The sequence below is a fragment of the Lepidochelys kempii genome, chromosome 2 (assembly GCF_965140285.1).
Source record: "Lepidochelys kempii isolate rLepKem1 chromosome 2, rLepKem1.hap1, whole genome shotgun sequence".
Classification (NCBI taxonomy): Eukaryota; Metazoa; Chordata; order Testudines; family Cheloniidae; genus Lepidochelys; species Lepidochelys kempii.
The window spans coordinates 76,301,545-76,432,516 of record NC_136381.1 but is presented as its reverse complement, the minus strand read 5'-3'; the positions used below and the strand labels follow the sequence as shown (position 1 = coordinate 76,432,516).

The 130,972-nt window shown below is 42.3% G+C and overlaps 1 protein-coding gene across 5 annotated transcripts; it reads right to left on the bottom strand.

The window, feature by feature from the left end:
- Positions 1 to 41,178: 41,178 nt before the first annotated feature.
- KLHL14 (kelch like family member 14) lies at positions 41,179 to 118,518 on the bottom strand. 5 transcript variants are annotated; one of them, XM_073331290.2, is made up of 9 exons: positions 118,303 to 118,518; positions 115,812 to 116,783; positions 100,497 to 100,618; positions 64,598 to 64,687; positions 60,343 to 60,421; positions 52,449 to 52,639; positions 52,180 to 52,338; positions 45,435 to 45,592; positions 41,179 to 43,649 (listed from the first exon to the last, which is right to left on the bottom strand). In XM_073331290.2, the coding sequence occupies exons 2-9, from the start codon at positions 116,738 to 116,740 to the stop codon at positions 43,509 to 43,511; spliced, it is 1,869 nt and encodes a 622-aa protein (XP_073187391.1). In that variant the 5' UTR covers positions 116,741 to 116,783; positions 118,303 to 118,518; the 3' UTR covers positions 41,179 to 43,508. The 5 variants fall into 5 exon arrangements, 3 of the variants coding, with proteins under 3 accessions (XP_073187391.1, XP_073187390.1, XP_073187392.1); XM_073331289.2 differs by lacking the exon at positions 118,303 to 118,518 and adding an exon at positions 117,700 to 117,932; XR_012157229.2 differs by lacking the exons at positions 41,179 to 43,649; positions 118,303 to 118,518 and adding exons at positions 51,377 to 51,447; positions 117,700 to 117,903 and having other exon boundaries at positions 45,516 to 45,592.
- Between the last annotated feature and the right edge of the window lie 12,454 nt (positions 118,519 to 130,972).

Here is a 130,972-nt window from a genome sequence, read left to right as displayed (position 1 = left end):
CCTCTTTGGCTGTCCCTAATGTTCAGAAAATGTCCCCACTTACATCTCCCACTCATCATCTAGGCTTTCTCCCTTGCTCGCACAGATGTTCTGCAAATACAGCAAGCACATGAGGCATATAATGGTGATAAACATCTGGTCTTGTTGTGAGTTCTGTCACCTTCCTTCCAGTTTTCCAAATACACACTCCTCGGTCATTCTGCAAATACTCAGGGTATAGTTAAATCCCTCCTTTCTTTTGTCTAAATAGCCAATGAAAGGTTTCATAAGCTAGGGAATGAGTGGGTAAGCTGAGTTTCCCAGAGTGACTTCCAGAAGGAGGAAGCATAATTTCATTACTGTCCATAGTAGTCTGGGAAGCAAAAACTCCCTTGCTCATTCCAGCAAACATCCCTTTGTTTCTAGCCATCATGTAATCATAGAACAATCGGGTTAGAAGGGAATGGAAGTGTCATCTAATCTAACTCCCTGCCAAGATACAAGATTTGTTGTATCTGAATCCTGGCATCATGAATCTTTCCAAAACACCCTAAATTAATGTTGGTAAAACCTTCCAAGTTGACCAACCAGGCCTGCAGAAATATCTCTTTCTCTTGATAAAGTGTTTCTTCTGATATATAGATAAAGAATAGGCATGTGCATCCCATCAGTACCCCCAGTGCAGTTCAGGAACCCCATCTATGCAAAGTCATCAATAACCTTTTGTGCATTGACAAGCTTTATGACCCAGCACAGCAGAGCCCTCCTAATAGCATTCATGACAACAGTTGATCTACCAACACCAAACTGGTTGTAGTAGGAAGAGAGCCTGAGACATAAGCTCTTGCATCAGAGGCCTGGTATGAAGCCTGAGGCCTGGGCTAAAGTAGTGGTCAAAGCTTTGCTAATATAAAGCAAAGTCAGGCAAACATCTAACTATACTGGTCAGCTACTGACCTGTAGCGATTGAGGGTGATGAGCTTCCAGATGGTGTTGGCAACATATTTCTCCATGCTGAGGAGAGCCGTGTAGCCTGTTGCTGAAGCCTCGGGGTGAGCACACAGATCTCAAGGAAAGTAGCTGAAGTTCTGCCACCATTTCTGGTCCTGTCAATTCTGCATCACTATCCTCTCCCACCAGTCCGTGCTAGCTGACTGATATCAGAAGCAGCATTTCACCAAGTGAAACTGCTCCAGATAAATATCCTGCAGGAGTAAACTGCTCATTTTCATCCTTTGGGACTGTAAAGAACGTAACATTGAATTTTGTATGACAAACTCAGGCACTTAAAAGCAACAAAGTTTACACTAAAAAGACTTGTTTCAGAGTGGTAGCTGTGTTAGTCTGTATCAGCAAAAAGAACGAAGAGTACTTGTGGCACCTTAGAAACTAACAAATTTATTTGGGCATAAGCTTTCGTGGGCTAAAACCCACTTCATCAGATGCATGCAGTGGAAAATACAGTAGGAAGATATATATACACAGAGAACATGAAAAAATGGATATTGCCATACCAACTCTAATGAGACTAATCAATTAAGGTGGGCTATTATCAGCAGGAGAAAAAAAACTTTTGTAGTGATAATCAGGATGGCCCATTTCAAACAGTTGACAAGAAGGCGTGAATAACAGTAGGGGAAAAATAAGCATGGGGAAATAGTTTTTACTTTAGTACTTATAGTTAGTACTTTAGTAAAAAGTTCCCCAGGTTCCCCTGCCAGCCACTGATATAGTGGTATAGAGCCCTACGCGGTGACTGAACACCATCTGGAGAAGGCATTTGGATAGTTGTCCTGTTGGATTTTGTAATCTCAGAAGGAGTGGGTTAAATGGTGACCTGGCAGGAGGGCCAATTTACAAAAAGAACGATTACTGCAGAGTGAACAACAAACAGCAATGGGACACCTGATGCAGCAGAAACTACATTCTTGGACCTAAACACAAGGAGGCATGCTAGCAGTGAGTGGCAACCACATTACAACATTCCACAATGCACTGTGAGAAAAATCACAGAGCTGAGCTGCAGAACATTACACCATGGGTATCTGCCCAGAATGCTGCAAGGTTGGTTCCAACAATCACAGAGCTGTGTGGATGCAGTGATTAACAAGGGAAGTGCTATAACAAAGCAACATAGACTTCTATTGATATAGTTAAAAATCACTGCACTTAGAGTGAACAAATGAATCTGATGTAATGTCCCTGTATAGGCAAGCTCTCAGGCACTTCTTTCAGGACCACTGTATTGCCAAGTCTTTCACATGAGGGTCAAATTACAAAGCTATGGATCCCTTAATTGTGGAAACTATGAAGAAATTCAATGAGGGGCTTCAATGCACAAAAGCCTGGAACCCCAGGACACATACAAGGGAGATTGACTGAGTAACTGAATTGGAACTCATGATACCAAGAGCATAACACTGAACTGTACTGCCTTTCGTCAGGATGTATGGAATAGGGTCAGCACATGGAAGGTGGATTTTCCCCCCGCCCAACTCAACCAATAGCTAGCATAATTTTTAAGATATTAGCTGAACTCAGAGACTTTGGCCAATGATGTGTTTAAGAGGTCAGAGAGGTACCAAGTATTCCCACTCTACATATGAGAGCTATAACAGTTGCTCAGGTGAGGTGACAATGGGACACAGTAACATTGGGGACACCAGCACAGTCAGTGCAAACAGTATCAGACTCATCCAGAAGACTATCACTCAGTCTATCTGGTGAGCATTCCTTTTGTTCAGTAGCAGGTAAAATGTCAGCCTCTCCCAGGCTTTCTAAATGGGACTGCTAACCTCAAAAGAGATTCTTGGGCCACAGGGACAGAGAAAATCCTGGACTGCTTAGTGCAGGGGTTGGCAAACTTTTTGGCCCGAGGGCCACATCTGGGTGGGGAACTTGTATGCAGGGCCATGAATGTAGGGCTGGGGGTTAGGGCACGGGAGGGAGTGCGAGGTGTGGGACAGGGTGCAGTGTGCAGGAAGGGGCTCAGGGGAAGGGGTTGGGGTGCAGGGTGCAGGAGGGGACTCAGGGCAGAGGGTGCAGGATGCAGGAGGGATGCAGCAGGGGGCTTAGGGCAGGGGGTGTGGAGTGTAGGAGGGGGCTCAGGGCAGGTGGTTGGGGTGCAGGAGGGGTGCAATAGGGGACTCAAGGCAGGGGATTGGGGTGTGGGGTGCAGCAGCACGCAGCAGGGCTAAGGCAGGCTCCCTGCCTGCCCTGGCCCTGTGCTGCTCCTGGAAGTGGCCAACATGTCCAGCAGTGGCTCCTGGGGGTAGGATGGGGCAGGCGGCTCTGCTGCGCACTGCCCTTGCTTATGGGTAGCACTCCTGAAGCTCCCATTGGCCGCAGTTCCCCATCCCCAGCCAATGGGAGCTGCGGGGGGCGGTGCCTGCAGGCGAGGGCAGCACACGGAGACCTCTGTCTCCCCCACGGGCCGCAGGGACATGGTGCTGGCCCCTTCCGGGAGCAGCACAGGGCCAGGGCAGGCAGGGAGCCTGCCTTAGCCCCCACTGCACCACAAGGCTGGCAATCCTGTGGGCTGGATTGAAAGCCCTGATGGGCCGGATCCGGATCCTCCCCAGACTTAGTGGTACCAAACCCTTCAAAGAGATCTGGATTTTGTTTATGTAGATGCACATGTAGTGACTTAATTTTTGCTCTTCCGCTACTAAGCAGCTAAACAATATAAATCTTTTCCGTACTTAGATCCATGATATTAGTGAGTCATATCACAATAGCTGTTAAGTAAATAGGGTGACCAAAACAGAAGTGTCAATAATCAAGGTAAATGACCAAAATTACTTACACTGTGGTAATCTTCATTACAGAATTAATCTGATTTATGTATGTACTTATAGGCATTTCTATGATGCTCAGCATCAGAGGCTTGGGAACTGGCTGCTAGAGACCACCTCTATTTCCGTACCATGCTACCTCATTAGTAATCAGTGATGCTGGCAGGGAGCTGACCGTGAGGGGCCACCAATTTTGGGAGCTACCCCTCCCTGCTCCAGTCCGAAATAGACTGAATTTACAAAATCCCTCCCTTATCCCAGGCTATTTGGGAGGGAGGGAGAGGATGAGGGCTGGGATTTGTGGGTGTGCTCTGGTGCTCCAGGCTTCCATGCATTGAAGGGCTCTTGAGGAGTTTTTGTTAAGTACTATAAATTATTGTCGGGGGTAGAGCCAGTTTTTGTTTTATTTTTGGCTCTTTCTGGTTTTAGGGAGGTCAGTGACTTCACATTTGTTTGCACCAGTCTGGCTGCATTTTTCCTGTATGTCATGGGTACCTAGCGCCCCAGATAGACCTATTTATGTATCATATAAATCTAAATAAGTGAATTAATATATCAATACAATGGGGCAAGACTGAATGTTGGGTTTGGTGCTATTAGGGATTAAACTGTTTGGAAAGTGCCATTAACAAACTATGAGTAAAATTAAAAAATCCACCAACATTTGTTTTTCTTTAACTAACTGCTGAAAATGCAGACACCCATTTTGATTCAACTATCTGACTTTACCCCTGATATCTTTAATGTGATTATCAGTCACAAAATGATATTTTATTTATCATTAAGAGATTTTACAGGCAATTTCCCTTTTTAACATCCTGAAAGCACAAAAGAAAACAATAAAGGAATATGCACTACTTAAATCTAATAAGCCTCTTCCTAGAAAAAATTGCCACAGAAATCAGTAGTAGATACATCTGTTGTATATAAATTAAATTATACAGAGCTGTAGCATGCTAATGACTCTAAAACAATATGTACATGAAATTCTTTCCCTTTGCAATTCAGGACTCTCAGAATAAGAGACTCAGAGACAAGGATAACACATGTTCTCCATAACATTAAAGCTTTGAAACTGAAAAATAAGGTCTTTTAATAGTTCATGATAACTGTTTTTCTTGGCTTAAGCGTAGGTTTTAAAAAATGGTACTCATTGTTTTGATTGTAGTTCTTTCATGCATGGACAATCATGCTGATGACGCATTCACTTTGAGTGAACTTTCCAATTGAAAAAGTGCTCTTGAGTGGCTGAAGTACTATGAATCACCAAAACCTAATCTAAGCCCCATAAAAATAAAAGCTGCGAAAAGCAGCCACAGCAAGAAGATGTATTGGAGTTGTGCTGCATGATTCAGCTAAAACAGAAAAATATTTTGTTAAGACAGGAGAATTTCAGGAATCTGACAGTTTTGTTAAGATGAATATCACATTATGCCAGAAAAACAGAATTAACTCTTCTGCTGGATCACCCAGTTAGACCTCCCAGCCATTCTTCCTGCAATGTGGGACATAGATTCCTAAAACACAGGACACCAATCCTTGAGATGTAAGCCATAACGTGGGACAAATTTTATGTTCCTATTGCCACTCCCCTCTTTTTTCCCTTTGCTGTTCTCTCTCTCCCTCCCTTACTCCCTGTCCTTGGAATCTCCTATCCATTCCTGACATGCCTTCTCCCCTTCTGCCTGGCCTGACACGTGGAAACACTACCCTTGCTGTTTTCCATACCACTAGGCCCACTTCTGATAACTGTTACTACTGTCTATACCAGTTGGGTGAACAAAATTTCTGTGATCCTATCTTGCTAGTTTTCAGAGTAGCAGCCGTGTTAGTCTGTATTCGAAAAAAGAAAAAGGAGTACTTGTGGCACCTTAGAGACTAACAAATTTATTTGAGCATAAGCTTTCGTGAGCTACAGCTCACTTGATGCTGTAGCTCACAAAAGCTTATGCTCAAATAAATTTGTTAGTCTCTAAGGTGCCACAAGTACTCCTTTTCTATTTTGTTAGTATGGACATGTAAGATCTATTCATATGGTATGTGATAATGTTTCCAAATGAGCAGCTTTGTGTTACATATGTTTGGCAGGAAGGCATCTGTGGTATCATTCTTGTAGCATTCTTACTTATGCATACATCACAAATAAGTTTGAAAACAATTCCTCTGCAAGAAATATATTAAACTATTAATTTTTTGGAATTGTAAATTTTAAAAGGTTAATTGTTATTAATCTTTGTCAAGTTTTTGTATATTTTAATACAGCAGGGTTTCTCAAACTTCATTCACCATGACCCCCTTCTGACAACAAAAATTACTACACAACCCCAGGAAGGGGGAACCAAAGCCTGAGCCCCACCATCCAGGCTGGGGGACCAAAGCCCAAGCCCTGCCATCCTGGGGGGCAGTGAAGCTTGAGGGCTTCAGCCCCGGGTGGTGGGACCCAGATTTTGGCTTCAGCCCTGAGCCCCAGCAAGTCTAACACCAGCCCTGGTGACCCCATTAAAACAGGGTTGCGACCCACTCTGTGGTCTCGAATCACAGTTTGAGAACCACTGTAAGATAGGTATGTGTAATGGGGTGTGTGCCCCACACTGGTCCATTAGGGGTTAATAGAGCCCTAGGGAGGCTGCTCAGGAGGCAGCCAATTAGAGAGGTGCTGCAAGGAGCAGCCAATCAAGGCTGGTCTTGCCCATATAAGAAGGGCTGCAGAGTACAGCAACTTCAGTTGCTCCCTGTAGCTCAAGGAGGGAGACCTAGCTGCCTTGCAGGAGGAAGAAAGTTAGCACCTGGGACATAGCAGTGCTGGGCAGGGTCAGGGGATTGAGAACAAGGTCCCAGATGACTGCTGGTATGCTGAGGCAGAGAAGGTGCTGTGGCTGCGGGGAAGTGGCCCAGGGAAGTACACTGAGGGGTTGGAGGGGACACAGCATGTGGCTGCCATCTACAGGGTCCCTGGGCTGGAACCCAGTAGTGGGTGGGCCTGGGTCCCCTCTTGCTCCCACTCGCCACTGAGGAAGTGGTGGACAGAAGACTGCTGTTCCCCCGGCATGGGGGAAGCACCCAGTATGGCACAGCCGGAGGGCTATGTCATGAAGAGGATGCCATGGTCCTGAGAGTGACCTGGGTCCAGGAGCAGAAGAAGTGACAGCGGCAAGACATCACCAGAAGAGGGCACACTGGTGAACAGAGCTAATCCCCAGGACAGCCAGCAGGAGGCGCCACAGTAATTAGTCGCACCCCATCACAGTATGTAAGTTTATTTATTCCAAAAATTACTTACATCTGCCAAGTGCTTGAAAATTTTTAATGTAGACTGGGGTCTCAAACTCAGTTTACCTTAGGGCCAGTGCCAGTCCTCAAATCCTCCCAGCAGGCCAATAATGTCACTGAAGATGCTGGTCAGAAAAGTAAACGTTTATATTGTATTTTTTTATTTCTAATTTCTTAGAGATAATAAAACTGTCATACAACTTTATACAATTCTGTGCCTGCCAGAGAGTTTTAGTGTTTGCCAGACACCTGGCAACGCTTCAGTTCTGTCAGTTTGTTGATGTTTGGCCTCAGTGACTGAGCAGTTGAAATCTTCAGGATTGCAGCAAGGTGCGGCTCAGATACTTGTGTTCAGTATTTTGACTTGTTTATATTCATTGTGGGGAAAACAGTGATGCTGCCTCCATGGCTGACTCTGCCTGGCAACTAGTCATGCTACTCCATGGCTGACTGTGCCCGGCGACTAGTGATGGTATCTCTGTCCCTCTCCCCCAGCCAATGGGAGCTGCGGAGGGTGGCGCCGGCAGCCGACATTGCAGGCAGTGTGTCTACCTGCATCTCTCCTCTGCAGGCTGCAGTGGGGAGGTTCTCGGGCTGCAGATGGCCTATGGGCTGGGACTTTGAGACCCCTGATGTAGACTTTCAGCATGGAGGCTTACAGCAATAATGTGCCCAACCCATCACAGCAGGTGTGGCTACAGACTGTTATCGTAATCATGTATGATTAATCTGTGTTTGGAATCTCAACCATGATTAAAAGCTTTAGGTTCTGATCCTGTTGTTGATGTACCTGGGTAAAATGCAGCCCCTCTTGGAGCGCCAGTGAAGATGTCAGTTGGGTTCCATGCAATTGGAATAGCAGCATGGAAGCTGTAGGGTGGTAAGTGTCTAAATGGGGGAGACACTACGCACAATTCTGGCTTGTGTAGAAGGTAGAAAGGAACTCAGTGCGCGCACAAGTACACCAACAACTTTTCATTTGGGCCAGAGTTCAGCTGCCAACACTTCCTTTGATACAGCTAAAAGCTTTTAGATATAGACTAGGGAAACAATTTACATATTGTAGTACACCAGCTACCTATTAGTCAGAGAAAATGGAGGGAGAAACTGGGTCCACTTGGAATAAGAGAAAAAGCCCTAATAAGTGTGGAATAATGGATTAATGGTAAAAGAGTCCCTTGGTGCAGACACTGCATAGGACAGTCATATAGTGCTCTATATAGGGCCTCATCACAATCTGTGGAATAGTGGGCATGCTAGGGGGCAGGGCCAGGAGGGGGAACATCAGGCACAGGAAGGGAATCTCTGTATCATATGCAGTTATAAGGCTTTTCAGCTATTGTGTGCTGCAGAGCAACCCATAGAAAGCCCAGGAGAGTGGCTGGGTGGGCATTGTCAGAGTAAGGCAAAGCAGTCAGAGTGCATAGTTGATTCTGGTCTTTTGGGACTCTTTGCGGAACAAGGTTATTATTTAGCATATGCGTGGCAGAATCTGCTCCCTTGGGAGCTCAGCACAGAGCTGTTCCTCAGAGGCTATTTCTAGCAGAGAGTTTGTCACAGAGGCTGAAGCAAGAGGGTTTTTTTCCTTTGAATTGGCTAGAAGAGACTGGGGTCTCTGAGCTGGGTGATGTGGGAATTCAGTTGACTGTTGAATTTTTAAATTTTGCCTTTATTCCAAGAATCTGGATTAATAGTGTCTGAATGATGGAACTTACTGATGGTGGAACATTTCAGAATTTTTAAAGGTTTATCCTGTTATTTGTGACATTTTTATATGAATACAATACTGCTATACAGAATAGTCTTGGTTTTGGGATTAGCTATTGTGTTTTCATTCCACACATCTCAAAATAATGTTAGTTTCTGAAGGCAAGAAGTGATTAAAAAGCCCATACTCTTCATCTAAAATCTTCATCTTTGTGAACAAGGGATGTTTAGTACCATTTTAACAGAGGAGTAACAGGGGAATGCATTTGTTGCAGTTCCTTCATGCTTCTGTTGCAGTTCCTTTTAGACTATCATAGTCTGTTTTGTTTTGTTTTTTGCCAGAAGAGTGGAGTAGCTGTTCACTGACTGAACCTAGTCTAGGACTAGCAGGGAAACAAAGGAAAAGGTTCACAAACCCTTGAAGCATGGGCGTCTTCAAGCATGGAGGCCAATTTGTCTCCCAAATGTAAAGGAAAAAGAGAAAAAAAAGCACCAAACTCTTCAGTTAGTTCAGCCAGGCCCAGAGGGAGACAGCTTTATGGGAGGGGATGCGAAGATCTTTGCCCTCAAAGCTGATGCCCACAGGCCTGTTTTTACTAATTGCAGGAAGAAGGGAACCATAAGGAGAAAGATACAAGCCTATTCAAAGACCTGGACATTTGCTGTTTGTTCAGTCCAGGATGGTGTGGTGACATTAATGTCAAATCGGCAGTGCATGTTTTAAATCCATAGGAGCTGTGGCCTTTGATATGAAGAAATCTGTATGTTTGGGTTTTTTTTGTTTGCACAGTATTTGCTGTATTGATGTAATGATAAGATTGACTTATGAGGAGACTTAGGTAACCCTCAAATTGTTCTTATAAACCTTTTTTTAGTTTGAGTAGCTTTACTAAAGTGTGGTGTCTGTATTCCGAATCAGAGCAACTTAGCCCTGGTCTACACTAGGACTTTAGGTCGAATTTAGCAGCATTAAATCGATGTAAACCTGCACCCGTCCACACAATGAAGCCCTTTATTTCGACTTAAAGGGCTCTTAAAATCGATTTCCTTACTCCACTCCTGACAAGTGGATTAGCGCTTAAATCGGCCTTGCCGGCTTGAATTTGGGGTACTGTGGACACAATTCGATGGTATTGGCCTCCGGGAGCTATCCCAGAGTGCTCCTTTGTGACCGCTCTGGACAGCGGTCTCAACTCAGATGCACTGGCCAGGTAGACAGGAAAAGAACTGCGAACTTTTGAATCTCATTTCCTGTTTGGCCAGCGTGGCAAGCTGCAGGTGACCATGCAGAGCTCATCAGCACAGGTGACCATGATGGAGTCCCAGAATCGCAAAAGAGCTCCAGCATGGACCGAACGGGAGGTACGGGATCTGATCGCTGTTTGGGGAGAGGAATCCGTGCTATCAGAACTCCGTTCCAGTTTTCGAAATGCCAAAACCTTTGTCAAAATCTCCCAGGGCATGAAGGACAGAGGCCATAACAGGGACCCGAAGCAGTGCCGCGTGAAACTGAAGGAGCTGAGGCAAGCCTACCAGAAAACCAGAGAGGCGAACGGCCGCTCCGGGTCAGAGCCCCAAACATGCCGCTTCTATGATGAGCTGCATGCCATTTTAGGGGGTTCAGCCACCACTACCCCAGCCATGTTGTTTGACTCCTTCAATGGAGATGGAGGCAATACAGAAGCAGGTTTTGGGGACGAAGAAGATAGCTCACAGCAAGCAAGCGGAGAAACCGGTTTTCCCGACAGCCAGGAACTGTTTCTCACCCTGGACCTGGAGCCAGTACCCCCCGAACCCACCCAAGGCTGCCTCCTGGACCCAGCAGGCGGAGAAGGGACCTCTGGTGAGTGTACCTTTTAAAATACTATACATGGTTTAAAAGCAAGCATGTGAAAGGATTACTTTGCCCTGGCATTCACAGTTCTCCTAGATGTACTCCTAAAGCCTTTGCAAAACGTTTCTGGGGAGGGCAGCCTTATTGCGTCCTTCATGGTAGGACACTTTACTACTACAGGCCAGTAACACATACTCGGGAATCATTGTAGAACAAAGCATTGCAGTGTATGTTTGCTGGCATTCAAACAACATCCGTTCTTTATCTCTCTGTTATCCTCAGGAGAGTGAGATATAATTCATGGTCACCTGGTTGAAATAGAGTGCTTTTCTTCAGGGGATACTCAGAGGAGCCCATTCCTGCTGGGCTGTTTGCCTGTGGCTAAACAGAAATGTTCCCCGCTGTTAGCCACAGGGAGGGGGGAAGGTTGAGGGGATAGCCACATGGTGGGGGGAGGCAAAATGCGACCTTGTAATGAAAGCACATGTGCTATGTATGTAATGTTAACAGCAAGGTTTACCCTGAAAGAGTGTAGCCACTGTTTTATAAAATGTGTCTTTTTAAATACCGCTGTCCCTTTTTTTTTTTCTCCACCAGCCGCATGTGTTTCAATGATCACAGGATCTTCTCCTTCCCAGAAGCTAGTGAAGCTTAGAAAGAAAAAAAAAATGCACTTGCGATGAAATGTTCTCCGAGCTCATGCTGTCCTCTCGCACAGACGAATGCGTGGAGGCAAATAATGTCAGAGTGCAGAAAAGCACAAAATGACCGGGAGGAGAGGTGGCGGGCTGAAGAGAGGGCTGAAGCTCAAATGTGGCGGCAGCATGATGAGAGGAGGCAGGATTCAATGCTGAGGCTGCTGGAGGACCAAACCAGTATGCTCCAGTGCATGGTTGAGCTGCAGCAAAGGCAGCTGGAGCACAGACTGCCACTACAGCCCCTGTGTAACCAACTGCCCTCCTCCCCAAGTTCCATAGCCTCCACACCCAGACGCCCAAGAACGCGGTGGGGGGGCCTCCGGCCAACCAGCCACTCCACCACAGAGGATTGCCCAAAAAAAAGAAGGCTGTCATTCAATAAATTTTAAAGTTGTAAACTTTTAAAGTGCTGTGTGGCATTTTCCTTCCCTCCTCCACCACCCCTCCTGGGCTACCTTGGTAGTCATCCCCCTATTTGTGTGATGAATGAATAAAGAATGCATGAATGTGAAGCAACAATGACTTTATTGCCTCTGCAAGCGGTGATTGAAGGGAGGATGGGCGGGTGGTTAGCTTACAGGGAAGTAGAGTGAACCAAGGGGCGGGGGGTTTCATCAAGGAGAAACAAACAGAACTTTCACACCATAGCCTGGCCAGTCATGAAACTGGTTTTCAAAGCTTCTCTGATGCGTACCGTGCCCTCCTGTGCTCTTCTGCACGTAACCAGCAGCCAGGCGATTCACCTCAACCTCCCACCCCGCCATAAACATCTCCCCCTTACTCTCACAGATATTGTGGAGCACACAGCAAGCAGTAATAACAGTGGGAATATTGGTTTCGCTGAGGTCTAAGCGAGTCAGTAAACTGCGCCAGCGCGCCTTTAAACGTCCAAATGCACATTCTACCACCATTCTGCACTTGCTCAGCCTGTAGTTGAACAGCTCCTGACTACTGTCCAGGCTGCCTGTGTACGGCTTCATGAGCATGGCATTAAGGATACATATAGGCATTTCAACATCCCCAACAGTTATTTTCTGGTCTGGGAATAAAGTCCCTTCCTGCAGCTTTTGAAACAGACCAGAGTTCCTGAAGATGCGAGCGTCATGTACCTTTCCCGGCAATCTCACGTTGATGTTGGTGAAACGTCCCTTGTGATCCACCAGAGCTTGCAGCACTATCAAAAAGTACCCCTTGCGGTTTATGTACTCGGCGGCTTGGTGCTCCGGTGCCAAGATAGGGATATGGGTTCCGTCTATGGCCCCACCACAGTTAGGGAATCCCATTGCAGCAAAGCCATCCAGTATGACCTGCACATTTCCCAGGGTCACTACCCTTGATATCAGCAGATCTTTGATTGCATGGGCTACTTGCATCACAGCAGCCCCCACAGTAGATTTGCCCACTCCAAATTGATTCTCGACTGACTGGTAGCTGTCTGGGGTTGCAAGCTTCCACAGGGCTATTGCCACTCACTTCTCAAGTGTGAAGGCTGCTCTCATCTTGGTATTCATGCGCCTCAGGGCAGGGGAAAGCAAGTCACAAAGTTCCATGAAAGTGCCCTTACGCATGCGAAAGTTTCGCAGCCACTGGGAATTGTCCCAGACCCGCAACACTATGCGGTCCCACCAGTCTGTGCTTGTTTCCTGAGCCCAGAATCGGCGTTCCACAGCATGAACCTGCCCTATTAGCACCATGATGCATGCATTGGCAGGGCCCATGCTTTCAGAGAAATCTGTGTCCATGTCCTGATCACTCACGTGACCGCGCTGACGTCGCCTCCTCGCCCGGTATCGCTTTGCCAGGTTCTGGTGCTGCACATACTGCTGGATAATGCATGTGGTGTTTAATGTGCTCCTAATTGCCAAAGTGAGCTGAGCGGCCTCCATGCTTGCCTTGGTATGGCGTCTGCACAGAAAAAAGGCGCGGAACTATTGTCTGCCGTTGCTCTGATGGAGGGAGGGGCGACTGACGACAGGCTTACAGGGTTGGCTTCAGGGAGCTAAAATCAACAAAGGGGGCGTCTTTACATCAAGGAGTATTTCAGGCAGGACTTCACGGAGGGTTCCAATAAGAAATGGTGCACCTAAGTTATCATTCTTATTGGAACAAAAAGGTTAGCCTGGCCTCTGATTGATACATGGCTAGATTTACCTCACTGCACCTTCTCTGTGAGTGACTGCAGTGTGACCTAGAGGACTGAGTCCCCTAGACAGGGGAGGAGGCAAATGAGTACAAAACAAATCTGGTCTATTTCTTGTTTTGATCCACTCCATCTATCTTTTACATCTTTGGCTGGCAGCAGACGGTGCAGAAGAACTGCATGCCATCCACATCTCATGGCTGCTCGGCAGAAGATGGTACAGTACGACTGCTAGCCATCCTCATCTCATGGCTGCTCGGCAGAAGATGGTACAGTACGACTGCTAGCCATCCTCATCTCTTGCCTGCCCGGCAGAAGATGGTACAGTACGACTGCTAGCCATCCTCATCTCTTGCCTGCCCGGCAGAAGATGGTACAGTACGACTGCTAGCAATCCGTATCGCCTGCCTGCTCACCATAAGACGGTTCAATAGGACTGACTGCAGGACTAAAGAGAATGACCTGGTCAAGTCACTCCAAATTTAGTCCCTGCGCCCATGTCTGCCCAGGGGCTCCCAGCCGACGTGGCCAGGAGCACCTCGGACACGACGAGGACGACTACCAGTCGTACTGCACCGTCTGCTGCCAGAAGGCAAGGGGTTGCTGCTACTGTGTAGCAAAGCCATACTGCGTCTGCCAGCACCCAGGAGACATAGGGTGACGGTTACCTGAGCGGGCTCCATGCTTGCCGTGGTATGGCGTCTGCACAGGTAACTCAGGAAAAAAGGCGCGAAACAATTGTCTGCCCTTGCTTTCACGGAGGGAGGGAATGGGGGCCTGACGATATGTACCCAGAACCACCCGCGACAATGTTTTAGCCCCATCAGGCATTGGGATCTCAACCCAGAATTCCAATGGGCAGCGGAGACTGCGGGAACTGTGGGATAGCTATCCACAGTGCAAAGCTCCGGAAGTCGACTCTAGCCTCGGTACTGTGGAAGCACTCCGCCGAGTTAATGCACTTAGAGCATTTTCTGTGGGGACACACACACTTGAATATATAAAACCGATTTCTAAAAAACCGACTTCTATAAATTTGACCTTATTCCGTAGTGTAGACATACCCTTAGAGAATGGGCAACCATGACTGTCCAAATTTGCATATTTATCTTGTGTTATCCAGAAGTGGGAGTTCCGCTGTCAAAACAAACTAAACCCACATTCCTGCAGTAAAATGGAATTATAGGGGGTACTTGTGTAATCAAAGTTTAGATGAATGCCACTAATGAAGGCAAGAAGTGATCAATGTTCTGTTCTAACTGGATTTAATTATCTTGATGACCTGTCTTCCCCAAGTCAAAGCTTGGTTTTAAATCAAGAACGTTTTTTTGAATTACAGTTAAGAACAAATCAAAATTTCATCCAGAGCCACAACAAAAAATGGTGGAAAAGATTGATTCCTAGATCAATATTTGCACAAATATATTTTTGGAATGAAGTTCAAAAGGCCTATTTGGGGACAAGCATGCATGCAAGAATCTGCAAGACTCGTTCGTTGCCTCTCTCTCTCACACCTACACACACCCTATAATTCCACAACAGAACTTTCACTTCTAACACTAAACCTCTACAAATGTTCAAATCCAAATAATCAGGATCTCCCTCTCTGAATCCTCAACACAGCCCCACTCCCTTCCTCCCCACGGCACAGCTCTGTTCCAACAATATGCGCAGCACACAGCTAATCAGTCAGGTGGTATCAGAAAATGGAAGCAGCCTGTGAAACTCAGTTCTGTCACTTACTCTTGGCATACTAGAATAATTTATGCCAAATGAAGGAAATTTGAGAAATGGCCTACTTGTGAGATATTATCAGACTGTGAAGTCGAGTTCAGTTATTTAGCTAAAAAGGAAAAAAGAAAGTGAGATTCGCCAAACCAAACTTTTAAAAGGGAGCATTTTAGATGTTTTGTCAGCCAAAGTTAATCAGTTACTGGAAAAAGAGAGAATTTACTTGTCCTAGGAAGACCTAATCTGTAAAACTAAATTCAATCATTAAAATGTGAAAAGCAGGGATTTTAGTCCTGCTTCAAGTGTAAATTTCAAACTTAACTATGGAGTTACTACTGCCACCTCCATAACACTCCTCTAAATTATAGAACCTCAGGGGACTCAACTGTTAATCTTTTGTCCTGTGGAGTATTAGCCACAGGAGAATTATTCCTGTTTCTTCTGTCTTTTAGCCATTGCCTAACCCAGAACAGAATTTTCTTTTACTTCATGACCACTTAATTGTGTAATCTGTGTCTGTTTCAATTTGAAACACTCTTTACAGTATATATGTCAGAATCCTCTGTTTCATTTTTTGCCTTCCCTAATTTTGGGAAAATAAAATAATTTCATAGTTTCTGGGTGGAGGGGACGTTATATCTGTTAACCAAATGACAGTTCGCAAAGCTGTATTTTCAGATGGGCTCCTGCTAAAATAAGCAGATTAATGGAATCTGAAGAGTCACAAAACTGAAACACAACCAAATGCATTTTGGGGGCTTGATTTTTGCCATCCAGTATGTCATGCATCATTACATATTTTGGAAAGTCTATGTTGCAGAGACTGACATACTGTGTGCCCCCAAGTTGTGCTCTCCGCAAGCCAGATTGGACTGGGATTCATCCTTTACCATACGTGATAATGTTGAATAAGGTATTTCATTCAAGTAACCTGCGGTAGCCATTGTTCAGTGTTATAATTAGTGCTATCCATGGTTTTATAGGGTGATATTTAGTAACATTATACACTTAAGTCAAGATTCAGCAAAGCACTGAAGTATATGCTTTAGTGCTTTGCTGAATAGGGATGGGTTTATTCAGGCACTTAAAATTAAGCACATGCTTAAATGATTTGCTGATTTGGGGTCCTCACTGCAATCAAAATTCCTATATTCCCATCCTTGCTGTGCAGCAGAGGGAACAAAATTTCCTGTCTTCCACACAGTCAATTTACTGTCCTCCAGAATATATCAGCATGGCACATTAGCTGTTGAGAAAATATTCACGTATCAAGGATTGAGGAGCGGAGCCTGAATCAGCAGCATGCTCCATCCAGAACTGTGGAAAATCTGCTGTAAACTCAGATTTGCTGCTCTGCAGTTTCCCTCCAGAGGGGTCACAGAGCACAGGCATACCAATGGCAAGGTCAAGTGTTGAGGTTAAGCAAAAGGAGGCCTTCTGTAGCTGGCTCCCTCCACATCTCTGCCAGCATTTAGGCTCTATCTATTGTAGGAAACTGAACAAATATTGACAATGTTTGTCAGCAAAGGGTTGCCTCCATCTGGTATTGAAAATCATTTATCTAATAGTGTATATGGGATGTTAACACCATTATAAACTTGATGGAAGCAACTCTCATTAACACTTTATGTAGGTTCCCCCTCCCCATCTACATTAGAGGTTAACAATTTTCAGTATCAGTTGCTGAAGAAACCATTCTGAATCTCATTATCAGCAGTAGCACAATTTCATAGTGTAAACACGATATGAACAGTATTCCACAGGATTTCACTGGCCACTGGAGTCTTAGAGGTTTAGTTCCATCAGTCCAAATAAAATGTTTTCCCTGATTTCTAAGAACAAAACACAAAGATTGTGATTATCTAAATAATCAATGCTTTTCTATATCATGTCTAATGATCTGTATTCAGATTTTGAAGATTTATTGCTACGGAGTGCCCATGTGAATGTGTGACACCAGAGTGTTTCACTTACATACAGGTGACACTGAAGAAGCACATTAGATGGGTGTTTCTGGTACAGTGGTCAGCAGTGAAATGAGTAAGTATGTTGGCATTTAAGTGGCATAATTAGGCTTCAATATGTATCTCAAAGTGTTGCTAGCTGTGAAAAGTCACACTTATCTTGCTCCTATTGTTTTTTAGCCTACCTGGGGTATAAGGTCAACAAGACAACATAGGTCACAATATGGCTTTGAATGTGGATTGTCTAGAGATTTGTTCTGATTGGCGGTTTGGATATCTCTGGTGAGGTCTTGTACATTTATTGAATTCAGTTTATAAAATATATGTATCCCCAAATTATAAGCATATATTCCCAGATTAAAAAAAAATACATAAATGTGGAGGTACTGTTGAGTACATATCAATAATTTAAGGGTAAAAATACAGGGAAGTTGTAATTATCCCACAAATAAGCATTATAAACCCAGAAAATTCAGCGTTTAAGGTTAAATTTAAAATAAATCCAAACAAGTTAAGATATGGAAATACCCAGTGAGGGCACCCAAACAACCTTAACTCTGCCTGGTATCGATGCTATGAAATAACTGTGTACAATTATGATTAGCACATAATGCAGAATCTAGTTCCAAATTAACTTAAACTTATCTTTAAAGACACATTAGATCTTTTTTTATTTGCTCATTTTCATTTTTCCTGAACAGGGGCTAATTAATATTCTTCAGAGATTTCCATGAAGAACTGCCCTCTTTCAAAATGGCTGCCATCGCCTATTGTTCTCAGTGGAAAGGAGGCTACATGCTGTCTTAACAAAGTGCTATTTTTCAACATGACCACAGTTTCCTCCTGTTCCCAGTGGTGGTAGTTTGAACATTAGACACCTTTTTAAAAGGTGTCAAAATATAGATTTAAGTACCTAATTTTAAGCACCTAAATTTGAACACGTAAAGCCTCACCCCTCTCCACAATTATTCCAAATAGCTCTGAAAGGCACTAGCTTGGCCCTTCTATTCTAATCTTTTATGCACCTGTGGTTCCCAGAATCCCCTCCATGAATAAGAATATTCCTAGTTTGCAATTCATGCCTACATGATAGAGTTATACTTCCAAGAACCCACAAATCTTAAATTAATTCTAGAATGTATGTCTCTGTGAATAGCAATATGCACAAAAAATATTCATGGGCAATAGGGTCAAGTTATGAATGTTAATTCAACTCCTAAAGATACTCATATTGATTACCTCTTATGAATTGGCATATATAGACAGAACTCTTCTGTAATTCCACACACTCAGTGCCTTTCAACAGAATTTGAAGACAGGCTTGAGAGCTGCTTGGATTCCAGGGAGGTTTCTTGCAGACTTAAGGACTTAGTTTTAAAATAATTTCTAATAAGTCACTAGAAGAGATTATGGGCTAAGGGTTTTTGCAGGATATTGAGAATTATACCATTTGTTCCACCGCTATCTGCGAATCCTGCTGATGTGATAAATATCTTTAGAGTTAACAAAAGATAGGGTGCAACACATGTCCTTGCAAATCAGAAGAGGTCTGTTTTCAAAACCGTGAGGTAGTGAGAGCTACAGTTGTTATAATGCTGTTAATGGGCAACAGTATGCTAATTAGTCAGATTAACTAAGCGGGTGAGTCATGCAGTAACTCTTCTTGAAAGAAAGTGCCCATTTTGAGATGCTAAATGAGAACATAAATGCAGTCAGGCATAGAATTCTTGAAAGATAAAAGGAGTGCAGACCTGCTTGTTAATGTAGCCAGCAAAATTAAATTTTTCTTTTTGGGAGAAGGGTGCATTTTTTCATATCCAGGGATCATTTTAATGGAGAAGGGTTCAAAACCTTCCAAGATAGACAATGTTTCATTCAAGTCTAAGCAGTTTTAGTGATTTAATCTTGAAGATATTTTTCTGGTACTCTTTGCTATGTTTGTACCTTAGGAAAGACTTTTTTAAATTAGAGGCATTCAAATATTTCAAAGGAAGATCAAGCTATAATATACTGAAAATTATGGAGCATCTCATCTATATTTTGTGTAAAAAGATTACAAATGTTTACTGCAAATTCTGAAGTTGTCCTATTCAAATATTAGTCTCATATTTATAGAATGAGACTAAGTTTTTAATAGGACAAGGATCACATCAGAAGGGCTCTCATTGGCACAGCACAGAGTAAGGAGAAGAGCTGAGATGGCACACGCCAGGTGGGACAGTGGGAGCTGTTTTGGGGAGCAAAGCTCTGCAATTTTTTTCAGTTCATTGATGGCTGCCTTCTTCGTACATTTTAATCTATTTTAAAGCTCTTTCCCCTCAGGAGTTAGGTGATATTGTATATTAGACAATATCCTTTATTAGTGAGGACTCTTATTTGTTCTATGCACTCTCCCAAATTTATACAGTAGAAACCATTCTTAGGTCAAGGTAAAAAAAGAAAGCAATGAAAATAAATCCCAAGCCGTGCAGTGGTTCCTTTGCACCACCAGAGTAGTGCAAAGGAGTCCTACAGGCTGCCGAACTGAGCAAGTGAGGATTCCCCTGGTGCTGAGGAATTCCCGAATGGTGTGGCTGGTTCTGCACAACCCTGGTGTAGGAAGCATGTTGGGGAAGTGTCTGGGAGAGGGGTTGTGGTTGGAGCACTGACATTCTTGCCACTCCTGGCTGGCCTAACAAGCCCAAAGGCTTCTCAAACTTTCACTGGGAACTGAATTGGTCCCTTGCAGTCCAAGGACCAGGGAAGTGCAAATGTGGTGGTATCACCCTTTCCACATCCTTCCCTCCAATTAGGGTCCTGTGCCAAATACAGCTTAGACAGGCTGCACAATCAGAGCCACAGTATGAAATATATAGCATAGGGGCCAGCTCTCCAAGAACCCAAAGCTGATTTGCACCTGCAAAACATGCAGATGCACAAATACTTCTGTTAATACACATTAAGTAGAGAGACAATATATTTTATTGAACAAAAGATATTATCTCACCTGCCGTGTGTGTGTGTGTTCTCTTTTGGGACCAATGTGGCCACAAACACTACCATCCAGTAGTCACACACATAAATAATTGGCCTATGTCAGTACCTATGTGTACCTGTGCTTACATAGCCTTGTGCACGCAGGGGCTTTTGCAGATCAGGGGAGCTGGAACAATTTGTACAGTGGGGGTGCTGAGAGCCATTGACCCAAACTGTAAACCCTGTATATGATGGAAACCAGTTCAAGCCAGGGGGTGTGGCAGCACCCCTAGCACCCTGAGTTCCAGCCCCTTTCGTGATTAAAAATATGCCTGTGTATCCAGACAGTTAGACAATGACTCAAATGTTAGAGAATGCTATACAAATATGCAGAGATCTTGATAAGAGTGAAGCTTAAGAGGTTTACATCAGGATGCTGAGAAGAGGAATTTAGCCTTACTCACAGCTTTCATGTATATTGAATTCACAAAATATTCTTTTACATGCTTATATTTGGTTACATTCAATTTAGTCAACATTTGTACTAAACAGTCATTTTAAAAAACATGTTAATATACTTCCAGCTGATTCCAAGGCAGTTATGGAACAGCTCCTAGGTAGCAGGATTCTTAAAAGACAATGGATACAATATTCTTCATCACTTTCCGACCCTAAAGAGTTTTCAGTGGCATTTTATGGCTACCATGTCCAACCCAGAAGTGACTGCTTGTAGGCAGTGGGTGATGTGAACTGTATACATATATATAATTCATAATTCCGTAAAGTGCTTTGAAGCTTGCAAAAGGCACTCTATAAATCAAACAACAACAACAACAGAGGTCATTCAGCCAATCAGAATACAATTTAGTTTAATGAGAGATAAATAAAAGACAGAGAGAGCTATACACAGAGCCAGACTGTGAATGATATTTCTCAGGCTCATCAAAAGAATTTTCATAAACATAGAAAATAGTCGTGTCACTGCCATTTCTCAGGCCAGTGTAATATCTATTACTGGTTTTGATGTCTTACTTAGCTTTGTACCAGTATGATTTTAGGAAGAGTGTACCTTATTTTCATGAAAACAAATATGAGCATGAGGAAGCATTTTCCCCTTGCGTGCAATTCCTACTAAAGAATTTACATTCTTCTAATTTACTGGTTTACTGCACCACTTAGTACACTCCGAAGATGTGCAGAATGTCCTCGCAGTTAAGAATGTGAAGAAGAAATTTACCCTTTTTGAACTGAATCACTCACTTTCCCTGAAGTCACCATGTTCTTTCTTCCCTCGAATTCTCCATTAGCCATTCCCATAAAATAGTTTTCTGAACACTTACAGAATGGATCAAGAACTGCTAGTTAAAAATTTGTTTTGAATGTACAACAGTTGTATATTTTAAATTAATTTGGTTAAAGTCTTGTACATTGTACTCAACCTCTTTCCCTTCACACCGATTTATACAGATAGGTAATGTCAAAATAGACTCGGGGGCTCAGAAACACAAACTGTGTGGCATCCTGCCTATGAAAAGTCACACTTCATAAGTTGTCAGAGGGAGAAGCAGGCATGGCCAAAAGACCCACTAATCCAAGGGCCAGCTGTGCAGAGTGTTATCTATGATAATATGCATCAGGGTGGAGAGAGGAGGGTTTGTGTTCATCTACTACATGCACTCAAATTGCCAAGCCTACTGCTGTCCTAGATTAGCTGGTCACAGAGATGGCGGAAGAGCGTGGTATGTATGTATCCAGAACAAAAGATTCTGGAATTGATCTTACCTGTAGGATTCCACATAAGCAGGCTGATCAGTGCTAGGGAATGTTGACTTGGTCACCATTAACTTGCACTCAAAGTCTAGCCTCAACTTATGCATCTTTCCATGAGGAACATGTCCCATACGGGGTTATTTTACCCTGTCCAAGCCCTCAGGGCAGCACTAGATGTGATATCTTCCTACATCTTGTGCTGCTGCCCTTTCATTTCATATTTAGCAACAGAAGTATGCCACTCGGGGGTTTCTGAGCCATGCCCTTAGAGGGATTGTGGTAACGGTCTATAGTAAATTTCTTCCTGCCATGGCAGGTAATAGAGGGAAGCAACTAGCCCTAAATATTTTGCTGGAATATTGAATAGTATGTGATTATTTGCAAACTACATTTGTTTTTATTCTTGTAAATGAAATACTACCTAACTGGCCCAGGGGTGAAAGTAAGTCAGGACACTTACTGGTACAGGGCTGGGGCAGGACCTCAGGCAGAAGGGGCAGGGCTGTGGGTCAGCATCCCCCAGCCAGCCCTTCCACGCTGCCTAGCCTGTGCCGCCCGGGGCTCCTGTGTTGATTTAAAGGACGCAGGGCTCCGGGCGCCGCTGCTCCCTTTGCACCTCCTGGCCCATCAGCAGCTGGAGCGGGAGGCAAAAGGGGCAGGGACATTAAAGCGCTGCTGGGTCCTTTAACATTGCTGTGCCCCCCGCCCCCGCGCTTTAATGTTCCTGCCCCTTTTGCCTCCCCCGTCAGCAGCCCTGCCAGAACGGACCCTACCAGCAGGGGCGCCGACAGGGGAGGCAAAAGGCGCAGGGACATTAAAGTGCTGCTGTACATGGGCCATGCTATACAGCAGCAAGAAAAACACAAATGAAGAAACCATAACCATCCGGTCACAGCTCACCCATCAGCTGTACTTCCCTCAGGTGCTATGTTGAACTGGAGAATCTCCTCCATGTTTGGGCCTTCACCAGCTCCTCCCAGGCCAATGTGTCTGTGCTTCAGCCAAGCGGACTCTGGTTTCTGGGATCCTATGAGAGGGGCTGTCAACGCCAGGGGTGGCTCTAGTAATTTTGCCGCCCCAAGCAGCTGCCACCGAATTGCCACCGCGCCAAGAGCAGCAGAGCTGCTGCCCAAAAGCCACCGCGGCGGGAAAAGCGGCAGAGCTGCCGCCGAGGGACACGGGCGGCTGCCCCATTCTAATTGCCGCCCCAAGCACCTGCTTGGAAAGGTGGTACCTGGAGCCGGCCCTGCTCAATGCTTTCACCTGGCCTCAGGCCCCTTGAAAGTACACGGGCCTTTTAAGAGCTTGTTCTTTTAGCCTTTCCTTCAGCTCCTGCTGATCTCAAAACCTTATGTCAGACTCCTCACAGGCTTGGTAGAAGGATCCTAGGGAGTCCAGTCTTGCTCTACTCATGGAGAGTAGAAGGGAAACCTGTTTAGGATTTCCCCCCACAGCAATCTCACCTCACTCCTCAGGGAATTTTCGGTCCTGCTTCTTGAGCAGTTTGCTGCTGACACAGGGTATTCCTGCGCCTCTCTCTGCAGCGTCCCCTTCTCTCCTGGGCTACAGCTTCTCTTCTCAGCTCTTGCTGGTCAACCAATTAGCTGCAGCTGGGGAGGCAGCTACTCTGTCCCACAATCCCTTACTGGCTATTTATACACCCCATCACACATGCCTTTGGCCAGGTGGAGTTGACATCACTCCTCCCCCCAAATTCATAGGATAAAATAAGGGCTACAATATATGACTCTATATTTTCTGAAGGACTACAGCCTAGCCTTCCTTTTCATGTGCAGTGTGACTCCCTTACAATTACATCTGTAATTAATTTGGCCAGGTGTATTTCTACCCTCTGTTATAGCTCTCACTGCAAATGAAATTAAGTATCATGTTGACCGCTCTCATGACAGAGATTGCGGGCTACCCCGAATTGTACATAATCAGTGTTTGTCGTCTTTTTTCAAAATGACAGTTGCAATACTGATCACTATGGTAATCTCCAATCACCTGATAAATCAATTAGAAATTAATCTTATCTGGGAAAAGCAGAGGACAGTTCATTCTCTAATTAGACCCACACAAGTAAGGTGACCAAATTAGGATTCTTTTTCAGTATGAGTTCCAGATATCAATCTGAAATTCTTCAGCCCTCTGCCCAGTAGAAAACGATGGAACTGTCACAGGTGAAATCTGAAACCTAGGCTCTGAAATGCAAGGTGCAGTTCAGGAATGAACTGACAACATAAACTGATCATAAGTAAAATTCTGGAAAGGTATGAGAGAAAACACTTGTGAATTCCCTCAGCCTCAATAGATTAGCTGAACTATCAGTTTTGTTGATGAGAACCTATGTTAGTTTGAGACTTCATTCTTCACCATTTTGGGGCTAGAATGTGTTTATGTGACATATGACTTATTTTTGCCTGGCCCCCTTTCAGGCCTTGAACCTTAGGACCATATTAACCTTTCACTTCTGCAGGCCTGGGCCATAATCTTTTGGGTTGCAAGAGAAAAGGAGCTCATAGGTTCACCTTAGCACCACTTCCAAATGCCCAGCCAACATATCAGGCACTCTTTGCTCAAGAGAGGCTAAAGGCTGCAATAACAGAGTTTTGCAATTGAACTCTGGACTGCAGGGCCACTGATGTGTAGGAAGCTTGCACAGCCGCTAGCTTCATTAAACCTGTAGTAATTAATCCATGGCACTTGTCCTTCCCTTTCCTGGGCATGAAGCTCACCCCCAACAGTTTTTGCAAAGGAAGAGAAAACACAAACAAAGGTATTCCTCACGTGATGAGAACGCAACGTAGAAAATGGAAAAAACTGATACAACATTATGATTGAGAGATAGGAAATTCAGTTTTAATTCCCCCAGAAACTGTAACACAACAGTGTGGGCCCGATCCAGCTCCCATTGAAGTCAATGGGCAAACTCCCTCTGACTGCAATGGTGCAGAATCATGCTTTATATTAACATAACAGGTCAGATTTACCCCCTGAACCAGAGACCCACTGTACCCTGAGGGACTCCACTGTTCCTGTCACTGCTCTCACTAAGGGACGGGAGGTCAGTGTAAGGTTTTGCTGGGGGCTGCATAGGAGGTCTGCCAGGGAAGGCTACAGAATCAGCACATCTCCTGGCTACACATCCTTCCTAACTAACATTTCCCACTTGGTAGGGAGTGTGCTGGTCCCTGGTTGGCTGGTCCCAATGTAGAAGGAAGGTTGTGGATGCCTTGCGCCATTACAATCTCCTCCACTCTAATGTAAACCAAGGCTGAACTAAGCACAGCCCCTTAATCTATATGTGTGGAATATGGTTTATAGCCGGACATCCACATTTTGGTCTATTGTTAAAAGCAAGAGGGCACATGATTTTCAAATACATATTATTATTTCCCAGACAATTTTTTGATACCTTAAAAAAACATGAATTCCTCACTGAGAGCTGAGCTGCTCGCATGCCAAGTCCAGAACCTTTAAAATGAAACATTTCAGTGTTGTTGGAATACAAACATTTTTGAAAACTTTGAATTTATTTATTTATTTATTTTACATTTGGCTACTTCACAAACTGCAAGACAGACTTCTTCAGACTTTTCTAAAAATGTTTTCCATTGGTGGAGAATCAACATGTGACCTAGCAGAGCCCTCCTTCAATATTTATTTTGGAATGTTGCAAGCTCTTGATAATACATAGGGCCCTAGCCTGCAAACCTTTACTACTAGGGATAGTTGTATTAGATTCAAGAGAAGATACTGGATAGCGCCAATGCCTGAAATTAAAAGACAAAAATCATAACATTTATTTGTCTTTTCATTTCAGGGTATTGGGGCAATCCAGCAGCTCTTGAAATCGCTGGAATATGTGATGGCAAAGCAAAAGCGAATGCACAGAGCACATTTTAGTGACAGACATAACTATTCACAAATGTGCTTCATCTTACTCTAGTAAGAGAAGCAAAAGAGCTTAAATGCCCATGCACTGAAAAAACTGTCACTTTCTGACAACAGATCAGATCCGTATTCATTTGTGTGAATAAACACTATTGACATAAGTAAAGTTTGTGGGTCTGAGAATACTGGATATGTGGATTTCAGCTTTATTCCTCACCTTTGATGGGAAACCTGACATGCCTATTAAGAAGTGAATATATCACTTATTGAAAAATGCTGAAATATCTGTCCCAATCAGCTGTAGACTGGGCAAGTTATATGAAGACCTAAATAGGATGGAAATAAAGAACTTTAAATCTGAGTCTGAGGATTTAGTTCTTCCCTGAAGCTAATCATTCTATCATGATTTCAACCTACAGTGTAATGTGGTCTCCTACTAAGGTTATATACAGCCTCCTTGTGGTTATGCTGGCAGCTGTGACTAATAGGAACTTCAGAAACTAGAGTGTGATTTCTCAGAAAGAGTTTCAAAGAACTTCACTATTACCCATAAGTTTACAGTATTGAAAAAAAATGGGTACAGTGGCCCTACAAACCTTATATATACAAAATAAAGCTCTATGCATCTTTGTTTGGTTATTCATACACCAATAGACAGTATTTGCGATGTATGTAACCATAGTAGGATAGCACAAATACGCATGGACACACACACAAAATTTGGATACCCGTAATTACATCACAAGCAAAAAGAAAATTTGTTCCTTGAGCCAAGTGATACAGCTCAGCAGTCTAAGGAGTCAATGTTCACAATCCAAACAAGTTTGGTATGTATTTATTCAGTAAACGTGAAGTGTCCTTAATTGGCCAAAGGTTTTTTTGAAAAAGAGTTCTATGGAATTACTTTGCACAAATGTAAACGAAAACTGAAGCAAATGGCAAACCACTAGAAACTGCACAAAACACACACAAATGAGATGCAAAGCAAGAGAGCCATGAGTGCAATTCTTCCAGTGTGTTTATTCTAGATTATATTTGTTTTTATTTTTTGCTGTGAATTTAGTGCTAATGAAATGGACTGAATGAAGGAGAAGTTGTGTTGTCCACTGAATATGCAAACATGGGCAGCTGGAGCTGCCCTATGCTGCATCATCAGTGTTACTCAGCACTTTTTAGAGGAAGTCACTTCTAGAGGAGAAGGGAGTGTTCCATCTCTATGTCCATTCAAACCTTGGCTGTGATGGTTGATTTATTAGTACTAGCAATGACGGTGGTTTCTGTGAGGTGGCTACCTCTCCTCTGGAAACTGAATGGAAAACACCAAACTCAATGCACATTGTGCACCGAACAGCTACCAGATAAGAACGTTGTTATTGCCAATCTGTTTGGGGACGGGGTGTTGGAACAATTTATACAGTGGGGGTGCCATTGAACAAAACTGCAAACCCTGTATAATATGGAAACCACTTAAAGCTGGGGGTGCTGTTGCAGCCTCCAGCATCCCTAGTTCCAGCACCTATGTTTGGGGACCTAAGATGCTACTGCAGTAATAACCACCAGTGTCCAAGAAGCAAAAGGCTCCACAGTCCATTACCAATCCGATGTAGACTGTCCTATGTAAATTGTAATGATATGCATTACATGGGTAATTTCTTGGTGAAAGTAGCTCTGGATTTGCACAATCCTGAGTACACTGACAGTGCTTAACAACAATAACTATCCCTTGAAGCAAGGAGTTTCTGGTTTTCCAGGTTTTTGCTTTACTTATGACAGACTGCAGATAATTACTGCTGTCATTGCCTTAAGAAATATCAACATGTATTTCCTTTGAATTCTTGCATTTTTAAAGCCACAGTTATTGTGAACTCCTCAAACAGGTAAAAATAACTTTGGAATTGCCCCATATTAGGTTTGTGGGATTCTGACACATTTATAATAGCATGGGAAAGAAAATAAGGCAATTCAAAATTGAAGGAGTTAGAGAGAAATTTGCAAGATTCTTGTAGCTAATTCACCTCAGCCATTAATAAACATTTCTTCTGTTACCATTGTGATGATTAATTGCAGTTTTCTGAACCGAAGAACAAAATCCCAAGTCTGATGATGCTACTTTCCATAAATCCAACTGATTGCTCTTTCAATGTTGATGGAGAACAATAATTTGAAAGAGAGAAAGCAAAATTTGTTAAAAAACAACTAAGTAGTTTCCCCTGTATCTGTTCATATCCATTTGGTTTTATTTCTAAGGCCATTCAAATACAAGATCAATGAATCCTAAGTGAATGGTGCTAGTAGAACAAGAATTCTAATATGGGTCCAAGCACAGCGAGGTAGAATATACTAACAACAAAGAAATCTGGGTTAGCTAAGGGTTAGGCTCCTGCATTCATTGCCAGTGATCCCATAGAGGTGATGAGTGGAGTCACTGTTGGAAGCATGCTAGTGACTCTGTACTTAGTCACCATATTGGCTGGTAAGATGGTGACTTTCTTTGTTCTTCAAAGAAGCAGTAAAGTGATACAATAATAGATTGCAGTTGAAGGGGAAAACAGAACAATTAGGAAATCAGTATTTGTATTCAGTCCCTTACAATTAAAATAACACATTGGTTGACCACATCTCTTCTAAGTGTACACACTTGCCTTTAGCGTCAGTAAGGGATACAAATATAACAGCCCCACAAGTCTCCTCTAGTTTTATTTTGTAATTCATTGATGCTTTATTAATCAACATAAGATGCATTCATTGAACTGGATTAATCCTGCATAAGTAATTTTGAAATTTCCTGCTGAAGTTATTTTTCATTTCTGTGAACAAATCATTTATTTGGATTTTCATATATCAGGATCACAGAGATTTGCCACAGTCAGATTTTAATTTTAGCTACATCTGAGCTGGCTTATATATTAGGGCACATAGTTTTGCATGAGAGCATCTTCTAAAATCTGTAATTGGTGTGGAACGCTGACATGCACAGAATACATCTGACAAGGTCCAGGGAGTTAGGTTCAGTTCCACTGATCAACATCTATGCTGCAGATTAACTGATTCTTTTATGGCATTACAAGCCCTCTAGAATTCATTATTGTAGTTTCCCTTACCACTAATCACTCTGACCTCCAGCTACTTCTTTGGTCCGACTGTTAAATGCTTAAACACACCAGAGGGCAAACCATCTCTTCTTCTATTGCTGGTATATATTAGAAAACAGGATCTGTATCTTCAATTGTACAGCAGAATATATTTTGATAATTTAAGGCGAGTGCTCTTTTATTGCCACTTGTTTGCAGTTTCTGTCTCCACTCACATACACCCAGCATGCTCAGTTTAAGGAGGGTCTGTAAAATGAGCTGACCCTTTCAACAAAGAGAACTACAGTACTAACATTGGTGAGTCAGTCAGATTCAATCCTTTGTGAGGTAGAGCATGAATTTTCCTCATAGGTTGGCCCTGAGAGCCAGGTAGACCATTCAGGCCTGCATTTTAATAGCAGGAATATACAAAATAAATAAATGCTAATAATAGCCTTACATTTGGCTTCCTACACAAAACTTCAGGGTTTCATTTTTCAGTGGAAGTTGTGGGTGCTTAGCACCTTTCAGGATGCCAATTAGCTGGTGGAAGACATGTCCCCGAAAGAGCAGATCACGTCCCCTTTCAGGATATGTGTGTGGGCTGACAGGTTAGCAAGCCTCTCCTCTTGTGCTTCCTGAGCACCATGGAAAGATACTACCCTGCTTGCACACAGAGGGGAAAAACTCTCAACTTCCCTTCTCTGCCCCCCCCCCACTATGATACCAGCAGACAGGATTTTGTCCTTTTTGTGACTCATAGCTATAGCTTTTTAAATGAATTGGCTTTGGAAAGCAGAACGGCAGCTGTCACAATCTGCTCAGATTACTTCATTTCTCTCCTTTTCTGGTATTTCCCTTTGCTTCTCCTCCACTCTGTTCTTCATTCCTCGTATCCTCCAGTTTGTAACTTGGAACCCCAATCCTCTTCCTTTCTTGTCATCCCATCTCATCAGTTTCTCCTCTGACCCTGATCCAGGAGACCCTGTCCCCTTCTAAACCTCCCATCTTACTTTTCCTCTGACTAGTGTCTTTCTCCTCTCTCAGGACTTCCTATTTTTTCCTTTCATTCCTATGTGCTCCTCCTAGCCCGTTCCTTCTTTTCTGTGTCTGTCCCATCTCTCCTCTTTGTTTCCAGTTTCTCTTATGTTTTGCTTTTTCTCCCACATAAAATATAAGAATAAAATCACCTCCTCACTCTCCTTTTTCTTCCCTTCTCCTTTGTCACATCCTCTACTCAACATATACACTTAAAAAAAATCCTCCCCATTGTGTCTTTCAGTCCATTTTCTTGGCTGCCACCTCTCTTCCCTTCTGTGCTGAAGATTTTTACAGGCTTCCACCTCCTCTTTAGAATAGGGATTTAAAAATCTCACTGTGCCCCTCAGCCCTCTAACAACACCACGATTGCTGCTGATTCGATAGTACCACGCACGGCAAGATCCATCCCTTAACCTCTCACCTTCATTAGTGCTTCTAGGCTAATGACTGAAATACACATAATCAGAAGTCTGTTGGCACCTTAAAGACTAACAGATTTATTTGGGCATAAGCTTTCGTGGGTAAAAAATATGTCAGTGTCATCTGTTAGTATAATAATGCCAGCATCTGTAATTTTCACTCCATGCATCTGAACAAGTGGGCTTTTTACCCATGAAAGCTTATGCCCAAATAAATCTGTTAGTCTTTAAGTCTTGTTGTTGTTTTTGTGGATACAGACTAACACAGCTACCCCATGGTACTTGATAATCAAAAGTATTAATCACAGTTTTAGGGAAATTTTGAAGAGGGACAAAAAAATCCCCATGAGTACAAATGAGAGTTTGAATTTAATTTAATGAGGCTCATAGAATCATAGAATATCAGGGTTGGAAGGAACCTCAGGAGGTCATCTAGTCCAACCCCCTGCTCAAAGCAGGACCAATCCCCGACTAAATCATCCTAGCCAGGGCTTTGTCAAGATTCCACCACCTCCCTAGGTAACCCATTCCAGTGCTTCACCACCCTCCTAGTGAAATAGTGTTTCCTAATATCCAACCTAACCCTCCCCCACTGCAACTTGAGACCATTACTCCTTATTCTGTCATCTGGTACCACTGAGAACAGTCTGGATCCATCCTCTTTGGAACCCCCTTTCAGGTAGTTGAAAGCAGCTATCAAATCCCCTCTCATTCTTCTCTTCTGCAGATTAAACAATCCCAGTTCCCTCAGCCTCTCCTCATAAATCATGTGCTCCAGCCCCCTAATTATTTTTGTTGCCCTCCGCTGGACTCTTTCCAATTTTTTCACATCCTTCTTGTAGTGTGGGGCCCAAAACTGGACACAGTACTCCAGATGAGGCCTCACCAATGCAGAATAGAGGGGAATGATCACGTCCCTCGATCTGCTAGCAGTGCTCTTACTTATACAGCCCAAAATGTCATTAGCCTTTTTGGCAACAAGGGCACACTGACTCATATCCAGCTTCTGGTCCACTGTAACCTCTACGCCCTCTTCTGCTAGAACTGCTGCCTAGTCACTTGGTCCCTATTCTGTAGCGGTGCATGGGATTCTTCCGTCCTAAGTGCAGGACTCTGCACTTGTCCTTGTTGAACCTCATCAGATTTCTTTTGGCCCAATCCTCTAATTTGTCTTGGTCCCTCTGTATCCTATCCCTATCCCTACCCTCCAGTGTATCTACCACTCCTCCCAGTTTAGTATCATCTGCAAACTTGCTAAGGGTGCAGTCCACGGCATCCTCCAGATCATTAATGAAGATATTGAACAAAACTGGACCCAGGACCGACCCTCGGGGCACTCCGCTTGATACTGGCTTGCCAACTAGACATCGAGCCACTGATCACTACCTGTTGAGCCCGATGATCTAGCCAGCTTTCTATCCACCTTATAGTCCATTCATCCAGCCCATACTTCTTTAACTTGCTGGCAAGAATACTGTGGGAGACCATACCAAAAGCTTTGCTAAAGTCAAGGAATAACATGTCCACTGCTTTCCCCTCATCCACAGAGCCAGTTGTCTCATCATAGAAGGCAATTAGGTTAGTCAGGCATGACTTGCCCTTGGTGAATCCATACTGTCTGTTCCTGATCACTTTCCTCAGGGCTTCAGAATTGATTCCTTGAGGACCTGCTCCATGATTTTTCCAGGGACTGAGGTGAGGCTGACTGGCCTGTAGTTCCCCGGATCCTCCTTCTTCCCTTTTTTGAAGATGGGCACTACATTAACCTTTTTCCAGTCATCCGGGACCTCCCCCGATCGCCATGAGTTTTCAGAGATAATGGCCAATGGCTCTGCAATCACATACGCCAACTCCTTTAGCGCCCTTGGATGCGGCGTATCCGGCCCCATGGCTTTGTGCTCGTCCAGCTTTTCTAAATAGTCCCGAACCACTTCTTTCTCAGCAGAGGGCTGGTCACCTCCTCCCCATGCTGTGCTGTCCAGTGCAGTAGTCTGGGAGCTGACCTTGTTCGTGAAGACAGAGGCAAAAAACAGCATTGAGTACATTAGCTTTTTCCACATCCTCTGACACTAGGTTGCCTCCCTCATTCAGTAAGGGGCCCCCACTTTCTGTGACCTTCTTGTTGCTAACGTACCTGAAGAAACCCTTCTTGTTACTCTTAACATCTCTTGCTAGCTGCAACTCCAAGTGTGATTTGGCCTTCCTGATTCCACTCCTGCACGCCTGAGTAATATTTTTATGCTCCTCCCTGGTCATTTGTCCAATCTTCCACTTCTTGTAAGCTTCTTTTTTGTGTTTAAGATCAGCGAGGATTTCACTGTTAAGCCAAGGTGGTCGCCTGCCATATTTACCATTCTTTCTACACATCGGGATGGTTTGTTCCTGCAACCTCAATAAGGATTCTTTAAAATACAGCCAACTCTCCTGGACTCCTTTCCCCTTCATGTTTTTCTCCCAGGGGATCCTGCCCATCGGTTCCCTGAGGGAGTCAAAGTCTGCTTTTCTGAAGTCCAGGGTCCGTATTCTGCTGCTCTCCTTTCTTCCTTGTGTCAGGATCCTAAATTCAATTATCTCATGGTCACTGCCTCCCACTACCTCCTTTTCATTTAATTTATTATGAAATGGATGATAGTTAATTTTTCCTTTCCCAATGGGCAGAGTAAGTGACTCTCAAAGACCTGAAGAAGTGTATTTCAGAAATGTGCAATAGAATTTGTATTTTCCTGGGGTCAAATTCTGCCCTCAGACATGAATGTGGGGCTTTCACTGAATTAAACATAGGCCAAGCATGTGCATTCAAGGGAAGAATTTGATTAATTACATTTACAGCATAGAGTATATTGCTTTTGGAGAACAGTGAAACAGTTATGCATATCTGCAAAATAAAAATGTTTACGCATCTACGTGATAAAAAACTTCCAAAGAATTTAATGTAGATATTATTTATACATATACTTTATAAGTAGGAATATGGCAGACAGCTGAATTAGTACATAAAGTTTTATTTAAAGTTTTCGCCCTACAAGCAAGCTTCATTTACACATTCTAATATTGTACAAAATTTACATTCTTTTTGACTTATTCAGTTAGCACTTTCCTTGGTCATGCCTTTCTGAAACGTAAAGATTTACATACAAGCCTCATAAATCTTTAAATTATCTTGGTAAAAAAAGAACCATTTAAAAGGACAACAAATACCCTTTTAAAATGGTACATTTTAGTAGAGACAGGTAACAGTCAGTGGTTTATGGCAGACCTTATCCTGATCTTAAATGTCATTCTAGGTTTCCTCGTTTAATATTGTAACATGTTTCCTTTTCATATATATTTATATACTTTAAACAGAAAAGAAAAAAGTCATGATTGCACCAAATATATTTTACAAGGGATCCCTTGGATATGAACAATACAAATAAATACAAAACCAACTAAAATTGCACTATACAGTAGAAATGGTTTGAGATTTCAGGGTATACACTCTACCTTTATGAGTTCCTTAATGATGCTATCTGTGGCTTTCGAAAATAATTTGTTTAAACAACTTTTTCTGCATGGGCAGCTGCCTCACCAATTCCTTTACTGCATTTGTACAGCCTCAGTCTCTACTGAATTACTCCAGTTTTACTTCAGTGTAATTCTGTTACATGCAAGAGAGTTACACTGTCATAAAACTGGAGTGATGCCATGGAAAAACAGTCCCACGGTATTTATTCTCCATTGTTTATATCACTCTCTTGGAAGCCTGAATGTATAGTTTAATTTCCAACCAAATTCGTTCTTTTTCTATTTCTATATCTGTAAAAAACACAATGATTTCCCCCCTCTGTCTATTCCTACTGCAGCAGAAGCTAACATACAGTGGCTGTTTGCTTCTTGTTTATGTATCATCATCATCAATTTATATCAACAGAAATATGCACAGCTTTGGAAATACTCAGCCCGATCCCTACTACCTTTCACAGTGTAAACATTTACAACTTTACAAATGAAGGGTCAGATCTTCAGCTGGTGTAAACTGGAGTGCCTTAACTGATTTTCATGGAACAAAGCCAATTTACATCGGCCGAGGAGCTGGCCTGAGTGCAAAGTGGACGTAAAACACCAGTGATCCAGACTGGAAAAAAGATTACTAACTTCCCATAACTGTTGTTCTTTGAGATGTGTTGCTCATGTCCATTCCATTGCAGGTGTGTGTGCTCACCACATGCACTGGTGCTGGAAGTATTTTTCCCTCACTGGTATCTGTAGGGGACTGGCTCTGGTGCCCTCTGGAGTGGCGTGCCAGGATAAGGGATACCGCCGGTTCCTCCCCGCCTCAGTTCCTTCTTGCTGGAACTCCAACAGAGGGGAAGGAGGGCGGGTCATGGAATAGACATGAGAAACGCATCTCGAAGAACAACTGTTACGGAAGGTTAGTAACCATTTTAAATTCTTCTTCAAGTGCTTGCTCATGTCCATTCCATGTTAGGTGACTCCCAAGCAGTATCTCCGGAGGCAGGTAGGAGTTCATGGATGTGTTAATTGCAACACAGTTCTGCCAAAGCCAGCATCATCTCTGGCCTGCTGGGTAATGGCGTAGTGGGTTGTGAAGGTGTGTACCGATGACCATGTTGCAGCCCTGCAGATATCCTGTATAGGGACTTGTGCCAGGAAGGCTGCTGAGATGCCTGAGCTCTAGTTGAATGGACCGTCACTATCGGTGGAGGTACAACCTGCGCCAGCTCATAGCAAGTATGGATGCAGGTAGTAATCCAAGATGAAAGCCTCTGAGAAGACACTGGGAAACCTTTCATCCTATCAGCTACTGCGACAAAGAGTTGAGTCGATCTGCGAAAGGGCTTGGTATGCTCTAAGTAGAACACCAGAGCCCGTCTGATATCCAGGGTGTGCAAATGCTTCTCCTCATTGGATGCGTGAGACTTCAGGCAGAACACTGGGAGGAAAATGTCCTGGTTAACGTGGAAAGGCAACACCACCTTTGGCAGGAAGGCAGGGTGGGGACGCAACTGAACCTTGTCCTTGTAGAACATTGTACATGGGAGCTCTGACATAAGGGCTTTAATCTTGGAGACTTGCCTCACTGAAGTGATATCCACAAGGAACACAACCTTCCATGACAGATGCAAAAGAGAACAGGAGGCCAGAGGTTCAAAGGGAGGGCCAGTGAGCCTAGAGAGGACTAGATTAAGGTCCCAGAGGGGCACCAGGCCCCAGACTGGCGGAAAAAGCCTTTCAAGGTTCTTAAGAAACCTGATAGTCATTTCATGCACGAATACTGATCTGTCCTGGACGTGGGGATGGAAGGCTGAGATGGCTGCCAGGTGCACCTTGATTGAGGAGAAAGCTAGGCCCTGATGTTTCAAGTGAAGCAGGTAGTCCATAATGGACTGCAGAGAATACTGAGTAGGGGTGATCCCCTGCTCCAACACCCAGCAGGAGAAGCGCTTCCACTTTGCCATGTAAGTCGCTCTAGTGGAGGGTTTTCTACTCTCCAACAGAATACGCTGGACTTGACTGGAGCAGGCCTGGTCCTCTGGGTTCAGACGTGCAGCGTCCATGCTGTGAGGTGGAGAGAGGTGAGGTTTGGGTGCAGCAACCTCCCGTGATTCTGAGAGAGTAGATCTGAGTGGTTGGGAAGTGTCCATGGGGGTGATGTTGCCAAGTCCAGGAGCATGCTGAACAAATGCCGGTGTGGCCATGCTGGGGTGATCATGATGACCTTGGCTTTGTCCCTTTTGATTTTTAGGAGGGTTCTGCTGATAAGTGGGATCGGAAGGAAGGGTACATCATGTCACGTGTCCAAGAAATGAGAAAAGTGTCGGAGAGTGATCTGCTGTTGAGCCCTTGGAGGGAGCAGAACCAATGGCACTTCCTGTTTCATCTGGTGGCAAACAGGTCCACTTGGGGAGTTCCCCATGTGAGCAGAGTCAGGATGAGCTCTACCCTGACATCTGGTGATGAGTTGTGGAAAAGAACTTCAGGGGCTGATCTCATTTGCATAGGCACACCTACCCCGCCTAGATGGTCACTTTGGCTGCTGTGGGATCCCCAGTTTCTCTGTTACTGGGGCAGGAAGAATAAAGTGTTATTATCCTGATTATGTGAATCAAGGACAGTGGAACTGTACTTGGCTTTTTGTTATGATGGAGGGACTTGCCATCAACTAAGTACCACTTGCTAGGCAAGGGATATGGGTTCCAGTGAAAGGAGAGAGATTGGGCATAGGCATTTGTACCTTGCGGTATTGGGCCCCTTCTGAGGGTCCTAAATGCCAACTGCACCTCCTTCTCTCCTCACTGTGTAATAGCAGAGCTAATTTTGATTCCATTAGGAGTCTGGTTACAGATTGCAGAATTGACTTCACTTTAGGCTAATGGTGCACCAGCACTGGGGCTCCCCTACTATGAGCTGAAATCACTAAAGAGCTGAAATCACTGAGTACTGTGTTAGGTATCAGGGAACCTGAAGATATATTGGTGAACGGCTTGCAGGATGGCTACCGGAGACGAGCAGCTGGTGGAGCAGGCTCACAGGCTGGCTATCAGGGAGGAGCAGCTGGCGGAGTGGCTTGCAGGACGTCTACTGGAGAGGAGCGGCTGGCGGTGAAGGCTACAGCAGAAACCCACGGAGAGGAGGGGCAGTCGGAGCACATAAGGTGCCCCTTTACTCTTCCCCCCCCATTTCCACACAGGCTGGGCGGGGTTAAAACTCTGCAGATGAACTTTTGAACTCTGGACTCACCAAGGACAGAGACAGAGACTTTTGGGTTGCTGGACTTTGGGGTTGTTGGACTTTTGGGGTTTTGGGTGACTTTTGGGTTGCTGGACTCAAGAACCAAAGGGAAAGGACAGGCCCAATTTGCTTGGGGTGAGTTTTTGCTCATGGGTTGTGTTATGAATCCTGTTGGTGGTGTTTCCCCAACATAATGCCACATTGTTTCTCTCTGTTATTAAAAGGCTTTTCCTACACTCAGATTCTGTGCTTGTGAGAGGGGAAGTATTGCCTTTTAGAGGCGCCTGGGGGAGTGTGGTATATATTTGTCCCAGGTCACTGGGTGTGGGCTCGAGCCAGTTTTGCATTGTGTTATTGGAACGGAACCCCTAGATACTGAACCCAGCCCTTGTTGCTGCCCACTCTGATGGGCAGAAGGGTTACATTTTCCTCTGGAAGATCATTCTGGCAATCTCCAAGTGGAGGCACCACTCATGGTGAGAACAGAACGACCTGCTGAGGTGGTCTGCCAGCGTGTATCGGATGCTGGGAAGATGTAGAGCCTCGATGTGTATGACATGCTGGATATAGAATTCCCACAGTTGGAGGGCTTCTTGACAGAGAACTGAGGACCGTGCGCCTCCTTCCCTGTTGACATAGAACATGGAGGCTGTATTGTCCATCAACACCTGAACTGCCTGATGGGATAGTTGCAGGAGGAACACTTCACAAGCCGAACAGATGGCCCTGAGCTCCCTGACATTAATGTGCAGTGACAACTCTTCCTGGGACAACTCCTGGGTCCTTAGCAATCCGAGGTAGGCTCCCCAGCCAGTTTGACACTGGCACCAGTGTGGTTTTCAGGGTTGCAAAGGGTATTCCTTCAGACATGTTTACTGGGTTGGACCACCATTCCAGAGCAGTAAGTACTCACGGCAGAATCGTAAGGATTCTGTCCAGGTGGTGCCTCGGAGGGGTGTAGACTGACGCCAGCCACATCTGGAGGGGTCTGAGCCTCAATTGCGTGTCTCAAACTACATAAGGGCACGCTGCCATGTGCCCTAGCAGTCTGAGGCATACCCTGGCTGTGGTGATAGGATGGCTCGTGAGTTGAGCGATGAGACCAGACATTGTCTTGAATCTGGGTTCCGAGAGAGAGGCCTTGATTCGGATAGTGTCCAGAACTGCCCCAATGAACTCTATTCTTTGCACTGGGACCAATGCGTATTTTTGTTCGTTTATCAAGGCACCCAGTGCTTGGCACGTGGCTTGCACCACCTGAACGCTGCGATGGACTCGTACCCGTGAACAACCCTTGATGAGCCAATTGTTGAGGTGTGGGTAGATTTGAATGCCCTGGCACCTGAGGTAGGCTGCAACCATTACCATGCATTTTGTGAACACTCATGAGGCTTTCGCCAGGCTGAATGGAAGCACCATGAACTGGTAGTGGGATTGCCCCACACAAACTGCAGGAACCTTCTGTGCCCTTGGAAAACGGCAATACGCGTCCTTCAAGTCGAGGGCGGTGTACCAGTCTCCAGGATCCAGGGAGGGGATAATGGAGGCCGGGGGACCATGCAGAACTTCAACTTCTTGAGATACTTGGGGAGGCCTTGCAGGTCCAATATGGGGCACAGATGTCCCTTGGCCTTTGGAATGAGAAAATACCAAAAGTAAAACACTTTCCTTCTTAGGTGTAAGGGGTCTTCTACGGCCCCAACTCGCAGGAGGGCTTGCACCTCTTGGGCAAGAAGTTGCTCGTGAGAAGGGTCCCTGAAGAGGGACAGGGAAGAGGGATGGTAGTGGGGGGTAGAAATAAATTGTAGGGTATACCCCCCTGCCACAGTGTTGAGGACCCACCGGTCCAATATTATAGCAGCCCAAATGGAGAGGAAAGGAAAAAGGCGGTTTGAAAACAAGAAGGGTGCAGGATCCTGGCTGCAGACTGGGAGATCGCCCTTGGGCATACCCTCAAAATGCCTGCTTGTTATCAGGCGGGTAGTGGGAGAAGCCCGAGTGGGAAGAAGCGGCTGGTTGTTGGCCTTGACTGCACTTATAGCCCTTGCCCTTCCTATGGTAGGGCTCCGGTCAGGCCCGACCGCTTGGTCTTTGAGGTTGCAGTTGTCTGAACTTCTTTCTAGCGGGGGTCGGTGTTTAGAGACCCAGGGAATGTAGAGTAGCCCTAGAGTCCATGTAATCTCGTGTCTCTTTGTTCTGCAAACAGGGCTAGGCCATCAAAGGGGAAGTTGTGGATTGATTGCTGAGCCTCTGTCGATAGCCCGGAAGACATCAACCACGATGCTCGTCTCATTGACATGGCCATTGTGATGGACCTGGCAGCTGAGTCCACCGCATCGGAGGCAGCCCGAAGGGAGGCCTTTGCCACATTTCTCCCTTCATCCAAAATGGCCAGGAACTCTTGACTGGTGTCTTCCGGCAACGAGTCTGCAAACTTGGCCACAGACTGCCACACATTGAAATCATACCTCCCGAGTAAGGCCTGGTGGTTTGCCATCATAATTGGAGGTTGGCAGATGAATAATTTTTTCTGCCAATTAAGTCCAGCCTCTTGCCATCCTTGTTTTTGGGAATTGGGCTGGGTTTCCCCTGCCTGTTCCTCTTCGTTGGCTGCAGAGACCACTAAAGAGTTTGGGCCTGGGTGGGAATACAGGTATTCAAACCCTTTAGCAGGGACACAATACTTTCTCTCTGCCTGCTTGGAAATGGGCAGGAGAGAAGACTGGGTCTGCCGTAAGGCTTTTACCAGCCTTACTACCCCTTCATGTACCGGGAGCGCCACTCTAGATGGGGCTACTGCAGCCAGAATGTTGAATAAAGTGTCAGAGCATTCTGCCAACTCCTCTGCTTCCAATCCCAAGTTTGCCGCCACCCTCTTCAGCAGCTCCTGGTGTGCCTTGGCATCATCCTGTGGCACTGTCTTGGACAGTCCTGCCACTGCCTTGTCGGGTGAGGATGACGAGGAGGCGAGGGTGGGAGAGGGGCTGCCTCAGGGTCCCTTGCATGTGTGGTCTCCACTGAGACCGGAGGGTGCTTCTGGGCCCCTTGATCAGACCCCTTTTCTGATTCCAGGGGAGGGCGGGAGACTGTTCCCGACCTCCTCTCTGACGCCCCTAATACTGAGCGTTGCATCTGAGTCTCTGATGCTTGCGGGACCCCGCATGGGTTCCAAAAGTACCATGGGGCTGGCCATTGGCCCTGAGGCCATGCACTGGCTGGTGGTGTGGGAGGAGCCCCTCCCGAGATCTGGTTGTGTGCAGCGGGACTGAGGGACCCGCTATCTCCTCAGCCTCTGAGCCCGAGGAGGAAAGTTTCTGCCGCGGGGAACAATGTAGTGCCGATGCTGCATCCATGACCCCTCCATGCCTGCTATCCCGGTGACTGTGGCTGGAGGACAGGTACTGGGATTCCGGGTCCTGGTGCCATCTCTCCGGGGACTGACAGCGGAGCTTGGCAGATTGGCAACAGTACACCAGCAATCCACGTCTAGAGCGCTGGGACCACAGAGATAAGTGCTGTGAGTCCAGCGATCTGTGTCTCGGTGCCAGGGACCGGTCTTATGGCCTCACGGCGATTGGCCTCACGGTCCTGGTGGACTTCATTGCCCTGAGGAGTGATGCCCACGCTCCAGCGACCGATGCCAGGATTCCAGGTACCGGTGGCATGCTACGGATCTGCATTGACCATAAGGCAAGCAATGCCACACTTTAGGGAACCAGTGCTGAGAGTCCAGCGACCAGTGCTAGGAACTCTGGTCCATATGAGCAGGTTGGAAGCGCCTCCTGGGGGATCCCTGCTTCAGTGTCGACCGCCATGGTGCTGTGGAGAAATGCCGCACATATGGAGACAATTGCACAGACCCCAGTGCCAGCTTCACTCTAAAGCAGGGGTTCCCAAACTTGGTGCGCAGCTTGTTCAGGGTAAGCCCCTGGCAGGCCATGAGACACTTTGTTAACCTGACCATCCGCAGGTAGGACTGCTCGCAGCTCCCAGTGACCGCGAATTGCCGTTCCCAGCCAATGGGAGCTGCGGAAAATGGTGGCCCGGCCTGTGCTGCTTCCCGCAGCTCCCATTGGCCAGGAATGGCAAACCGCGGCCACTGGGAGCTGCGAACGCCCATACCTGAGGATGGTCAGGCAAACAACGCGTTTTGTGGCCTGCCAGGGGCTTACCCTGAACAAGCCACGAACCAAGTTTGGGAATCCCTGCTCTAGAGACAACTAAGTCTTGACGGGGCATAGGTGGCACCAGCAAAGACATGATGTCTTTTGCAGCCTGGAAGGCCTCCGGCACGGATGGAACCTCCAGGTGCCAGGAACCTCTGCCACTACCTGGGATAGCTCCCTAGGAGGGCTGGATTGCCTAGCCAGCAATGTAGGTGCCTGGCTGGGCTCCAGAGACATGCTGTCCCTTATGGGCCTACGCTCCTCTCCGGACTTTTCCTTTTCAGTATGGGATGTCGGGGAACGCCCTATCCCGGTGTGCTTCCTTTGCATTTTAGTAGGTACTGGGGACTGGGACCGGCATTGGGACACTGGTGCCGGTGGCACACTTCACACTGATGACGCTGTGCTTGGAGTGGAGTCTGATCTCAGTGGCTTGGAAACCGGCGCGAGGGCCGACTCCTTGAGGAGCGCTCTCAGTCTTATATCCCGCTCCTTTTTAGTTCTTCGCTTGACGCTCTTGCAAATGCGACACTTATCGCTAACATGGGTTTCCCCCAGACATTTCAAGCAGCTTTGATGAGGGTTGCTGATCGGCATAGGCTTTTTGCAGCAATCACAATGCTTGAAGCCCGGAGACCGAGGCATGCCCCATCCCTGGGCTAAGTCCCTTAGGGGACTATCTAACTTAACTACAGTACTATTAAGAGAACAAAATAACTACTTATCTAAGAACTATTTACGTACTAAACAATAGGAAGAACATTGGGTAAGAGTGCTTGCCGAAGAAAGGAGATGTTCCAGCACCCTCACTGGCAGTAAGAAGGAACTAAGGGGGCCGGTGGTGCCCCTTATACCACCATATGCACGCCACTCCAGAGAGCACCAAAGCTGGTCCCCTACAGATACCACTGAGGGAAAAACTTCCGGCACTGGTGCATGTGGTGAGCACGCACACCATGAGCAAGCACTCAAAGAGGAAGTATTTTATATGCATTGTGTACAGGTCAAAATCCTTATGCAAGCCAAGAGGAAGTAGAGAACCAGGCACAGTGTTTGTAAGTCAATTACTGCTGCAAAAGGAAGACATAAGCATAAAAACACATAGGGCCTGATTTGCCACTGCCTTGCACCCTATCAAGTACAACTGTGTAAAGTGGGTGTAACATGTGACTGTTCTGATCTGGTAGCATTTTGCACTCACTTTACCAGATGTAAACAACTAAACAAGGTATAAGGCAGTGGAAAATCCAGCCCTGTATTCTTCTGGATCAACAGGGAAAACCTTTCAAATTATGAACATCTGAAGGTAAATCAGAGACGAGGATTTTAGCCACTTACCAGAGTCCCTGCAAATCTATGCATACTAATTTAAAAGTCCAAAGAGGTACCATTATGCTTAAATTCAGTGTTCTTGTCTTTGAAAGCAAATAGCAAGTGTGTTCACTTCTAATGTTAGTGAAAATGAAGAAGAATTCTTGTATGTTTACTGTATCAATGGACTGTGTTGTCTTTTAACTGCTTATGAGAAAAACTTACTTCGTAAACCCAGAATTTGAGGTTTAGGCCAAGATTTTAGTCACACTAGCTATAAAAACATTCATTCCATTGATTTTAGTGGCATGCCTCTGCAGTGTAACTAAGAGCAGAATTTGTTCCTAATCCTTAAAACCACTATTGCAAGAAGTGCTCTGTAAAGCATCACTTTCATTGTAGTCTGCTCTTCACTACACTTACATAATGGGGACTTTGAAGGCAGAGTGTAAGAGAAGCCAAGTTGTGCAAAAATGGAATGACATTTCTTTACCTTTTATGATCTTTTGATGCTGTGTTGCTTGCAGAGCATATGAAGCAGCTGTAGGTTAGGATTACAGAGGAGGAGACAGTTCTGCAATGCAGAGTGAGCTTTTCGGTATCTGAGTTTTGAAGCATTCATGAACACAACATCCTCATGACTTCACATAGATCACATGCAGGTAGAATACAATGCACAAAACTGATCTTGTCTTTTCAGGCTGTATTTGGACATTTAGCCTTCATTTTTAAAAGTTAAAATCCATGTGAAGAATATTTCTGTAGCGGGAAAAAAGTTAAAATCAGTCTGAAATGGCAGTCTGTCAGCATGTAATGTTCGGTGTGTTCTAGCTACTTGCTTCACAAGACACCGGAATCTATCTGAGATGAGACTTTTTGTTCCTAGTTTGCTTTTAAAGCATAAATCTGAAATAAGGGGTCAATTACGGTAGTTTTATTTTGCCAGGAATTCTGTTCTATTAAAATATTTACGTCACCCGTCATTACTTTCCAGAATGTAATATTGTTCATTTCAGTGCTTCTGGAATATTATTTGTTGTACGGTACACAGGCTGGCAGTATGACAGTCGAACATGCAGGACCTGCAAGTGGCTCAGCTACATCTCCTTCTAGTTCTGTCCAGGTTCCTTTCTCAGGACTGTAGCAAATAGTAGAAGATTTGTAGGCTCCCTAGAATAGAACAAAATCTTATTGGAACATTGTGAGAGTAAAACTCAAATGGCAAATTTGATGTAAAGATAAAAGGCCAAGATTTTCAAAAATGAGTGATTTTTGGATGCCCAACTTGAGACACATTAAAGAGGCTCAATTGTCATAAAGTGCTGAACACTCACCCTCTCAAAATCAAGTTCCTCTAAAGTATCAGAGGGGTAGCCATGTTAATCCACAAAAACAACTCCTCGTTGTTCCTCTAAAAGTGTCTTTGGTGAGTTATACAAGTATTGAGGGACACAAAATCACTACTCAATTTTTCCAAACTATACCCTTCTTTTGTACCACTGCACCTTGTACAAATTAAAATAATTTATTCTAAACTATCTTATCTTAAAAGGAAATTGAAATAATGAAAAAATGGTAAAAGTTCCCTACAAATGACTGATACTCAGATTTAAAAAAACCTGAAGCTGTCTTAAACCCATCCATGTCCTCTTCCCCAACTTCATTAGTGCATATACTCATGTACATCATGCAAATAACATTACCAAAGTTTTGCTTCATTTTTTCTAAAGTCAACTATAGAGGGGCTGATCTTCCTCTTACCTGGCAGTAAATCAGAGGTCAACAGAGCTACCGTGCTGTACAGCTAGTGTAAGTTTGAGGAGAACCAGGCTCAATGTGTTCGTAAAAATATTTCAGTCCAAGTCAATGGGACTATTCATGTAAGTAAGGGAAGCAAGGTCTCAAACATACGTTAAAATTATGCTTGTTTAATAATGTCAAAATGTACATGTAGGGCTACATTTTCAAAACAATTGCATGTACTGTAACCTATAAAAACGTACATGGGTGCCAAAAGGCAATTGTGCAGGCAGATACACACTTGCAAATAGGCACTTTACACAGAAAGTTCAATCAATAACACTTAATTTTATGTAGTACTTTATGGTACTGTACCACTGACATCAATCCTGGCTTTAAAACACTGTATGACATCAATTAAACCACACAATAACAGAATAAAACAGGTAGGTAAGTACTAATAGTCCCCTTTGGGGAACTTAGAATGTGAAGTGACTTGTGCCATGCCAGGCCATGCAGGGAGCCAGCAGAAGAGCTGAGATTATAACCCCAGACCTTTTGATACCTGACAAGTGTGCTAAATCCTTTAGACTACAATATTTCACAGCTCCTGTTTTGCATGCCCAATCCCCAGGGGTCAGTGCAGCTTCTTGTTTTAAATGTATGTGTGTATTTTATGGATGTAACGTAAGCAACTGCCTTTGCAGGCTAAGGCCCAGAGTTTTAAAGCTATTTAAGCCTTGCTGCTCTCAGCGTTGCAACGCCTAATTGATTTAAGAGCTTAAGTCCCATTTTCAAAAGTGAGTTAGGCACTTAGTCATTAAAATCCCACTGTTGGTTAATGTCCTAATTGCCTAAATCACTTCTGTAAATGAGGCGTAGGCTCCTAAGTCAGTTGGGCAGCGCAACACTAAGTGGAGCAAAACCTATATAGCTTTAAAAATCTGGGACTCAGCCCTTAATCTATATTTTCATAATAAAATAAAATTGGAAATGAAATAAGATTATTTCCATCAGAAAATCAATAAGTAATGCCAGCTTTACTAACCAAGCTGTAAATCAGCCTTAAGAACATTTTCAATGCATCCAAGATTCTGACAGCCCTTGATTTATATTTTCAGCATTTTTTAGAAGAAAAAAAGAACAGGCACAACTTTTTTTCAGACAGTAACTAAAAACTGCCTCAGGAGCCATTTTCAGAAAACAGGTACACACCATACTCCAGCTGTAGCCTCCAACAAGGTAAATACTGTCATCAAGAACTGCGCATCCAGGGCCACTGCGACCTTCCAAAATAGGAGTCTGAAGAATATTCCACTGGTCACCTTTTGGATCATAGCATTCCACAAGCATGACATCAAGATGGGAGAAACCTGAATAAAATATTTAAAAAATAACTTAAAGCAGGCTTCTTTAAGTTTCTAGATCCTTTTTAAAAGGCACATTTATTTATAAAGAACAACTGCAGCCACCTCTAATAGGTACCTGATGAACGGTAATAGTTAATAGGAATTTTCTAAAAAATATGAAAGTCATATTTTTGAAATATATACATGAAAGATATATGCCTGAGGTGCAAAGTCTGGATCTGAAATTCTGCGGTGAATTTGTATGCAGTGTTTTGGTTTGGGCCCATACCTATTTTTAAAAAGTGTGAAAATACACAGTAACAGTTCCAATACCAGCCTTAACTCTCCAACCACCATCCTGCATTTAATTTCCACGATCACCCACTATCCAGGAATAAAGATACCGTACTGGCCTATGAGTTACAAAACTATCCACTCCCCATCACAGAGATCTCCCATAGGCCTGCGACCGCATTGTCTTACATTACCCTCCACCAATAGGCCACGCACAACAACTATAGATGGAGCCCAATTTTACGCTATTAACCTTACTTATATAGTTCAGAAGCCCCATGCCACCAAAACCAGAGGTCAGCTTTTTCCACATCCACCCTGATTGTATGATGAAAGACTCCAAATAGCCTACCCTTACAATAAAAGCCTAAAATATACCTATACTTGATACAGGCCAGCAGGATACCTGCAGATGCTATCATAATGCAACAATCTAAGTTATTCAGGGAAAACTGGCATTTATTCCATATGGCCACTAGTGAGGGTCTTCCACCTATAACTGGAGGAGTGAGGGTAAAGGGACAGAAAGATAAAGCTAGTGATGGAAAATGTTCTGAGTATTTTGAGACTTTCCAGTGTTTAGGTTTTTGAAAAACTAAAATTTCTTAATTTTCAGTTGTTTGTTTTTAAACCTTAACTTAGAACTTCCTGACTTCAGATGTTTGGAGTTTTTGCTTTTTAAAAATATTTTATTTACAACAACTGTTTTAAATTAATAAATATTTAGATAGAGCCTTAGCACTTTCTCAATGAATCTTTTTAATGAGGAAATTTCTCTATTATTAAAAAAAAAATAAAAATAAAATTTTTCTATTTCTTCCTAACACTAGTAAGTTTAGAAAAAAGTCATTTTAGAAAAGAATGATGAAAAATCTTACCCAATATACAGATATGTAAGCAAACTCCTCCAATGTTTATTTCTTTAACTATTTCAATTTATACTAACTCTTTAAAAAGCACCTAACCCAAGGACTCCCGGGCCTCTGTCATGAATCAAAAATACAACTGCATAACAAACAGAACCAAACCAGAGGCTTCTCTTCATCCCAAACTAGAAAATAACTAAGAAATGATGAAAGCAGACCCCAAGTTAAGAAATGATGAAAGCAGACCCCCAAGCAATATTCCTCCTCACTAACCAATTATCCTACCCCAGAAGTGGGGGCAGTGTTCCCTGAAGATCAACAGATCCAAGCTATTCTGGACAAACATGGGATGGGGAATAAGTTTCAAAGTTTAGATTTCCTCAAGTAGAATGTCTTGCTAGTAGCTACTATTTTATACAGATGGGGTTCCAGCTTGCGCATCAATGCTGACTTCTTCTGCAGCAATAATGCATGGTGAGAAGCTATCCCTAAAGTAGACAGGTTCCAAGCCATTTAGGATTCTGTCATTCATAATCAACATCTTAAACCTCACCCAGAAACCACAGATAGGCAATGCAGAAGCACTGGTGTCATATGCTTCCAGAATGATATTCTGCTTAATAAGCAGGCTGCCATATTCTGAACAAGCTTCAGTTTCCCGCTGATTTAAGGTGTAGCCTCATTAGTGCATTGCAGCAGTCATGAAGGGACAAAGACATGGATTATGGTGACACAGACCAAATCCACAAAAAGAATGGTCACCCTCTCCTGACTGAGATGGAAAAAAGCCATCCTGGTCACTGCTGCTATAAAATCATTAAACAGCAGCTGGGATGCAACGACGCCCCCAGATTGTGAAAAGGTGGGTACAAGTCTTCCAAGCAAGAGGTAGATATAAACGCGCGTTCTCTCTCTCTCTCTCTCTCTCTCGTTGCTTCCTGCAACCAACCAGTATCACCTCAGTCTTATCGGCATTGATCTCAGCCAGTGAGACCTCATCCATGCCCCAATCTCACCCAGACATTGAGTAAAGCATGCAATAGCACTGGCTGGATCAGACAAGATAGCGAAGGAGAGATGGGTATCATCAACAAAATGAACATACTGCAGCCCATGCCTCCTCATTAACCCTCCTACTGGCCCCAGACACAAGAATGGAAACAGGGAGGGAGACAAGATGGAGCCCTGTGGAACACCACATATGAGTTCCCTTAGAGATGATGAGTAATTGCTTGAAGTTACCATCAGGGAATGCTCAGTAAGGAAAGAATGAAGAAGCCACATAAGAGAAGTCTTATGATACCGCTCTTGTCAAGAGAAGAACACCTACCAATGCCACCACCACTGTTGTACTTGTGCCAATTGCAGGTCTGTATCCAGATTGTCAAGGAGATCTGAGGCATCTAGGTTCTCTGAGATTGATTCTCCACTGCCTTGTGGAATCATTTACAATTGTGCAAAGTAGATGCAAAGATATTGTAAAACTCCATCAAATCGGAATGGTAGCACAAAGATACAAGCACAATGGGAGAATTAAGATCCGTATGTGGAAGCCTACGGACAATATATATGTAAACAAAGAATTAGGTACTCAAAAAAGGCAAAACTAGATCTGTGCTCCAGCTTTCATTGCGGCTCAATGCATCACACAATTCTGAGATCTTCACGTTAAGCCATTTTGAGTTATGAGTGGACAAAAGAAGTTAGAATAATTTTTTTAAAGTGTAAATCCACTCTTTTTTGATAACAGCTTGTTAGACTGGCAACAATAACTTCTCTTCTTTCAGAGATCAAGTCTGAATTTTTTAGAAGGGGTCAAAATGTGGTTTAGAATTGGCACCATCTTACAGTCTAGATTGTGGAGTCTATTATGATTCTATCATTCTCATAATGCCCCTCTGAGGTAAACTGTATTACTGCCACTTTACAGATGGGTAAATTGAGGCCCAGAGACATTAAATGATTTGCCAAGTTCACACAGGTATTGAGTTGATCAGCTAGAAATAGAAAACAGGAGTCCATGCTCCCATTACATGTGCTATCCTTTAGACAACATTTCCTCTTATCAAATACCTTAAATCTCAAGAGAGCCCAAACAATTTTGTTCTTAGGAACATTGCAATAAAATTACAGCAAGATGATCTGTTTTATATTTCTATCTTCTTTCTCATCAAAGGGAACAGAAAACAGAAAAGAGAAGGAGAATTTAAGACTTTCTGTGAAAGGGCATTTGGTGATATGGGTAGCCCATAACAATGATGCTTGCAAAATTATTAGTTTATGTCAGGAACGAACAGGTGTGATGAAATGATTTTGTATCACAGCAGAATTTTCAAGGGACCATAATGAGGCCAATCCAGTGCGCGCAGAATCTGTCAAAGATCCCCACCCCTAAAAATTGTAGTTATACCCACAATTAGTTATGATGAGGTAAAGACACTGACATTAGTAGAGATCCAGCTTCATAAAAGAGTTCTTTACTACCCCAAGTCAATGCAGTATTTGTTGAAGAATCCACACTACAATCCACTCTCCCATCCCTTCGCTTACAGTTCTTCTTTGAGCTCCTCATCACAGGGCAAATAAGAAGAAATGTTTTCCAAAGAATTCTTTCTCAAAACAACAGACTGCATTTTGGTAGCAAAGATGGCAAATACCCCACAACAGAGAGCAACTCAGCCATGGCTGAAGCATACAAGGCAAAAATATGGTACAGCAGAAAATACAATGCTTGTAACACGTTCCATTTTATTTGTCCGATGAAACTGGGAGATGCCACCAGGGAGATCAGAACTCTGGTCACAACTTCCTGAGTAAAGAGACCTTACTAAACTATTACAGTTTTACAGTTCCATTTAATTTTAATCAGCACATGTTCAAATGTACTTTAATCAACGTTTAATATACTTTAATATACATTTAATCAACTTTAATATACTTTAATCAACATTTTGCTACTATATGGAACATATGAGTCAGGGAACACAAAGCACTTTGTTTACAACCCCCACATTGAGTAGGCCAGATCTTAAGGCCGAATCCTTAGCTGGTATATATCCGTGCTAGTCTAATGGAGTGATACCCTCTATTTATTAAACTGAGGATCTGAACCTCTATTTATAAAACATTAAGAGTCCAATGCAGAAGGACTTCTGGGAGCAATATGAAAAATATGGAAATGCACTCTCTTTAGTTAAATGTACATAGTGTTGCAGTAAATAAGATGCAGTAAATAAGTCCCTTTACTTATTGCTTTCCTCTGTTGCAGGGAAGGACAAAATAGAGCCTAGAAGAAGAAATGAAGAGGAGAACATTTCCAGTTTTTACATACCTCTTAATTTTGTTATTCCAATAGAAAAAAGAATGGTGGAGCTCTGTGGGAATAAGACTAAGATGAGCAGCTTCAGCGCTTGTGTAGACATGACAGCGACAGCACGGATGCTCCCATCACTGTAGTTAATCCACCTCCCTGAGAGGCAGTAGCTAGATTGGCAGAAGACTTCTTCCATCAACCTAGTGCTGTCTACACCAGGGGTTAGATTGGCTTAACTACGTCTCTCAGGGTCTCACATCCCCGAGAAAAGTAGCAGGGTCAACCTCACTTTTTAGTGTAGAACTGTTTCAAAGAGCAACATTTCAAAGAACTCAAAAGACTAATACTTTCAAACTTGGCACCTAAAAGTGGCCTTTTCAGGCGTGCAGTATACAGATAGCTTCTACTCCTTCTTTCTTTTGGCCTGTCCCACCTTGCAATGCTCCTGTAGGCTGCACAAAACTGGCTAAACCAGTTCTGCACTTGGCATAGAGGCACTATCTGCCACAATGCTATTTACTGAGAGGACTTTATGCTTCCCTATGGTCCCTATATGTACCCGCTAAGGTGCTTCAGCCAACTATGAATACAGGGGAAAATTTTCCAAAGTGCATGAGGCTATGTTTACAAACAAAGATATGATTGTATCACAGGTAGTCATACCCTTGTTGACATTAATCTAGCTAGCACATGTAACAATAGCAGTGTAGATGGAGTGGCATGGGCCTTAGCACAGGCTAGCAACCAGAGTACGTACCCAAGCTCCCTACAGGGACTGTACTCTTGTTGCTAGCCATGCTGAAGCTTGCGTCATCATAACAGGGTTGTCCATAACCGGGTCATAGCAGTACAGCCAGGGGACATATGCTCAATCATGAACTCCCCTTACAAAGGAAATATACCTTCATTAATGAAATGTAAATGAAGATATCGCCTTGCAACAGCAATTTGCCTGTGAAATTTTGTATGTCTACACTGTTATGCTACATTTACACTACAACCTAGTGATGCAATTCCCCTGCTCATATACACATGCTAAAACCGGTGGCTATGTAGTTGGCATGGCTCAGCTGTGCTTCTGCAGCCCATGCTATTGTGGCTATCTTGCTATTTTATACTCACACTATTTCGATGGCAGGTAACTTGAGTATGTGTAAACAAGCAGGGGAATCCCACTCCTTGCTCATAGTGTACAGATAGCTGTATTTTCCCCATATTAGCTTGATTAAAGCTATGCATGCTACAATCATACCTTCACTTGTAATGCAGACATACCCCAAGTGTCTCATTGGGACTTAGGCTCCTAAGTCATTTAGGCACTTTTGAAAATTTTACCCATAGTCATTTTCATTGCTTCTCCTGCATTGTCAGTTAGTTTCCCCTTTTGTCTGTGTGGCTCTTTCATGCTGCAACAGGGGAGACAAAACAAACACATTTGATTATAAAATGACAGACATTGGCAGGGAGACACAGGGGCAGGAGAGGTGCATGAAACTTCTTTAAACTCATTTTTTAAACTGTCTAGATTAGACAGCATCCTTTTAACATCAATGGGAGTGGCATGTATGTATTGAAAAAAGAACACTGGATGCCTATACACTAGTCATTAAAGAAAAGCTTTTAAAAGATGAAAACAAGAAACCTTTAAATAGAATTAATAAAGAATTAAAATTCACAGGCTACATTTAATATTAAAAAGGGATTTTAAGTCTCTAGTCCTAATAGTTAATGGATGGTTTTTCATTAAACCAAGGGTTTGTTTCTCTGTGCAGCTCTGAATAAAACTCTTACTTCACATCTTAGAAAACGATTAGGAGGGAAATATTGCTGTTACATTTGGGCCAAAGAATAGTCTGTTTGTTTCACTGAATTCATGGTAATGACAAATTGTCCATGCTTTTGAGTAATGGAAGCTCCTGTTTTTTTTTATTATCCAAAGCATTCATTACTCATATATTTAATGTACTGTTATAATTTTGAAATAATTTGCATAAGATGTTTTTAAAACTGCTGGCTCAAGCATCCCGTTAAATTGTGTTTCAGGGTTTTTAAACTTAGTTTAACAATGACTAGCTAACAGAAATGCCCTCTGTCCAGAGACAGGACATTGAAATGTTGTTTTGCTATAAAAAGGTGACCTTTCAAATGGTTTCCTCCAATTGCATACAGTCGATCATTCATTACAGCCAAAGTGTGGATAGCTCGCTTTGTGTTCATGTCTTGTTTTCGGGCCCAGATGTCCATTACAGGGTCGTAGCAGTACAGCCAGGGGACATATTCTCCATTATGAACACCCCCTACAAAGGAAAAATACCTTCATTAATTAAATGTAAATAAAGATGTTGCCTTGCAACAAGAATTTGCCTGTGAAGTTTTGTATGTAGCAGTAATTGGAAAAGAGACTTGCCTGAAATATATATCTTGCCATTGTGCACTGCTCCTGCATGCGCTGCTAAAGGTTGCGGTAAAGAAGATACATAACGCCATTCGTTTGTCTCTAAATTATAGCATTCCACGCTGGACAAGTAGCCAGCTTCATTTCTTCCACCAATCACATACAAGTTCTTATCAAGCCGACATGCATAGAAACTGGCTCTCCTAGAGTAAATAAATCAATAAATAAAAATCATAATCCAATTAGTTACTAAGACAATTCTTTCGTTCTACTCTTTGAACTAAATTAGCTGCTACTTCAAGTTCTACTTCAAAAAGGAGTGTCTGTAGGTTTCAAATGTTTAGGGCCATTTAAAGATTGGATCTGGTTTGCTATGAAATATGTGCTCTGCATCAAATGAATACTTTGTTTTTCGTGTCAAAACAATTAACACACATACATCTGGTGAGGAATACCTTTTTCTCCAAAGCTGTTTGTTGCTTTTAACGCCACGGAAGGATAAAAAGGTGCTTATTAATGTTTGGGGCATTTGGTACTTTGTAAGGATATAACAACTTAGTAAGACAAAGTGAAAAATGAGGTAGATAATGTAACAATAATAAATTATCTTGACATTCACTTTCTTTATGGTCCTTCAAGGGTCATTGTTCCCAATTTACTAAGAGAACCACATCATCAACATTTTTCTTCAATTATCCTTTTTTTCTTCTTTCTGCAGTACTGCAAATAGAACAACTTTCCTTAAGTTAGGCACGGTATTACATTTCTGCCCTTTAACTCACAAAGATCCAAGTAACTAACTCCGAACAAGTTGTAGCGATCTGTGTGGTTTCACATGCAACTCAGGTCCACAGGAAGCTAATCATTGTTTCTGGTCAGGGCTGTGTGCTGACAGGACTTTTCCTACACTTTGCTTTCCTGGGTCCTTCCAAATTAATGTTAAGTGTTTACCACAGAAATAAAAAGAGAGTATTGGGGGTCTTTTGAGATTTTCCTAGTTTGGGCCAATCCTTACTTATGGAAGACTCTCCTGATGTTAATGGGAGATTTCCCAGAGTAAGAATGGCAACATCAGGCCCTTTAGTTGTAAAAAGCATCAGTATGAGGAAGAAAAAAGCAGCGCTGAATAGCTGTACATTAGGACTAGCACATAGTTTAGATGATAAGACTTAGAGGGCCCAATCCTCCAATCTTTACTTTTGCAACATTCCCAAGGGAATCCCCCAGACTGATACTGGTGTTTTAGACACTACAAGGTACAGTTCTATTTACTCAGGATAACTGACATACTATATCCAATTCATAACTTGCGAGTGTAGCATCTATAGAAAGCAACTGGACAAATTTTTCAAATTTGCATAGCTAATATAAGACACCTAAATTGATATCTAAGCAACCAAGTTTGAAAAGGGGAGCCTTTGTCTATTACACAGCCAGTCTTCTGAATCACAAAATAAAGTTCCTTAAGGCATCACACGGATTGTCAAGTTTTACTTAGGCCTTGATCCTGCAAGTCTTTGCAAGGAGCAAAGCAGTGAGCACAAGATGAGCTGAGGCTATGTGTGGATATTAGTAAGGCTAAACAGTAGGCATAATACTCCACACTGAACTGAAACGTTAAATCATGTGTTGCCACTCCCTTGCAGAGTCGGTCAAGGGAGTAGAATGACCAAGTCTGATGCGGTCTAGCTGCTTCCAACCATGACCTTATTCTTACTATGAGGCAGGAGAGATTTGGTGCCCAGGAAGCAGTGCTCTTGCTTATGAGGAATTGGGTTGTTCTAAACTTTCGGTGCTGCCTTTTATTTTTATCTTGTGGGTACATGGGCAACCTCAAACATACAGGATCAAGCTCTTAGGTGCAAGACCTAAATACTACAGGAATGGCAATGCTATCAGAGGGAACAAGGCTCACAGCTAATACCAAAAGAGAACACAGCAGAAGATGGCTGAGGAATGGCTCTGGACATAGCTCCTGGCCTCAGCAAGAGCTGTTAAAATAAATTATGACCATTTCATCCATCAATCAGTGGTCAGCTAGAAGTTGCTGCCATGTATTCTCTGCATTATCAGGTAGCACATCATACACATTTTGTACCCTATCAGTTTATTCTCAGACCGGTTAACTAAACATTTATAAACTTGACTCCCATCTTTTCTTAGTACTGGCTATTTACAGGACATTTTAATAAAATCTACGTCCCCTATTGTTTTCCTACATAGCTACATTCAGCTAAGACACTTTTTTTGTGAGTATGGTCGGACTGTATGGTGGGGGGTGGGTTATTGAGGGTTTGTTGCAAGTTTTGGAGTTTATGGAAATTTATTGGGCCATGTTACCTTTTGGTATATATTTAATATTTTGTTAATAATCATAGCCATTTTAGTATGTGGCAACTTATAAATTATATGTTTTTGTTGCCAAAAATATTTTACATCCTCCTTCTATATGATAGCTTTGGAGGCCTGCACAATATTTACTAGATGTAGGAGGCATGTGATTGTCCAATAAAATGTAAAGTATATCTTAATGAACAACTTTCTTTGTGCAAAAGTGTGTATGTGAATTAGTTATTTACATAGTGTCAGCAAAACACAAGGTGCTTAGACATTACAATTTGACATCAATAATATAAACATCTACATAATTGGCAGTCTCTTTAACTTTTGTTCAGTCTCAATATACAGCACTAGTTACAAATGGCAGATCTTACTATTTTAACAAAAAATAAATAAATCTTAATATTGTCCTGTATGTGTACTCCTAGTTTCATCCACAGAGTGTCACTGTTAGGAGCAAAAATGAAAACGCGTGCTTCAGTCTTCTGATTAAATGTGTGTGTGTTTGTGTGTGTGTATATATATATATATATGCAGAAACTCCAACAGCAAGGATTTCAAGTTTCCCTCATCTTTTTTCTCCACAAAATACTTTATAAGAGCACTGTGTAAAAGCAGTGCATAGTTAAAAGTCTTTTAATTGCTGTAAAATGTGCTCCAGACTACAATATAATATGAAAAGTCTCAGCCTTAGGAATTTCCCCCCAGCAAAACTGGGAAGAGACTGTCCACTCTAGTAAGAAAAATTATACTGGACTCTTTTTGTGGATCAGAGTATTGGTCCTGCATTTTGCCACCAGCAGTAGCCAATACCTGATGCTTCAGTAGACAGTGAAAAAGACCCCATAATGAACTTAGCTACATTTTACAATACTGTACATGAGAAAGGAGGACAAAATTCCTTCCTGATCCTCACAGGCAATGAAACATTAAATCTGATAACCAATCTTAGGTTGAATAGCTACTAATGTTATTAGTGGTCATAAGAAAGTCTGGATCTTTTAAAAGAATACTATCAGATTATTTTTGGAGGAAAAGGTTTTTTTTTCTTACGTTTAGTTTACTTACTAATAAATCCATAGATTAAAATTATTTTTAAATTACTTTATTTGTCTCCAAAATATTGTTTACTTTCTCATTTCACTTGGCTTTGGACAGTAAAACAAGGCTGGCAGTTTCCAGACAGCTTCACTTTCTGTTTCTCAAGCACTGGTACAATGTTGTATTTTTTAGGTTATAAACAATGCAGAGGAAACTTTAAATAAAAGCTTTTAACTGAAAAAATTCAAATATCATGGAAATGTTTTGAATGATACAAGTTTTGTAACCTGTAATTCTGGACTGAAACTACTCGATGGTTTCTCTTCAGATCTAGGAATATCATTTGAGTCTGACATTTAGCAGCAGTGAATTCCATAGGTTGGGCAATATCACTGCTATAATGATATTTCCTTTTAATGGCCTTATTAGTTTAAATGCAATGCTCTTCAAAAAGTACCCCATTGTGCTTGGATCAGAATATTGGTTCATCTACCGTTACTGGATGGAGTAAGAAGGCAGGACTGATCAATTTTTACTTAATGTAATATCTAACAAGTTATTTAATATTCTCATAAAGTATTATACACAATAAATATTAAGTATTAACTCAAGCAAACTGCACAAAATAATTGGCTTTAAAGAAAAAGCAAAACATGCTGCTGTGGCATTGAGTCCATAACGGGAATTAGATATTTGAATATTTTTTTATAACTCAAAAATAAAATCAGTCTAATATGGATTTCAGCATATGAGATAAAAGTTCATCTGTCACAGATTTTACACAGATTTTTAATTTAAGAATTTACTGCATGTGCACAAGACCCACATTTACCAGACAGGCATTTTAAAGGAACCATTAATCTGGTTGATTAGTCTCAGACTAAAATCCCTTCATAGGTCTTGACTTTATGGACCATAATGAGTCAAAAGGATCCACTAAACAGACTGTATTGTCAATGGTGCCTGCATTGTGCCAACAGACATAGGGCTTAATCCTGCACTCCTTACTTGGGAAAAAAAAGCGTATTGACTTTGAAGAAGAGCACTGTGTAAGCTCAAAAGCTCTCTCACCAGCAGAAGTTGGTCCAATAAAAAGTATTACCTCACCCACCTAGTCTGTCTGTTGACTTTACCAGGCATTTTGTATGAGTAAGGAGTGGAGGTGGGATTGCTTTACAGTTTTGTAATTAGATATATTGTCTCCTAAAAACTGTCATGTTAGACCTTGATGCAAAATGCTGTAACACCTCTGAGGAAGTCATTACAGGCTAGGAAGTAACATTACACATTTTAAAGAAATTCCTAATCACATTTTTCAGCAAATTCCCCATCCTTAGAGGCTCTATCCAGAGATAACTGACCACTGCCTGAATTATGTATCCTGAGTAGAAGGGGTGAAGGTTAATTGTCTCATTCTAAAGCCCACCAGCAAAAGGGACTATTATGATTAGAACATTACAACAAAATTTTGTAATATTTTAAGTTACTAACCATTTTGAACAGTGATTTATCACCAGGCAGAGTAATGGGGAAATGCTGAGCAGTTACAAGGCTTCAGAGGATTTCTAGTTCTTGGTAGAAACCCACCAGATACTAAAGCTGACTTTCACTAGGGGCTTTGATCCAATGCCCATTGAAGCAAATGGCAGTCTTCCAAATGACTTCCATGGATGCTGTATCAGGCCCTAAAAGCATCTATAGTATGTTAGGTTTCAGAGTAGCAGCCGTGTTCGTCTGTATCCGCAAAAAGAACAGGAGTACTTGTGGCACCTTAGAGACTACCAAATTTATTTGAGCATGAGCTTTTGTGAGCTACAGCCCACTTCGTCAGATGCATACAATGGAACACATAGTAAGAAGATATATATACATAAAGAGAACATGAAAAGGTGGAATATATATATCTTCTTACTATATGTTCCATTCTATGCATCTGATGAAGTGGGCTGTAGCCCACGAAAGCTCATGCTCAGATAAATTTGTTAGTCTCTAAGGTGCCACAAGTACTCTTGTTCTTTTTGTAGTATGGAATTACTACACTCTACCACTGGGATAACTAGCAAAGAAAATACTCTCCGGGTTTGTTGAAGAGATGGGTCAAATCCAGAATCTTGAGGCCAAGGAACAGCTTCAAGTTTTCAGATGGTTAAATCTGAAACCCATACCTAATCAAGATCCAAACATCACCTCTTCTGATCATCTGTAGTTTATTTCACTCTCTTCTATATCACAAATAAAATGAGTATAGCACAGACCCACCAGGCATGTTGTTTGACACAACACGCAAAGTGAAGGTCACACTAATGCACACACAAATATAATCTTTCTCCACTGTTTCTAGTGCTACTGAGCTGGCCATCACATGTCCTACTATTGTCTCCCTTCCCCCCTCCACCCTTCTTCTTTCTGAGTTGTGAGGAGCCTCTTTTCTAATCGAAATAAGCCTCACTTGCTGCCATTCCTTAAGTCTGGATAAGCATGTAAGAGAGGACATCCTGCCCATCCTCTTTACAGGGCTTTTGCTCCCATAAGATCTAGTGAGGATTTAGATCAGACTTACTTCAAATTCCCTAAGAATAGTAGCCAATTTCTAAGTTTACTGGCTGATCTACATACACCCAAGCACTTCTTACATGACTATTATGGTGTTAGCTGCAGTGTATGAGGTGTTTCTGCCAAAAAAGTATCCTTGCTGATCCCCTAAAGTGTTTATACACCCCATCACATAATTGTTAGTTTGTCTGTATCAAATTTCATACAATTCCCAGAAACCAAACCCTTATTAAAGTAGAGTTAAAGTTGAAAATATAGTATGTGTAAAAATAGCTTAAGAGGGAAGCCCTTAATAGAACACGGCTGTTCTAATAACCTTAAAGGCAGAAAAAAGAATCCCAGATATTTGTAAGCATGGAAATGCAGTGTTAAGGTACTCCAGAACAGTCCAGATTCTGTCCTTACATCCTGACAAACTACAGTGTATTTGGCTATGACAAGTATGATACCCACTAGAGCTGGGTGAAATTTTTTGACCAAAACTTTTTCGTCAAAAAATGCAGATTCATATTGATTTCACTTGATTGTTTTGATTGAAAACAAACAAAATTTCCAAAAATACTGAAATGTTTCATTTCAACCTTTTCAAAACAAAACTTTTTGTTTTTTCAATTAGAGATGACTTTCCATTTTGAAATTTCCTTTTATTTTATTTTTTAAAAAATTAAAAATACACAAATTGCTGGAAATGAGTGCAAAATGTTTTGTTTGATCTGAAATGATTCCGTCCACCTGAATTTTCATTTTGATGAAAAGTTTTAAAAGAATTTTATTTCAGGTGGACCCAGAAAAACTACATTAAAAAATTTTTTTTTTTTAATTGCCAGCAACCAAACAATCCATCATTCACGCAGCTCTAAGTGTCACTATTAGCAAATTGGTTAGAAGCCCTTACAGCTGGAGCTCTCTTAAAACCTGTATTGTTTGACGTTTCACCTGTGGCCATCTTAATGTCCATAGTGATGGTATACACTGCCTAGCAGAGTTTAAGGTGTCCATAGAGGCAGGGAGCCTGACTGCAGCAGATAGTTAAGAGTAAACAGAGTTGTAACATTTCCAGCACCTGGAATTAGGGAATTCTCTTAGGAAGGTGGAATGGTAGCTGGTCAGGTCTTTGTACAAAGTGTAAGAGGAGAGATTTTGGTGAACTGGAGGATACTCTTTTGAATTTTTTTCATAAAACGTAAGTATAAACTTAGATTTCCTGGCTTTCAGATATTTATTTTCAAACCTACAACATTCCACTGAGGTTTTCCCCCCTAGGGATAGGATGCAGGGGTATGGTGCAGAGGTAGGTTTAAGGAACCTTTACATTCCTCTGATCCTGGTGCTGTTCTGGTGCCAGGCCACTCTCCAGTACAAAAGAAGAGTAGCAGAAATGCTGCTCTAATTTGTGCAGCCTGCCAGCAACTCCTGCTGGCAGACCAAGATCACAGAGTGGGACTGCTCTGGCCAGCTAAGTCAAGTTTAGAATATCTTTGAACTGCTGCAGTGGCAAAAAAATATATCCTCACAGAGGAGGACTGGGGTCTCAATGTTTCTGTTGTTTATAACTGACACAACTGTAACTGTCCTGTCCCTACTGCACACTCTCTGTGACGTTCGGCTCATGCAACATGCCTTGGAGGTGACAACCAAACATTAAGAAAATGAAAAAGACAAACTCTGCAGCACATTTTGGAGACTTCAGAAAAGGACGCAATCCTGCAGTCCTTACTTAGGCAACCCTCCCCCATGAAGTTAATCGGAATTTTGCAAGAGTTAGCACTACAGGATTTGGCCCCTCGATTTTTGAATTTGGAATGCTTCAAAAAAAAAATTAGAAGCATAAAGAGAAACAACAGTACACTGAGATTTTATCTTCAACATCTTTACTAATTCTACAGCATTCCCTTTTCCCAGAATTAAGCCAACCCTCAGCTCCTCTTAGGACAACAAAAGAAATAGTGAAAAATTTGTAGCAGGTTTTTACCTCTCTTGCATGGGTGGAAGTTGTATCCAGCTGTTAAACCTGGGATCATATCGGCTGACAAAGTTTGTACTGTGTTTCCCTGTAAAGATAGATTATTTTGACACTCAACTTTTATTTCATGTACTTAACATCACCATTTAATATATCAAATATATTTCACATGTTGGCAATTTTTATAAAGAGTCCCCTTTTTATAACAATGTATGAACTCAGCACATGTTGTTATTCAATAAATGGGGCACTACAGTATTTGAGTTAGCAAATATCAATGGTATAAATAAAAACATAAAGAATATTATTTTCTTTGGTCATAAGAACTTGGAAATTTGTATTTAAAAACAGAAGTCCTGGTATTTTCAAATCCACCATAAATAAATTTGTCATGACACAACAGAAAATTATTGCTCAAGATGGGGCTTCTTCATGGCATTTTTATGACTAGAGTACTTTGTGGCAGTTTGAAAAATCACAGGAATAACATGTACTTTCCTTCCTCTCCACTTCATTTCTGTTTGGAGCAGGGTGAGAAAGATTGTTTAAATAACCAGGAGTTACACAGACCATTAACACATGTTGTGCGACCGCTACACTATTTTATTTTTATTCTACTATTCACCTTCGGTGTAAGTTAGCAGGAGTTATACGTGTGCACTGGGGGGAGAATATACTCTTAGAGTCTTATTCCAAGTGTGTTAGCTAAAATGAGAAACATGAACAACATAAGCTAGTTAACTAGCTTATCCCTGCTGTCAAACCCCAGAACTGTATGCATGCCTTCATGATATTAAGACTGCACCTTATTTTACATACAGATTGACATCAAAGCAAGAAGACTGAAGCAAAAGAGTGTATTGCAATTTCTGTGTAACACCTGAGACTTCAACACATGAGGGTCTCTGAAAAAGAAACCTTTGTTTATGTATGTGTGACTAAAAAATTGAATTAGAGGCTCCAAAAGACAGCAGGATAACCCAACCGTATACGTCACAGTTAAATAAATGATCAGAGCGTATTCTGCAAGGTGAATATTTGACATTGTCAGAGCATCTAAAGGATTGGTCCCCCTTGCCTCTTGTTTTGTACACAAACCCCAGGATGCATTTGTAAACATCAAACTCATAGATAAGAACAATGGTCCAGCCATAGTTTTTATCTGTAATTTAAGAACGTGTTCTACAAGGATTTAGAGAAAGGAACATGTTGTTTTCTACTTCTGGAGGTAAATTTATCCTCTGTACTCTGTGTGAGCATGTTGCTTGCAGAGTTGGATGTGGTAGGTGACTGCTGAAAAGTGCAGTATTTTCTGCCACATCCAGCATATCCCTAAATCAGGATTGAGCCCCCATTTTGCTGGGTACTACACAAATATATCTGAAAAGAGAGAGTGAGATGCTGCCCTGTTGAAGGCAATGGGAGTTCAGCCATTGACTTCAGTGAGGCCAGGATTTCACCCATGGTCCCTGCCTCAAAGAGATTACAATCTGTAAAAACGATGAAGAGATGAAGATTGGGGCAACAGATACAACATACAAGAAAAGCAATTGGGTTGGCAGTAGGCAGGCACACATCATGTTAATTCCAGGTCTTTTTTTAAATCTGTTTATATATATTTATATTATAAAAAGTAGATTTACAGAACAGTTCATGGGCAAGTACTGAATACAAGCTTGAATTCTGGGATGGTTCTAATGCTGCTATTGATACTACACACCAAAGATCTCACAGTTTATTATGCCCTCAGAACTCCTTGGCGGTATAACAGCTTTTTAACTGTTGTTACTCTACACACCTCTGATTTTGTGGTCCTACACTTCATAACACATTATGCATTGGTGCTAGCACAGGAGTTTCCAAACTGCCCAGCACAACAGGCTTTAATATGGATCCTCCAATTTATTCTTGGAATTCAGTTTGAAAGAAAATTGCATGCACCACTTTGCTTGCACATCAGCCTGGAAGTGCACGTGAGGAAGTATTTCTCACTATGTAGATACTTTGACCGTCATTTGAAAATAAAGGGGCTGCTGTTCCTGTCCAGTGAAGTGAGCACAGGGGGAGTCAGATTAGGCAAATCTGTGCAAGGTGAATGGGAGCTGTAGCTTGTTCCCCCTCCCCCAAATCCTGCAAGAAGACCTTCTGCCTCAATTCTGCAGAGTCAGGGCTCTGCGAGGCAGTGCTAGGTGTTGCCAGGGAGTAGCTGCATTCTGCAATGTACTCCCTTACAGATCCCACAGATATCCAGTGCTGCTCTTGGCAGCATTCACCCCCACCGAGTCCCTTTCATGGCTGGTACTGCATAGCCATGAGAGGAGACAGCAAACGACACAATGGCTCTCAGGCTGCCAGGGTAGATAAGAAGTCCAAAATATGTCCTGGAGGGTCCAGGTGCTCTCTCTAGAGGTTCCAAGTTGTATGCCCCTTACCCCTAGTTTCTCTCATCCCTATGAGAACCTCCATCCAATGAACATAGAAGCAGCAATAAAGGCCCAATTTTGATTCACATAAACAAAGAAACGAACAATGAATTCTCATTTACACTACACACCATTTACACTGCTCTGACAGGTCAGTTACATTCACACCCATTTTAGCCCCCACTCTCCTTTAAACTCCCAGAGTTGTATAAAAGGGCCTTAATGTAAATGATATTGGGCCTAGTGCGTGTTGTGATGACATGCTTTATTTAGTCTAAATAGAGTATAGAAGAAGTCCAGAAATAAGTGGACAACGTATAGTGGATGATATTCATGTCCAATTTTTTGTAATGTATCAGATCCATCTCTATTGTGGTATATGTGTACAGTGATGACCAATATCAGTAGTGCTCCTGTCCCAGATCCATTCTGTTCACACATTGCTTTTATCTGGTATTTACAAAATTTGAAAAACTTGATCCTGTGAACCAGTTTCTTACATGGAAGTTGTTTTACTCCTAGGGGGAGTGTCTTCAACTAACAGAATGAACTTCAGTCTCTAATAGTTGATTTAGATGCCTTTGCACTTAAGATATTAAGAAGGATGGACTGGTGGACCATCTGGTCAGGAAAGCTGGGTTCAATTCCTGCCACTGCCACAGACTTCCTGTAGGACCTTGCTCAAATCACTTAATCCCAGTTTCCCCATCTGTAAAATGTGAATACTTATACTTCCTTCTTTCTCAAACCTTTAGTCTGTCTTGACTACTTAACTGTAAACACTTTGGTGTAGGGTCTGTTTCTTACTTTGTGTATGTACATCGCCTAGCACAATGGAGCACCAAACACCACCCGGGGAGCCTGGGAACTACCCAATACTAATAATAATCATAATGAAACAACATGTACAAGCTCCTGCTTAGAATATAGGAGATTCAACAACAGAGATGAAGGGTTTATCTCTCAAGACATTTAGTGATGTTTTTAACTGCGCCGGAAATATGCTTATAGAGTGGACTGGATTGTTTGTCTCAGATTTTAGGAAGTGAACAGATGTAACAATTTTCTATAATTTGGTTTAGTGCAGATGCTGAAATGGGCCATTCACAATAAACTATATGCAGTATATGTAATTTCAGCTGGATCTTCTGGTGTTTTAAAGTAAAAATGTGTACCTGCAAGCTGTTTTATGGTTTCTCAGTCATAATTATCTCTGTTACACAGACTGCTACAACTACAACTCGTTCTTCATGTGCAAGCTTTCTAACAATGTCTTGACAATTTTGTGAATTTTGCAAAGCACAGTGTTCTCCTTTTGCTTTGCTCAGAAGCCTGTTAAATTGTTTAATTTCTCTTTGCAGTAAATTTATGAAGTAATCAAATCAAAAGAAGGTAGCAGCACATAATCTATATGGAAAGCTTTTGTACGAGACTAGAAAAAGGACCAGTTTAAGAGTCTTGAGACTCTAGATAATTAACACATTAACAACTTTAGCTGCAAGTGTCTGGTTAGACATTGGAAAGAGAGCATTCATTGACTGCAACAGCATTATTGTATTATGACTGGAAGGAAACCGGAAACGAGGGTTAAAATTTTTAACTGCTGCTGTCTGATGCCTTCACTTGAAAGAGTCTGTTCTGATGCCTGTGGCATTTCCCAAGGGACGGGACCTGAGTAGTGGTGGAGAAACTAAAGCTCCAGATATTTATTATGTCACTGCTAGGACATAAGTGATCTTAACCAGTTCAATAACTCGATCAGAATCATTCACTGCCTACTGCATCACTTGAAGTGATAGATTAGAATCTGTGCATGCTCTCTTTTAATGTTGTGTACATACCATTCGGGTTCCACTGGTCTTCTCCTCCCAAAACAAACAAGAAGTTTTCTACTTCCACAACACAGTGATGGGCACTATTATATGGCATAACTGCAAATAAAACAAAGTATTCTTTATCAATCTCTATCTTAGCACTCTGGTTATTTAAAAATATTTACTTTAGCAAAGTTACAAAACATGACTCTACAAAATCTGGAACTGGATATGTAGGTAATGCATAGCTCTAAAATGTATGTGCAGTGAATTAGCAACAGCCAAAATCCAATCGATTAGCAATAATTTCAAATAAGAGTATCCTGCAAATTACTGAAGACTAACCATGTTACATGAATTATGGTTACTAAGACCACCCACACCTGTCTGATTGACATCTATGGGCATTCTAAAAATAAGAGACACATGAAAATGGATCAAGATGTCTGATATTTCTCCAAAAATAAGACAGAAAATGCTAGGACACATTAAAAAAGCCTCATCCCAGCTTTGTTCTGTTGGCAATGCTTCCACAGCAAGAGTCAGTGTGTTCAGTAGCTTTCTATTACACAGCAATGAACAAGCTGCATTTCCATACAGTTTTAAGTTTTTAAATTAAGGTCCTGCTGATTTAATGCTTTCTCCAAATGTATACGCTTAATTTCCTGTACAATGTCATTAGCAGACAACCACACATTTTCTATTCATCTAATCAGGAAGCCCTTCATTAACAAAGATCAAAACTGTGGTATTAGGTTTGCAATATCCTTTTTTTGGAGGTGTTTTTAGGATTGGGTAAAACCATCAGATTGGCTAAAACCATCAGACTCTATTTTTCTTTTCATTTACATTTTCCACAGCAAGAGCTAAGGTATAAAACCAGAATGCTTATAGACCATAACGTGTGCTGATCTGTGCTATACAGCACTATTGTAATATCGTAAGGTAAATGTAAACTAACATGGTATTAGTTATCATACCACATGCAGTAGTTTTGGCCCAGTGACACCAGTAGGAAAAATGATGTCCTTGTTCAGCTCATCATATGGGCACCTTAAATCTAGGTGAGGACAAATGGGGAGGTGATGTGCATGTACAGGCAGGGAACTTATTGCTTGACACGGATCAACAGAGCACTTAGGAAACCACTGTAGTGGGAAATCAATATGACTCAGGGCCAGCTCTTACTTTGTGCTCTTTTGCCAATGCAAAAAAAAAAAAAAAAAAAGCAGCCTATCTCACACTTGGATTATTTTGGGTGATATATCTCTCATTTCATTTGTTTTATTATCTTTTATTTTTCTCAGAATGCAGTTGTGCAGTATAGCATATGCAAATAATAATAAGAAGAAATATGCATAGCTTTGTTATTTAGGACACATTTTCTTAAAGATCAAGTGGGCTCATTTAAGCTTCTTACTTGAGGTTTTTGCAAGGCAATGATGAATATGCAAGGTGCATTTTTAGTTTTTAGTAAAGGTCGAATATTGTTTTCATAGTCTGTGCTCTTACAAGCCATATAAGTGAAGCAATTCTTAAATTACGCAGCCTGGTTTAGTGGAAATGCATTAATGAAGGTTATTTGCTACTGGTAAATTTTATACAACCATGAAGTAATTGGGACTAGACACTCTATAGGGCTTTTTACTATATATAGGTTGCTAGCATGCTGAACAAATTTAAACACCAGAGGTTTTGATATCTTATTAGTCAATGCACAGTGTTTCTCCCAAATGCAAAATATTTTTCCCATTCTTTAAATCTCAGTCACTTTTCCCATTTTGTAAACCTTATCTTATAAACTGGACCTTAGCTATTTTTAATGTAGCTTGCGTTGCAAGATGAGATGGTATTCCATAGGACAACAGTGTTTCTTTCTCTACTTGCCAGTAAGGGACTCTCCAGCCCCAGCAATCAGAGCCACCAACTAATACCTACACGGCTACTCTGTTATTTTGTAAAATTAGGATCAAGCCAATGACTTGTACCCATATCCAATCTCAGTCTTGTTCTCCTTTAGTCAATTCCTGAAAGATCTTGCATTTACCAAAAAACAAAATGCACACGATACATCACACACAAATATTTGTTCCCCATTGTGTTTGCATTACTTTGTTTACTCCCCCACATTGGTATAGAAAGAGTCAACAGAGGAAGAAATTATATTTTAAGTTTCTCAGCCACTGCCATGCACATAAATGATCATGTATCCAAGAGTCCCATGCTTATGAAGACAACTAAACCTTGAAAACTAAGGGCTTAATCCTGCTCCCACTGAACTAAATGCCAAAATTCTCACTGACTTAATTGGTGCAGGATTGGACTTTAATGGCCCAAACCTTTAGTTGTTGCTCAGGTAGAACACCTAATAAAGTTAATGGGAAGTATACCTAAGTAAGGGCTGTAGGATTGGGCCTTAAGAGAAGAGGTGACTATGACATGAGTCTACACTAGCTTTGCTTAGTTTCCTGTAACATTATAGGCAACATTTTCTACTCAGCGCTACATGAATCTCAACTGTGATATTGTGCTCTGCAAGCTCTGAAGGAGGCAGAATATCAGTTAGTATCTGAGAGGACCTTCTTGCCCTGAAATTGCAATATCCCAAAAGCTACATTTTTAACACCTAAGCATTTTCAGTGTCCTTCAGAATTCTGAATGAGTTATGAATGAAAATTATGAGAATGCACGGATTTTATAGCTCTAAAAATGCCCTTTAAAAGAGAAAAACCCTCTAGTTCTAAAATGTAACTTTTTGAAAACAGGTGTCTTAGTTTTGCACACAGCCTAACTTTTCATACTGTATAATCAAAATGTATGGGTGGGACAAACCAAAAGATAAATTCAGGCTCCAATAGCATTGGTGGAATCTATTGATGTCATTCATGTTACAAGGGTGTAACTGGAGCAGAATTTGGCCCACCACATGGTCTGGCCATACAGACCAACACTCTCATTAATGTTCTATCTGTCCCTTTGTCTGCTGATTTATTTTAATAACATGAATCTCAGACTCTCATTTTTAGATTTCAACTCAGGTGAACACCTGCCTGCCCCACGAAAAAGGTATTTGAAGAGAAGTTTGTATGCCATGCTCAAACACAGCCCAGTGTGAGTTTTTAGCGTGTCAGTCAGTGAGTTAGAGGGAAAGGGTAAAGAGAAGCTAATCAGGATGAAATGAGATTAAAGGCTGTCTAATTTTACAGCAACTGTGATCCATCAGCCACTGTGAAAGTGACAGTGGAAATGAATGATGGAGACAGACAGGTGGGGCTGTACATTTCACTGATTTATCCTCAAATGCACTGGGCCTTATTTTATTGAGTGAACATGACCGCATTTATCATGACTGTCATCTAAACCCACTTCCCTCCATTTAAAAAGGTCACTTTACTAGGAAGGAGTAGGATAGAGGCACTTTCAAAACAGATTTAAAATCTAATAACACATGTTTATAAAGCTCTGTGCAAGAATTTTCAACTTTATTAAATGAACTAGTAGAGTTAAAAGAAAGGGAAAAAGACCACTAAGTAAAAAAAGAAGAAGGGCCCTGGTTATTTGAGGAATACCAAGGTGATAAATGCCTTAGAAATACTCTAGACAGACAGACAGATACAGATTATATAAAATAAGCAGACATCACCGCTTCCAATCCTCCCTCTCTTCAAAGCTCTTGGAGCCTAAGATCTAACAACTCAGGCTCCATTAGACCAAAAGTGGAACCCGGGAGGCTAAGCTGGCCTGAAGGGTGAATGACAACTTCTCAGGTAGTTAGGTACCGAGCTTTTTAGGTCAAAACCAATACCTTGAATTATAACAGAAAGTGACCCGGGAATCAGTGTAGATACTTGTGGAATGAGCTGCCTGCGAAACACCCCACTAAACAAATGATCTGCTGCATTCTGCTTGAGCTGATGCTCCTGGATGCTCTTCTGCTATAGGCCCATGTAGAAGACATTCCAGGAATATACACATGTAGTAATGTGTCCCCTGCAGAACTCATTAGAGAAGGCCATATTTGAGATGACAAAAGGCATAGATAACTGTACCAACGCCTACATCCAAAAACAAAGGCTACAACCTTACAGCCAAGGACTAATAGAAAAAAAAAAGCACTTCTTGGTCAATACTGCTACATGACTATCCAGAAGCAGTGGGGATCCAACAGCACACCCAGTCTCCAAACCTGTGTCACAGCGGGCATACTCCCCTGGTACACAGCTGGCCAGGCTTTGCACTGCTCCCACAATTCAGTTTTGTTAGATTAAGTCTCAGCCAACTCTCTCTGTAATCCTAGGCACAATCTCTGATGGGCCCCAGAAAGTCCCCAGCCATACAAAAACTCCTCTTGCTTCTCCCACTCCAGATTCCCCTGGCTGGCTTGTCCTCATTTCAGCACCAACCGATGAGCATGTGGAAAGAACAGGTGTGGCACGCCCCACGTCATGGGGGACTACAATGGGGATCTTTCTTCCTGCTTCCACCAAAGGAGGAGAGCTGTGACAGAGACGCACATGCCTCCCTCGCTTTTACCCCTCCTCAGCTACCAAGAGCTCAGACAACACAGCCTGAATCTGAGCAATCTTATCTGCCAAAAATCATCTGAAAAACTATACCCGACTCTGGTCTTTGATGTAAACAAATTAGATAAGTAGATTTTTCACTGCCTAGAACAGTTTATCTGACTGGGATTTTGCAGGGGCTGTACGGGAGGTAAAGAAACCTTTCTTCACTGCCCAGCCACAGCATAGCATTTCAAAACTCTATATGCCCCAGTCATGCTTGTCATCTGTTGTAGGTCCTCAGTATACCATCATGACCTGTGAAGATGAAGTAGGGCAAGAGAGTGTTTTAATGGTCACTATGTCAATAAGAGAGGACAAAAGGAGAGGATAATGCCTTTTCGGGATGTCAATATTGTGGTCTCGGGGCTGGATAATTTTCATTTCCTGAGTAACCTGAATCCAGATAGTTCCATTAGCCTTGGAGAAGCAGACCAATAAAGTAGGCCCTTTAGTCCAACAAGTCAGGTACCTGCAAACTCAAAAATGCAGGGGACTGTGGTTATCTCATCGCAAAGATATAATATTCATCCCCCTGACCTGCAAACCTACCCCCAAAACAAGATCCAGAGTTCAGCTGGTTGAATTATTTGTTGCTAATAAATGACCAGATATGGTTAACCTTTTCTTCTGTTCACAAATCATTTACATAAAGACGGTTTTTACTAATGTATTTGCTATTTGTTTTTATTCAACAAAGAGTTTATACAAATAAATGCCAACTTAGGAGTTTTTGGTGAACTGTTCACTTTGAAGGTTAACTATTTATTATTTGTGGTGCATGACTGATCATGTAAAGCACCTGGTGTGAAATTCTAGCCCAGTGAAGTCTGAAGTCAATGAGAGTTTTACCATTGACTTCAATGGAGCAAGGATTTCACCCATTAGTATTTTCTGATCATCAGAAGATGAATGAAACTTCAACCAGGAGAATAATGAATGGCAAACAGTGAATAACAAAGACCTTTGTTCTCATGTAGGTGTGGTCGAACTGATCAGCTATTTCAAATTTGAGCAAATATTTGTGAACTCTGTTTTTCCAGTATTAGAACAGCTCTAATATAGAGTGTGGATGAGCTGAGCCAGAAACCACTTGGGACAGTCCAATACTAATCGCACCAGGTCCTAAATTGATCAAGACAAGTCCCTGTTCCCATAGATGTTGAAGTCATCTACTAGGCTAAGTCTCAGAGACTCCAGCAACAAATAACTCTATCAGCTCAGCTAATGACTCAGCAGTCTCTCCGCTACTTGGTGGCCTCTACATCATCACCAGCCCTGTCTTACCTCCATTATAACACTCACACACAAGATGGACACACGCTATTAAATCTACATTGGGGTAGAGGTCCTCATTCAACTGAGCTTGGAAGTAACCAACATAACTTCACCTCTCAACATGTCCCCTCAATTCAATCTAAACAGAGTATCAAGTAGGAGGCATCTGGGCAAATAAAAGTCATAGGAGTCACCCAACGCATATTATATTATAGAATAATATATTATATATTTTGTTTTCTATTTAGTAACATACTCTATTTTAATGAAAATATAAACAATAGTCAGCATTTAAAAGTAAGTTACTAACGGTTGTTAATTATTTTGTTTCTCTTTTTGGAATAATACTAGCAAGATTTGTCCAGCATGGTTCTCAGTTTAAAAAAATCTCCACTGATTAAATTTTTCAAGAGTGAATGCCTAAAATAAACACCTAAATCCAATTTAAGCACCTAAACAGGCGATTTGATTTTCAAAGGTATCAAACACCTATAGCTCTCACTGAAATCAAGTACTTTAAAGTGCTTCGAATGTGAGTTCTTCAGGGCAGAGACCTGTCTTCTTACATGGGTGAAATTTTCCCCTGTGCAGAAAGCGTTAGTGGAAACGTACGTGGTGATAAGCCTTGTGATGGCTGTTTTGCCCATATATTTGTAAAGGTCCTAGCATACTTTTTGGCCCAACATAAATAACAAAATACAGTTATCCACCTGGACTTACATCTGCAGTGCCCAGATACAGCAGGAGAATGCTGAGTTTACATTCTTGTACTTACTGGCTCCTGTGCATCTACATGCTGACGTTATTGTAGTCAGATACTGCTCGGAAAGCACCCGTGGACTTCTCTTTGCACTCCTTAAAGAGATTTTATTCAGTGCGCCAAACTGCCACTACATTTTCTGAGATGCGAAGGTACAGAAATGTGGCAATCTTATTGTTATGAAGTACAGTAGTGAGATTTAATGTACATTATTATGGAAATGTTAATAGTGACTCCTTTGGGACCCAGGAATATTTTCTCTTGTGTTGTTTTTCTCTACTTACACATGCCACCTGCCATCACTGCCAAAAACTCTTTACTGAGTCCATACCATCTAGAGGCCGACAGTTCATCAGGCAACATTTTGTTCACAACAGTGAACTATGCAATATTACATCAGTGATGTTTTGTCCCCAATAGCATGTACTGTATACACACTCAGGCCTGGATTTATGATCTCTAAATTAGAGTCCAACATATATTACTAGGGATGACATCTCGTCACAACTAATAGTCTTATGATGAAACACTCATGCGCGACATTTTGCACAATAAAATCTCATCATAGAAGAAATGATGAATGGTCCCTGACGAGATGAAGCCACAGCAAAACCACCAAAGCTCCAGAAAGAAATACTGTGCCATCCCATGAGAGGCGGCTGGATCCTCCAAGATAGCTGTTTGAGGACAAACATTCCCTCTTCTAGTGGCACTGAATCAAAAGCAGACGCCCCACACCCATGACAAGCAATTAACGCCAAATTGCTTGCTCTCAGTAGATCTCTTTTCTGTGTCTGTTCTTGGCTCCATCTCTGCCTGAGAATAAGATTCACTGACTTCAAAGGTCACCGTGCTGTTCCCTGAAGCACACCTTTCCAACCCAAACCAACCACAAACTTTACCTTGTGGCTTCCCAGCAATCTCAGATCCCTAACAGATCCTATCCCAGCCCCAGTGATTAAAAAGTTTCCACAGGAAGGCTAAACTAAGAGTCTTCTTTCATTGAGTCCCCGTTTCTCGCAAGGCTTGGTCTTTCATCCGCTTAACTTGTTACTAGGAGCCAGGAGGTAAGTAGAGGCTACGGTTTGAAACTACAGGATTGAGAGTTTTCTCCAGAGGAACCCAATGCTGCTATTTCTCCCATCAGCACTGAAATCTTTCTAGGAGAGGCCAAAAATGTGACTTTTGCACTAAGGAGGATCTTCATGGGGATGGCAGGTGCCAGAACTCCATCACATAGTGAAAGCATATTTTGAGAGTGGTCCTTATAAAGATATATTACATTATATATTACAGTATTCTTCTGTTATGTTCCAAAATACAACTTTTATAATTGTGTTGCTATGACGTTTTGGACTATTATCACTGAATACTGTAGTATTTTTAATAAAAGGGAATCTTCCAGCATGGCTCTACTCCACCAGCAGCAGAAACACAGCAGAGGGGAGAGGAAGAAACCCAGTAATGGCTTACTTTCTCCCCCAGTAAAGGTACACCATGGAAAGAAGCCTGATGCAATTTCTGAGTGTCCAAAACTTCCAGTGTGATCAAGAACACGGAGTGGGCCCATGGACGTGCATTTTCTGGCATAGTTACACTGATGTGCCTATATTGCCTAAATATTGTTTGAGTTGCTGAGGGTCCCTGACAGTGGAAAGTCCATCAAGGCAAATTTCAGTGGCACAAGATGGCCACAAGTTTCTCCTGAGGGCAACCCACATGCAGTCAACACAGCTCCCAAAGGGAGTGGTGCTGGCTGAGAAGATCCTGTGGCCAGGGCTTCCAGGTGATTCACTGATTTATCACATCCCTACTGCAGCCTTTACAGATGGGGCTCCTACAGATACCATGGCATGTAACAGGATGGTCTGCCCCGTTAAAGACCACAGGCCTGGGGCCAGCCAGCCCTATTCATTAATCTGGCACATCTGAGGAGAGGAGAGATGTTCCCTATAAAACGCAAGCTATCAGTAAGGAAGGGGGCCAGAAGCAGTAGGGGCAGTAAGTTGCCTGGGACAGGCTGCCAGAATCCACTGGGAGGGGAGGCATAGATTCATAGATATCAAGGTCAGAAGGGACCATTATGATCATCTAGTATGACCTCCTGCACAATGCAGGCCACAGAAATTCACCCACCCACTTCTGCAATAAACCTCTCACCTATTTCTGAGCTATTGAAGTCCTCTAATCATGGTTTAAAGACTTCAAGGAGCAGAGAATCCTCCAGCAAGTGACCCGTGCCCCATGCTACAGAGGAAGGCGAAAAACCTCCAGGGCCTCTTCCAATCTGCCCTGGAGGAAAATTCCTTCCCAACCCCAAATATGGTGATCAGCTGAACCTTGAGCATTTGGGCAAGATTCACCAGCCAGATACCCAGGAAAGAATTCTCTGTAGTAACTCAGATCCCACCCCATCTAACATCCCATCACAGGCCATTGGGCCTATTTACCATGCATATTTAAAGATCAAGGCAGTGGGAACCTGAGGGGAAAAGTGCCTTCAAGAGCCCTGGGAGGTGATGGCCAGTTAAAATAGCCAAGAAGAGTCCTGCAGTAGTCCCTGAAGCAGGAGGGACTGAAAAAGACAAAGGGGAAAATCTCCTTGGAGCTGTAGCACTGGGTGAGCTAAGGAACTATTTTTATGTTTCCCCTATGTTTGGAAAATAAAACTGTGCCTGGAAAGAGACTCTGGATGTAACAGTGGGTCCCTCTGTAGACTAGGCACAAGAAAGCACCTTACACAGAGCTTGAAACGTCCTCTCCTGGAATTCCTTAGAGGAGTGGTGGTGCTGCAAATAACAGCTACCAGGGCTTGTGTACATGGCATCTCTCTGAGCCAGGCTGAGTGAATCTGGCCCAACAGTTTGTTCCCACACAAAATGGACAATAAAAGTGAATTTTGAAAATGTGCTAGCTACGGTGCAAACTCTTATAGAATTCAACGTTCTGAGTGAGACTTTAGGGCAGGTCGACACCAAAAATGCTGCATTGGCACAGCTGCACTGATACAACTGTGCTGCTATAGCACTTAGGGATATGGGGGGAGGGATAGCTCAGTAGGTTGAGCATTGGCCTGCTAAACTCAGGGTTGTGCGTTCAATCCTTGAGGGGGCCATTTAGGGATCTGGGGCAAAAACTGGGGATTGGCCCTGCTTTGAGCAGGGGGTTGGACTAGATGACCTCCTGAGATTCTATGATTAAGTGAAGATGCTCCTATACTGATAGGAGAGAGCTCTCTCACTGATGTAGTTAATTCATCTCTGCAAGGTAGCTATGTGGACGGGAGACTCTCTCTTGCGGACATAGCGCTACCTACAAGGGTGGGTTACGGTTGGTACAACGACATCATTCAGGGGTGTGGATTTTTCACACCCCTGAACGACGCAATTATACCGACATAGTGTAGACCTGGCCTTACTCACTCATAAGCTAGGGAATGCAAAATTCAGTTTCCCAGAAGGAAACTCCAGAAGGAGGAAGTGGGACAGGTGGCAGTTCTCTTAGTACCCATTCTAGAAATGGGCTCACTGGGCAGGGAAATGGACTGTCCCATAGGCACTTCCTCAAGCTTTGGGGAAAGAAATTTGACATGTTCAGCACAATAGATGACTTATGCAAAACCTGCCTGAATTACTTACTGAGTGGATCTACACATAGGGGTAATTTGAGGACATTTGTTTGAATAAAAACCACAAATCCGTTTTGACAATATTTGCATCCCCTTTTATTTGCTTTCTATGAATAATGGTATGAGAAAGTGTCACAAACACTGAGGCAAATATGTATTCACATGAGCATTCATGCCGGAAGTTTTGCATTACCATCTTGAAAACTCTTTGTGGGTTTGGGACTCATCCAGTCAGGAAACAAACAATGCCATGTTTCTTAAGTGAGCAATCACACAGCATAAGTATCAAACTACAGATAGTTATTACTTGAAGAAAGAGTGGCAGCAAACAGTTTCTCAGCAATACACAGGCTGACATAGTCCATATAAAATTATTCATGAATAATTTCAAATAATTAACTCATTCATAAACATTAATGTCTGTTCATAGATAACTCACAAGCAGAATAAAGAGCTAAATTTATGGAAATCAATGTCCATGGTGGTTCACCCAACTGTTGAGCATGTGCAGTATCTCCCCCAAATTAGTAACTTACAGTTATCTGTTACATTTATGCACAAACTTGTAACTTCAACAGCTAGTACTTTACATATGTAACTGTTTTTTCCCAAAATTGTCTTATTGAACATTCCTTCCTGAAAATCACTATTATGCCAAAAATGAAGTTTATAATGTTATCGGTCTGATTTATCAAAGTGTACAAAAAGTTACTTATCAAAATTTAAAGCAGTTATATTTTATGTTTATTTACTGTAACTGAAAAACTACTCAACAAATTTCGCCCCACAAAATGAAAAACAACTTTGTCCTTTGAGACAGTTATGGGTATAGTTGTGTGAACTCTTTTCAAAGAAATTCAGCATATGCAAAATATGAACACTTTCACAATTCATTATGAATTCAAGTTCAAAACTGAGTCCTGTTTTAGCAAACTGTTGATACCAAAGTATACCTACATCTGAGCAGATCTGTTTTCATTATAGCAACATGCAACACTGAAATGATTTGACGTGTTTTCAAAGTAAATTAACATTTTTGAGAAACTTAATGAAAACTTAAAATTTCAGGGCATGTAAGTGAATAAAACAAATCTGGAAAATTTCACAAAAAAGGCCACAGATTTATGCAGCCCCAACTGTCAATGACTGCAAGTACGAGTTGAGAGTGGAAGTGAGTTTACAACCTTAACTACAGCGCTCCTTACAATGCATTTATACACAACAACAGAATGAGTTTTACTAAGAATGGAATTAATTTAATGTGTCTTTAATTTTGATAGATAGCTAGTGATCTCCGTATCCATGTTTGTGGCCACATACTGCATTTATTTTGGCGTTTCTTGATCATCCACATAAATGCTGTAGGAACTCCAAAGTCTGTCAAGTTAATTGCAATAGTTGCGGTAGCCTGTTGTCGCATTCCTTTCTTACCATTCTTCATAAATTGCAGTTCCATATTAAGCCACTAGATGGTGCACATTGTTCTCAGCTCCCTCCCACCCCCCTCTCAGAAAATCATTTAAATTATACTTAAGCTTTGTTTTTGGTTGGCTGCAAAAGGAAAAGAGGTAAAATGCAACATAAAAAAAGACAAAACCAGTTTCTTCCCAAGCAGTTCACTTCTGTTTGTTCCTCATGTTCAGTTTGAAAGGAGAGAAATCAAACGTAGTGCACAAAAAACAAAAGCACTAGGCACAAATCCTGAGAGGTGCAAAGCCAAAGCCCCTATAATTTCCTTTGAGAAACTGCCCACTGACTGCAGTGGGAGTTGCAAGTGCTCAGCAATGCTCAGGATTTGGCACAGTATCAGTTATACCTGCTTTGTCTTATCTGGTCTCAGTTCCCCGAACCCAAACTGCACAAGAATCAGTCAGTGATTCCTCTGGCAGTCCACACACATCTACTTTTCTACTCCACACTTCTGTCCCAGTGAAATATATCAGGCACAGTTCCCTTCCTCACCAATACATGGCAAAAACTCCCTCTTATAATAATGTTGAGGAACCTGGATAAAAACAATGTGCCTGTCTTTGTCAAGGAGAGTAGTTCATCATTATAGGAATCAGGATGGGTAGGGAGGATCTGAGGGAACTGTGGTAAAAAACAGAAACTTCCAGAAAAAGTATTCTAAAATACCCATTTCTTTTCAAAGGAAACACTGTACTTTACTCAGCGTTAGTGAACTTGCTGGATGGAATAAGGTCAGACATATTACAGCTGTCTTCTTCCTCTTTCCCTGAAGAAAGTCATCATGGCTAAGGCAGTAGAGTCTTGGAAGCATGCCCAGGCTTTCAGAAGTATACAAGGGATTTACTACTGCTGACTTCTCCATTCTCAAACCTCTTCCCTTTTCCCACCACTTCAGGCCCAGGGTCACAGCCGGAGGAAGGATGCAATGTTAGATCAGTTGGAGCAGGAGATTTTGGAGCTGGAAAGGTGACTGGCATCTTGCTCTGGGGATCCATCCCTCTGCAGAGTGTCAGGAGAAGCAGAACATGCTCTGGGCTCTCTATCACCATCAGGCCCAGGGAATCGTTCGATCCTGCATCCATCTCCTTTGGGAGATGGATTGCGGTCCCTCATTCTTTGAACCCAGAGAAATATAGGAGTGCCAAATGCGTATTACCTGTTTCCTTGTGGAGGACAGCACTCCTCTCGTAAATCTGGTGGAGATGTGGGTAAGGGACAGGGCCTGGATCCGACTGACCATGATTCCTGTGGGGTCCTGTGGGATGAACTCACTACAATCAGCAAGGGCGACCAGGAAAGAGTAGAGCAACCCCTCACTCTGGCTGAGTTCTTGGAAGCCCTCTGTCTGATGCCCACCAACAAATCTCAGGGCATCAAAGGGCTGATCATGGAGTTCGACTGTGCATTGTCCTTAGCCCAGACCGTGCCACCGTGGGCCAAGTCCAGGGGGAGCAGGGTTCTCCCCCATCACTCAGGTTGGCAATGCTTGCCCTGCTGCCTAAAAACAGGGACCTCTGTGACCTAAAGAATTGGTGCCCCATTTTGCCCTTCAGCATGGACAACAAAGTCATAGCAAAAGCCATCTCACTGCAGCCTGTGCTGGTGGACATGATCCATCTCGACGAGACCACTCCATCCAGGGCCGGACCATCTTCGATAACCTCTATCTGGTCCATCTAGCATTTAGGGAGGGTCTGTCATTCAGTCTCCAGTCCCTGCAGCAGGAAAATGTGTTTGACAGGATGGATTACAGGTATTTCATGGGCACCCTGTGGGCTTTTGGCTTCAGGGTTTCTCCAGGTGCTGTACACCTCTATGGGGTGGTCAAGCTCAACTGGGCCTTGACCAAACCTGTCACTTTCAGTCAAGGGGTTCATCAGGGCTGCCCATTGTCTGGATAGCCCTATATCATCATTATCAAGCCCTTTCTTTGTCTCCTTCACAAGAGGAGGGTTGGTGCTTCAGGAACCAGACTTGTGGATGGTCCTGTTGGTGTACGCTGATGACATGTTCCTTGTGGCCCAGGACCTGAGAGACCTGGTGCAGATGGAGGCTTGCCAAGCCTTCTATTTGATGGTTTCCTCCACTGATGGTTTCGCTCTCACCTGATGTGAGGTCAGTTGGCAAGCAGGCTCCCTTCCACCTGCTTTATCTGGGCATGTACCTTTCTGCCATTGATCTCTCCCTCCTGGAGAATTACATCAATCTAGAGGCCAGGGTGTCCGACTGGTTTCGGAAGTGGATGGGGCTGCTCCGGTACCTTTTCCTTTGGGGGAGGGCACCGGTGTCAACCAGCTGGTCCTGTCCATGCTCTGGCACTATTCAACACCCCGAGCCCATCCCGGGGACCCTGGACAGCCTCCAGAAGATCCTGGAATTTTTCTGGCTAGGACTGCACTTGGTCTCTGAGGATGTCCTGAGCTGTCCCCGAGGGAGGCGGGACAAGGACTGGTCCATGCCTTCCACCTTCTGCGCTGCAGAGACTCCTTTACAGTGCAGATAATCCGGCATGCAGCATGCTAGCACATACCTTCCTCCACTGCCTACAATACAACCAGCAGCTCTTTTATCTTCACCCAAGAGGTCTTCTCCAAACCCCTCTGAGCTGCTGTTCTTTTACCAGGACCTCTTCAGGACTGGAAGGTAGTTTCAGTTACCAGGTCCGTAGCAGCCGCTGACTACATGAACCTCCTCGCAGAACCCCTACGTGTGAAGGTGGTGGTGTCCCCCTTATTGCTCCGGAGGTTGATCCTGGCTGGTGCTACAAGACTCAGAGACCTCCTGGACTATGATCAGAGGTATTGGGTGGATGCCACAGTGCTCTGCCCTGTTGTGTGCTCCAGGAGGTGAGGGCAGCCTTGCCTCCCGCTTCTCCCCAGCTGCTCCTAACATGCCAGTTGAGCTGGCTGCACAATATCCAGCTGGTCTGCCTCCAAACCAGGCCCAGAGAACATCTGTACATGATCATGGTTCATACCATCCATTTCCTTGCCTTTGTGTCCCACCCTGACACTAAGTGGCAGAACCTGTTGCCACCCCAGGAAAGTGAGTAATCCTGATGGGCCAGCCTGTATTCCACTCTGGCTCCACAGCCCACCAGGAATATTAGCTGGCCACTCCTCCCTGGAGCCATGAGCATGGGAATATACCTGGTGTGGCTCAAAACTCCCCTTACACCTGTTCCTTTTGCAGTGAGAAGGAGAAGCTGTCGTATATCTATGTAGAGTGCGTCACATTGTAACCCCTCTTCCGGATCCTCCAGAACCTCTTACTGAGGTTCTGGCTGCACTAGTTCCCGCACCTCCTCATTTATGCACACCCCATCTGTGGCCCCACAAAGCCTCAGGTCCTCCTCGTCAGCCTCCTCCTGGTGCTGGCCAAGATGGCCATCCATCATTCTAGGAGGAGGAAGCTGGATGGGGGCGTGCTCTGCAACTGTGGGTTTATTTCCGTTCCCTTGTTCAGTCATGTTTCCAGGCAAAGTTCCTTTGTGCAGTACCCACTGACTGCCTAGACACCTTTGAGGAGCATGGGTACTGTTGGGGTTTCTCTGCTCAGTGTGCCCTACTGATTCCCTGATTTTTTTACCTTTGACCTCACTCCTGTTCCTTTTTTTCATTTGTTGGCCCCAGAAATCAATTGTAGCCTGGTCTTAGTGGTTCTTCCCCCTTAATTGAGGGTGCAGGCTTGTAGTTACGGGTGGGCCTAGACCCACCTGCCCTAGAGCTACAAATAGATAGATAGATAGATAGATATAAAGTATGTATAGAAAGATACATATAGATATATAAAACAATTTTGCACCCTCACTCAAAACATGGTCTCACCCAGCCTCCCTATTACACACATATCTCACCTGAGGCCCACATCCAGATTGCTCTCTCTGCAGACACCGTGGGATTCTCTTCCTCTCTCAATTGGCCCAGGGAGGGAAGGAGAGAGCAGCAGCAAGGGATCTTTTCCTCTGGTCCCCTTTTTGAGAGCAGGGCTGCTTCCTTTCCTCTTGGCTGGCAGTGGGGACGAAGCACTGTCCTCCTGCCTTTTCTGTCTCCCAAAGAGGTAGATTTAGAGGTTCTGCAGGTGCCAGAAAGGGAGCACTTCAGCGCAGATGCAGCCTGGGTCTTTCTCTCTCTCTGCCTGAGACCAAGGCTCCCCCCTGCCAACCGGTATCATGCTGGGTGGCAAGGGGGAACAACATAGGATGGGAATTTCAGGTGCCCCCTGCTGCTGCTGTGTGGAAACACCAGGAACAGTTTTAAACAGCTGCTCAGGCAGCTTAGTCAGCCAGCTCCTGGCTTTGTTTCCACCTATCCTCCCTGAGCAGCATCCCTGTCCATGAGACAGAGATGGATGCTCCACTTATGCTGATGCCTAATGTGGTGTGCAAAGGAGGAGTAAGGAGTGGACTAAGCACGCACACAACTCCTCTCCCAGCACAGGGTCTCCTGCCACCCTGGTTCTGCGGCCTGTCAGAAATGGCCCTACCCCTTGTATGGAGGGAGGACCAAACCATAACAATGGAGTCTGATCTAGGAATGAACAAAGTAGGATTGGCTAATAACAAACACTCCCACACAGCCTGTATTTGAAACTTAACATAAGCTTCCTTGTTACTGAGTTTGAATTCTAGTTAGAAAAAAGGGCAGAAAGGGAAGAGAAAAAAAAAAACTAGTGAAAAGAGGGTGAGAAATGGAATAGAGAAAATCATGGAGAATGTGATAAAAGCTGCACAGAGGTAGAGAAAATTATTTTCTTTATTATGTATAAAGCACAGACAATTTGCTCAGTGCCATACAAAACACAAAATAAAAACTGTCCCTCCCTGAAGAACTTACAGTCTTGCAAATGAAAAAAATAAACACAGGACACAGATATCTAATCCAGGGTACTTGGTCAGCACAGATTTATTCTAACACATAGCACAGCTCTGCATACAGCTAGAAGAAAAATATTTAAAAAAATAAATTGCCCTTGAAAACAATTTAAGTTTAAATTACAGGTAAATAAAATCTCAAAATTCAAACAAATTCTGCAAATGCCAAAAATGCAGTAACCTGAGATATTTGCAAAGTCAAACCACAAGGTTAGATCACTCCTCATATGACTGTACTTTGCATGTGCAACACAGCTGCACTGAGTATTTTGCACTTGCTGTGCATAGCCTAACAACTGCAGTCTGTTCTTTCTAGTAGAGAAATGCTTCATTAAAAGAACAAACTCCTTGTAGCTACACCCTTAGATACCTGGTCTGGACAGATATCTGCACTATATGAGAGACCTGGAGTCAATTTCAAATAATATCTCTTCTAATTTAATACGTTTTCTGACATTTAGAAGTGGTTTTTAGTGTTAAAGCATTCCCCGCAATTGCTAGAATATGTAACTGATCACAAAATCTGTTTAGAACAATTGCTGAGGTCAGTATCACTTCCAGGTTTCAAAAATATATTCATTCACATCATATACGTACGCTGAAAATAGGTATAATTTTCATAAATATGTATACTAACCATTTGTATAGCAGTTTTCATCTCCTAAATTAAGGGCCTAATTACAAACACTAAGGGCCTAATAATTCACTCAGAGTGCATGACTGCCAACCTCAAGTGTTCAGACCCCACAAGATCATCTGATTTGCTTAAAAAAATTAGATTAAAACATAAAAAAAGGAGCCTGGCGTTCTTGCATTAGCCTTCAGGTGTACATGTGGGCAACAATTTCAACAAGCTTTTCTCTCAACGAGGGCTAGAAACTTATTTTTTTATAAATGAAAGTAATTACTTGAGCGCAGGAGTGGGAGGAGCTTTTAGTAAAACGTCAAATGTAGTGGGGAGGTGAGATAAAATCACAACAGCAATCAAAATCAGGGACTAACTAAGGGCTAAATTGTGAGTTTACTCCCAGACCCATGGCAAGGGGAAGCTTGTCGCTACGTTGCCCCAGGACTTGGAGCAGACTGGGGACGGAACTATGACTCAGAGACACAATTTCCTCCCTGGCTTCCCCTTTCCTCCAGAGGAAAAGCAATCTGCTGCTGGTCTACCACAGTAACTGATTACTTCTTCTGCCGCACTGACTCAGCTGTGATGGCCAGCATGTTGGAAGGGTAGAGTTGAGGCCATTCTCTGCCTCTACATGTCCATTCTCCACTGAAGAGGCTGCTCTCCCCATGACAGTGTCATGTGATGCCAGCGAGTGAGGCACAATCTTACCCTAATTAAGTCTCTCACACAATCCTGGGGTGTTATTCTCATAAGAGTAAACCTCATTAATTCCGATGGGAGTTACTTGTATAGTAAGTTCAACTGCAGTAGAGCCCAGAGGCCCCCCATAAGGAGCAGGGCCCTATGCAGCTGGGCAGTGAGGGATGGTTCTGTATCAAAATGCTTACGGACAAAGTAAAAACAAAGGGAGAGTACTACTTGGAACTGTGACCCTTTCACTTGCATATACACACTCTCTCTCACTCTCTTTTTTCCAAGGCCAGAGAAAGGGAGCTAGTAGGGGAGTTTTCCCTACAACAGAAGGACTAAGGTCAAGTCTCACTGAAAATAACAAAGAAACGATATTGGGCAGAAATAGTCAAAACAAACCAGTCTGATGAAAGTTAGAACAAAGATACAAGGCATGAGCATGCTTTCAATACTGGAAATTTCCTTTGTCATTTTCAGTGAGACAATGAAGTCAGATTCTCTCTCTTTATGCTGGCTAGCCGGGAAAGCACCCCTCTCCCCTGCCTTCCGGTGCTGGCTTGTGTGTGTGTGAGTGAGAGAGAAACAAGGCAGGTGAAGTAATATATTTTACTGAACTTACTCCTGTTGGTGAGAGAGACAAGCTTTCATGCTTACCGAGAGCTCTTGAGAGATAGACAGAGACAGGGAGCTTCCATGTAGATAAAGGGTAAGTAATTTAGAAAGGCACTTTCTGAGAGAGAATGCAGGGCTGCATACAATCTAACTTAATATACTAACACCAGACTCACTTCAATGCACTAACTTCAGCCTATCAAACTGAACTTCCTTCTCATTGCTAATGGCTACTTCATAACAGGGAGATGGTACATTTACAGGGAGGTTTGAAAAAGTTTTCTGGAAGTAAATTAGTATCTACTATCTTTGATTATTAACCCAGAAGGAGTCCCTGGTGCAGTGGAGTCTAATACCTGAAGTGAACTGTGAAGAAACTGAAGAGACTCCTTTGTTACAAAATTTGGTTCATCTATACTACACAAAAACAGTCCCAAGACTTCCAGAAGATTGATATGAATGTCCATGGTATATGGAGAGGCAGGCAAAGTGCTGGATCATCAGCTTCAGGACTTCAAGAATGCCACTAATGTAAAGTAGTGTTGAATAGGAACCATTCAGGTTTCTAATAGACTGAAGTTGCCCTTTGCACATTGATTTCAATGCAGTGACACCAGGGGTAACTGTCTCTCATTAAACTGAATATAGTTCCATTAACCCTTTCAGTCATGGGTGGTGGGTGAAGCTTCCCCTGGGGGAAGCTAGCTCCCTGTCCCACCTCCTCCACCCTTGGTCCCGCCCAGACTCCACCCCTGCCCTGCCTCCGCTTGGCTCCCGCCCCACTCAGCCCCCCCGCTGCCAAGTCCCTCCTCATCCCCCCGACCCATGGCAAGACTCCCCCGCCTCATCCTCCTCAGGTCCCTGCGCCACGAGAAGCCCCTTCCTGCCATTTTCTGCGTCCCTCCTCACTCCCCCGACAGATATGCCCCCCGCTGCAAGACCCCCTTGCCTGCCACTGGCTCACTGGGTCCCTCTTCACTCCCCCACTGGCTTTGAGACCCCCACCCACCGCCTCACCCCCCTGCCCTCCTGCTGCTCGCCTCCTCACCCCGGCGGTTGCCCACTGCTTGCCTCCTCACCCTCCGCCAGACCTCCCCCGCCTCCAGCAAGACCCCCACCAGCCCACCACTTGCCTCCTTACCCCCCAACCCACCCACCACTCCCCTCCTCACCCCCGCGCCTGCCCGTCGCTTGGCTCCTCACTCCCATGCCTGCCCGTCGCTCAGCTCCTCCCCCGCCTGTCCGCCGCTCGCCTCCTCACCCCCCGCCAGACCTCCCTTGCCTGCAGTGAGACTCCCGCCAGCCGCCACTCGCCTCCTCACCCCCCTGCCCACCCACCACTCGCCTCCTCACCCCCCTGCCCACCCACCACTCGCCTCCTCACCCCCGCGCCTGCCTGCCGCTTGCCTCCTCACTCCCACACCTGCCCGCCGCTCGCCTCTTCATCCCTCCACCCGCAGCAAGACCCACGCTGCTTGCCTCACCCCCCCGCCCGCTGCTGGCTCGCCACGTCAGTCCTCAGCCCTCCACCCCCACGGGGAAGCGGAGTGAGGAGGGACACTGCAAGCGGCTGGAACCTCTGGAGTGAAGGGGGTGGAGTGGAGGAGAGGAGGAAGACTTACTAAGCAGGCAGCAGCAGCAGGTGGTGGGGACCTTGGGGAAAGGGCAGAACAGGGAGGGGAAGAAGTTGGCAGTCAGTGGTTGCGAGTCAGTGGCAGCTTAGCCTTCCCTGGTCTGTTATACCTGCCGCCCATCCTTTCAGTGCTTATCAGTAAATGAAGTCTATTTTCAGCACATCAGCCTTTCCAACTGGTGAAGAATACAGCCTTTCTGGGTTTAAACTATGTACTCACAAACAGTAACTCTCTTTTGTTATAATGGCTCTGATCAAGACCAGGACTCAGCTATGCTAGGTGCTGTACGAACACATAGCAAGAGACAGTCCCGGTTCCAAAGGCTTTACAAAACAACCTCCAAAACTGTTAGTCAAAGTGGCTCTTTCCAGGCCTCCAGCTATTTATCCTGGTGAAACTCCCATGAATCATCAGAAAGCACTGCTAAGTTGCATAGGGTCAAACGCTTCCCCTCTCTTACCAACGAAGGGCTTTGCTTTACTCCGACTAAAGTAACTGAGAGTCTTGCTCTAGTGCAGTATTCGTTAGCTAATATTTTCTACTGTGACACTCATATTCTGGATCAGCATTTCCTGCCTACTCAGAATTAATTCTAGTTGTTGCCTTGCAAAGAAAGGGTAACTTTCACGTCTTTCAGTTTTTCATATCTCCCTTAGACATTCAAAAACCAGACACAAGTTTATTATAACTGAAATGTGTCATGTAATTCTGAGTCATATTTAGACCCTTTACTGTGTTGGTGTGGTGTTATAGCTTTGCTTACACAATACGGGTACTTTAGGCTTAGTCAGAGAGATCATGTTCGCCCTGCCCTCAGATCCACAGGTACTGGAATCGGAGCCACTGATGGCATAGGGTCCCTACATGGACAGCTCCAGCATCCCACTGATCCCAGAGGAACTGCACCCCACAACTCCATGTAATGATTGGGGAACTCTGCAATGATCCTCCCCCTCCCATGCTATCCAGTCTTTTATATGACTAAAGCATTCTATATTTGACAAAGGGTAACGGATGACTTTGCGTGACAAACACAAGCAAATACCCTCAGTGCTATATGATTAAGGGACCAACCCTTAGGGAAAATTTCTATAGAAATTACTAGAAGATGAGGATTTTCTATAGAAAATTGTTTTCTATTAAATTCTATAGGATGATTAAAAATCTATGGAAAGATTAGCATTATCTAATCAATTCTGTAATTTTTTTAAAGAACTATTCTAATTTCTACAGAACATTATTGATTTTATGCCTATGTAATTCTGCAGGACTTTTCCATAAGAGATTATAGATTATCATTGTGTTTCCTATATTAAAAATCTCAAGTGAGAGCTCTTAAACAGCTGCCACCATTTCAAGCAGGCTGTATTATAGGAAGAAAGCCTACCATAGCGGTCCTTTCTCTGTGAGCGAAGGCCTGGCTGTGGAAATGAAGCAGCTGGGGTGAAACCAAACAATTCCCCCAGACAAGGGGACACTAAGGAAGGGCTTTATTGCCATTACAAATCTCTGAGTTAAGCAAAATCTAATTTCAGAACATTTAAATGTTCATTCTTGGAAGTTCTGTGGCTTGGCTAAAAAAATTCTGTGAACAGAGGGGAGAATGATTGCTGCTGCTGCTTCTATTATGGTGGTTTTCTTAACCTGGGGATAAGCAGAGATCTTCCGGGGGTGGGGGGTGGGGGGGGACATCAACTCATCTAGATATTTCCCTAGTTTTACAAGACATAAAAAGCACTAGTGAAATCGATACAAACAAAAATTTCATACAGACAATAAGTTGTTTATATTGCTCTATATACTATACACTGAAATGTTAGTACAATATTTATATTCCAATTGATTTATAATTATATGGTAAAAATGAGTAAGTAAGCCATTTTTCAGTAATAGTGTGCTGTGACATTTTGGATTTTTATGTTTGATTTTGTAAGCAAGTAGTTTTTAAGTGAGGTGAAACTGGGGGTATGCAAGACAAATCAGACTCCAGAAAGTGGTATAGTAGTCTGGAAAGGCTGAGAGCCACTGTTCTATCTGTTCTCAATCGATGAAATTCCCCCCCCCCCCCCCCCCCCCCCCCCCCCGCAAAAGGCCCACAAAACACTAAACGCTTAAGTGCTACACAGGGCCTTGTATGGGCCTTTTGCAAAGGGGTGTAAGTTCTCTGCTCAAGCAGAAATTGATGGGCGCCAGTAACAGCACTATTTATTCCAACAATTATAATTCTGCTGAATAAAATGAAGTTTAAATGAGCTTGTGCATACGTCAGGGGTAATATAGCTGGGAGACAGTGCTGTAGCATTGGCTACCATGTCGTTTTTTAAAAAACAATTTCAGTCATCTGGGGGTAATGCAGATAAACTCTGTCCTATCTAAATGCACAATGGCATACATACAATTATAGACCTCTATTTAGCGAAGTACTTAAGCTATGTTTAAGTAGCCATGGACTGAGGCACAACTGGGGCCATCATGCACAAACATTTTTCTGCTCTCACACCTTTTGGTTATATATGGTTTTATGTTTTAGTAATAAAGATTTCCTTTCAATTTTACCTCAACCATAAGATAAGCTCATGAGTCAAATTCTGCCATCAGTTACATGCACACAATGCCATTGACTTCAGTGAGGTTGCATGGGTATGACTGAGGACAGAAAATGGTTCCATGGCCTTTGGATATTTTTTCCAATAGTCCGTAGCTATTCAACCAGAAAGCCAATCTTTTTGGATCTGGCAAAGGTCTGAAGTCATGTAAAATAACTTTCATGTTTTTCAATGGGAAATGAAAAGCACATTTTAAATAATAGCATCTGAATATATTTTAACAAACTATTCCTGGACATCATCCTCTGAACCTGCTGATCCAGAAACAGTGCTCTTCCAACTTCCTCCTTTCTTGCTTGACCCAAATCAGGGCATTTGCAATTTTTCCAGTTTACTTTTTTGAAGAAAAACCATTTGAACATTCTAAATAAAGGTTTAGGTGTAGGTGAGAAGCTATTGGAAGCTGCAGCCATCTCAATATTTTCACTTAAAATATTCACTTTTTTACCTTACAATACTATAAATGCGATTTGCTTAATAGTGCTTAACCCTTACCCATCTCACGTTTACTTTTTCAATGAAAGCCAAAGCATGTGAATTAAATATTTTATTTGTTATAAAAAGAGAAATTTTAGAACACTGCATTCATAGATAAATGGCTACTGAAAGCTGAAGCCACACAGAAAGTCATTAGTAGTTTATGGCTATTTGGTGGGCTAAGTGAAACATGTTGGTATTCTAAGGCTAATTCCTAGTGGTCAGGAGTTCACATAACCCTCTCCCTTCCTCTTCTCCCTTCCCCCCCAAATACCACAATTATCCTTAATTGGCATTCTTGTTGACAGACTCAGACAAACCCCAAGGACTGATGGCCTAGCCAGGGGTAATCAATTATTTTTTTGTCAAGGTCCAAATTTCTTGGTCAAGGTACAGTCAAGGTCCAGACTCCAAAGAAACATTTTTCACACCACAATAACAATAATGATAAGAATAAGTAAATAAAAAGATTTTGTAGTTCATTCAAAAGCATCTGGCAGTCCGGATTTGTCCCATGGTCTACCTATTGACTACCCCTTGCCTAATCCAAAGGCTGCTGAAGTCAATGAAAAGACTCCCAAATGACTTCAGTGGACACTTTGGCCAGCACAGCATGTATGACTTGGGAGGAACTGGAATAAACTATACTGGCAAAAGCACTGCTTTGCCCATATAAGTTGCATCCACATTGGGGGGCTTTACATTGGCAAAGCGCTTCTATTGTATACCTGGGCCTATTCACAAAGAAGGTGAGTCACATTACAAGGACAGCGTAGGAAGCTTGCACTACAATCACCTTTGCTATTTCTGTTCTGTGCATGAAATGAGGACTTCAGTCTCCTATGCAGTCAGGCTGGCACATTTCCAAAGCAATGGGGAAAAAAAGAAAAAAAAGAAAAAAAGACTGTGGTCAGGCCAACAGCTGGACCTTTTCTAGTGGTCTGGCTGGTTTTAAACAACTAAAGTCATGGGACTTCCATTATTTCCCAAGGGAAACGATTCTACAATCTAATAGATATCAGTGTCAGAGTGATCTTCCTGATATTCAGATGTAATTCATATACATGAATTATGAGCTCCTGTCGACATCACATCCATTGTGGCATTCTTAGGGCCTGGCTCGTTTAAAATTATATGCTCTAGTTATGCAGGGTTTCTGTGTGCTAGGGCAAAATGCCTTTTTAAGGTTAATACATTATAATTCAGTTCATTAACACTTTTTTCTCAGTGAGAGTGGACACCTCTCAGTTACACACCCCACAGGTGCACAATCCCAAATGGGAGTGGAGTCAGAAAAAGAATGATGAGTACACGAAAATAAAGCTGCCCGGAGAAAAACAGGTTAACTCTTTTATGCAGATATTTACACTGGTATTCAGATAAAAAAAGTAATAATTGATATAACATTTGGTACAACACATTATGCTTATGACGTCATTCTTCTTATAGAAATAAACTCTCACACGTGTATTTTTAAGGCTTTTGTTTTCAGTTTTTACTGATTTTTACAAAAAAATGCTGGGGTTTTAAAAAAGCTATTATTCATTTTATACTGATTTTCACCTGAATTTTGGACCACTCAAATACATGAAAATACTGATTATGTTAAGAAAATCCAATATATTAATAGACAGATGTGTTTACGTTAATAAATTAATCTAACTGCAAATGTGAGGCTGTCTCTTTAAGTAAGACAATACAGTTGAATACACACACACACCAATGCATGTACATAATGTACAGTTCATGAAATAAACCACAGCATTAAATTGCTTTTACTTTCAATACTTTTACTTTTCCCTATTTGTGGCTTTTTTTCTGTCCTCTGGTCTCTCAATATTTATTTACGCAGAAAACTGTGAAGTTAATTTCTGGTACTGATTTTCACCTGTTTTTTTAATGTTTGTAATAAACACCAATAAGTTCCCTGGAAATTTTAAAACAAAATGATAATCAAAAACAAAGGGCCTTGTATATTTGATAACATTTCAGACCTGACCTAAATAGAAATCAACAAAATAAAAATATGAATCTTAACAAAAATGATCCTGAACAAGAAAAAGAAGAGAGCTACATTCCACATATGATAACCCAGCAGAGTCAAACAAGGAACGGGACCAATGAAGAAGACAACAATGGCTGGGAATTTAATATTTTCACCTTTCACCATTAATGCTATCTGTGAAACTAAAAAAAGGTAAGACAAGTTATCAAAATCCACTTTGCAAATGTTGTGTATTAAAATGACAGTTTCCCACCCTTCAAAAGGAAGCTGTCTTTTGTTTTATGAAAAAAATGTTGAAAAGAGTCTGAATAGTGTTTCACTGTCTTGAAAAAATGTGATTATTTTGGTGAGAGTTTCTTGTGATGAAAATATTTTTGCTCAGCTACAGGAACTTCACCATCCTGTCTGTAACCCATTTGTACAAAATCAAAAATATCACAATAGATACAGAAACAAAAGGAATACTTTTTGAAGCAAACAACCAGAAACACACTAGAGTTCATTTTCATCTCAATACATGCCTCACTCCCATTAATGCTACGTGAATTCCAGTGCAACTAGATAAGAATAAACACATTAATTTTACCTGAAGTCATGCAAGAAACCAAAAACCATGTTTGCAGTGAGGATACTATTCATTCAATACAACACAATTTTGCAAGAAGGCTGTTCCAGATAGCTGGAACTGCAGAGAAGATGCTCCCACAAGCAGCATCCAGACTGTTAAAGAGAACCGAGTGCTAGATGAGTAAATGGAGTTGGAAGCATATCAGGTCTGTGAAGCTGGAGATAGTCCAAGAAGGATTTTACAACAAGGGTCTTGATTTACTTCCAGGCAGATAGCAGTACCTCCAGGAGTCAGCAGCTTTAAATTTTGAACAAGGCTCCATAGAAGCCTGCCAACAGAGCCTACCGTGGAAACATGCTAAATAAGCATACCTCCTGATTGTCTAAGACCCATCCACCTACCAGCTGGATCACCTCACTTTCTGGGCTGCGCCAGTCATCTCTGAGTTCCTCGTCTCTACCAATTAAGGAAAGATTGCAAGCAGATTGTGTCCTTAGCTCTGCTCCAGATTGACTTTCCACCACTCAGGGCTTGACAATTCATGGCTGAGCGTAGGCAGTGCATCTGACCCAAGGATAGTCATTTTGAATTATATCTTGAAATGATGAGATGGCAGAGGAATTTCTGCGTATGGAGGTGGTTCACACTTCTTTGTACATCTGAGAAGGAAAGCAGCAGCATTCCATACATGCTGAAGTCTGGAGGGCTAGGAGTTCAGAAGGCAATAGAGAAGGGGGATATAGTAATCAAGAGGAGATGAAACCATAGATAGAGATGGAGTTGCAGCAATGGTATATATAGGCAATGTTGTAGAGGTGGTGACAGCAAGATATGATGACACATGGAATATGGGAAGAGATGGAAAGTCCAGAGTCAAGGACAGTGCCAAGATTATGAATAGGGGAGACAAACAGAAGGTCTGAGTCAAGAAGATAAGTAGAGGGAACTGAGTTATTGGAGGATGCTTTGCTTGCCTAAGAGAAGCATTTTTGTCTTTGAGGCTTTTAGCTGACAGAAGATGAAATGAAGCCACAAGGTTACTTGGTCAAGCCAGGCACTATCTGTTCAAGATAAGAACAGTTGAATACCATCAGTGTAAAAGTGGTAGCTAAGAATAGTATAATCAAAAAGACAAATACCTAGGCTGAAGGAAGAGTGCTGACATTTCTTGGAAATTATTTCAAATGGTACTGCAGGAGAGAAAAATATTTAATATACAAATAGAGCATGCATTTTGACAACTTGCTGTATTTTCACTCATTCTCAGAGCTCCATATTGCTCTTAGATATGCAGGCATGCATCATTAATGGGAGTTGCATGGTTGAATTCCCATGCATCATGCTCAGAATGAGAGTTGTGTGGCTAACCTATCACACACAAAAATTACTCCTGACTGTCTTCATGCTTCTCACAGCTATATTGTCACTTGCCCATGTGGTATAAACCTCTCACCTGTTGGAAATTTGCTTGGTCACATTAAATAAGACTCCCAAATTCAGACATATTACTATACATTTGTTCCCCTCATATGAGCTTTTCTAAGTATTTGTGTCTCTTCTTTCATGTTTGTGCTCTGCTGTTTTGAACCTTTTAAAAATGAGCTAAATATATGAATGGAACAAACAGAAGGAATTTATACTAAAACAGTGGCATTTAATGTAATTATTGCATTTATTTATTGAGGAGAGACAGTGTGTGTGTGTTTGTGGAAGGATGGTCACTACGTCTATAGATCTCCAAAGCATTTATTAAATCCATCGAGCAGGGAGTGTCAAGGCTTCTGCCTTCGTAATGTGCCAATGCTTGCTCAAGCTTTTCAATGCAGTGCTGAAACCAACCTCGACACAGCACTGAAGCAGAAGCCCTGGTGCCTGAGACTACGGAGTGAATGGAGTAAGGTATTTGAAATTTATCAGGGCTGCCAAGAATTGCTCAGCAAGCTAAATTTTTGATGTACACATGTGTATGATTTACGCATGTAAATGATAAATACAAACTTGAGGACATATCAGGAGGTTTAGTTCATCCCCGCTCCCCACCACCTTTTATTGTTTTTTTTCAATTATAAATCAAGTGTGGGGGGCCCCTCTGGCAAAAAGAAGTCCTCAAAACTGCTCTAATCTTATTTTTTAAAAAGCAAAACCTCTATAGTGGATGAATTCATTTATTTACGGGGTGGGGGCTTAAAGGCACAAATGGCATTTCAACAATTAAAAATGTCTCCCAAGAATCTTAAATGGAGAGACAAATGCACAACTGATGTTATAGAAGTGATCAACATGGGCAAGGAAAAACAAAAGAGGGGTTTTCAGGAATGGATAAGAAAAGGTGGCCAAATGTTTACAAATATGTCAAGGGCCAAGAAACTCTTTTAGTGACCCCTCAGATAGAAGGCTTACCATGGGAATCTACACTTCAAATCCACTCCAAAAGAGTAGAAGGCTGGAGAATGCCGTGCTTAGTGAGTCCAGGAAGGAAAAAATACTGTCATGAGTGGGAAAAGTTGGTGCAACGAAATATCTGTGAGCTGCCATGGAACATAGAAGGGAAGGGAAAGCAGCACAGTCCAACGGACATGGCACAGGTTGGGGAGTGAGGAGACCTGGGTTCTCTAATGCTGACTTTTGCCGTGTGAACTTGGGCAAGTCATTTAACTGCCCTTTGCCTCAGCTTCCCTCTTCATAAAATAGAGAAATAATAATGCTCGTGCAGCTTTAAAAAGTGGATTTAGAACCACTGACATGGACTAAAAGAGGCTATATAATTGCAAAGTACTATTATTTAAGATACAAGGAGGTTTATAGTAAAGGAGACATATTTAAATTATATTCTGAATGAGCCAGAGTGGCAGATGCAAAAAGGGGCTGGACTGTGGAGGCAAATGGCCAAGGAGAGCCTGCTAGGTCAAAATATGGTAAAAACCCATACCATATTACTTGAAGCATGGGTTACCTCACTGATGACATAACCTGGAGTGGAATTGAAAACAGCAGAGTGGAATTGATCTGGTGAAAGATGGAGAAGAAAGGCTACTTTTATATGAGTACACAGAATGAACTAAGTGATTAGTTGTGTATCATTATCAGTGAGTCATAGACATAGAGGAGAACAAATGTACAACACCCTCTAGATGTTGTGTGATTGGCTGTTGGAATAAGGGAGAGTGGGTTCAGTCAGCACAGAGCAGGATATTCAAAAGTTCCCAGTCCATCACTTCTCTGTGTATAATGGTCCAAACATTGCAACCCTAAACAAGTAAGTCTATCAAACGGTAGGGCAGAAAACAGAAGGGTAATTAAAATAAGGATGAGGTAATAAGAAAGAAAGGACTGGTCCTTTCGAAAAAGAGAGAGAAATAAAACTCTCCAATCCAATGTCTTTCTGAATACTTCACTGTCACCCTTTCTTACATTCACCTACGTTACTACTCTGGTTGGACAAAGGATGTTGGTTATTAAATTGTTTTAAAACCCAAACTGGTATACTTATTGAGCACAAATGTTTTATTGCCCACAGATGTATTTGCCACTACTTTCAGTGCTTATCAAATCCCCTTTGTGATTTTAACTGTATGATGTGTTCCTATGAAAGTTCCAGTTAGCATGCTATTGAAGAAAGAAGTACTGATGTGAAAGAAAGACCTGCTGCAGTTTAATACCGAATGGAATATGCCCTCTAAGCTTTCAGAAATATTTGCTAATATTGTAGCCATTCATGTTTTAAAGAAGAAAATCCTGCATTGAAAGGGAGGATTCACTGTATATCCAGAAATCTGTAAGATACCATCTTCTCATCACTTCTCATCATGCAGATGAATATATTGCTATTCAAGAAATAGCGAAAGTAAAAATAAAAACAATGACTGCATCATTTTTTAATCTCTTATAGTCTATGTTCAGGTAGCAAGAAATTTAATTCCAGTTGGACCAGAGTCTTGTGATCTTTTTTTCTTTCATCTAAGATTTTTTTTTAAATGCTAAGCGGTATTACAATAGAAAAGCATGTATTTTTGCCCTGGTTTACACCCATCATCCTTACCATTACAACAAGACAAAAGCATTAAAGAAAAATTAATCACGTCAAAAGATTTTAGCAAAAACAAGTGAGACCATGCATAAAGCATCGCTTTGTCTAGTGTGAAGTCACGCTCTGATTAAAAACATATAATGAAAGTGAAAGTAATACATCATTGCCTTAGCAGTAGGGTTTTTTGGAAGTGCTATGCAAGTCTGAACACAAAAAAATCTTTATAGATTCTGGCTTTTGAAACTTAAAATTAAACTACAATAATTGTAACAAATGAAACATTGGATATTTTTAAAAATTCAATCAATCTTAAATGTTACAGTTACAAAGAAAAAGTAAGGTGTTAGGCTTAAACAAGGGGACTCCTGGCAGGTTTTATGGTTGATAATTAAAATATAAGCAGCAGCCGCAGCAGGCATGGGGATGTGATACTGAAAGAATCATCTTCAGTGCCCACCAGGTAGTTTACTCAGTTTAAAGGAGTATTGAGAGGGTAGTAAGTGATGAAGCACAAGCAGCAGGGCAATGCTTCTGTTGCTAATTGGGGCCACCGAACACCTGTCAGTTCCAGATTAACTAGTGCTACTGGCAGCAGTAGTAGCCTATTGCTGCTATAAGACACAGATAACACCCAATTACTTTAAAGTGTGTGAGTGCGCGTGTGCGCACACATGTGAGAATCTGGGTGACTCAGCAAAGAATAGTTTAGTGTATTAAATGTGTTCACTACACATTATCATGTAGCTTGTAAAATCTTTTACTGTGCTTGGACACGAATGTGCAATAACAAATATTTCAAGATATATAGCATTGTGCATCCATTTATCTCAAATTAGAATTGAGCCCATTGAAGGTAAAATTCGATGCCAATATATTCTTTTAAAACGCCACACTTCCCTCTCTCTCCTTTGTTCCTAAGCCTAAGAAACAGCCACTCTGAGAAGAGTACAAGCAGGGAAAGGAGGAAAATACACAATAATACTGGACTGTAAAAAATCTAATGAGCCCATGAGCCATAACATTCTTGCTTATAAAGAATGACATTAAAATGGGAAATGGGTGCATGTCTCCCCTCCTTTTCTGGTCCTATGAAAAAGGTAAGTTATTTTCCTGATACCTTCAGAATTACTCCCATTAGTCCTGATGCATTAGTTGCTTTGCGAAGCCGGGAACAGACAAGAGGGCAGAATCCTTGCCAACAGATCTAGTCATCTAGCGTGAACAAAGCAAAATTTTTATTTTGCAAAGCTCTCATGCTCAACACCTGTGGTGCTCAACCTGCAACTCTTTTCATACCCCTGAGTATCATGGTTTTTGTGTGGTCTGTGGTTTCCAATGGGTGATATTCTTGCTCTACTTGTATCTCACATAAGACATCTCATGGAGCACTGAGCAAATGGACTGGTGTAAAAGCCACTCAGTCTCTGAGAGGTAAGGGTAACCACCTCTCTCTAACGGGTTAACAGGCCCAGTTCAAGAATATCTGGGGCTCCTTTCTGAGTCATTTGATATAGTCTCCCAGTTGCAGGATTTCATTTGCTATCTTCTCTTCCCACCCTCACCCGCCCCATGCTCCGATGACACACCACCTGTAGGAGTGAAGGGAGAGGAGGGGAGAATAAGTAATATGGACAAACCAGGGTCCAGATTCTGTGCATATTTATAGCAGTGTAAATCCAAAGTGACTCTACAGAAGTCAGTGGCATTTCTTAAGATTTACACTGGTGTAAATGAGCATGGAATTTGGCCTCTGGTGAGTGGATGAGGGATGTTAGGAAAACCGCTGATGGGGTTTTCTGTTAAGGAAGAACATCCATTGTATCTCAGCCATTAATGAGATAAAGAGGTAGAAATCCTGAATCTCCATGAGGCTTATCACAGCACTCTGTCAGCATGATGCAGTTCATGCTCCACCCTATGGTTCACTGCAGAATGAGCAGTAAATTTTTCACTTCAATTGATGGTGTCATGACTTGGGGGTGCCCTGTGGCTCTGGGATGGGCAGCATTGTCTGAACTGGTCCTGTTGGTAAGACAGAAACAGAAGAGGACTCTCTCCTCCCTCCCTAGCAGTCAGGAATTGGGGTAAAAATAGGAAAACTTCTTTTTTTCAGACACTATGCACTAGGATGGGGTGGGAGAGAGAGCCAGAGAAATATTTCGTTTTTAAGAACCCAGATTATGGGTTACGAATAAAAGAGATATTACAACAGAAAATAAAGATGGCACAGTGTACTGGAACTGCACTACAATATTTGTCTCCTGCTACTTCTGCAACAAATATAGGTTGGCACTATCTTGTGATAACTAAACACCCCGACACATGCTGATGCAACGCCATGACTGCAATGCAATGTCAGGGTGCTGTGCTGTGATTACTTTCTGATTCTCTCTAAATCCATTCACTGGTGATATTCCTCTCCTGCTCTTCAAGTTTATGTACCACTGTTCTGTAGTGTTAGTTTGTGTTTTAATGGAGAGAACTGGAAAAAAATTCTACTCACATTTCCTTGTTTCCCTGGGTTCCTGTGTTGCTTTGTGGTGAACTAGGTAATGGTGGTGTTGGTGGTGGGTTATAGAATTTTAAACAGCTTAATGGCTATTTCAACCTTTCAAAAGGGTTTTAAATTGTTACCTTTCATTATTTAGGGGGTATGTGGAATATGTTCTAAGAAGATATCCCTGTTGCATTTGAATGTTTCCACTGTGCAAATATTGATTTTTGTGTGTGTCCCCAATATGACAGAAGGTGTGTCTTCACAGCACAGTTAGCTTGAGTTATAACTTGAGTGTTACCTCTAATTTGACACCTGTCCACATACACAAATCTCTACCTCAAGTTAAGTAGTGCTTTAAAGCTCAAGGTAGATCAGTTGCTGGGGGATGTGTGGGGGGGGGGGGAAACGGGACTGATGCTTGAGCTAGCAACGCAGTGGGGATGCAACAGCTGAGTTACAACTCATCAGTAGTAATCCAATCACTCTGCTAATCCGATCACTCTGTGTTGCTAATCAAATCACTCTGTGTAACTCCAGTTTTGTTTTACAGTCTGGTTGCTCTCACCAAACTAGATTTCAGAAAGTACTAGGCGAGCATGCACTAGGGAACTTTGAATTCACACCAGCAGGGTCTACACAGACCAGTTATTGTGGATCACATGAGTACGCACTGCTACTCCAGGTAGACAAGCCCTCAGATAACTGCTTGCTAGCGGGCAATGGAAAGAATATGCTTTATTTTGGTAAGATGCACAAAAATACTCTTTAAAAACTTCTTGAAGTTCAGAATGATACTTTTTTAAAAAATAGATACTAGTCCAAATTCATCCATGGCGTAACTCAAATTCAGTCATTTCAATTACATTGTGTGTGAACTGGGGCCAATTAATTTAGAATCTGAACAATGTTCTTTACCGGAACATACATATAATGTTAGTAGGGTTCAATTTTCCCCCCAAACTAATGGATAGTATCCATTTAAATAATCAGCTGTCAAATTTCATTCCTATAAAAAAAAAAGGAGTACTTGTGGCACCTTAGAGACTAACAAATTTATTTGAGCATAAGCTTTTGTGAGCTACAGCTCACTTCATCGGATGCATTCAGTCCATCCATTTTTGGGGATAGTGTTCTTGACAGCTTGTAGTAATGTCACGGCTAACCTGGTGGCTGAACTTTGTGACTTTGTCCTTACCCATAACTATTTTACATTTGGGGACAATGTATACCTTCAGATCAGCAGCACTGCTATGGGTACCCGCATGGCCCCACAGTATGCCAACATTTTTATGGCTGATTTAGAACAATGCTTCCTCAGCTCTCGTCGCCTAATGCCCCTACTCTACTTGCGCTATATTGATGACATCTTCATCATCTGGACCCATGGAAAAGAAGTCCTTGAGGAATTCCACCATGATTTCAACAATTTCCATCCCACCATCAACCTCAGCCTGGTCCAGTCCACACAAGAGATCCACTTCCTGGACACTACAGTGCTAATAAACGATGGTCACATAAACACCACCCTATACCGGAAACCTACTGACCGCTATTCCTACCTACATGCCTCCAGCTTTCACCCTGACCACACCACACGATCCATCGTCTACAGCCAAGCTCTGCGATACAACCGCATTTGCTCCAACCCCTCAGACAGAGACAAACACCTACAAGATCTCTCTCAAGCATTCTTACAACTACAATACCCACCTGCAGAAGTGAAGAAACAGATTGCTAGAGCCAGAAGAGTTCCCAGAAGTCACCTATTACAGGACAGGCCTAACAAAGAAAATAACAGAATGCCACTAGCCGTCACCTTCAGCCCTCAACTAAAACCCCTCCAACGCATTATTAAGGATCTACAACCTATCCTGAAGGATGACCCAACACTCTCACAAATCTTGGGAGACAGGCAGTCCTTGCCTACAGACAGCCCCCCAACCTGAAGCAAATACTCACCAGCAACCACATACCACACAACAGAACCACTAACCCAGGAACCTATCCTTGCAACAAAGCCCGTTGCCAACTGTGCCCACATATCTATTCAGGGGACACCATCACAGGGCCTAATAACATCAGCCACACTAGCAGAGGCTCGTTCACCTGCACATCCACCAATGTGATATATGCCATCATGTGCCAGCAATGCCCCTCTGCCATGTACATTGCTCAAACTGGACAGTCTCTACGTAAAAGAATAAATGGACACAAATCAGATGTCAAGAATTATAACATTCATAAACCAGTCGGAGAACACTTCAATCTCTCTGGTCACGCAATTACAGACATGAAGGTCGCTATCTTAAGAAAAAAAAACTTCAAATCCAGACTCCAGCAAGAAACTGCTGAATTGGAATTCATTTGCAAATTGGATACTATTAATTTAGGCTTAAATAGAGACTGGGAGTGGCTAAGCCATTATGCAAGGTAGTCTATTTCTCCTTGTTTTTTCCTACCCCCCCGCAGACGTTCTGGTTAAACTTGAATTTATGCTGGAAATGGCCCACCTTGATTATCATACATATTGTAAGGAGAGTGGTCAGTTTGGATGAGCTATTACCAGCAGGAGAGTGAGTTTGTGTGTGTGTGGGGGGGTGAGAAAACCTGGATTTGTGCTGGAAATGGCCCACCTTGATTATCATACACATTGTAAAGAGAGTGGTCACTTTGGATGAGCTATTACCAGCAGGAGAGTGAGTTTGTGTGTGGGGGCCGGAGGGTGAGAAAACCTGGATTTGTGTTGGAAATGGCCCAACTTGATTATCATACACATTGTAAGGAGAGTGATCACTTTAGATAAGCTATTACCAGCAGGAGAGTGGGGTGGGAGGAGGTATTGTTTCATGGTCTCTGTGTATATAATGTCTTCTGCAGTTTCCACAGTATGCATCCGATGAAGTGAGCTGTAGCTCACGAAAGCTTATGCTCAAATAAATTGGTTAGTCTCTAAGGTGCCACAAGTACTCCTTTTCTTTTTGTGAACACAGACTAACACGGCTGTTACTCTGAAACCTGATTTGATTCCATGACCAAGTTAGTTTGGGAATTGTAACCAATATAACAATACATTCCAAATCTCAATGCTCAAGGCAAACACTTGTGGGGTGAAAAATTCTGTACATAAAGCCTCTAAGCACTATTTACTGTAGCTGATACATACCACTAATATGCTATAAGCAATGGATGTAGAGGACAATGGGGGAAACTACCTTTAATGACAATGGACAAGACATAAAGGCTGAAGAGGGAAACAAAAGTGCAAAACACAACAGAAAATGTGTTCTAAAAGGCCAGAGATCTGAATCTGAGAAATTGCCTCCAACTTCACATTATTTTTTAAAAATACGAGCTTATATGTGTTGCGATACGAAAGCTTTGCAAGTTTACTTTAAAAACTTACAGGAATGATTTTAAGCCAGTTTTAATTTAGGCCTATTCCATTACAAAATTAGCATCTTCTGCAATCTCAATTTATTGCTCCATTGTGAAACCTCTTGTGATACATAAACAAATCTCTGAAGGGAAACAAATCAATAAAATGTCTAATTTAATTAACCATGGTTTTAGATTCATCAAGACAACTCTACAAAAAATAAACCGCTTACTTGTCAGTATTTTCCATGTCTTCTTTTCATCATCATAATACTGAACCAAATTGCTGGGTAGCCGGTCAGGTCCGGGAGGCAATCCTCCGACTAATAACAGCATTTTCTTATTGGAGCGAATTCTTCACCCAAAACAAGAGAAAAGATGAATAACTATATTATTGTAGAGTATTTTTAGTGGCAACAAAATCACAACCATCAAAAGAATGTTCACTGCTTGCAGTTTTCTATTTCATTTTTTGCATTTCTTTCCCCAATCATGTCTCAACAATTTTTGAACCAAGCAGAAAAATGATCAGAAAAGCTGCATATCCCTCTACTCATGGAATAAGCAGCTTCCTTTATGCAATTTGTTAGAGGTTCATTCTAGAACGACCTTTTTCTTATATTATCCCTTTAAATCATCACTCTTTACAGCTGAATACACATGAAATGCTCTGGAGTTGTACTAAGGTTAAGCATTAAAGTTGCATGTCAAAAATCGTATTAGTCAAAATCATTATTATAAGCCATTCTACACTCAAAGAACCTTGAAAAAATTAAGGTTATGCAGAGAGTTTGTGAGCCAACTCTTTAATCACACACTGAACTTCCAGTACTACAGTTTAGTACAATTAGTAGCACCAGGCAAACGGTTATGGGTTAAACGCTAACTTACAAGTACTTTTTTGTTTGTTTAATTTAGCCCAGACTCCTGCTTTCCCATTCCCTCCCCTCCATCCCCCCATTTTCTTTGCTCTCCCCCTGTGCACCACTGGCTATAGCAACACCAATTGGTAAAAATGAGACTGTGATGTTGTTGTGAGCCTCCCCAGAGTGGAGCCCTGCCAATGCTTGCTACTGATCCAGCGGCATGAACCTGCTCGACTGTGCAAAGTCACTCTAATTCCCTCTCTCTGTTTTTCTACCTTCTCCCCCAGGGGGCAACCACTGAAAGGAGTGACTACCCACCCATCAAGAACTGGCAATTCGCTGCTATTAACCGTGACCGTGATTCCCAATCTGCTTGGCAGTTCTTAAGAATAGGACTGCAATGTCTCATATGCAGTAAAAGCAGTTATATGCACCCTGGACTCCACCACTACACCTGATGAACGTACATTTCTTTGCAATGTTAATGGATTTAGCACAATTGTATGTGAAGAGGGGAAGGAAGTCCTAGACCCCCAGATGAGTCCTGATGCTTTAATAGAAATTCAGGTATATGTTAAGTGACTATCAGTCACCCTAAGCCTGAAAATGATAAATAAAGAACCCTGATATAACAATTCATTCTATATATGATGGTGATATAGCATTTTAAAATACATCCATACTATTTATTGTCCATAAGGGACAGCATGTTTGCCATAATACACCCTTGCTATACACCAGTGCTTTGTTGAGTAGAATGGTGTTATTGGCACTAATTTACATATTTTTAATGAACATTCCTTGCAAGGAAAGCCAGAGAACTCCATTAATCAAGCTCCATTATCACTAAATTTTGTACTCACAACAACAGGGTGAACTCTCTGCACAGAAACCCCATTATCAGTAATACACTCCAGTAGAGGGAGCCTTATCACTGATGTCCATAGACTATTTTTTTAAAATACAGTTTACATTATTATTTGGCAAGACTGTGATTGTCTGAGAGACTAATTTACACTTATGTTCATACTGCACCCTATTTAAAATTTGTGCACAATAAACTCTAGCAAGTTTTGATTTTCTTTCAATATTCGTTGCCTTTAGATATGTGCTATCCCACCTGATCTTAATCAGAGAGAGAATGTACAATGGGAGATTCCATCTACTTTAAGGTTACGAATCAAACCTTTCGGATGGTACTGTGATATGTTGCTACACAGAGTACAATTATAGTTCTAGATATTTGGGAAATACAACAACATCAGAAAGACAGATAGGGGATGCTATAACAGATAAATTAATTTCAGAATAAATAAATCTAAGGCTTTTGTAAATTGCCGAACTGACAGCTTAGGAAATGGAAACCCTCATTTTATGTACAGAATTTATATAGCAGGGACAGTGACAGAGCAAGATTCTCCACTGTCTTACCAATGTGCCTGAACCCTGATTTGGAGTGAGTCATTCCGTCTTCCTGACGATTCAGTCTTTGGCCTATGCGCCAAAATTTCTATTTATTGTCAGATGATGGTTGTTACCAGTCTGCTAGACTCCATATGTAAGTAAGATCAGAAGTTGGCTCACAGTCATTGCCAGAATGGACCGGATTCAAACTATAACTTAGCTGTCAAAGCTTCCATATATATTACTAATTCCCTGAGATATTCAGTTCTTCCAAAGAAAGATGTTTAATGAAAGTATGGTAGACAGAAAATATGCAACATAAGAGAATGCTAAACTCTTTTTTTTTGTGACTGCACATGTAACTAGTGGCACAGAAAACTGGAGACATAAGTTAGTTATGCCTGATCATCCCTAATGATAGAGAATAAATTGTTTATTCCAACCCTCTTGTGTTGTATGTTATAGTTATCTCACGATCAATTCTACTTGTATTATAAAAATTTGAATGCTCTTGTAAGATCTAGTTGATAAAGGAACATATTTCAGTTTTCAACTTTCATCTAATAAACTCCTTTCTCCTCAAAGCATGGTGAAAATCCAATGAACAAATAAGGCTTAATGGCTAAGGTGCAAAATGAAATCACAGAATCACAGAATATGTCAGACTTAACTTTGAATTTCAAGACTTTGGCACCATGCAATCCACCCTCAATTTTATTTAAACAAAACCCAACTTGTATATTTACAGTATCCTGAAGAGGGAGTGACACATCTATAAAAGAAATGTTTTTTTAAAATGTTTTAGTCAATGAGGTAAATAAGAATAGCTTTATAAAAGTTCGTATGAATTCAGTAGCCAGGATCTTTTTGAGGAAAAGCATCTGGATCTTTCAGATAATTACTATGTTTTTTATCTAAAACGTGCACTATTTAATTGATTTATGTTCAGAAACATTCCAATGTATTGGGTAAATACAAGTGTCGATATTTCTTTATAAAGCATGCTTTATTGGCTTGGTAGACTAGATCCAAAGGTGCTTTTCTTATCTTTGGAGTAAATGCATCTAGTCTAGGTTTTGAAATATGTATTTTTATTTACTGGATCATACTTTAACCGTGTTTGATATTACATCCAGTAACAGTACTACAGCAGAATGTTAACCTACACGCACATGAGACGTGAAACATCTCACTGTTCATAGGCAGTAACCTATTTTCAAACATTAATGTAATTAAATAAAAACAGGAAGATAAAAGCAGAGTCTAAAGCTCATGTGATTGCTAGCAGAACCCTAAGAGAGATATTTTCCCTATTACATTGCTACTGATTTGTTATTTTGATAATATGCAATTATCATCTGAAACACTTCAGGTTGCAACTGAAACTTTCTTTTTATAGTCTATGTTTCATAGTATTGTATGTCACATGACATATTAATAGGATGTGATTCACATTCACACTCATATGGCTATTTATATTTGCTGATACTTAGTTAATACTAGTAGATCCCAACCTGGGGCCGTTGAAATGTTGTTGACCGTAGCAGGCATGCTTGTGTAGTATTAAAAGCTGATATATGCTACTCTAAGTAACTTTTCCTGTAAACGGTTTTTTGACACCCAGGCTCCACGGGGTCTATTCTACCCAATGCAGACACATACTCCTGTTAATTATTATTATTATTATTTTCACAGAGATGGCTGCTTCTATATGAAAATCTCAAAAAAATTAATAAACCTTAATTAAGACTCACCGAACCCCAAGCCATGTGGAATTTATTTTACCTATTTCAGGGTGTGTAAAGTCTAGCAAAAATATTTTAAGGCCAAAATTTTAAAACTTGGATGTCTCAAGTCAGGCACAAAAACCTGTATCTTTAAACACCTATATGAGTGGACTGATTTTCAAAGATGCTGAATTCCCGTAACTCCTACTGACGTCAAAGGAAGCTGTAAGTGCTCAGCATCTCTGAAAACCTGGCCACTGATTTAGTAGTCTAAGCTAACTTTACGTTCACAGGTTGAAAATTTTAGCCGAAAGGCATGCCTAGACGGCATTCTTCTTTTGGCGGCGTGTTCAGTAGCCACCCTAGCACAGGTATAACTGCAGTGGAGCTGGTGACACACAACTTAGGCGAGTACAACCAAGACACGCCTGATGGGTGTGGATATGCACATGAGTACATACCCTTCATGGCTCAACTAAGCCATACCTTCCCATCTACACTGCTATTTTTAGCAGTGTAGTGTCCTGCTGCCTCCTTGCTGCTAGAACCTTTCCCCTCCACAGGAACAGGCTTCACCAGTAGGGAAAGACTGTGGCAGGAGGAAGGCAGGGAAAAAGGCTCAGGTAGCTCCCTGCTACTGAGCCTTTCCTTGATGCAGGTAAAGACTCTGGCAACAGTGAAAAGCTTTGGCAGGGGGGTTTCCCCAGTGCCTCCTCCCTGCCAGACCGTTTCCTTGCTGCAGTGAAAGATTTTGCCAGCAGGAAGCTACTGAAGCCTTTCCCTGCTGCCTGAGTATTTCACTGACACGTGTAGCTATCCACCGCATTGTGGACGCTTCTTGCTTTTCACAACAGCATGAAGTTTCACACATCCTACATGCTGCCCTGCCAGTGGTGTGTAAAATAGATATAGTCTAAATGACTTGCTCATCATTATGCAGTGGTAGAGACAGGCACAGAACTCAGAAGTCCTGACATAAAGTCCCCATCCAAAGCAAGTATGCAGTCCTGCCATCCCCATGTTAAAGTAAAACAATACCAGGGAAAATATCTTCCTTGCTGATTTAATTTTTTCTGATTAACCACCCCCTGCTGGGCTTTCCTCATCTCTGTAGCTACTCATAGCAGTTCAGAAGTCTCTCTGTTGGGGAAGGAAGGAAAACCCCACCTATTCCAGGTCTGAAAGATTCCAAACTGAATATGAAAACATCATATTAATGTTTAAAGAATAGATTGGAATAAAATCCAGAAATATCAATCTTAACTCTTTACACATATTGTATATGCTATTAAAAGTAATTAAGAAAAATGCAGTTTAGGGGGGATCCAGATTGGTGGTTATGTCAATCAAAGAACAGAAATTAGTAGCTAAAAAATGTGACCCCCAGTTCAGTAAGCCACGATCACCTTTTTGCACATGTTTAAATGCCACTGAAGTCAATTATGTACTTTTCTGAATGGGGCCTATATAGGCCAACCTAGCACTGTTCAAAATAATAAGTAGTAAGAGTCCTAAGAAATGATACTGGCAGAATGAGCTGGGTTAGTTACCAGTATAAACAAATAATTGTTTTAAGGCTCAGATTTGACCTAAAAGTTAAAAATACAGCCTCATTCAGCCCATGTGTTATTAGTCCATTAGTTTAAATGAAGTCACACCAGGGTTTAGTTTGGCCCACTGTGTCCATGACAGTTCTTGGAAAACTTTTTTCCCAAAAGATGCATCTGGATGGAACAGTGTCCAGTTCATAGTGCCTAACAAAAGTCCGAACAGAGAATCAGATTGCTGCACTGCAAATTTCTTCTGCTGCTGTGGCCATCCTCTTGGATGAGGGTATTGGTCTTGCAGAATTTGCTATAAATCCCTAAAGAACCACCTTGCCAAGTTCTATACAGCCTCTTTTAATGCAAGATATGAGCCATCTGAAGATTGTTTACTTTGATGCTTTTTGTCTTTTGCAGTTTAGATACAAAACCAAAGTAAGTTCAGAGGCTTCATCCATCTCTTTTTTACTCTTTATGGGCATTTTGAGAACTCTTTTCACAGCACATTTACACCACAGCTTTCCTTTTTCATGCTCCGGTTTAGGGCTGACATTTGGGAAGACAGTCTCTTGTGGCTGGTGAATTGACATTGGACATAAGTGGCGGGGATGTTTTAAGAACTACCTTAATGCTGTGGGAATACAATATAAGGTCTTCTAAGGCTAACATACCCCGTGCTGACCCTCTCATTTCACAGGTAAACATGACTAGAAACATTCATTTAACAGACAGAAGATACCAGGATACAGAGGTTCAAATGTGGGCTTACTGACGGTTTGGAACACCAAATTTAAGTTTCGGTTTGGACACAATTTTATTGATAGGCTTTATTAGATTCAGAAACTAATTGGGGATGTATATGTATCTAGGATCTTTTATCTGACCCTAACATAACTGAGAGACAAGGTGGGCGAGGTAATATCTTTTATTGGACCAACTTCTGTCGGTAAGATAGACAAGCTTTGGAGCTACACAGAGCTCTTCTTCAACTGGCAGAGCAAGGGTCTAAACTTTTAGAGTACTCAAAGTGTGCCCTAAGGGCACGCCCTTCTGTAGGAAGTCTGGGATGTGGGGAATATTTTTTTCTTAGGGTCACAGTTCTTGTCTCAATACCAATATATGAATTTTAGTCAAATCCTGAAGTGTGCTCTATAGGTTCCTTACACAACAATATCCCATAAATGATTTGGTTAGAACAATTTTTTTTCCAACATATTCCTTTCCTTAGGAGGAGGCATCTATGAGGAACTGAATGGTGGTCCCACTGATGTCATCACTGAGTCTAAGAAACAGAGTCTTCTCATTCAGTTTGATGCCATGAAGATGGTAGATATTCTTTCTGATTTTATTCTCTGTATAGGCCTGCTTAGCAGAGTACCCAGAGACAATATACCGTATATATTGTAGTAGAATTAATAGCTACATCTGTCTAAGCCTGCATTTGATGACTCCAAGAAATAACCTTTTCGCCATTCATTTCCTTGGGAGAGGAAGGGTTGATTGGGGATTGACCTGCAGACTATTTGAGGGCTTGGGGATCTGGGACAGGAAATGGTGTATGACATTGGGTAGAGGTTGGGGGCAGTAAAGAACAACAAGCTGGGGGAGTGAACTGTTGTGGGGACTGATGTCTGTTTGTGATCCTCTTGATCTATTGAAATGATTTCATTTTTGTCCAGCACACAGAGCACTGGATAAGTACTTCATAAATAAATAAGAGATAAGATACTCATTCCTAGAAAAAAAAATTTAATCTTTGTCTTGTGATTGACCTTGGAAGCAGAAGTCTAACTTGAGGTTGACTGTATCAATGAGAAATATGATTGAAGATTTCATGATTAAAGCACTGTTGATGAGGTTGCCTGCTAACCAGTATGCTTTTTTAAAATGTTTGTTTCCTTTTATGTACATTTCCTATATGATTGTCAATATGGAATTTCCACCCAGTCTATTAAGACTAATGATTCCTGAGGTGACCCGGAGTTCTGAATACCTTTCAGACTTTTTTACTAATGCAATCACTGCTTGGTTTCATGTTGTTACTAACTTGTGATGGTTTCTGAGTTGATTCTGAAAAGTTAAGATAGCAGGCTTCTCTGTTCTTAGTTCCAGGACACTCAGATTGAATATCTTCTCATTTGGTGGCTAGATCCCCTGTGTTGTTATATGAACTAAGTATGGGCTGCTGTCCTTGAAGGTTGGCCTCCATTATTACTGTTTCTGTCAGAGGAACATCCAATAATGACCTTTTCATCATTGTCTCCTTGCATTACTAGCTTATTATTCATGTTGACTAGAGATTGGTACCAGCTCTTCATAAAGAATCTTTGTAGTTATCGCATATGGAATCTTGCCAAGGTTGTTATATCAGTACCTGAAACCACTGTTCCTTGTAGCTTGAGACAGACACTAATATATGCTTTCTTTGCCCGTGTTCCATTGTGAATGGCCAGCCAAACTTATCTTCTTGAATCTTTTCTCTGTCAAAGGCATCTCTCATCTTGTGTCATGACTATGTTGAAACCAGCTTCTTTTTGTGGAAATGTATTATGAATCCATGTTTCTGTATTTCTGTCGCTGCTGAGTTAGTCACTTCCTATACTTGCTCCTATACTCCTATGATTATATCCACACTAGAAAGTCATCCAAGCACCAGTATCTGTAAATTCACTGAGACCTGAGCTTTGCAACCGTGTCTACTAACAACCCAATGAATCCCTGAGGAACTCAATCTGATCTCAGTGGAAGGAACTTATACTCACAATGTTTAGCTTAGTAAGTGAATAATAGAAACCTTCCGTGCCAGTCTTATTGGCATGTAGACCTTTAAAAGATCTATGAATGTTATTAAGTTTCCTGATGATATGGGCCTTTGCTTGATTACAATGTTGGAAGTATGTGTCAGGGTCCCCACAGCTGAACCCAGACCCAGCTCATTGCCTTCAGACACACCCTTAAACCCTGCAGCAGGGGAGGGTCCCTGGCTGCTTAATAGTGTTCCATGCCTGCAGCCATTTTCCTGGTCCTGCTCCCTACTCTCAGCTCCTTCCCTGCTCCTGCCTCTTGCTCTGTGTTCCTAGATCCACCCCTGGTTTTCTCCCCCTGGCTCAGAGTTCCAGATTCCTGCTCCTGCACCTGCTCCAGCTAATAATCTGGTTCTGATGCTTGACTACTGATTCCTAGCTCTTGACAATGGTTCACTACCTGGACTTGGTATCTCGGCTCCTGATTTGGGCTCTTGCCACTAGACTTGGTCACCTCCGCTCCACTAGGCCAATCTCCTGCCCTGACCATTAAGTAAGACTGACTACAGCCTGATTCATAACAGTATGTGGCTGTTGGGGTACTCTACCTCAATTTATTCTTTCTTGCTATCTATGGTTCCTTTTCATTAGGAAGCTGGTCTTAGGAAATGAGAATTACTGCTGTTATCTGAGTAGAAGTGATCTTGGCTTGATTTCTCTCCTTCATTGCCTCTGATCCTAAACGTGTTTCTCTTGTATCCTGAGCTCTTTCTAAAATTTCTCCCTTAGTCCCATAGGAGCTCTAAAAGAGCTGTCTGTTCCTTTAAGGTTAGTTATCTACTTTTCCTCTCAGGTTTCTGAAGGAAAGACATTTTTATTTATTTATATTTTTTTGTCTGCTGCATCAGCTTCTACTTTTCCCAGCTTCTCCCTGAACAGTCTGCTTCTTTCAAACTTGGCAGGTGATAATATTTCTTCAAAGTTGGCTGTCTGCCTTCCAAGGACACAGCAAGAGATATCTACTAGCGACAATACTGGGTGCTATGGTCCTTAAGGGAAGTTACAGGATCCAGTGATTATCTCAGCTACGAAAAATGATGCCAAGAAGTATTTTGGATGATAGATTTTAACTTCCTATCCTTTGAAACTTCTATATATTTTATTTTGTTACAGGAGCTGGATGGGCAAAGCCAGTGGTGGATGTAAGAAGGAGCTGGATGGGCAAAGCCAGTGGTGAGTAGAGCTAGATGGGAAATGGCTTACCAGACAGATTTCAAGATTGTTCCCACCCTGAATATGGACAAAAAGTCAAACTTGAAATTTTTTAGTGAGTTATAAATAATAAATTATTATTAGTTATTAGTTTTATAATAATAAATTATAAATTAGTTATAAAATAAATAATGTAATAATAAAAAAATCGGTTCAGGTCAATTGAAACATTTCATTTTGATCTTTTTGAAATCTTTGTTTAGAGAATATCAAAATATTTTGTTTTGATAAATTCTGATTTTAAGTGAAGTTGCCTTAAATGGAGTGGATTTATGAGTGAAGAAATTAATTGAAACTAACCCACTCCTGCAAAAAGTTTTGTTTTCAACAAATTAGCATTTTCCAGAGAAAAAACATTTTGCTGAAAAATTCCCAACCAGCTCTACAGTGGACTCCAGCCCAAAATTTCTCCTAAGGGGCCCCTCTAACTTCCCATATGTTTCTTCTTTTGGGAGAATATCTTGCTGTGCAAGAATAATCATGACTTTTGTCAGGGATGAAGCTGCATTCACTTTTTGGGATAGAGAGGGACTTCACTCCATTTTCTAAGATTTATCTGAACTATCAAATAGTGATCTTATTTTTACTGGGATTTTCCCTCAATGTGTGTTTTACAGAACTCAGATCTCTTTCTTGGGGAAAAAAACATTAGATGTTGATTTTATTTTCTATCTTCAGCTTTTCCTCACAAATATCCAGGCTGGTTATCACTCTTGAATATGGAGTTGAATGATTCTATTGAGGCAGACTTTTCATTTACAATAGCCAATAATTACAGATTCAGAATTTCAGAGTTCTCCTTCCTTCCTTGAGGAACTTCTCTGCCTTCAAGATCCATGTGCAGGAGGAAACACGTGCATGAGGCTATCCTCCTTCAGCCATCCTTACCTCTACCCTCCATGGGATTGGGATGCATGTTGGGGAAAGGGCAGCAGAAGAATGGATTTCGGGGGGATTCCCACTCAGAACACCAGTACAACTGGGAGACATGCATAGCCTCCTCCCTCTGGCTCCATAGTACTAACATGTAAAAGATAATACAGCCTGCCTCTGCTTGTTCCATGAAGCCTCCTTACTGATGGGGCTCCTCCTTTAGGTGAATTTCTGGGGCAACTGCAGTTAGAGCAGTGTTCTGAAGGAGTGGGCCACTGTGGGGAGAAGGTCTCATTGAATGCTCAGGTGGATCTCCTAGGAATCCCCAAAGTTTGTGAGCGGGCCTGTAGCCCATAGAGCACTCACCGCTGTGGTGCCTCCTGCTGGTTGTCCAAGAATTAACTCAATTCCAGCACTTGGAGCGCCTCCTCCTGGCCAGTGTCTCTCCTGCCTCAGGCCCTGTGTCCATCCCAGACCCCAGTGCCCCTTTCCTTAGGGTGCTGCCTACACCAGTACCCCCACACTCTGGGTCTCCCCTTCCAAGTGAACTCCAAACCCCTATATCCACCTTGCCTCAGTGGCTACTGCCAGTCATCATCTAGCCCCCTTTCTCTGAGGCAGACTAAAGTTTGTAATGGCCACTCATCACCAGCAAGGGGGTTGGACTTGCTGCCCTTCTTGGCCCAGCTGTCTCCCTGCAGCCCCAGTACCTCCTTTGGCTTTCCGCAAGGCCTCAGCCTGGGGACTCACCAGGCCTGAGCTGAGCTGAGCTGAGCTGAGCTGAGCTCTGCTCTGCTCTGCTCTGCTCCCAGGCAGCTACATACTCCCCACTCCAAGGCTGGAGTGAGACTTACCCAGCTACTCCCTAGAAGCCCTTCTTATACTGGCCCAGCTAGGCCCTGATTGGCTGCCTCAAGCCTTGGCTGCTGGTGGGTGCAGAGCACCCACTAATTTTTCCCCGTAAGTACCTGCCTGAACCAGGGCCTACATCAGGAGCAAAGAAGTCAGAGAAGTGACCAGCGCAAAATCAGTAAAAGGGATATCAGAATAAAGTTAAGCATGTGCTTAAGTGCTCTGCTGAATCACAGCCTGATTATTCAGCACCTTGCAGGATCAAGCCTCTAGCATACCAGTGTTTAATGGGAATATTACTCTTAAACTTTCTTTAAAATTACAGTTTAGTTGTAGTCTGAAAGGTAACTTTGGAAAAAAGTCATTATGGGAGGTTCCATCTTTATTGTCTCTGTGGCTTCCAGAAAGAATCTGCTTGGTTTATAGGTGGAAATCTGTTTTCTTTTACTAACTGAGACTCCTGAAAATCCAACATGAATGTCAAACTGGACTCTTTCTAGTTCATGTATCTGCAACAATACAGATTTTGCATTTGGAACTCAGTAAATAATTCTGTTCCTTCTGCATGAGCCAGAATAAAACCCCGTTCCCTTTTCCATAGCTATATTGGCTCTGCAGTGCCGAAAAGAGTGAAAACTTATTTTAGGCAGTAAAGTAAATAGATATGACTCAGAATACATTCAAGGGACAGCTCTATTAAGTAAGATGGTACCATTTTTATGTAGTTACTTTTAAAAGCAAAACAACCATATGTTAAGCTTTCTGACATTTACTCTTTCTACTTGGTGAGAATTTAAGAAATGTGACTAGGTCAAATCCCAAAGTAGTTGTGTACTATAATTTTCAAGTAGTACATTAGAGACAAAGGTGTTGTTTTAAGTAAGGAAGAAAGTTATCAGGTGAATTTTTAGTGTGTGTGGGATCTTCCCGATTTCTTCTATGCTTACCAAGCAGATGTCTATGTCACTGTGCTGTTTACTTCTCAGTAATTAAAAACTTTAGTGTACATAGGGAGTAACTTATCTCTTAAAGACCCATGAATCCTTTTTGAATAACCTTTGTTATAATTTTTTTTGAAGTTCTAATCTATTAAGATTATTATTGCTCCCAGGAAACCATAGTGAACTTTGACAATCCTACAAATATTTTTTCCATCCATTTATTTTACTGTTCAGTAATTTTTAGATATTATTTTTCAAATTCATAATTCCAGAAAATGTTGCCATGTCTTTTTTCTTAAAAATAACATATTCACTGATTGTTAAGCCTATCAGATATCATAGTTTTAGCAAAACTATATCTAGCAGACAGCAAAAGCTTGTCTGGATAGGTGTATAAGTTTGTCCTTGTTTATTTCTTTCATTTCACTAGGTACAATAGTACTTCTTATGCAATAGACCAGTGCTTTGTATGTATTCTGAGTCATATTTAGTCAGTAAAGTAAGTAGATAAGTTTTCACTCTTGTCAGAACTTCAGAGCCAGTATAGCTAAGAGAGAGGGATCTGGGTTTTTAAAGGCATGTGTGGATCAGTACAATCTGATGGAACAATGAGGTGGCCTTAAGATCATCAAGACACAACAATGGATCTTGACTGAGCATTATCAATTCTGTGCTCTGCAATCCAGTCCCAAATATGAAAATACACAAAATGCATTCTGTATCCTAGTTTGTTTTGGTACTTTAATATTTAACACTTTATGAAAGGTTGTATGTATGTTTGTAAAATTAGATTTAAAATGTTTTAGACATACCACTTGTGATTCTCAAAACAAAACAGAAGCTAGTTACAATACTGTTTCTAAACATATGTTAAAGTTGAGAATGTGACAGTGTGTTATTCACCTTTTAAAGTTAATATAAGGATGTCTGGAATATTATCAACAATACCCAGACCTATTCTAAATAAAAAAAATGATTTTCATAGTCTCTCTTAGCCAATTAAACGACTGCCATTTAGGAGCCAATTTAAGTCTGTTAAGTACAATCCTTTATGTACTTTCCTGCTTTAAGTAAAAGACCGCTTCCAGCACCAGGAGTATCTGATTCTTACAGCATCCATGACACTTGTAAGCAGTCAGTGGTCAGAACACCACTACATATCCTTCAAATGATATGGACCAGTGAAGCTGGAAGGTATCTTCACTGAACCAAACAGCCTGGTATCTCAGCAATCCACCAGGACATGACATGACAGGACATGAGCCCCAGCATGCCCCAGGGTTGTGTGTGGAATCTAGACTGAAACAGGTAGTGGATTTTGCATTTTGAAAGTCAACTGTTCTGAATGTTGAAATCTAAGGATATTTACCAGAAATAATTTTTGCTACAAGTGTTTGTATTCTTTTTTTATTCCGATATTTACCAATGGGAATCATTTAGATACTTTGGTGATGGGTGCAAAAAATCCCTAAAACAGACAAACAGAGATAATAAAAGAAGGCACTTGTAGTATTTCTAAAGCTAAATCATTTGGGTACATACTAAAATTAGATTTTCAAAAAATAGTCTGCATTAACAGTAAAATATCATGTCATTTAAAATCTTAATATTATACCACTCTTTCCTATGAATACCAGGTATTAATAATAGCCCACTTAATATTAATAATAGTTAAAATGCAGAGCAAAATCTTCTAAACATGCTTTGATTTTTGTAATACTGTGTCATCGTATTTGCTTTATATCATTCAATTTTTTGAACAAAATGAAGTATACATGTAAGGGAAGAAAAATTAAACCCCTCAAATATCCTTTTAATTTAGTTTCTATTTACTAACTACTCATTAAACTATATGGAATGCTTTCACCTCCTGACACTAACCTCACATTGTCAGTCTTTTACATCACGATTCATTACCTCATTAACACGAAAATAACTGAGATGTCATAGATATAAACATTATGAAGTCACAAGTTTTGATGCATAATATGGAATTTATCTGAACATCAATAATATCAGAACAAGTATAACTGCAATTCTTCTTACAAAAATCAATTAATGGGATTTAAATATATGTATTGTATTGTACTGAAGATGCATCCCCTTCTTTAAAGAGATAGAATTGGGGGGAAATGGCCTATAATAATTACAAGAAGTTCTCAAGTTATGAATCTTTACATGCACAGTCAAATCTAACCTTTACACTTTAAGGCTATGGATTAGGCGTGATATCTTATGGAGTTGTGGTGATTACCACAATAGAAAGATGGGAAGCTGACAAGATACTAACTCCTAATGCAAACAGCCCTGGGAGCTCATAATAGGATTTAAAACTGATGCTAGTAAATCATGGCTGTTTGCCCATACAGTCTTCTTCCCACATTATATTTTAAGAGGCAGCTACTAAATCGTAATCCTGTTTGCAATACACACCTCTAAAAATAGTTTTGTAAATACCAAACTATACGGTGTTGTAGTGTCTGGAAAACAGCATAGTATCTTTTCCACTTTGCTGTATTTCCAACCACCCAGTACTGACAGTGGTATGCAGTGAGAAATTACCCCCTCTCTCTCTTTACCCTAGTCAGTTTCCGGTCAGACGTGTCCTAGCTTCATAAATGAATGGAGAGATTTTAAAAGACAGAAGCATTTTGCTCTCAGATATTAGACAGATCAGCATCAACTTCGGCATCAAAGCAACTTCTCTGATCACTGAGAAAAGGGGAGGGAACAAAACAAAGTTTGTTTGGCAGGGCTGGGGGAAAAGGGTAGCACCGCAATCGTTCATGTCCATCTTTGTCTGGGTTGTACTAAACAAGATGACACTGAAGACATGTGACACTTCATTAATCAAAAGTCCTTTTCCGGAGTCGAAGGTAGGTTAAAATATTACAAAGAGGTACAGCTAGCTAGGGCTATAGCAAAACCTTCTAGAAACGTTAGCTGCACAGCACAATCACTCCATATCAAACTGACCGCACAGATCATAACTAATGGGTCAACAACACTACCCACGTTTTTGTTCCTTTCGGGTGTAACAGACTTGGCATTTTTCTAATGCGCTTGTGGGTTTTATATCCGATACCTGTGGCTGTGTCTGCCCCCCGCCCCCAGCTCAGTGTGTGGGTGTGCTAGAGGGGGCTCCCTCCTCCCCGCTGCATGCCCCTCACCCCACCTCTCTTCCTTTGTTGGATCTTTTCAGGTTGAACTCAACTTTTACCCCTCCAGGCATTTACTGAAAACCACTAAGTTCGTGGCTGAATCACCCCCTCCCACCTGCCAGCCACTGTCCTCCATTCAGCTTCCCCAGCTCCCCCTTCCTTACCTGCTGGCCAGGCTCTGCCTGCAGTGCTGCCTGAAGGGCATCAGGTGGTAGTTCATGGCGTCCAGCAGCAGCTTCTGGCAGACGGGATCGGTGCGCATGAAATCCACGGACTGGACCCGCTCCACCAGCTCCGGGGCCGGAATGAGGGCGAAGCGGAGCCGCTTCATGAGGTCCGGGGCGTATTGCATGCGGGTCTCCCGGTCGTGCTCCAGCCAGAGCACGGACATTTGGAAGAGCGCCAGCTCCGATTCCACAGGGGGAGGCAGCGAGTCGAGCAGGGCGCGCATCTCCTCGAAGTTGAGCAGCAGCACGTCCTCCACCAGGTACTTGTTGGCCAGCTTCTTGGTCTCCTCCAGGCCGTGCAGGGCGGCGATCTTGCACACCTGCTTGTAGTTCTGCACCGAGATCTGGTCGTTGAGGAACTGCACGCACAGCTTGGTGACCTGCGGGATGTGCAGGATCTTGCTGACCGACAGCACCTCCTCCACCGTGTCCAGGGACAGGGTCACGTTGGCCGTGTACAGGTACTCCAGCACCAGGCGCAGCCCGATGGACGAGCAGCCTTGCAACACCAGGTTGTTGATGGCTCTGGGACTGGCCAGCAGCTTGTCCTCGGGGGAGGAAGAAGGGGTGCCCGGCTCCTCCTGCTGCTGCTCCTTGGGGGGTGCCCCCAGGCCCAGCCCGTCCTGAGCGCCCGGCCCCAGCGCCAGGGGTTGGGGGTGGCCGCCACCGCCGCTGCTGGAGAAGAGGGATCGGAAGTACTGGGAGCAGGAGGCCAGCACGGCCTTGTGGCAGTGGAACTGCTGGCCCTGGGCCGTCAGGGTCACGTCGCAGAAGAGCTGCTTCCTCCACAGCAGGTTGAGGCCATGCAGCAGGTTGTCGCTGTGGCTGGGGTCGAAGGTGGAGGTCCTGTCCCCGGATCTGGACATGGCGAGCAGCCTCAACGCACCTGCCTTTAAACCCTCCTCCAAGCTGGGCAAAGGAGGCAGGGGAAGGGAAGGGGACAACAATAAACACAGAGCTTTACAGCAGGCCTGGAGCACTCATCATTGCTAGATGTGCATGTTTGCAACGCAAGAGCCACTCCACTCAGCCGCCCCCTCCCCAGAGCAAGGGCCCTAAAGCCATGCACAGCAGCAGCAAGCTGGCGCCGGGTGCATCTGGGAGCTGGAGCCTGCACAAGCTCCTGGGGCCGGTGCCTGGCGCGGGGGCTTTGTCCTCCATGCACAGGGCTTGTGCAACTAGGGAGCAGAGGGAAGCAGAGGGGCAGGGAGGCGCGCGGCTTGGGGACCCCCCCCCCCACACACACACACAGTTTGCAAATCGTGCTTGTTTCCAGGGGAGGAGCGAGGAGTTGGGGGCTGTTTTCAAATGTGAAAACTCTGCGATGCGCCGAGAAACTAGCCACGGGCTGGCTGAGAAACCCCCCCCCCCCCCCCGCGTCAGCCCAGCGCGGCAATACAGCCTCGGCGGCCCCCTGCCCAGCCTGTTGCTCTCCCTTCCCTTCTGCTGCTCGCGGCTCTATAGCGCCGGGCTCCGCTTAGCCCCGCTGCAGCCCGCGCGCGTCTGTGGCCCGGGGGCCGGCGCTGCCCCGCGCTCCCGCCGCTCCGCTTGCGCGGCTTGGCGCGAGTTGGCAGCCCGGCGCTGGGCAGGCGGAGGAGGGTTGGCGGGGGCGGGGGGAGCCTGGGCTTGTCCGGCCCTCCGGTTTCTTCGCCTCGGGGCAGGAGGCGCCGCCGCTTTTTAACTCCGCGAACTGTGGGAAGTTCAAGTTGGGGGGGGGGGGGGAGCCGCTGGCATCTGCCCCGCCACTCCCGGAGACACCCCGCTGCGCCGGGAGGCGCCGCCTGGGGCCGGGGCTCGAGCGCCGAGTGGGACCCTGGGACGGCACCTTCGCGGGCTGGAGAGACGGGGAGCGGGGCTGGCCGCATCCCGCCTCCGAGAGAGCCGAGCCCGCCACTGCTCTTCCCGCTCCTCGGCGGGACCCTCCCGGGCCCGGCTCCTTCCATTGCAGCGCGGCCGCTCACTCCTCACTCTGAAACCTGCTTTCCTTATATTTTCCCCTATTTACTGTGCGGGGGGGGGGGGGGGGGGGGGAAGAGGTCGCCCGAGCCACTTTCCCTGCCCCGCTCCGGCTGAACACCGCCCCCCCCCTTTGCCTTTCCAGCATGGGTTTAAGAAATCTCCACGAGCCTCTCCCTTTAAGTGGACCCGGTCATTTCTCCCCCGCCCGCCCCCCAACCACACACACACAAACACACACACACACACACACACACTCCTCCTCCTCCTTTTCCCTCCCCTTCTTTCTTCCTCGTTTGCCCATTTCTTGCAATGGGAGTTTATTCTCCAAAGGCGTTTGTTACACAACTCCCCCCCCCCCCACTCCCCGCCAGCACACACACAAATACACCCCGCTCCTCCCCACCAACAAACAAACCAGAAGACACAAGAAAATACACACAGACGGCTAGACACAAGGCCAGAAACTTACCTGCTCCACAACCAGCGGCCAAAGTAAAGGTTCACTTAAGCTCCCCCCCAAAAAAATCAATTGTCCTTCCTTTTTAAAGGTTGGATCGCTCCTTCCAAAAAAAACCCCAACCTTCTGGTTCCCAACTCGGAGCAGTCACTCTTTACAATTTATTTTGTCGTACATCATTTGATCACCATGAATTAGCAACAGCAAGAAAATGTAGGAGAGGGAGAAGGAGAGAGAGAGAGAGAGAGAGAGAAAGAGAGAGAGAGCGCAGAGCTTTCTGCAAGAGAAGAAGAAGAAAAAATGTACGTGTGACAAATTATGCTACCAAGAAACAACACATCATTATCCTTGGGCCTGGGGCTCAGTGAGTCGTAACGAGAGTAATAGGAAATCCACGGTTGGGGAGAGAAACGGTCGTGCATGGCCAGTGGAGAGAGACCATACAGGGGGATGGATGCTGGAGAGACTCGCAAAATTATGGCTCAAGGCTATTGTAAAAATTGTCGAGCGTAAATGACTGCGATTTCAAACATCTTTGGAAGAAAGAAGGGGAAAAAGCTAGCCCCCCCCCTCCTCTCTGCCTCCCTCCCTCTCTCCCTCTCTCTCTATAAAGAACCGTCAAGTTTTAGTGCGCATTGCTAATTAGTCAATTTCTCTCTGCCTTCACAGGCTGGCGACTTTGCTGCTGAGCTGAAACTGCTAATTTCTGTGACCAGCTTTTTTCTTAGCTGTGATCTGGATGAATGAGTAGCTGTCTCACAGAGATGACAAAAATAAACTCTAATCCCCCCAAAAATTTCCACTACATCTTTCTCATGCATAGATTTATGATCTTCAAGCGCCCTGTGCAATATGCAAACTTTTTGTGTGTGTGTCTGTGTATATACCGTTGTATTCAGGTTGCACTATATTTGTATTCTGCCTTCCCCCTGGCTGGGAAGGAAATAACGTGTGATCTTAATACACAAAATACTCACTTTCTGTCTCCCCCAACGTTGCATTTATGTTATTGGTTTGACAGGTTACATCCTCTGTCCTTGCATGTGTGATGGGGCTGGGGTTGAGGTAGACAGGAGAGGAGGAAAGTGAGGCTAGTAAATGGTATTAGTGGTAAATCGTTCCCTTTACATTTGTTCCCCTGCACTATTCAAGATTTATGATCTTGTTTGAAGGCATATTTTCTCTATCATTTTGTGTGGTTAGACAACCGTCTCTGAACTTCACTGTCAGCTCTTCAACAGATAAGGGTTCAGAAGTCACATTTTTTTTATTGGAAGATTAGCATATTGTCAGATTTGTCTTTCGGTTTGGAGACTTTGCAATGCAGAAACCTGAATCAAATGGCAGGAAAGCAGCTGCTATTTCACAAACATAACCTTTCAACTTTCTGCCAGATCTGATGCCTTAGGAACGTGCACAGCTCATGGTTTTTTGACTCTTTTGTAGAATTAACAATCGGAGGGAGTTCTCTTTTTGGCATTTTTTGCTTTTTTCTTACACCAAGGGGCATTTTGGCAGAGGACCTGTTCTTCACACTTTATCTCATGATATACTGCACCCTCACATTTATAGCTCTGTTCTTCTGTTGTCAAGTCTCCAATTTGGGGGAGAGGGAGCAAGAGGGGGCACAGGAAGGTATGTCCTTGAATGAAATGTACATGAAAGGAGACTGAAGAGCACTTATAGAAAGTTTTAGCTGGTGTGACATCCATAAGCACCACTCTTTCCAGCTAATAACAGGACTCTTATCATTAAAATAAATGCTAGGGGTGTTTCCTTGAAAGGCAGCCCTCATTGTCTTTCTCCTTAACTTGCAAAAAGATACCAAGCAGGAAGTCAGATTGTTCAGGATTTGGAAAGTCTCATCTTGAAATGCTGGAACTGAAAGAAGCCAGACTGTAACTTCTAGGACAGTTCTCACTTTAACTTGCTCTTTTGGTGACCCAAAAGAAAAACAGACTGTGCCATATCTTTTCAGTTTTTTCTTATCAAAAAGCTCCCTCCTTTTAGAGCGAGGATCTCCTTCCTCCTCCCTACAGTGCTATCTTCCCTTATTCACATTAATGTAAGAGAGTTACAGTAGAAATAAATAATGAAATAGTTAGCATTATAGAAGATGGTATTTGGGTTCACATTATTTTATGCTTCCGCTAACACCATTTTCTTTGTGTCCTTCCTTTAGTGTCTTTTCCTTACACGGTGTCCCAGATTCGGGCTCTTAGCACCCTTGAAAGAAGTATGATTCTTAAGACTCCTCCACTTCAATAGCAGCTACAGTTATCAAGGATGTGAAGTGTCACTAAATTGTGGTAGATGGGAAGAGCAATTTTTATATCATCTTTGTGCTGTTAAACTTTACTGTATTACTGCTGTAATGGCTGTAAATAATCCCAGTAGGGTTTTGTATAGTTCTTCATTAAATGATGTGTCACAAAGATGTCTTTGAAGGTTTTGACTGACCCAGCCAACATCTTTCAGATTTCTATCACTAACACATTGAAATGCTTTGCTCAGTGGAAAACACCATGGTTTGTTGTTTTGTTTTTTACTTTGCTACCCAAACCAATATCAAAATGAAGCTTAATCTTATTTCCATAAATGAGCTTTGGCCACTTACACATTATAAATGTGTGCCCTTCTCTCATGCTGTCTGAAGTGGCTCACAAACTGGGTGGATGTTCTGTAATTAGATTTCACCAACCCAATAAAAAATGTGAACTCTTAAACCACTATAACAGTATGGAGTCACAGATAGTCCCTTTGGGCATTCCAGTCTATCTTGCTACCCAGGCAAGGTGGACTATGTGATAGATGGTCACTTTACACCAAAAACCACAACAATATTCAGGTTACTTCCAGTCCCAAAGGACTGGTCACTTACCTGAGGCCATTTGTGCTCAGATTTCAAACCAAAGAAAATGCCTGTAGCCAGCCCTGTAATAAACTAACTAAAGATTGATTAACTAGGAAAAATAAATTAGAGGTTTTTTGCAAGGTTAGAACAGGAAACATACATACAAATGAGTTACATCTTAGATTTAAAAAGGTAATAAGCATCTGCAATAAGCAGCTTTGTATATCCTTTAGGATATATGGCATGGGGATCTCTTGCTTATGTTTAGGAATCTTTGCCCCAGTTTTCTCCTTGTCAAGGATTTTTATTCCCCTCACCTCAGAATCCAAACTGATGGGATGAGTTCATGTGCAGGCTTCCCCTTCCTAGAGAGAGTGAGTTAACAGTTAGCAATTAACAAGGTCTCTGTCTTTTGATGCTGTACAATGCCTTATTTGCCTTCAGTGGACCATCTTGTATGCAGGACAAGCACTTTCCCTGAATTAATGCTTCTTTTCCTGTTTGGTGAGTTACACAATTAAAGAGGTTTACAATGCAAACATGCAACATAACTTTATACCATGCAATGCAGCTATTGTAAGTAGGATTAATACATGAAGCAGCCTACTAGCAGTCCATAAAATCTAAACATTGAACATATTCCTATAACATGAATATCTATTTTTAACTATACTAGCCCACAGAAAAGCCAGACTGGTTTCCAGCTATGCATTTGTCAGTGTTCAGTGAAGCCAGGGGCCTTGGCATGAACTGGCACCTGGTCTGCCAGCATCATACCTTCAGCAATCAAAGTCTTTGCAAGAGACAAAACTGAGTTAAACCAAATTGGATAAAATTTTTAAAAGTCAAGAGAAATTTAGGCTCCTAAATGGTGTAGGTGTTTTTAAAGTTTTACCCCTCATGTCTATGAAATATAAAGTTATTGTTTGTCTCTTTGGGCAAGACTGCCTCCTCCCATGGAAAATCCTACAGAAAGTGGCAGAGGGAGGAAACTGATTCTTGTGAGGTTTCTCCTAAACTTTGAACAAGCCAAACTGCTGACGTGTTCCAAAAATGGGGGGGGGTTCTCCTTACCCACTGGAATGAGCAGGGGAGTGGCCATCCAGAACTTACAGATCTCCTGAGAACATTACAGATTTCAGAGCATTTACTGAAGGTCAAGTTCATCTACATGCAGGCTCTGAGCTTCCACACTAGCTCTTGAGCCCTCTTGCCAACAACTGGGGAGTGCCATGATCCTGCATGGGAGTTGCACAGAATGGAGGGCTCTGCCTCAGGCTGTTATTTTTCAGCAGATTTGCTGCTGGTTGCTGAAGGGAGGTTAATACATGTTGTCCACCAACCTCTGTTCCTCCATTTCACCTCATTCCTCACACATGGGTTCCTGAATCCATGGAGGATTCTCTGACAGTCTTGTGAAAGGGAAGATTGTGCTGCAGAGGCAGCTGAACCCTGCATCACCACCACCAGTTTCCACCAACTGTATGGGAAGAAGGAGATCTTCATAAGCAGTAACATGACAAAATAGGGCCCTGTCTTTAAACTCCCAATTAACAATAAACTCAATAACTGAGCAGGGTAAATATTTTCAACACAAATTCAGTTAAAGAGTATGGTTTTTAAAATTCCCTGTAACATGTATGTGTGTAAACTGAATCATACCTCTATATTCAGTTTGTGCTCAGTTTTTTTAATTTTTACATATTTTGTTGCTGTAGTAGACTCATGCCCTGATAGACACCATCATACAGATCAGAAGTCAGCAGGTGCTCTTTGCACAGGATCTTAATAAAGAACAAAGGCAAGTATCAATCTGAAACACCTGTCTGTGAGTTGTAAAAGCTGGTGGTGGTAACTGAATTTTAGCTTACTTCATTGTTCCATGTACAGAACTTGCCTTTGTGCAATTGATCCAGGCTGCTGAGCACTATCAGCAACTTGCATCTCTGCCACTATTACTTTGAAAATGGCAGGACAGACATGACTAGTTGGTAGCACTCAGAAGCATCAACCCCATGTAGATGTGATTTCTCATTATAGGAAACTAAAATTCACCCCCTCCAATCTTAAATAAACAGACCTTTCAATTCTCAGGGCAGGGATCGTGTCATATCGTATGTTTGGACAGTGCCTAGCACAACAGCATGGAAGACGCGTTCTTGATAATATTACCGCTTATTCTAGATAACTTTATATAATACACCATTTTGTGCATTTTTACACAAGAGTTAAATTGTGATTGTGAAAATATATCTGATATGACACTCCTCATCTGTCTATGTGTAGAGACATTTTTATAGGTCTATACACAGGCAAACCTTGTTAATCCACTTTCAAATAATGGCACCTTAAAAACGTATGGAAGGAAGAAGTGTTGTTCAGCGGTTAGAGCAGGGGACTGGCAGTTCAGATATCTGGATTCTGTTCTTGACACGGACTCGTTGCCTGACCAAAGGTGAATCATTTAGCAGCTCCGTGCTCACTTTGTTCATGTTTAAAGGGGATAATAATACTCTACAGCATTTTACAGGGGTATTATAAGGCTTAGTTAATTAATGTTTGTCAAGTGCTTTGAGATCCTTCAGGAAAAGGTGCTGAACATTATAAATATATATTTAAGTAGCAAAGTATTGTTTTTATAACTGAATATATACAGAGCAAAAATATTGATAGCATATTACAAAGAATCATGATATCATCAAGTACTCAGTCTTCTATTTCTGTGTCTCCAAAGCTCAAATTGAAGTCTAGGGGAGCTGTGGGTGCACCAGAAGGACTGGTTCTGACCTTAAAAAGCAGTGAATTGCGCAAAAGTCAACCACAGATTTCCCTCCCACTAGCCTTTAGAGCAAGTCAGACAAAAATTAGTCACTTGTGAGATTACACTGATCTGCAATCAAGATGGAGCAAATAAAGTGTTTTAAGTGAATAAAGCTTTTAGAGAACCAATAGGTTTTGAAAAACAATTTAGATTTATTGCATCTAAAAGTTGTCATAGTTTTTGGGGCAGAACTCAGAACTGTTAAAGGAAGCAACTAAGCTTGGGGAAATTACAGTCAAAAGGCAAGGTAGGTTAAGCAAGTCCTTTTGTACAGAGCCATGCTGTAACTAAAACCCTCTAACCATTGCTCCTTTACATGTTGTGTACCAGATGACTGGGAGCTCATACACTCAGGTACATAATAGAAGTTTTAGTGATTGCATCTGCACTATGGCCCCATTTCAGGGAAACATGACTGTGCTTAAGTCTCTATTCTGAAAAACATTTAAGTACATGCCTAACTTTAAGCACATTCTTAAGTGCTTTCCTGAATAAGGCTACTTTCCTGAACTAGAACCTGTATGTACATTTACCCAGGACTGATTAAAACTTGCACTGGGTTCATTGCAAAACTGGGGAAGGGATTCTTTAGTGGTATGTGGCAGACTGTCTCTTAAGCGGTTGTCTCAAAGTCCCGTCAGGAATCCAGGGCATATCCCCAGAATATTACAATGTCCTTTCTCAGTTGCTTTATTTCCTGCTGCAACTTCATGGCAGGACAGTGCTTATGATGCATGATGGAGGAGGTGCTTGTAGACCAAGGGTAGGCTCTAGAAGTTGCGGAAACAGCTGGATTGCAGTAGCTGTTCTTGGGGTGAATCTTCCTACTGGAATTGTATTTATTTCTTAGATTTAAAGTGGTTCTCAGTCTATTGATCACACCCCCAAGGGAATGCTAACAGTTATTTGTGAGGGGATTGCATACCTGTTTCCATTCCTTATCTCTCAACCTCCATTGACAATGATTTTCAGAGTCAGATGGCAGGAACACCACAATTGTACTACTTCCCACTGTGCCTCATTTGAATTGGTTGGCCCTCCTCTGAGATCTAGCACAGAGAATTGGTTGACTTCTGATTGACTTTTCAGGATATAAAATAAAATGTAGCAATAACTTTGATCACTAAGATTTTATTCATTAACACAGTGATGGAGGCATAAGTTAAATATAAGCATAAAAAGAAAGAAAATGCAAGTTAAGCCTTATACTCTATCCATAATTTCTCATATAATTACATGGTCAGCACACTAATCTGACTGCCTTTCTACAGGGCAGTGTTTAAATACCACAACCTCATTCCACTGGCAGAGGGACGAGCTCTGTTGACTGAGATTATATATCATTACTTTCCCAGCAGTCTTGAAGCACTGTTAGGCTAGGTCTTTACTGCCAATGCTTGCTGAGGTCAACACTATAACCTCACCTGGGAGTTCACCTTGACTAGCTATAGTGAGGTAAAAACTACCTGGACCTTGTCTCCACTAGGATTTTACAGTGAGATTGGTAACTTGAGTTAGCTATTTCACTTCAAAAATGCACCTTTTTGTCAGTGAAGACAGTCTTAGTCAGTGGCGCACTGAATGAGGTGAGAACATGAGTGGAAGGAGAAAAATAAGTCACTTGTCTGTTAAGGTTTTTGTGCCACTCAGAAATGTGGGGGATTAACAAGGAAATTAGCTTTTTTTGGTCCTGGTGGAGCATTCCACTTTAGGTAGAATGTTCGGTCTTAAAAAAAATTAGATAGAAAAACAAAATTGCAGGGGGGACCGGATGTTTTATGTGATTGATGGTGGACACAGAGCCTTTCAAGCTAGGTGGCTGGTTCAAATCTGGCCCAAGTCAGTAGAGACTAAAAGCAATTACAGCCTGATAGCTGACAGGGGCCTATGTGAGATGAATTGGTTGTCTAAGTCCAGTTTCTAGTTCATGTAACAGAGAAAACTATCACATTTGGCATTAATTGACATCCTGTTGGAGTATAAATACAGAGCCCAAGGTCTGATTTGGCATGGAGATTCTACTACTCTCTCATCTTTAGAAGGTGTCCTGCCAGATCTTTCCAATGGTTCCTCACAGGATTCAGTGGGGAGTGGAGAGTATTTTATACAGCTCTGCTTGTGTTATACCACTGGATACACTTTGATCTTATGCATTGCCAGCAATCTGGCATCATTCATAAGCAGTGAATTCAACTAAAAATGAGAACAAAAGCAAACAAAAAAGTAAGTATTTTAGAATGTAAATTCTGAAAAGCATAGATGTATAATAAAATGATACATGCTGTCAGGGCTCTCGCTAATAGTATCAGAGTGTCATCTCATTTTTGATTTGGCTGCCAGAACCACTCAGGTGCACTTGGTGCAGATTTTCTGACCCACACCACCTATGAGACAATATTCTTGTTCCACAAGATCTTCCCTGATGGCATGTGTTTATTTACCTATAACAATAAGTAAAACTTCCAAATGCCTTGGGGCTGAGAACTGACACTGGACAAAATGAATTTACTTGTAACTTCAGCCACGTATGGCTAACTGAGAGACAACTGCTAATTTCACTGGTAGTGTCCAGGTTACAACCCTATTGACTTACATGGAATTGTGCCCACTCCCAGCAGCTATGAATCTAGCCAATCATATTTTACTAACAGTATAATGGAGAGATAAGAAGAATGAAGAACAGCCCCTTGCTAGGGAATTTCATTTTCTAAATTAGACATATTTTAGTTATAGGAGCCTGTAAAAGTGCTTAAAATGATAAAATGTAAGGCTTTCTGATCTCCTTTATCTTAAGAACAGGTACAAGGATTTACAATGAATATGATTAAAAGCAAATGTATATATTGCAGCTGGTTTCAGATTTTGGTTTCAGACCTGAATGGATTTTAACTGCTGAGCGACAAACCCTTGAAAATGGAATTAATAATGGAAATTCAGGCATGTTTTTAACTTAAGAGGTGTTGCTATAACACGTAGGGCTCTATACTGCCCTAGGTCTACTCACAGATCTCCTAGTGACAGTTATAGGCTAAAGATACAGCAGTGACCCAAGTTGGAAGTTACAGTTCAACATATCGTAAGATTTCATGCAGTAGCTCCATGAACTAAAATGAATTTACCACATGGAATCTCACAACATATTGTGCGGTAACTCAGAAAATAACTTGGCTCACCACTGCATATATATATAAATAAAATATGCATTAACAGCATTTATAGACCCTGATCTATTAAGTCATTTTCCTACAATACCTTCAGACCTTTGGTATGAAGCAGAAAAAAAAAAAACATTAAAGCTATGGTTTGCCAGACAATTACTTTGTCAAATCTCAAGAAATTGCATAATAAATTGTATACATGCATCAAACATGAATAGCAGAGGGGTATAACAAGCTGTGTATTTCCAGTCCACTTGTTCTTTCATCTAAACAGTAGCTTTTGTTTTGAAGAGCAAACCCATACTCTTTTCAAAGCCATGCATAAAATGTGCATATACATTTATCTATTAAACTAAGTAGAAATAATTGAAACACTTAACATGCACAGTAATAAGGAAACGCACGAACAACTTCATTATTAATGTCTATTGATTATTTATGTTTTCAAATAGGCAAATGTAGCTACTAATATTTTATCATGCTAGTTTATATGTTCATTTTGGCTTTACCTGTTTATTGGCAAATTTACTATACACATTATGAGGTGTTTTTATTGCTGTACGCTCATTTGCTATGTGCATAGCTGAGGTCAGTTTACGAACTGACTAGTGTTTACTCAATTTGATTACTATGTAGCACTGCTGAGACTATTCCCCCTTTGGAAAATTAACTGTACAAGGAAGCCCAGTAAATCTTTACTTAAAAATTCCAAACTTTAGATTGATTTCAGCAGTGGGTCTATATTGATCTAAAAAGCTTTGCGTTCCTAACTAAAAACTAATCTTTATTTCACCCTTTAGTGACTGCAGCCATAAATATGTTCACTCGTACTGGAGTTTAGTGGATTAATGGTTATTGGAGATTGTGGCTTCCAACTGAGGTTGGTAAACCTTAACCTTTGGAGGACAACATGAAGGCATTTACCCCATGTCATCTATAATAGCTAGGTCCATTTTTGACAGTTACCCAAGTGTTAAAGAGGAGACCGAGCAGGAGATAGGAAATAGAGTGCCAGCAGCTCACTTTAGCTATTAATCACTTATTAGACTGACTACTCTATCTGACTCTTTCTGATGCAAAAGCATTGAAATGAATCAGTTTCTTTCATGATATCATGTAGGAATTTTCAATTTTTTTGAGCACAATATCTTGTAGCCAAATTAGTTAGGTCTTAAAATTAAGACACAATGAATGTATCTTTTTCCCCCTCATATTTTCATACTAATTGTGAGAGATGCTTTATGCGAATTAATGCAGCTTCTCTCAATGTGCCTGATAGACGATTTTTGAAGGCAGCTTGCAGGGAGCTTTACATTATAGTCAACTACAATAAGTTATCACTGAAAACAGAATTATATCAATTGTTACAAAAACATTAATTGCATTAAAGCTTTAAAGTAAGGTTTATTCCTCAACATCATTTTCAGAAATGGATGTCAATGAGAATGTGTTTAAGCTATGAAGGATCTGGTCCTGCAAACCCTCATTCAAACAGCTTATTCTTACTCAAGAAAGAAATTCAATTGAAATCATGTGAGCAGCAATTATTCCTATGAGTAAGATTTGCTAGGTCAGGACCTAACTTTTCATTAAATGTAACAGTGATAATTGAAAATGTAAAATGTTTGTTCACAACCAAGAAAGAAGGTTTCAGTAGAATATGGAACACACAATATGGTAGATAACCATGACAAAGGTAATGGGCACAATTCAATATTCCTTGTTAAAAAAAATCCATTGACTTCAATGGGAGATTTTCTTGTGAAAGTAGTACTGAACTTGGGCCAAATTCAGTGCAGTATTTAATTTTAATTTAAGTTTTGTGATCTTACAACTCTTACTCCTGCAAGTATTCCCATTTGACTTCAATGGGACTACTCATGTGAGAAAAAGTTTGCAAGACTGGATCCTTAGTTTGGATAGGAGTCTTAGATCAGGTCTACCAGGGTAAATCAATCTAAATTACACTACTTCAGCTACATAAATAATGTACCTGAAGTCAATGTAGCTAGATCCACTTCCCACGGTGTCTACCTTACTCTTCTCAGGGACATGGAGAACAGAAATTGATGGGAGAGTGCTCTTCCATCGACTTAGCATGTCTTCACCAGACCCGCTAAATTGATGCCACTGCATTGATTGCAGCAGCCCCGATTTAGCTCCCTAGTGAAGACGTGCCCATAGTTTAATGTCATTCTTCTTGTCTTTGTCAGTTCTTTTATTTTTGTAAATCATATTCCTGGGAAGGGAGATTGCTTGTGTAATACTGAAGAATTGCAGTTATTGGCAGCTGTTGAAAACAATTCTAGTCAATACAAGTCCCCCAGGACATTTGCCCAATATCAAGGTAATCAGGGCTGGTGGGATATGACCTGGGAACAATTTCTACAACAGATTTCTAATCTTGGACCAAAAATCACAATGCCAGAAGACATGCTGATGGCTTACTGTGCCTTGACATTCTCTCCAAATATCTTCTTGTAATTTTGCATTTGTTTGGTTTATTAACTATGTGAAGTGGTTCAAACAAACAAAGATAAGGGGATTATAAGAATACAGAATATCTGGTAGGGGCATGTAGGCTATCCTTATTCAGCAATTTAATTCGTTTTGTGTTTATCCTCATAATGTTATTCCCCCCTCCCTTATTTCCTTGTTTAAAATTGCTGAATAAATCACCAAGAAAGACTAATAAAACAGATATATGGTGTCACAGGTGTGACTAGAATTTAACTGTATACTGTCCTCAGTGGGGGGATTTGTGGAGGCTCACACAAGCCCCTTGTTAACAGAGCCAACTGTAGGGCTCTGTAAAGGATAGTCTCAGTTTTAATAATAAAGGAAGCCTCTTTGCAAAGTTAGCCTTTAAGATGCAAACCAATTGCAGAGAGCAGAAGGAATATGCTGCTGCACTCCACTTCTACAGCAGGAGGCTGTGGGCACTAAATCCTTCTCACACACATATTTTACGTATGAGTCAGCTAAGTTTCTGGGCTATCCTAAAAAATCAGCTCACTAATCTTTACTTAAAGCCTTATGCCCGGTGCATAGTGGTGCAATAATCAGAACAGACAGAAATTGGTTACATTTGGGAGGAAGACAGCGAAAAACTATTTTACAACTCACCTGTTGCAGTGCGGGACTCACCCCTGTGGCACCTCCTGCTGATCTCTCAGGGAATTAGCTCTTCCAGCCTCCAGAGCACCCTCTGCAGGCCGCTTGCTGCTGGCTCCCCGTGTCCCTCCCAGACCCTAGTGCCCCTTTTACCCAGGGTGTGCCCCCTGGCAGTATCCCCACAGTCTCTGGGGTCTCCCCTGCCCAGGAACCCCCACCCACTAACCCCACCTCACCTCAGTATATGGCTACTACCGAGTCACCATCTAGCTGTTCACTTGGGGGGGGGGGTTGGACCTGCTGTCTCTGCCTACCTGTGGGCTGCCCCCTGCAACCCCAGTACCTATCTTGGGCCATCTGCCAGGCCTGCAGCTTTTCCACTCTGGCCTTCCCCAGCCCTGCTTCACCTTTGGTACACTCCCCAGCAGCCAGTCCCTTCTCCCGAGAGAGAGTGAGTGAGTCCTTTTGGCTTCTGGCCCACTGCCCTCTTATAAGGGCCAGCTGGGCCTTAATTAAGCTGGCCACAGCTGTGGTCAGCTACTCACTCAGATTCCCTAGCTGTTCTTAATCCCCTTATTTCCAGCCACAGCCCTCTCCCGGGCTGCTTTAACCCCTTCAGGGCCAGAGAGGGGTGACCACTCTGCTACATCACCCCAAAGTGCTGAGGCCAACCCTAGTTGTTAAAATGTTCAGCCCCCCCTCTGAATGCATGTTATTGATGCAACTGTGCAAGCC

Bases quoted from the DNA above. Each gene is read 5' to 3' on its own strand.
- KLHL14 (XM_073331290.2), bottom strand. From the start codon at position 116,740: ATGTCCAGATCCGGGGACAGGACCTCCACCTTCGACCCCAGCCACAGC. The intron at 60,422-64,597 runs GTATGTACACAA...CTATCTTTACAG, and splicing joins AGACCAGTGGAACCCGAATG to GGAAACACAGTACAAACTTT. The intron at 52,640-60,342 runs GTAAAAACCTGC...TATTTACTCTAG, and splicing joins CTTCCACCCATGCAAGAGAG to GAGAGCCAGTTTCTATGCAT.